The sequence below is a fragment of the Python bivittatus genome, unplaced genomic scaffold (assembly GCF_059951505.1).
Source record: "Python bivittatus isolate LINGU-HERP-01145 unplaced genomic scaffold, Pbiv_v1 ctg000590_np1212, whole genome shotgun sequence".
In the NCBI taxonomy this organism is placed as follows: domain Eukaryota; kingdom Metazoa; phylum Chordata; class Lepidosauria; order Squamata; family Pythonidae; genus Python; species Python bivittatus.
The window spans coordinates 23,487,652-23,631,830 of record NW_028277086.1 but is presented as its reverse complement, the minus strand read 5'-3'; the positions used below and the strand labels follow the sequence as shown (position 1 = coordinate 23,631,830).

The 144,179-nt window shown below is 38.3% G+C and overlaps 3 protein-coding genes, 1 long non-coding RNA gene and 1 other non-coding gene across 9 annotated transcripts in view; 3 read left to right on the top strand and 2 right to left on the bottom strand.

Moving 5' to 3' along the window:
- Positions 1-4,693, top strand: part of LOC148214760 (uncharacterized) — a 26,794-nt gene extending 22,101 nt beyond the window's left edge. Inside the window, exon 4 of the long non-coding RNA XR_015797590.1 lies at positions 642-4,693. This is a non-coding gene — a long non-coding RNA (uncharacterized LOC148214760). The remainder of the gene's footprint in view (positions 1-641) is intronic.
- Positions 4,694-13,142: 8,449 nt separating this feature from the next.
- Positions 13,143-31,553, top strand: NDUFAF6 (NADH:ubiquinone oxidoreductase complex assembly factor 6). 2 transcript variants are annotated; one of them, XM_088149103.1, is made up of 9 exons: positions 13,143-13,527; positions 16,028-16,127; positions 19,171-19,293; positions 21,204-21,260; positions 22,509-22,611; positions 22,955-23,088; positions 26,513-26,614; positions 29,391-29,447; positions 30,173-31,553. In XM_088149103.1, exons 1-9 carry the CDS (start codon positions 13,211-13,213, stop codon positions 30,299-30,301), a joined length of 1,122 nt encoding a protein of 373 aa, XP_088005229.1. In that variant the 5' UTR covers positions 13,143-13,210; the 3' UTR covers positions 30,302-31,553. The 2 variants fall into 2 exon arrangements, with proteins under 2 accessions (XP_088005229.1, XP_015743176.1); XM_015887690.3 differs by lacking the exon at positions 13,143-13,527 and having other exon boundaries at positions 16,029-16,131.
- Positions 31,554-53,208: 21,655 nt separating this feature from the next.
- Positions 53,209-75,270, top strand: PLEKHF2 (pleckstrin homology and FYVE domain containing 2). 4 transcript variants are annotated; one of them, XM_088149106.1, is made up of 2 exons: positions 53,209-53,317; positions 72,442-75,270. In XM_088149106.1, exon 2 carries the CDS (start codon positions 72,456-72,458, stop codon positions 73,203-73,205), a length of 750 nt encoding a protein of 249 aa, XP_088005232.1. In that variant the 5' UTR covers positions 53,209-53,317; positions 72,442-72,455; the 3' UTR covers positions 73,206-75,270. The 4 variants fall into 4 exon arrangements, with proteins under 4 accessions (XP_088005232.1, XP_088005230.1, XP_007425976.1 ...); XM_088149104.1 differs by having other exon boundaries at positions 53,282-53,439; XM_007425914.3 differs by lacking the exon at positions 53,209-53,317 and adding an exon at positions 58,631-58,769.
- Positions 75,271-91,983: 16,713 nt separating this feature from the next.
- On the bottom strand, positions 91,984-98,576 carry CFAP418 (cilia and flagella associated protein 418). Its single transcript, XM_007425913.4, has 6 exons — positions 98,404-98,576; positions 97,510-97,606; positions 97,323-97,387; positions 95,054-95,119; positions 93,028-93,123; positions 91,984-92,218 (listed from the first exon to the last, which is right to left on the bottom strand). Exons 1-6 carry the CDS (start codon positions 98,574-98,576, stop codon positions 92,059-92,061), a joined length of 657 nt encoding a protein of 218 aa, XP_007425975.1. The 3' UTR covers positions 91,984-92,058.
- Positions 98,577-98,820: 244 nt separating this feature from the next.
- On the bottom strand, positions 98,821-98,902 carry TRNAS-AGA (transfer RNA serine (anticodon AGA)). Its single transcript has one exon. It is a non-coding gene; the product is annotated as a tRNA-Ser (tRNA).
- Positions 98,903-144,179: the final 45,277 nt, after the last annotated feature.

The following is a 144,179-nucleotide window of genomic DNA, read 5'->3' as shown; positions in this document are numbered from 1 at the left end:
CCCAAATCTGTCCTGCCCTGCATGGATGGGAATGGCAAGAAGCGGAGTACAACCAATCAGGACCTGGAGGAATCACAGCCCATCCTGAGCACCAACCCAGCACGGCAATCCAGACTGGGATTTTTAAGGTCAGCTTCAGGAACAGCTGAGAGCAGCATGGGAGGGAAGCAGCTTAAGTTGCATGTGGAATTGCCTTGTCCATTCATTTGTCCATTAGCGAAATAACTCTCCAAAACCACAGTAGAATAAGACCAGATATGGAATGGTGGGAGAAACCTGCAAAGGGAGGGAGAATCCAAAAACTGGCTGAATCCAGCCAAGAGCTGTGGAAGAAAAAAAAAATCCCCAGTGGCTCCCAAGGGAGAGGCAGTTGGAGAATCTCAGAAGGCTGCTAGTTCCTCCATTTGAAGCCTCCTTTCTAGCTCTCTCCTGTGACACAAAAGGAGCTATGATGAGGTTGAAAGAAATTTCAGAAGCCAGGCTGTGATGTTCGGCTTCATTGGTTTAATAAGGAAAGTCCTTATTAAAGCCTAACCCATGTGCAAGACTACCTATCTACCTCTTGTATTTTAGGATTAGTGTGTGGTTTGCTAAGTACTGTATTTCTGAGCTTAAGATCCAAAATATCTGTGTTTTTGTAGAGTTGGACTGCAAGGAGAAGTCACCTGTCGGGGGGTGCCAGGAGGTTCACTCTAACTTGCATCGGACTATGAAGATTATTTTTCATTGGCGAATCCTTGGAAGAGGGGATGTTTTTAAATTTTGCCCCTCCCAGTAAGGAACAGGGCAGCATCTTGTTCTTTTCTGCAGGAGGGCCAATCTAATTCTCATCTACCTGAAGAAAATGAAGGAACGACTTCCCCAGTCTGGCAGGCTGCCTTCCTCAATGCCCACCTCGATGTATTGAAATCATGACTTTCAAAATTCCCAGTATACTAGATGGGATTTTGCTCTCAGTACCTCTAGAAGGCACTACTCTGGAAAAGTTGATTCATGGATAGTAAATATGTTCCAGTTCCTCAGGCATTCTAATACCACACCCGTATGATGGCTGCAGAAGATCCAAATTGTTCACCACCCTTCTTTCCTGGCCAGATGACACTTATTTGCCACCTCCTGCTAGCTAGCCTTTTCAAGCTAGAGCCACCAGCTCCTGTCGCAGAAAACGCAAGGTGTTTTGTTTTGATCAAGATATACTTTACCTGAAGTGATACACAGACACCACACTATCATTTTATGATTATTCTATTACATCATGCTGGACTTCACAGTATTATCTTGGAGATGAAAGGAGAGCTAGCCTGTTTGGCTTGTTTGGATTACAGTATTTGCATCTGGCTAGAACATCTTGGAACAAAGAAGCTGTTAAGTATATGAAAAAAGGCCTACTGACTCATACTTTTAGAGTACATCGTAGCTACATAACTATAATGTTTTGTAACAACACCCTTTATATTGAAGGGAATGAAAAAGTGCCATGGAGTGGCATATTAATTCTGCAGCTGTTCTTTAAAATGCCACCACATCTTGTTTTATCAAAACTCATAGTTCAGTTAAGGAGCACTGGGTTTAAATGGGAAAGAAGAATGCAGTTGTAATAAAATATGAACTTTGGAACACAATTGCATTCTGTGCTCTGGGTTACTAAAATACATTTTAACATGTTGCATTATCTTTAATAAAGGCTGTATTCTAGGTTGTCTGCAGTCAAAATGATGCAACAGTGTAATCAAAGTTCTGCCTGTTTTATATGTGCATGGTGCATAATAATTCATAATAATAATAGTTAGTCAGAAAAGGTGCCACCTGACTTCTTCTGATTTTTTGCCACCATAGATTAACATGGCTGTCCTGCAATGCTGCAGATAGAGGAGTGTTGCTCAGCTGGTTTGGTCCAGTTCATATGAAACTATTGTTTTTTTCTTTTTGCCCTTCCTGAAGGGTGTCATACTGGGTTGTGGGAGTGAGCCTGCATGCCCTTCCATGCCTTCTGTGCTACTTCTGCTTCTTGCAGGAGGGTGACATCTTGCAAAAGGAAGCCAGCATGCTGTGCAGATTGGAATACTGTACTTATGTGTTTGTTTTGCAAAGCTTTCAACCCCCTTATAGGGGCAGGGTGGGGAGGGAATAAGCACTGAAGTCAGTTTTCTGCACTTGGGAATAGGAGGAGAGAGAGAATGGAATGGATTTTGTTTCATGTTTCAGAATAGAGGTGACCCCCTTCTACAGGCAGCAATGGTGGTGGTTTAATTTAGATAACACCCCTGTGCAAGAGAAGAGGGTGGGATTTTGGTTCTTTTTTCTTGTGGGGGGATATTTATTTATATGTATGTAAATATGCATTTTATTCAATGTACATGGCCACCCATCTCACAACAGTGGCTCTGGGCAGCTAACAGAGTTTAAAAACAGCAACACATGTTAATATAGTGTTAATCAGTACATGTTAATTAATACTTATTTGGGTTCCTCTTCATTTTCTTGGTGTTACAAGTTTTTCTGAGGTTTAACACACAGACTTTGTTTCCCCCAAAAAATAAGTGGAAATTCATGCTACTGCTTGGTAGTTTGTCACTAGTTTCAGTGATGGGTTGACAGGACCTGTGTGTGCCAAAAAAGGGTTGCCACATTCCAGTTGCCTGTCCTCCTAGCCTTAAACCCTTAGAGTCTCCTGAGATGAGTTTGACTCCTTGTGATTCCACGGATACTTCTATGTAATTTTCTCAATAGCAATACAAAAGTGGTTTGCCCTTGTCTTCTTCTGAAATGTCTTCTTCTGAGATGTTTGAGCTACATCCCTGGAAGTTCCTGGTGGTCTTTCATCCAAACACTAATTAGATCCTACTCTGTTTAGCTTTTTTTTTTTTTTTTAGATCAGGCAAGGTAGTATAAATAGGTACTGGAAATAAACCTTATTCAACTCAGATTTTACTTTTGAGTAGATTGTCATAGGATTATGCTGTTAAATCACTTGCACCAACCTTGCCTGATCTTCTCACCAAGGTATCCTAAAAGACCTGTTTCTGGGAAGAACAGTTTGGAAACCTTAAGCCTTATTTTATTTTAATCTTTAAGTTAAAATGCTGATGAAGGACAGGTGTCAATTTTACCATCTCTCATAAAACAGTTACATTTGGCTCAAGAATCACAAAGCATTATTTTCAATGCTGAATAAATTTGCTCAGTAGTGTTCTTCTCTATCAAAACATGATCAACCCAAGACTTCATTGGGTTGTCAGTGGCAGGGAAACCAAAGAAAGAGCCAGGGGAATTGCCTAGCTTCATTCTAAAATTGAAGCACTGACCTGTGTTGACCTGTTTCCTGGGACTAAGAACACACATCATTCTGGAGAAGAAAGAATTACTTCCTGGTCACATTTAGCTATCAATCTCCCAGCAGAGACCTCTATTTTTCTTTTTAAGACCTTTAATAGTTTGTTTCAGGACCCACAATCACCATAAATCACTATATCCTTTCTCCCTTACCCACAAACACACTTTGGACAGGTGATTTGTCATTAATGCCCAACTAGCCTTCTCTGCTTTCCCCATCTCTGCGCAATTTAAAAAGTCATTCACATTCACTGAACAGAACATTTTCTAAGAGTTTTAAGGTTGCTGAGAACAGCTTAAAAACATCAGTTAGTGGGAAAGGGAGATGAGGAAGAGGGCAAAAAAAGGATGAGTTGGGTTGATTGTGAGTACCCTCAAGTATGGAAGTGTAGCTTCCCTAAGGGTTTAGAGACTGAGAGTCAATTCATCTATTAGGCTAAGATATTAAAACATTTTAGTTAATTAAAAATGTCAATAGAAATGTATGCTAATAAAACCCACACTTTGTAATCCTTTATAATTATCCTGAATTAACTAACCCTGCATTTATTTTTTTAATGCTGAACCTGCTTCTCCTAGTTGTAGGCATGACATACTCTGCAGGGCTCAACAGAACTGGTATATCCTAACTGGGATTTTTCTAACTCTCAGGAGTTCACATTTTCCTATTTCTATAACCAATTTTAAATTATGATGGCAAATTTTTTGCCAGCTCAAGGAGTGGTGAGTAGCACTTTGACTCAGCTATGAGGCATAGCCCTAAAGGCCTACTCAGAAACATCCTCTTTTTTATTACTGTCATTGACCAGGAGAAAAATGAAACAAAACAAAATAAAAATCCATAGGGATTTTGCTCTGAGAATGAAGATTGTACCTGGAATCTCCTGTCATTCAGTTTCATGGGATCTCCTGACACTGTAGCACTGGAGAACAGCAGAATAACTTCTCTATGTCCACTTTCTCCACATTATGGATAACTTTATACATCTGCTTCATAGCCTCTTATATCCACCTTTTTGAAAACACTCGCAACTTGGCAACCCTTCCTCAGGGTAGTTGTTCCAGCCTCTATTTCCAGTTGCAACTTTCAAAATTCTGGTCAGGGTAATATTTCTAATATAAACTTGCTTTTTGGACCTCTTAAATGGTGGCATTTTGATGGATTTTTTTTTTACTGAATGCTGAAATTTGCACCGAGCATCACGTCCACACATATTATATTGCCCGCAAGGATTTTGAAAAAAAAAAATGCCATCCTACCATTCATTTCTCATCTTATACTGACCCACTGTCATCTACACATGCCATTATAATGGTTGAAATAAATGTTTTAAGTAAAATAAAATGAAATAAAAATAAATCTCTCGTCAGACTTTTTTTTACTGCTTGTTTGGTTCTCATATCTGCTTCTGATAAGTCCTGTTAATTAATGTTGCACTCCAGTGGATTTCAGACTTTCTTCTATAGGAAACATTTTCAAACATTAATAGGGTCGCCAACAAAATGGGTTGCAGAGAACCTGGAACGTCTCCTTCCCTGGCTTTCCTATGTCCCATTTTAGGCACTTCCAGATGTCCAGACTTCATCACCCTATTCTTCTGATTTCAATTAGAATGAAGCAAGTTGATCGAGCTGTTTTATTTTAGAATTCTCAGGTACTAGAAGTACAGACAACTAGCAGAGAATTGAGGATAACATTCAGGGATTGCATTGTTGTAACGGTGGCACTCTGCCATGCTGCTTATCCAGGGTTATTTTGACCCCTTTATCTGTCTTGATGTCCAGTCCTCATATTAGGACACCAGGATCTGGAAGATGGAGTAAGCCATGTGTCCACATACCAATGGTTGCCTGGAATGTCCAGTGCAACACAGCTCAACAAAATGCTGTTTCTTCTTCATGGTTTGCATCAAAACTATTCTGTTTGGCAATAACCTTGAAAGTGCAAAAGGGAAATTCAGGATCTAGCATGATGGTAATCCTCTACCCCCAGGCCAAATGGCATCTGCAGTGTATGGTCAAGGAAGTCAAGATGGTGGCTGCATCATAGCTCTGCCCATTGTCACATAAAACAATGTGTCACATAAAACACACACAGAACTTCAGATGCACTATCGCAGTGGCCATCTGACCCTTTCGAGTGTATCCTGTGGCCCCCCTGCTCCAGGCAGTTATATTTTTGGGTCACTCGATCTGTGATTGGATTTGCACTAATGCTCAGAATTAACTTTGATTATAAAATCCATGAGATGCATTTGCCTTCTTTGTAAAGTATTTACATATGTAAATAATCAATTGAATCCAAGCCTAGTCGTACACAGAATTAACTGAGTTTTCAATTGATATTTATAATTATTTATGAATTTTAAAGGGGCACATTTGCCCACCATAAAGATACATTCCAAAAGAGAGCAAAAATGTTGCTGAAATGTACCTATATTAATCAACTGCATATCCCTTTCTGCTAAAGCATTCTATGAAATTGCCAAGCCTTTATGCTTTTTGAAAGGACAGAATGTTTTGTTTAATTGCACTGTATTGATCCCTGCTTAGAATTAGAATTTTACAGGACTGCCTTATATGTATGTGTCCCAACAGGTGGTAGCACCTAACTGACTTTGACTTATCTCAGAAAAGCTAAATGGGCCTAGACCCAGTTAGTATTTGGATGGGAGACCACCAGGAAACACTGGGTGTCTGCAGCAAACCACAGTGATATGAATGGTGCTGTCATAACACAAACCCCACCTTTACGTACTTGCAGTCTGCATGACGTCACAATGCACGTGTCAGCATTTTTCTACTCACCAGGTGCCTATGGCTGTACAGTACAGTGGGAGACAAAATCGTCCTGGAAAAAGGCCAGAGCTATCTACTCCTGAATTTCTGCTCAGAAAACATGAACCTGTCCATGTAGTGACCAGGATTCAGGCTTAACTCAAGGAAGACTTTACATCTAGAAATATCTCTTTCAAATATGTCCAGTGCTATTTATGTTACCATCCTATTAAGACATTTACCCAGGAGTGACTGCCATTGAAGTTAGCAAGGTTTACTTTTGAGTGGGTATGTTTAGGACGACACAATTTATATAAACAGTTCTTCCTGTTAATATCCTCAACCTTGCATTTCTTAAAAAGGAAAATCTGACATGTCATCACCAATTAAGAATACTTAGTGCTAGATAAGGGACAAAAACAATGAAGAGTGAGGACACTGACATCATACAGGGATTTTTTAAAATCTTATTTATCTGGACCCCATAAACCTTTTGTATATGCCATTCAAATGCTCTCTCCCTCCATCTGTGGCCTATGGTGTGTCACCTAAGGGAACGAGAGAGAACGAGAGAGGATCTCAATCACTTATCACACTTCTATAGAGACTGCAAGGGATTGGGTGGGGAATCGCTTTAAGAAGCCAGATTTTTTCAAAAGCTTCCCTGTGAAAACATTGTAGACTATTTCAAATTAGGACTGCTCAGAGCCCTACTATATTTTATCTTACTTACAGATTATTTGCAAGTCGGCATTTATCCTTAACAACCACATACTATTTCTCCAGGATGATCTGTCCCCAACTGCTCTTTCACGTCTTCCAATGGTGCACCCATTGCCACTGCAACTGAGTCCATCCACCTTACAGCAGGTCATCATCTTCTCTTTTCTCCTCCAATTTTTCCCAGGATTATAGATTTCTCAAGAGAGCTAGGTGTTTGCAAAATGTGTCCAAAATATGATAATTTGAGCCTGGTCATTAGTACCTTGAGTGAGAACTCTAGATTTATTTGTTTGATGATCCATTTGCTTGTTTTCTTGACTGTCCATGATAGCCTTAGGAGTTTTCTCCAACGCTAAATTTCAAAAGCATCAATACTCTTTCTATCCTGCTTCTTCAAAGTCCAACTTTTGCTTTCATGGAGTGTCACAGGGAAAACCATTGCCTGCATGATTCTGATCTTTGTAGGGATAGAGACATCATGGTGTCTGAATATCTTTTCCAAGTGCTATCTGTGGTGTATTTCTTGACTGCTGGTTCCTTTACTGTTGACAGTCAATCCTAAAAGGCAGAAACTATCCACCATTTCTATATCTTCATTGTCAGTTCTAAGACTGGTTGCTGTACCTGTTGTCATTAGTTTGGCCTTTTTTTTAGATTTAATCCCTTTTTTTTTCACTATGCGCCTTGACTTTTATTACTACAGCTTGCAGATCCTTTGCATGTTCCACTATCATAGAGTCATCAACTTACTTCAGGTTGTTATTTCTGCCTCCAGTTTAAAAGCATGCTTATCTTCTTCCAGTGCAGCTTCCTTCAATCTATATTCAGCATATAGGTTGAATAAATAAAGGGAGAGCGTACAGCCTTGTTGCACTCTTGCTGACTTGGAGCCAGCCTGTTTCACCATGTTTTGTCTAGACTGTGGCTTCCTGACCTGTCTATAGGTTTCACATGAGGACAATGAGAAGTCCTGGGATCCCCAATTTCCTAAGTACATTCCACAGTTTGACACAATCAGCACAATCAAAGGCCTTTCTATAATCAATGAAGCACTTGCTGACTTCTTTCTGGTATTCTTGGGTTTTCTCAATTATCTTATTATTGTTACTATTTATTCTGTTCAATAATTCAAGGGGCACACATAGGAATTTCTCCTCATTTTATCCTTATAACCTTGTGAAGCAGATAGGACATAGAGAGAATGAATGAAAGAATCACAGATGATGCTAAATCATGTTAGCTTAATCATGGTTTACCAAATAAGCCAGAAGTGGCTAGGTCCACAAAATATATTAAATTGTAAGCCATGGTTTAAAATATATAGTGGTTCAATTCACACAATACAGTGGATCACAATATGGCTCTAAATCATGCAGTGAACCCATGATTTAGAACCCATTGAGCACGGATCTCCTCACTCCCAGTATAATGCCTTAACCTCTCTACCACCGCCTAATGGTGTCTTTAGGCATCAGAGACTTGTCAGAGGCTTGTTAAGTATACAACATGAGTGTTAATAATAGGTGGTGATTAAAATTAAAAAAGGATAAAATAATCTGGAGCATGTACAGGCATGCATAGTATACCTGGTGGCAGGCACATCCTTAAAGAAGAAACATGTTTTCCTAAGTTTGCACGGCAATTCCAGGAAAATTTAATTTAAGGTGTCATCAGATGCAACTGAACATCCACGTGCACTAATGGATGTCTTATGCTGTATAGTGGCTGGGCCAGACTTTAATGAATGGCTTGCTCTCAGCATAGTTTGTTAAATAAGGTACTGTTTTTAGGTTCATATACTGCACTAAACCATAGTTTGTAAGCTTTGATTTACAAACAACACAGCTTTGCTCACCTGAGTAAGCCAAAACCAACCACAGATTAGTGTAATGTATGAACTCAAAATATAAATAAATAAATATAAATAAATATTTAATTTCTTTTTAAAAGACTATAATCTTTATACAGTTTAATCAGTGGTGGGGTTATTAAGATTCTGTTGATTTATTTTTAAGGTGTTTAGTTCTAGTTTAATTACAACATACGCATTTCTAATATTACACAGCATAGCTTGTAACCAAGGCTGCAGCCCTGAGTGTAGTCATTTGTTAGTGTGTGCCACTGAGTAGAAAATAATTTCATTTATGAGTAAACATGTGAAGGACAACACTAAATTTTAAGTTTCAATTTTGGTTCAATTAATTAATTAAAAAATTACTATTCTGTCAAACTCCGCCCCCCAACTGGTTAATAGCAATACAAAAAAATAGAAATCCTAATTCTGCAGCTATAAAGGTGTGTGACACAATGGAAAATTTGATTCTGAGTTGGTAGCAGAGGTACTTGCTTGTTCTGTGTAGTCTGAGGCATATAAACAGCTTGAATTAGCTATTAAGTTGGAACCATTTGTTCTTCCCTTGGTTAAAATTTAAGTGGTCCTAAGCCATCCATCCCTGCCACCAGAACGCTGTCTCTTCAAAGATGCTTTATGGAACATAACATTTGAGAGTAAAGCTGTGCAAAAACAAAGCTTTTCGATGGATGTGGTCCTAAAGCACCTAAAAGGCAAGATTTCCTGATACTTGTGATTTGTGGTGTAGTTCCTTATTAGTATGTGTTGCCCTGGAACCATTTCATTATTAAAAGAAAAGTAAGTAGCTTAGCGCTTCCCAGAAGTTTTAGCCTATAGTGCCTTGCCAATGGTCATCTTGGCTGATCTAATTAAACTTCAAAACACTGGATGGCTACCCTGTAGCTTTTCTTGGTAATAAATAAATAAATAAAGCAATTTTATTGGATTCTTCTTTCTGAATCCAACTTATACTGTTTTGGGTGAGATGAAGGTGAGGGCAAAGGCACCGAGACAGGAACTCGTATGGATTTGAATGACATGGGAAAAAGAAAGAAACAGCATGCCAGCAGCCCAGGCTCTCTCCCTGCACAGGAGTCAGCTAAACAACCAAAGATAGAAGAATATTTTGCACGAAGAGGATCTGTAAGGAAAACAAACTTTCTTCCTATTTCCAATAAATTTGATGTGCTAGAATGGGACCTTCAAACAGAATTGGAAAAACAACAGCTGTCAGAGCTTTCATTATCTGTAAGGGAAGAACTAAATGGGAGTCAGGACTCCCTCACGGGGTTTCATTGTGTGTCGCCATTGCAATTAATTAGTTCACCTACCAGCCATAGGGGAAATGAAAATAAGCCCAAAGATAAAAAAAGCGTAATCAGAACAAGGAGAGGCTCCCATGGGAAAACTCAACGGAGTTTATGGCAAAACAATGTCTGTTCACAGCACAAACCTTCCTCTTTAGCAGAAAGTATTGTACTAAGATAACGCTTGGGACTGGAGCTGAGAATGGCAGACAAGAATCCATGATCTGAGTTAGCCTAAAATTTCGGTGGGTAGACAAAATGTTTACGTTTCTTCTGTCCCTCACTCAGAATGTTGTGTTTTGTTTTGTTCTTGGCAGAGGATACCACTCAGCACATGTGATCCATATTGGAGCAAATGTTTCCTGGGAACTTTTGAATAACTGCCTGTGATGCGTGTGGGCAGTTGATTCAACGGATGTTGCCAGGAACATCCTGTGACATGAAGGGACCTGCAATGGATGACAAAGGAAATGAATTACGTTCCAGGATTTTTCAGGAAAAAAAAATGATACTTACACGCAATCGCTGTGGGTATTATTTGATGCTGATGTAAAAACTGGTGGATCTCTGCAATTGATATGGGTGCTGAAATTATATTGCATTTATTGCATTCTCCAGCTTAGCACCTTTCAGATGTGTTCTGACTGCGGCAGTTCCCAGAATTCCCCAGCCAGAATGGCTTGTGGCCAACAACCGTGGTAGCTAGGGAATTTTAGGTGCTGTCATCCTACTTCAGCACATCTGGAAGAAGCCAGTTTGGGGAACAGTGCTGTAGAAGCTATTGGCATAGTTCAACATTTCCATATTTTAATTTTAATGATTTAAGTTGCACTGCCACTTAAATATGTTCTAAGGAAAATATTAAGGGGAAAAAAGTTTGAACACTGATTGTGTGGTTGACAGGGAAACAATATATCTGATGTATTCCCTTAATGGTATCTTGGAGCAATGAACTTCTCATGTATTTCTTCTTTTTTCTAGAAACATTTATACTAGCAAGTCAAAAAAGAAGCCGTACAACTGCCATTTACCCAAAGCAATATACAATTTAAAATCCCTCTCTTGGTGGGCAATATTGAAGAGTCTTGGCTGCAAATTTCAGCTTCTTTAACTATTGAAGGGCTGCAGGGGGACATCCAGTTATGCTGTTATGTCACTAGAAAGGGGTTTGTCCAGTTGTTGCCTCTTTTAAGGGGGGTTATCGGGGGGATGGAGATGCGAGGCCTCCTGGGCCAAATCACACTGCTGAAATTCTGCCATTTTGCCAACAAATTTCCATGTTACTATCTCAGGAGCCATAAATGAGGGCTGGTCACATGTGGTCCAGAGGTTGCTCAACCGTCATTACAGACAATTTCAGGGGCAACTTAAATATATTGCTGTAACAATCATAAAACTATACCTCAACATTCACACAATAGTGGTGAAATCAGAGTTTGTACTGTTGGCATATTTTTGTATAGATTTTTCTGAAATCTATGTAACAAAGGAAGGCTTGAATCCTACAAACCTAGCATTCCCTATGCAGGGTAAACTAGCATATTGGTGAGAAAGTAGTTGTAGCTATATCTTACAATGGTAACAGTTGTAGTCCTAGCAGCTGAAGAGCCTTAGATGTTCCAGTCATATGGTAAGAGAGAGAAAAAAAATAGGCTCTTACATTGTTTTAACCATAATTTGCCAAACAAGCCTAATTTTACCAGTGAGAAAACCTGGTTCTGACCCCCATTTATGGAGACTGGTTCAGGACCTCAGAGCTGTAAACAAAGTTGTTCATCCCATTATCTTGCTGTGGCAAGTCCTAGTGAAATCCTGAGATCCCTCCAGATGCAACTTTCTTCATGTGGTGGATTTGTGTTCAGCTTTCTTTCTATACCAGTACATCTGGATTCTCAGTTTTTATTTACTCTTACATATGATGGAGATAAGTATATGTTTATATGTGCTCCCCAAGGACATTGTGAAAGCCCTGCATGGCACACAGCAGCTTGGAGAAAGGACTTCATTGCCTTGGTGCTCCCTTGTGGTTCCTGTTTAATTCACACCTAGTTCAAACATAATGCAAAACCAAAACCAGACGAGAACATCAGAGAGCTCATATATTGTACTAAGCCACAGAAGAGTTTCTTTTTGTTTAGGTGCACTCTCTTGTGCAAATCCAACCAATTACGGTTTATTCAACAAACTGTTAAGGAAATTCTATTTAACCAAATTGTATATGCCTTTTTTTCTAGTGGGCATAGCTGCTGACAACTTGCTGAGTTGTATCTTACTCTCAGACAAGCATTCTCAAACAGTTTGTAGGTAAGTAAGGGGAGGCGGATTATAGTGGCCATATCTGGGAATGGGATTGAAAGCTCGCTTGTAAAAGTGGAAGAAACTGCCTATGGAGCAGACTTTGGCTTTTAGGGGTATTTTTCACTTGATGCCTTAATACTGAGCACTGCTCAGTTGTAGGGCAGCTGGCTTGTTTCACTGCCAGGAGTTTTCTGAGTCCACCCTTATTGAATGGAACAACAGCCCTGTGAAAAAGCGAAGGGAAAAAAATACAGTGAATGTCACGAATCCTATTAACAGTGCTGGTAATTTTCATGTAATGTAGACCTATTCTGTTTTACAATGTCTATTTTGGGTTATATTCTGGAGAGGGCAGCAGTGGTGGATGATTTTTTTCATTATTTGTTGTACTCTTTTTAAAAATTTTGTTTACTGCCCAGGGTCACCTATGTGAGATGGGCGGCTATATAAACTTACCAAATCAATCAATCAATCAATCAAAAATTGAACCAGCTCTCTCTGAGATGCTTTAACTATCGTTATACAGTTGTTCTCAAGTAGATTAAAGAGATCAACCCAACATTTCCATACAGTGCACAACATATACTGTGTCAGAATATTTGGTTAATGGCATCCTACGGAGGTTTAATCAGAAAGTCCTACCAAGTTCAGTGGGACTTCCTTTATAACCGGAGACTATGATTAAAAGAGGACGCCGATCTTTTTCTATTCCACCGAGAATTTTGCAGACGAGCGGAGAGCATCTATCGGGGGAATCTGACGCCAAGCGCAGGAGCCTGGGCCTGGTCGCCCTTGACTCCCCGCCACCAAGGTCGAAGGTCGGCTGCGTAAGAGAGATGGGCGTGGCAGGAGGTAAGCCCTCGGCAGGCCACCCTTTCGAACCTGGGAACGCCTCGTGAGAACGCGACTGAGGCGGCCGATGACTGACAGCAGAGGCGGAGCCCCCCGACTGTCCCTGATTAGCAGGCCGCGAGAAAGAAGCGGCGCGGGAGACTGTGATTGGCAAGAGGGGGCGTGGTTTAGAAGCATGGCGGTGCCGGTGGCTGCAGGCGCGGTGGCGCTGGGCCGGGGGTCGCACGCGGCCCTTTCGCCTTGGCAGCTGAGGGTCTCGCGCGCCGGGCGCAGGCAGCTGCTGAGCCCCGCCGGCCTCGGAGGGCGCGCGCCGGCTGCCGTGGCCGCCGCTTCTAACCAGCCGAGCGCGGGAGGAGAGGAGCGCTACTGCCTGGATTTGCTGCGGTGAGGCCGGCGGCTGCTTCTCCTGGTTCCGCGGGGAGGGGTGCGCTGGGCTGTGCTGGGCGGGGCTGGGCAACGCAAGGCAACCCCCCTAGGGGATGTGGTTTGGCACCTATTGGCCTACTTGTTTTGCATATATTCAAATGATGTGACGTAGAGGCCCGGAACCTGCCTCAGTCGCCTCTGAGAAGCGTCTGCAAGCCGAGGCTGCGTCTTAACGCTGCTTCGGAGAGCGCGTTAGTTTCCCCTCTTCGTCTTCCAGGATTTAACATAATTTTTGCATTATATTTATCTCCCGACCATCCCCCAAAGGGTCCCAGTCTTCCCCTTCTGCATTTTAAGTTCAGAATAACCCTGTGAAGTTGTCTAGGGCGCAAGGTCATCTAAGGCAGCGTTTCTCAACCTCTGCACCTTTAAGATTGGTGGACTTCAGCTCCCAGAATTCATGCAGGCTGGGGAGTTCTGGGAGTTGAAGTCCACACTTCTTAAAGGTGTGGAGGGTGAGAAACACTGATCTAGAGTAGGATTTCTCAACTTTGGCAACTTTAAGATAGGTGGACTTCAATTCCCAGAATTCGCCAGCCAGCAAGGAATTGCTGGGGAATTCTGGGAGTTGAAGTCCACCCATCTTAAAGTTGCTATGGTTGAGGAACCCTGATCTAGAGAACTTCGTGGTGGCACATGACTTGAACATGGGAAACCGATCTTAATGAGATGCTTCACTTCATGTCCTTCAGATATACTGGACTATGACTCCCTGCATTTTTAAATAACTCCTAAGGTGCCCATCTACTGTTATCATGCTGATGCATCTGGGGGGCCTCAGGCAGTGAGGGAGGTTGCTCCATCCACAAACCATACCAATCCTCCATTGTTATTTGCAAGGCTGCCATTCCCAGTACCAGTTGTGCTTGTCCTCTGGGGTGTCATCCTCTGGCTTCCTGTATGGCAACCAAGAATAGATTTTATGCTTGGGTTTGTTGTATGCATTTTCAAGTGCTTGTTACCAGTACTATTCACCACAGAAAGAAGAGCTTTTTGTTAGAAAGAAGAAGAAAAAGCTAATTTGCTTGCTAACAAGTGGATCAGAATAAAATTTTCATTTATCTTAACAATAAAAGTGTATCAACACACACATATGGGGGATAGTACCATTAACATGCTTCTAAAATACAGTGACCATATGTCCTTCATTATAAAGGATAGTCCTTTATTTCAGAAAACTGCCCTTTAGATTTATTTATTTTTCAAAAACCCACTTTTGTCCTTTATTTTGGTCATTTAACTTTTACCATACAAGTGGTACCACTTAATGCACAGTCTGATTGCAGAAATCCTTTTTAATACTTCTTATAACTTCATAGCTTTTTATGCTTTTTAGATATTTTTATTAGAATATGTGTTGTAAAGATTTTCTTGGTTTTGCTCTTGAATTTTCCTTCGTAAAGCAAAGTTATATACATAAACATTATCCTTATGAATCTCTTTCAGATTTGCCCCTTTTTCAGATTTGTCCTTTATTTTTTCCAAGAAAATATGGTCACAGTATTCTAAAAGCATGTTGGATAGAGCAAGTAAGGTGCTGTACAATAAAAAAAGACTCCTTTTGTAGTCAAAGCTTTTCGAGTACCTAAAAGTAAAGGGGAGGGGAATGGCCAGAGTGATGGAATGTGTTGCACCTCTTCAAACTTCAGTTGGATCCATTAAATTTTTGAAAAATACATTACTGTTGTTTTTTTGCCTTTTTGAAATCCATAAATATATATATCCATATATATAAAAACTAATTAATTCAACCTGAGTTAGAACTTTATTTTTTCCCCTAATGATGGGAAAACTTTTTATAGACCCTATTATACTTATTGTTTATATATATGTAACAGTTCTGCTATTAGACATTTTATTATATCTGGCCTTAGGGCTGTAATAAACTGATTTGATTTTACTTTCACAAGTGCCCTCACCTGTGATTTGAAATGGTGCAACCCATTCTACCATTTCATTCCAATACATTTCAGCTTTCTGTCTGTTGGGCACATAAACTAATATTGCCAGGACTGCCTTTTAATGACCAGCAAAAATGTGTTGCTTTTTCTCTGGTGATAAAGTTAGAAACTCTCATTTAATACTTTATGGTTGTCTTCAGATAGCACCTAGGTTACTGTTGTAATCGCTTTTGAAGAAATGGTGTGCCTGTACCCTTAATTTTAAAACAAGTCCTGGGCATCATGTATTGAGCATATACTCCTACTTTAGAACAGGAGTGGGCATACTGGTACGCTCCAGAAGATTTGGACTACAATTCTCATTAGCCAGCCTGCAGACCAGTGGTATACAGTTCTAAGAATTGTAAGCCAGAACATATGAAAAGTACCAGTTTACATCCCCCTAATTTAGAGTAATTGCAAAAGATTGCTGTATCCTTTTAATTGAATTGAGACACTTTTTATCTGTTCTGCTTGTGATGGAAGCAAATGCTCTTATTTATTCTTTGTATATCTAGAAAACGGGACTATGAAGGCTTCCTCTGTGCACTGCTGTTGCCTGCAGAATCGCGTGCCTCTGCATCTGCCCTAAAAGCCTTCAATGTAGAACTGGCTCAGGCAGGTATTAAAATATCTGTTATACCATACAGTGTAAATATTTTTTTTTAAAAAAACCTCTGAAAATCCCAAACATGAAGTATGTGTTTTTTCCTGTCAGTTATTGTGCATCCCAAGTTTTTTTCCTTGAGCAGCACCAGGCTCAGCTAATATAGATTCTGTTTACTTACATATGAAAACAGGACAAGAAATAAAAATAAATCCTAATGTGTATGCATTACTTTGAACATAAATGCAAAACAATCTGCCATTCTGTGACCTTACAAAAGTGTACAAGGTGTACAAAATAAATTGTTTGGGGCACTTTATAATCTTTTTAGAATACTGTCATTGTGAATAGATACTTGTCTGTATTGTTCTGTATGGATAATTTATGAAGAAGTGAAAATAACACTGATTTTTAATGAATTGCTCTGGGAGATTCCATTATTTGCTTCTGATATGCTCAACTGTCCCTTTAGAATATGTACCCTGATACCTTTAGGTAGGTATTGACCAATCTCTACCCTTCCCTTTTTAGGAAAGGTCATTGAGAAAGTGGCTATAGCTGCAGAGGACCCTGGAGGAAATGGATTATCTGGACCTATTTCAGTCAGTTTTCAAGGCTGGATATGGCATGGGGATAACATTGATTGCTCTTGTGGGTGATCTCTGACAAGACCAGTATAGGGAGAGAATGACCCCTGTGTTACTGCTTGATCTCTCATCACTCTTCAGTACCACTGATCATGTTATCCTTCTGGACCATTTCTGAGGGTTAGAAGTGAGGGACATTATTTTTCAAAGGTTTTCCTAAAGGGGCAGTTTCACTTGGTGCTGGTGAGGGGGACAAATTGAGCCCTATGCTCCTCAGCTGTGGGGTGCCACCAAGCTAAATGCTCTTCCTACTTCTATTTGATATTTATATGAAGCGGCTTGATAAGGTCATCCATTCAAACAGGGTAAAAAATCATCACTAATACATGACTCTGAATGGATGATCTTATCAAACAGTTTCATGTAGATCTCGACTGTGGGCTGAGCAAGTGATGTCACTGAAGTGCTGTTGAGATGTCTGGACATTGTTAGGCTCTGAATGGGAAGGTTTGAAGCATAATCCCAGCCAGAGTGAGTGGCTCTGGGTACATAAGAAATTTGATTTGATTCTGGAAATTCTGTTTTTAGTTTAGATGGGGTCACCTTCCCCTGCATAAAACTAGCTAATAATCAGGGAGTCCTCCTGGACTCACAGTTCCTGCTTGATGAGCAGGTAGCACCTGTGACCAGGAGGGCTTTCTTACAGTTCCATCTTGTGTGCCAGTTATGACCCCTTCTAGAATAGAAGGCTTTACTCACAGTCATTCATCATTTAGTCATCCTCTTGATTGGACTGTCATAACATGCTGTACATGGGGCTGCCCTTGAAGGACATTCAGAAACTACAGCTAGTCCAGAATGCAGTGGCTTGCATAATTAGGAGCATACCTTGGAACATCCTTTGTTTTGACAGTTGCAGTGTTTAGCAGTTGTCTTTTGGTTGCACTTCAAGGTGCTAGTTGTTACCCTTCATGATCCAGATCTTACATGACCACCTTCTCTAACGTATGCCTTCCCATAAAGATTGAGTAGGTCAGGCTCATTCTGGGCTGCTCCACTTGGGGGCTGGAAATAGGACTGCAGAAATAGTCCTTTTCAGTTGCAGCCTTGCTCTTCTGAAATAGCTTGTCATTGGACATTCAAATGAATGTCCCCTTCCTTCCTGGTTTTAGAAAGTTGTTAAAAGCATGTACATGTGATAGTCCAATCTGTTCCATGAGGCCTTGGGAATTAGAATGCTATGATGCTTCCTGTGGTGAGGAATAGTGTTCTAACTTTGGACCATAGATTATTGTATTCCCCTTTTTTTTACATTTTTAATGGATTTGCTGGATTGTTGTTGTTTTATTGTTAATATTAATGCTTTTTAAAATCTGAGTTACAAAGATGAAGTGAGCTGTAGTTCACAAAAGCATATGGCTTTTAATAAAATATGTTAGTTGGAAAAGGTGGTACCAGATTCCTGATTTTTTGCCATTATAGACTTAACACGTCTCTCCACCTACAAAGGTCAGAACTGTACACCACTCAGTGGCTTTGACTGAACGGCTTATAAGCCTTGTAAAAGAAAAAGATAAATTAATAAAATCACATTATGGATTATCATTATATAAAAAGAAGGCTTTTGCTTCAATACTTTGGTCCCAAGTTATGTTGTGCTAAGCAGGTATGTTAGTGTGAAGTTGCTTGTTCCTTAGAAACAGTTCCAATAAATATTTTGTCTGCAGTGTTATAAACCAACAATCTTAATATTGTCACTATGGAAAAAATTGGTATCTCCAGGACATTGAGTCTTTACTCTTCAGAAACACTGACAAAATCTGACACTCATTTTAAAGTTGAATTTAGAAGTTGCATATCCAAACCAAACTTGAGTGCAGCAACATCCAAGAATGCTTGCGTCCATATTGCCTATTTGCCTTATTACAGATCAGGAATAACTATTTTTGTTAGATAAGCCTGAAATGTTTTCTTGCTTATCTACTGCTAACAATGAAATGGATTAAGAACAGTTGAAAGAATAGAGAGGTTGATGTTATCAGTCTAATGATGACTTGGGAACTTTGTTAACATGATCCTTGCAGAAAATAAGATAATTTGGTTTATAGATTTCATTTATAAATTACATTATTTTGGTTGATAGCTTCTTAATTTTGAAATGATTAATTTTAAAATTACTCTTTGCAACCCCTTTTTAATATCTGAAAGCTTGTGCTTTTCTAGATGTTCTGTTTTACTTATATCTTTGTTATCTAATGAGATCTACTCTAGCTCTTTGCAAATAACTAAGAGTGGAGCATCTGTGCTCTCCCTTGTGGTGGGATTCCTCATTCATGGAAGAATCCTACGCATTCACAGCTGGCTGCTTTTTTTCAGATCCCCTCCCTTCATTTAAACAATAGTATATGTTGATGTGATAAAAAAATATTGTAATCAGAATATCACTCCTACTGTTTTTCTCTTCCAGATTAAAGACTCTGTAACCGAGAAGACTATTGGTCTGATGCGGATAGAGTTTTGGAGGAAAGCTGTGGAGGACATTTACCAGGATAATCCACCACAACAACCAGTGGCAATAGAGTTGTGGAAGGTATAAAGCTAAGTGCTACATTGAATATTTTTTTGTGTGGCTGAGTGCCACACTGAGCAGGGTAATGATGCAGAGTACACAGAGCTAGAATTTTCTGATTTTTTCTTAGTTTTTTTTTTTGAGAGCGAGTGAGCTTGGTGAGGTGTTCTGTGAGTTATAAATTATATTAGCCTATGTTAGGTATGGGGTGGGGCAGAAAAAACAAAAAGGGTTGGGGGGGGTCACATGCATGATGTAGCCTTTACATTAAAGTTGTTTGTAATCATAGTGCCTTTATATTTGTGGTTATATTAGTAAATTTTTATCAGCTGGTCTGAAGAGGATTGAAGTCAAGATAATGCAGAAATTTAATTCAGGAAATGGAAAAATATATTCCATGCTGTAGGGTAGATAGTTGGGTGTGAAACTTCACAGGAAACTATGGGGAGAGGCAGCTGGGCATTCTGATGCAAATGATGCACTCTGTCCTTGGAGAGTAAACAAATAATGCTAACAGTTGTGATAGATTGCCTAATCTTTTCCACTGTGACCTTCAGATTTTTCAGAGGAAGTTGCCTGTCCTTTGGTCCCCATCTAGATTAGAACTCCCTGTGTTGCTTCATAGCAGCAAAACAGAGTCTCACATAAAAGTTTTCCTGAACAAACCTTGGTATCTCCACTTACTTAGTCACCAATTGCACCTTTGCATCCCAATTTTACTTGTATCCCAGCTGTAAAACTAAGGTGCATGCTTGTCCCATTAAAATCACTAGCACCATCAGATGCTTTTTATGAGTCGATTGCAAGGCTCCAGTTCTAGCCAGTCTTGTTTGGCAGTTAAGTCCCTTAAAAAAGGGACATTTTTTTTAGAGATGAAAATGTTGGGTATTTTAAATCCAAGTCTTTATTGCAAAACAATTGTTGTAAAAGTTGACCACATTAACTTTTAAGATCTTTATAATCCATAAATCTGTAATGATTCATAGGATTAAAACCCTCTCTTGTAAAAATTATTGTAGATGTTCAATTTAATTGCTAATGACCATACATTTAAGAGGATACTATTTGCTTTCGAGATCAGTTCAAAACAGCTACTTGCTGACTCAGAGAATAGCCTTTAAAGATGATCTTAGGGTCCAGATAGATTTACAGGGAAGAAGGCACTTTTTCTAATGACATGGTGCCAGGCTGATTACGGCTTTATGAGTTATTAATCACACTACCATATATGCTTTCCTCATGTATCAGAGGCACACATTCATATATGGGAAGATCCTTATGAGCAAGTTACACCCATTGTTTTCTCCAGTAGAGAAAACATGCCTTTCATGTGTTTGTGTTACAGTAGAAGATATGTGAGAATACATTTTTCCTACCACTGATTTTGTGTGTGTGTGTGTATAAAATAAAATACACACACACTATGTATGTATGTATGTATATGTAAGTATATATGAGATCAGAAAAATAGGGTTATGCAAATCTTTCAAAAGAAGTAATTTGTAGTGCATGGGAGTTTGTGTATAAGTGTAGACAAAGCACCTCACTTCAAGTTATTAAAGCAGCTATATCTTTTTGCAGGCTTGTGTGGCTATTCAGAAGCTGCTCTCAGCTGTGCAGCTGCATGATCCTGAAATAAGACCCAGCTATTTTAATGATTCAAACAGAGGTGATTCTGATTTATTTCCACATGTTGAAAGTGTTGCACAGCTCAGTAGCAAAACCTGGATAGCAATATATCTTTCACTGCATTTATTTATTTACTTTCAAAATCATCTTCATTTCAGTTTCCTGCAGCATCTGATTGTTCACTATTGAAAATGGAATGTTAGCTTAAATAGGCTTTTAATTTAAGCCAGCAGTGGTGACTTACCTACCTTGGTTTGATTTCTTGTTTTCTATATAAGTATGCTCTATTCCTCTGATTTTAGGCTGTTAAGAGGCAAAACCTGACCAAAAGATGGCTTATGAATATTATTGATCAAAGGGTAAGTTTTAAAAATTTTTCAAAAAACAAAAGTACACTCTCCCAGTATTTTTGCATAACTAGAATAAAGGTCAGCCATCCATAAGTCCTTGTAATTGAGTTCTGTGTTGAGGCCTACATTTTTGTAATAGAATACCTAGTGTCTTTTTGAAACAACAGTCTCCAGAATGGTTTCAGATGAGCCATGATGGTTAATATAAAACTCATTCACATATATAGCAGCATTCTGTAGTCTTTCTTTATCATTTTTTCAAAAAATATTTCTGTATGTCATGATAAAGTTGCAATTGCAATCAGTGTGGGGAAATGCCTCACAAGACTGAAAAATGTCCTGAAATGTATATTGTACAGTAAGACACTATAATGTGTCTTACATTAGGAATTTATTTTTTTAATATTGTATAAAGGTTATATAGAATAAACTGCAATATGAACAGAATGTTGAAACATCAAAACAAGTGCCGATTATAACTCTTACTTTATTGTTCTCCCCCTGGTGATTTTAATTCAGTTTTTTTAAAGATACAAGATTATACTATGAAATGTAGAGTGGCTGTGTTGGATTGATATTTAGGAAACTTCATAAAAGTGATGATTTCACTTCCTCCAACGATTACGCAACTGGCTATTGAGAAATGTTTATTGATTTTGTAATAATGAATAACAAATAAATAAACTGATAAACCAGTTTGATAACACAGCTCAGTGGAAGATATGGTTTGCTTCTTAGAGGCATGGTAATCAACGTGATTGACTTTGAATAAGCATGCAGCATTACATGGTGCTATTTTATCAAATTAGGAATAATATTCCTTTCCACTAGTAGACTTCAACTGTTTCAGATCTATGCAGTTACCTGTATAACATGATCAATTTCCAAGGCTCCCCTATTTAAAATGACTATATACAAAGGAGACCAGAGTTCTTTTTAGCTATACAGAAGAGGGAATTGTAAAGGTAAAGCGTCATCTCCTCAAAATTATTTTATGCATCTAGTAGGGATTAAGACTTCTGTTGTTCTCTATGCTTAGCGACCCCTTTCCCTCTCTGTTCTTTTCCTTTCCCTATCTTTCTCCTCTTTTTTTAAAAAAGGAGCAAGACAGTGACCCAGATCCACATGTGTCCCTAGCCCAGAAGATGATGCTTTCTTTTAATAAAGGTGACACAAACTCTTCTATTTCTTAAGTTAACCTCAGTGACTGGTGGTTTCAATATATACTTCCCCCACCCCCTGTTTTCAAACACATAGGAAAAGAATCTGGATGACCGAGCATATCGGGACATCAGTGAACTTGAGGCATATGCTGAAAATACACAGAGTGCACTCCTTTATCTCACACTAGAAACACTTGGTAGGTGCCTGCTTGATTACTCTGGCTCTTGCCACATGGGCACGTGCCAACAGTTTTTGCTCATGGCCTGCCTATGTGATTGCATTTTCTTGCAGTGTAACTATATTAATAGATGCAGTTATCACAGTTACGACGTAGATTACAGGTGGGCAGAAAGAAAGCGGAGGTCTCCCCTCCCCCACTGCCCAGTACTATGAAGTTCTGACAAATGTGGGAAATCCAAGTATATTGTTTGCATTTTAATTGTTCTTTAAATGATGTCTTGCCTGTCTGTTCTGGCTAGATTTCATTGCCTCTGCATTTCAGTAAGCATCCTTAAGAGTTATCGCTTCTGCACTTACAGGTGTGAGGGACATCCATGCAGACCATGCTGCCAGTCACATAGGGAAGGCACAAGGCATTGTAACCTGTTTAAGGGCTACTCCATACCATGCTAGCAGAAGGAAGGTGTTTCTCCCCATGGATATTTGCATGCTGGTAAGACAGTAAAGCTGAGATCCAGTTTGTAACAATACTCTTACTTTTGAAGTAATATTGATACATCAGGTCTCTGCTGATAGTTGTGCACCATTTCTTTCTATTTTTAACCATTTCAGAATTGGTCCTTCATTAGAAGTGCTTGTACACCATGACTTATGTTTTGGGAGTAAGATAACTAGACCAGAAATTATTGGAACTTTTGAAATCTAATATTTAGAACACCTTGTCATTATTATCTTCTTTGATGCCTAGAAACCCTGCTGAGATAGTCCAGTTCATTTGTTGACCTCCATATCAAAGAATGATGTGTACATGTTCTTTCTGCTTGCAAGCTTAAAAACTTTATATCATTTTCATTTATTTTTATATATACAGGTAGTCCTCAGTTAACGACAGTAATTGGGATCAGAATTTCATCGCTAAGCAATGTTGTAAAGCACGACATCATGTGACCGCATTGCTTAGCGATGGCAATCCCAGCACTCCCCATTGTCACCATTAACTGAACCCCACCAGTTGTTAGGCAAGGACCCACTCCGATCCAAGCCATTCCCAGCTTGGTCCCTCCCAACCCCGAGCGCTGGTAAGGTAAGGAACTCCCTCCTCTTCAACTCCCCCCACCTGCCTATCTCCCCCACATCTCTGCCCTTTTGGCCACACTCTGCTTGCCCTACTGCCCTGGACTCCACTTGCTGGGCTGCCCTGGGCTCCACCTTCGAATGCCTCACAAGAAGGCTGCATGTGATTTGGACAAGGCCGCATGTGACCTGGGGAAGAAGGCCTGATGCAGCCAGCAGCTGCCTTGCGAAGGGCCAGGCCGGGCATGCCTTGTCAGTGGCAGAAGGAAAAGGATGGCAAAGGTCAGCTGGAGATGGTGCCAAAAGGGCAGAGATGGGGGGGGAGATAGGCAGGTGGGGGGAGTTGAAGTGCCCTTGCGGTTGTAAGTGAGGTGAGCTGCCAAGTGCCTGAATTTTGATCACCTGACTGCAGAGCACTGCACTGGCTGTAACTTCAGGAACCAGGGATACCTATCATTTGTTCAGTGCTGCCATAACTTTGAATGGTCACTGAATGAATGGTCGTTAAGTGAGGACTACCTGTATGCAGTCTCTGAATGCTAGAAGGGACTTGGTGGTAACATGGTGACTACATTTAGGGCCAAAATGTTTACACTGTTTTGTTTTCTTTTGTGAGAAGTTGGGTGTTGTTGAAAGGACATAGGATTAGCACACCTACAGTACTGTGCAAAAGTTTTAGGCAGGTGTGAAAAAATGCTGTCAAGTAAGAATGCTTTCAAAAATATATATTGTGATTGTTTATGTTTATCAATTTACGAAATGCAAAGTGAGCAAACAGAAGAGAAATCCTGATCAAATCAATATTTGGTGTGACCACCCTTTGCCTTCAAAACAACATCAGTTCTTCTAGGTACACTTGCACACAGTTTTTGAAAGAACTTGGCAGGTAGGTTGTTCCAAACATCTTGGAAAACTAATCACAGATCTCCTGTGGATGTAGGCTGCCTCAAATCCTTCTGTCTCTTAATGTAATCCCAGACAGACTCGATGATGTTGAGATCAGGGCTCTGTGGAGGCCAAACCATCACTTCCAGGACTCCTTCTTTTCGCTGAAGATAGTTCTTAATGATATTGGCTGTATATTTGAGCTCGTTGTCCTGCTGCAGAATAAATTTGGGGCCAATCACACGCATCCCTGATGGTATGGCATGATGGATAAGTATCTGCCTGTATTTCTCTGCATTGAGGACACCATAGATCCTGATCAAATCTCGAACTCCATTTGCAGAAATGCAGCCCCAAACTTGCAAGGAACCTTCACCATGCTTTATTGTTGCTTGCAGACACACATTATTGTACCGTTCTCCAGCCCTTCGGCAAACAAACTGCCTCCTGCTATAGCCAAATATTTCAAATTTTGACTCATCAGTCCAGAGCACCTGCTGCCATTTTTCTGCACCCCAGTTCCTATGTTTTCATGCATAGTTGAGTCACTTAGCCTTGTTTCAACATCGGAGGTATGGCTTTTTGGCCGCAATTTTTCCATGAAGACCACTTCTGGCCAGACTTCTCCAGACAGTAGATGGGTGTACCTGGGTCCCACTGGTTTCCACCAGTTCTGTGCTAATGGCACTGCTGGACATCTTCCAATGTCAAAGGGAAGTAAGCATGATGTGTCTTCCATCTGTTGCATTAAGTTTCCTTGCCTGACCATTGCCTCTACAGTCCTCAGTGTTGCCCATTTCTTTGTGCTTCTTCAAAAGAGCTTGAACAGCACATCTTGAAACCCCAGTCTGCTTTGAAATTTTTGCCTGGGAGAGACCTTGCTGATGCAGTAGAACTACCTTGGGTCTTGTTGCTGTGCTCAGTCTTACCATGGTGTATGACCTGTGACATGAAACTGTCTTCCACAACCTCACCTTAGTAGCAGAGTTTTAAGCCTCCTATACAGCTGTTTGTTTCAGTTAATGACTGTGTTTCAACCTACATATGAAATTGATGATCATTAGCACCTGCTTGGTATAATTGGTTAATCATACACCTGACTCTAATCCTACAAGATCCCTGACTTTGTGCAAGTGTAAGAATTGTTGCTGGTTTGAAGCCAAAGGGTAGTCACACCAAATATTGATTTGATTTAGATTTCTCTTTTGTTCGCTCACTTTGCATTTTGTAAATTGATAAACATAAACAATTACAATATATATTTTTGAAAGCATTCCTACTTTACAGCATTTTTTCACACCCACCTAAAACTTTTGCACAGTATTGTATATTCAAATTATATTGCTTATAATCTGGTGAGGGTCTGGGACACCCAGAAATGACACTGAGAGCCGCACACATGCTATCCATTTTGCAATAGGATATAAGGAGGAGCAAGATTACCAAAACTTTAGCTGGTGTTTATGTTCCTTCTGTTAGTAATTTCACCTAGTAGAGCAAATTAGAACTGTTAATCTTTCAGCCCCTTGCTTAATATAATAATTACCTCATTCAGATTTTTGTTACTGAGAAAAGCATTAAAGCATTTACTAATTCCATTCATATTTTTATTGGTTCAGTGAACTGTGACATGATGGTTTGTAATGAAACCTTTTCTACTGTGCTACCTTTTAGATGTGTTCAACTACAACTGCGAGAATTTTCTGCCACCTGATGGCAAAGGCTGTTGTAAAAACTGCCTGAAACCAAGCAGTGTTTCATGATCAGAAATACTGTGGGATTTTCTGTTGACATAAACATAAGATTACACTGTCTGAAGTATCCTTAGGACTTCAAAGACATCACATTATATAGTAATTCTATCCATGTAATATAGCTTCAAGACAATAATATATTCTCCCAATATATTTCCCAGAAACATTTTAAATGTGTACCTGTTTTTCTTCCATGTATGTCAGCATGGTGCTTCACAAGAGGATTTCATAAGAAAAAATCAGGAGCAGAAAATGAAAGATATTGTATATGACATTGCGAGTCAAGCCCACATTCATCTGGAACATGTGAGTTTCTGGATTTTATTGAAATTTCATTAACAATATTGTTGACCAGCCTTCTCCGAACAGGCGCTCTCCAAATAGGTCAGGACACAATTCCTGTCCAGCATAGATACTGGGCATTCTGGCTGGGAGTATACACTACTATCTTGGGGAAGGCTGTTGTAAACCATGGTGGAATTTGGTTTGCACATTGATAAGCTTAGTTGCACAGATGAACAGATGCAAAGAACCCCACATTTACAAACAGAACAGGCTTCCATTGGTAGAGTGTGAGAAAACAAACAAGGGTTTTGTTACCATTCATTATCTATATATTGATACCTTTTTTGAAAATCAAGTTTCTGCTGGAATTCTTGAGTTGTAACTTTAACCTTCCTTCTAATAAATATTAATGAGTTTTGAGATACTAGTTCTTTGGAATAACTATTTCCTGTCCAGACTGTTAGAAACAATATCGACAGTGATGTTCTTTTACTGTGTCCCCTCTTTGATGGGAGTTTTGCCACACAAGGATTGTATCTTTAATGCTGCTGAACAAATCCTTAGCCATAGCACAATAGCTGCAAAGCAGCAATTTGATTCTCCATTGAAAAAGGGTACATTAGAGAAATTGTGTAGCAAATGGTGGATATTGGGCAAAATATTTGTAAAGATTAATATTTGGGAAGTTGCATTTACAGAATGTATTCACATTTTGAAACATGAAAACGTGTTTGGATTTCACATAGACTTTAAAAAACATGCAAATTAATATGGAGACAGCATAAATTAGACATGCAGTTACTGATTAGTGTAAATGAATGTTAAATGTAAATGAATGTTCAAGCTAGATATAAGCAGTTGTTATGAGCATATTCTTTAGTGACCAACAGAGGGCGAAATCCATCTGTTTCTAAGCTTGCTTAAATTATTTCAATGTTATGGCCTCAGAAGGGTATGTAGCCTTGATAAATATAATTCCTGCTAATATTTTTTCTCTTTTCCTCTTTTATGCCTAATTTTATACTGCAAATTTTTTGGATTGGGATTTGTCTTTCTGATGCTTTGTAGATAGCATAAAAAGAGCTCTGTAGATCAGGAAAGGCTCATCTTAGTCCAATATTTCATTTCTCAGATGCTCCCATGCAGGAGTTTGAGACATACTCCTCTCCTGGCATTTCCCTGCATCTGGAACTGGAGGCATTGCTACCAGGTTGCCATCACGACTCATCATACTGAGTCTTATGAAGATAATTATATAGAGTCATTGTGTTACCACTTGTCTTCCACCCATTTGTGCTGCCACTGCATTTCTTCTTCTTTTCTCTTGCTCCAGAGCTTCACTTTCCCATTCATGTTTATTCAGCTTCCCATTTATGTAGTCGCCTTCCATATAGTAGCACAGAAATATCTGTGCAGTTCTATAAAAACAGGCTATACTTTCTGTCTTCTAGCATTACTGTAAAAGAGAAGGAAGTAAAGCAGAATTACTGCAAGGTTCTTTCTTTGGTTTGAGAATTGTGTGTGGCTCTGTTGATTCATTAGGATAAAAAGTTAAAAGAAAGGTGTGGGGATCCTTCCAACTTGAGCAAGTGGGGCTAGAAAGTGAGGAAATAACAGGAACAAAACTATGCGTAAGAGTAAAAGTAGGTTTTTGTGTGGGTGAAATTAAATTGTGAAATGTCTTTACACTTTGGGAAGTGAAACCAACTTGAAAAGAAGCAAGATTCTCTGGTTATCAGTCCAAAGTTAAACTCAGAGTAGGAAGCTCAATGCCATATTTTGTGCTGATGTTTATGTTACATAAATTGGAGTGAAGTAGCAGTATTAATGACGTTTAGATCCATCAGCCTAATTGTTCCATCCCTGGATTGCACCAGCAATGCTAATAATGAAGAGTGTTGGTTTTGATAGTGAATAGATACGATTCACACCAATTGCGAGGTGAGGAGAGAGGAAAGAATGATTGATATGATCGTATCTCCTATAGTCAGAAGCTATTAACAGACAAAGAGAGGTGGGGGAACATTTCCCATCAATGTGCTGCTGTCCTTTTTCATAATCTGCTGCTCTTATTTGTCTTTCAGAAGAAACATTGGAGTCCTTGGTGTTCTTGCACTGAAGATGTTACCTAGTTGGGTAGTGAAATGTCTGCAAAAAAACCAACCAAGCTCAGAGAACACCAAGGACTCCACAGTTCAACCCTGAGCTACATACTGTATATTCTCTTCTAAAAGAAACATTCTTCTGCTTTGCAATATATCAGAAATGATGGAGCCTGTAGCTAAGCCAGATTTATAATACCAGATGCAGTATACTTTCCAAATGCTGAACATTTCTTGAAAGAGTCCTCTCTCTTATAAGGTATTTTCCATTTAGGGTTAAGGCATGTGGGGCAGGGGCAGTTATTATATACTGTCTTTCATTTACCCAGACTGCCAGTTCACAATTACAATTCTATTTAACAATGGCATTGTATGAACACAGAATCTCTGTGTGATTATTTATAAAATAGTTTACTTTTTCACTGGGGCTAGAAACATCCGTCCTGTCCTATCCTGTCTGCTGTTTGTCTGTTTTTCTTCCTCCTTTTTTAATCTAGCTGCCAGCTCTCTCTACTCACACTCTGTCTCCCAGTTTCTCTTAGCTTTGTAGCTTGTATGGAGGTGCCCGGTTAACTCTTTATTTCCTTTACTAGAATTCAATTTACCATTTCATCCCAGAGCCCAATTCATGAGAAACCTTGCCACTTTGATGTATTCCTTGGAATTTATAATGCACTCTCTTTGTTTCTCTCCAGGCTAGGTCCTTCAAGAAGAATGTCCCTGCCAAAGCATTTCCTGCCTTCCTCTGTACAGTAAGTGGTTCTATTCCATTTTTACTTCACGAAAATTGTGGTAATGGAATTCAGCCTGCAAACACCATTCTGAGACTATGTCTGAGCTACAATGCTTTATGACTAATATCTAGCCAAATGTTCAGAGTCTTGTTTACTCACCTAGCCCCTTCTGCTTTTTCTCTTATAACATCTGACCTAATGAAGTGTTCTGGTGAATGTGAAAACTTACATACTCTTTTATGTCATTTTAACAAAATTATTATTCAGTTGTAGATTGGGACTTTTTTTTCCCATGTGGATCAACATGGCTGTGATTTCTTTTGGTGGGACAAATTCTCTAAAGTCAAGATGGGAATCCCTTCTCAAAGCTATTTTTTGTCCTCCAAGGGTTACAAGGGACATTATGGTGTTGCAGGGATATAGATAGCATCAAACTTTGCCATCTGGTTTTTCATTAGGGAGGAAGGTTGGATTTTTCTACTCCAATAAAACAGCTATGTTAAGTGTATCAGAAACATAATAGCTAGCTTTCTGTTTGTGAGAGTAACACTTCCCAGCATGTTGTACATATGGAAATTTAAAATTTCTATCTGAAAATTAAATATGAATCTCAGTGATCCTCTTGCTGCTACTAGCATGACACTGGTGACCTATAAATCAGTGTTTCATTTGCTATTAATACACTGGCATTTTTATAGCAACAATAACAATAATAATATCTATTATATCCTCTTTCTTTCCAGGTTGCAATTGAAGATTATTTACATAAAATACAAAAAGCTGACTTCAATGTATTTCATCCAAGTTTGCATCAGAAGAGCACTTTACTACCTTTGCATTTGTACATTAGATCATGGAAAAAAGCTTATTGAAGAATATTTAATATGAGATTGAGTCTTTCTGACTGAGAATTGTTACATCTTTTTCATTTATGTGGCAATGTTCTATGGATGATATATCCAGGCTCTTCTTTTCACACTTAGTCCAACCATAGACTTCACAACCACCTTGTGAAACACTTTAGGCAAATTAGTAACTAGCGCACTGTCACAGAGTAAATTTCATGACTGAGTCAGTATTTGAACGCAGGTTTTATCATGTAAACTCTAATGCTATCCATTAATGGAGCAGCCTTCAACAATATGTCACCTTCTAGTAGTGTTGGAGGCTCCTTAGATCATTTGCCATTGTTTTATACCAAGCATCTTTATTATGAAACATTTATTTTCTGCCTTTTCTTTAAAAACCAAAATGACCCTCTCCCCCCAATTTGTATTCATTAAATTTATACCCGGGATCATGGAACTTGGTTCTTTAGCAACCTTCCATCCAGGGGCTAATGAAACGAGGCCTACTTAGGTTCAGCCAGGTAGTTGCATCAATAACAGATTAAAGCATATAAATAGAACAAAATTAATTGAAAAAGAGCAACATTGGATAAAATGAACTTCCAGAATTTTCTAGTCAGCATTGCCATTGTGGAGAGTTCTGGGAGTTGAAAGTTCACACACTTGGCAAGTGTCAAGATTGGGGAGAGTGGCCTATAGGATGCTGATTCTTCATGTCTCAAAGAATATTTGTATGCATTAATTTATTAAAGTATTTCTATACTGCTTTTCATTTTGTCAAAAATAGCAAAGTACTTTACAAAAACAATAACACGCAAAAAAGAGCCCCACATGCAACAAACAAAATAATATGTCAAAAGCATGAAACAATAAAAAACCTGAATGGTATACAGATTATATTTTTTCACTTATATGTGCTGGTAATAAGTCCCCCCACCTTGTTATTTTCTAGCAACATTATTTCATCTAATTCCTTGAGCAGATACCTGGTTAATGTGAATTGTATTTGTACCCTGTGGATAATTAACAGTATAGGTCATATGCTCAAATGTGCTTCTTTCACAAGACACTGACAATTTTTTTTTCCGAGTCAGTTTTTTTTTACTCCTGGCGACTGCTTGGACAAGTCCCTGTAGTTTTCTTGGCAAGATGTTTTGGAAGTGGTTTGCCATTGCTTCCTTCCTAGGGCTGAGAGAGAGTGACTGGCCCAAGGGCACCCAGCTGGGTTTGTGCCTAAGGTGGGCTTAGAACTCACGGCCTCCCAGTTTCTAGCCTGATGCCTTAATCACTACACCAAACAATACAAAAAGAAAAAAGATACTGTTAACATACTGACATAAAAATGTTTGTTAATTTAAATTTGTATAGTTTACTAGACAGTATAGTTCTGTCGAGTAAATTAAATTTGTTTAATTTCCTCAACAGTACTATACAGATATCAATAGCACTGGAAACATTTATTTATAGAACTTAAATGGCTGTCCATCTCATATAATGATTCCAGGTGGCACACAAATACTTTATAACGTTTTTAACTTGCAAATACTTTTAACTTTTGCTGCTGGATGAAACTTTCTCAAATTGGCCAGTGGAAATATCTGTTTGGCTCACAAAGTTCTTATATCACTCAGACATTTGATATGAAAACTTTCTAACATGGTGAACGGGAATTAAAGTTACAATTTATCAATCAAATCAGTACAGTTCATTCCTAGCTGTTTGCCTTATGAAAAGATAGCTGTATTGGGATAGCTTTACTATACTCTGGAATTGTAAAAAAAAAAAAAAAAAGTATAGTATTGCTTTGACTGGTAATGCCTAAGAAATAATTTTATATATCTCCAAAATCTACAGGATTTTGAACATTAATTGGCTCAGGAGAATAATGTCAATTATACTTTGTCCTACACCTACTATATCTTGACCAGATAAGAAAGGGGATGGGATTGAAGAAAAAGTTTCAAAACCTGCTTGTACACAAAAGATACCCATTTCAATCTCCAGATTTCAAGAAAAGTCTGGGAAGTTTCATTTTCTGAAATGTGGAAGAACTGATGCCAGCAGCTATAATCAACACTGCCCTAGAACAGACAAGTCATTTGACTCAGAAGAAACTCTTCTTCATTTTCCTTATGCTCAGGTAGGTTTTAATGACAACAAATCCGGTTCGGGCTGTGGAAAAGCAGAGAATATACACCAATACTAATGGATGCGTTATTGTATTGTAGAGTTAGGAAGGCACAGCTGCAAAAAGGGAGAAAAGATACGTTGTGTGATGTAGGAGGGCGAGGTGGTGTAGTAAAGCCGGGAGAATATGCATGAGCAGAAAGAAGCCAGTAAACAGGATGTGAGTTCACAAGATTACAACAATTTGAAGTCATGTGAGATTGTAAGGTTTCAGAGAGTAACACGATACTGTGTCAAAGTTCAGGTAGCTTCAGCTATGGAGTTTACTGTCAACAAAAGCTAAGGAGATGAAATTTGACTCGTTCCACCCCTAACAAATATGCCTCCCTTGTCTCAGAACACTGCATAGAATTGTGGATGAAACACAAGGAGGCAGCTTGTGACAAGTATTTTTTCTTTTTGTGTAATTCTTTTGTGTATTCTTTTTTTTGTGTAAATCACTTAGAGGCTGATGGGTTACTTTCTTCCTTCTGTTTAAAGGAGTTAGCTAGCCTACATTTCCTTCAACATCATTTCCTTCAACAATCCTGCCATCTTCTGACATCCTTCTTCCTTCTTATCTGTCTGTTTTCTCTGTGTTACTTCCTCACACTTACAACTGTCGCAGTGTTCCCATGGTCACACGATCACAATTCGGGTGCTTCACAACTGGTCGGTGTTTATGACTCGCAGCGTCCTGCAGTCACATGATTGCCATTTGTGCCCTTCACAGCCAGCTTCCAACAAGCAGAATCAATGGAGAAGCTGGCAGTAAAATCACAACTCTCGGTCGCATGATGTCTCGCTTAATGACCATGGGTGATTCGCTTAATGACTGCGGTGGAAGTGAAGTCCATCATGGTTAAGTAGGGGAAGACAATGTACCATACTCTCAAGTAGAGAAAAAATCCCTTTGCATGCAAGAGAAGGAGCATACTAATTGGGAGGAACATAGATGTAGATGCAAGCCCTGCCCCCAACATCTTCATGTGATTTAAGAGATTGCTGTGCGGTTAGCACAAAGCTCTGACCTGAAAATACAGATCTTGGGGAACCAGTGACCTTGCTATGCTGTTGAATTACAACTTCCAGAAGCCCTGGCCTGCACAGAGAGATTCTGGCAGTTCTGGTTCAGTGGCATCGGGAGAGCCACCCACGTGAAAGAGTTTTGGGTGTGTTTTTGTCTGAATACATTTTACAATACTACCTGTGAAGTCAGGATTCCTCAACAAGAGGACTGTTAAAGTATGCAGCAATCTTAATGCTGTTTTATAAAATATTTTAAATATTTTAAAACATTAACATGATACTGAAAGCAGAATAAAACCACCACCATAACTATAAAATTATCACAAAGACATTTATAATAGTCTTGTGTTATTTTTTTAAAAAGGGTCTTCAACTTAACACTGAAAAAAAATATAGGCACTAGGCAAGTATCTGATTATTTCAAAATCATGTGACCAAGATCTATCTGCTAGCCATGTCCTATCCCTCACTTACTAGAATCCTCTGCACCCTGAAAATTGCCTTAACACACTAATAATGTGAGGAAGTTTGGGATCATTTTTACACTGTTTACCATGAAAAAGATCTTCCTGCATGTAGGTAGTGTGTTTATAAGAAAAGCTACAGACCTACAGATCTCTCTGAGCTACCACTTTCTACATATCGGAAAGGCCTTTCAGACAAGTCCTTAGTTTAAATCTGCAAAACAGCAGTTTACTGTATTTGGAGTTTCTGTAGCTTGAATCCAGACAATCTTTCCCTCCAAAAGAAGAGCTTCAGTTGGCAGAATGGGGAACAGGTTGATATTCCTTTCTGCTCTGAACGATACACACACTCCAAATCTATTCTGGAAGTTCTGTGTGTGTGTGTGTTTGTGCAAGAGAGAGGGAGAGAGATTGGGATAGAGGGAGGGAAGGACAAAAGAAAAGAGGAAAGGCCAGCTGTGTGAGTGGAAAGCTTCTTGTGCAATGGTGGAAATGATCCTATATAATTTAAAGCATCTTTAGTATTTGTAAACCGCTTTATTAACAAGACAAAGAAAGATAGCAATTGATTATATTGTCTGGTGCTTCTATTTCAGTGTTCACTTTTCAAGAAGTTAGGTTTCAGATATACAGAGATGGGTGTAGTTAGTAGATCTCACTTCAGGTATACAAAGGGAGGATTACGCTCTTAAAATCAGTGATGGTACAAAGACTTGGAACAAAGAAATGTGAGCAAAATGAACATTATGTTTGTATAATTCACTGTATCATCTGCTTAAATGCAGTGTTTGCCACATCATATGCTTGTGGTACCCTATTTGAAACTAAGAATCCTGATTATATAATGTAATGTAAACAAAATAATTCAGAGAAAGAGATTTAAGATATACAATTATTTTGTACGGTCAGCACAAATGATGTACCAGAAACATATATATTCAAGGAGCTGTTCCACATTGTTACAGATGCAACTGAGCACTATATTCTTAGTATCTTTCATCAGAGCATGATACTCTGAGATATCAGCATCTGTTTGGCTGCAAATGGCACATACGTTCATTAGGTTTGTGGGAGTAAAGGTGCAGGGGAGTAAGTAATATATAACTCATATTTTAATGCCTATAAGGTCTCAGTGCTATTTAGCATCTTTGTTTACAGAATCAATCAAGAATATTCATATTGTTATAAAGAATATTCATGTTGTTGAAAGAGTTCTGTGTTCTGATTCAGACATCTGTATGGTTTCCAAGAAAGATTGTTCATCAGATATTAAGCCATGGTTTCAAATATATTATGTTTCTTAAGTCCCTCTGCACAGTTTAAGGGAAGATCCAAGGCGCTTTCAGCTGTGTATGCTCATGGCGGGGGGGGGGGGGGATCTGTTTTTAAACTAGCTAAATAGCCTAGAATTGTCTCTTTGTATTCTAGGATAGTACAAACACTCGTTTTCATTAAGTCACCCCAGTTCAGGGAAGTACATATCCCTTCATGAGTACTGGCTGTGTTCACACAATATGCTTTTATATTCCTTCCTTTCCTTAGAAAAATAGATTCATTCAGTGACCAGGTTAAATATGTTACATAAACACTGCATAACATGACGCAAATCAAGCTTAGAGTTAAAGAAGATTCACATGAATCCCTCTACATGGAAGCCCTGAGATTGTTCATGGCAGTTTCGTCCCTGTTGGACAATCCTGTCACCCCATCCATGGTAGATACGCTTCTGTATGTATATAAACGGACAAATGCAAATCTCCATATCAGGGTTGTCAGAATACCGGAATAATGTTCAGCAGAGACAAATGCAAAGATCTTCACTGAGGAAAACGAAATCAAAAGTAGAAGTAAGGGCTGAGGAACTTCTTTTCCTCTTGTTTTGTGCCATTGAGTCAATCTTGACTCCAGGCAATTGCCTGGACAAGTCTATAAAGCTTTGTTGGCAAGATTTTCAGAAGGGGTTGGCCATTGCCTGCTTCTTCCTTCTTCTTCCTAGGGCTGACAGAAAGAGAGGGACTGGCCCAAGATGACCCAGCTGGCTTCATGCCTAAAGCAGGACTAAAACTCACTGTCCCCTGCTTTCTAGCCTGGTGCCTTTATCCACTAAACCAAACTGGCTGTCATACCTGGCCTGATAATAGCTGATGTGAAGGGATTTCCAAAAGGTAACGAGCAAGCTGAATATGGGCCAGTTCAGATCATCCAGTTAGCTAGTTAAATGATTAAGTCAAAGGGCAGATTAACATCCTAACCAGCTGAATCCATTCCAATAACTAATCTAGAGCTAAATTAATTCTTCCCACTCAACCAGGTTATGCAAATTGCTTCCTGGAGGGTGAGAACAACTGTATTTTCCTGTTTCTGAGTCATGAAGTCATAGAGACACCCATCTTGGCTATTCCTTTTCTGTTTCACAGAGACCAAAAAGAAAACGGTACGGCTGCACAAGCCATTCTGTCCCTATCTACAACAATGCTAATTTCAACTGTGCCACTGTGTTTTGTTTTTTCTCTGCTCTGGCAAAAATCACCCTGGGAAGTGCTCTATGTAGCAGGTGGGGAACTCAGAATATGGCTGTTTCTCAGCTGACCAGGTGATCAGTGATTGCTAGCCGTTGGCACATGGGGGTAAGTCAATGGCCTGAGAAAGCAGATGATTCAACCAGCCATGTAGTCCAAATGTGGCTTATGAATCAACAAGCTTCATATGAGTCAGCAAATGTGATGTGGCTGCAAAAAAGACAAATACAACTTTAGGCTATCTCGGTGAAAGCATAATTTCCCACTCATAGGAGTTAATACTCCACTTCCCTTTGTCTTGGTAAAGCCCCTCCTGAAATACCATGTCTTATTTAAGCAGGATTCAGACCAACTGGAATAGGTTTAGTGAAGTGTAATGGGGGTGAGAGCCAGTTTGGCGTAGTGGTTAAGGCACTAGCCTACGAACTGGGAGACCGTGAGTTCTAGTCCCAGCTCAGGCACAAAGCCAGCTGGGAGACCTTGGGCCAGTCACTCTCTCTCAGCTCTAGGAAGGAGGCAATGGCAAACCACTGCCAAAAAATCTTGCCAAGAAAACTGCAGGGACTAGTCCAGGCAGTCACCAGGAGTCAATACTGACTCAAAGGCGCACACACACACACGGGGGTGTGCTTCCACAGACATGCATAGAGTGTGTGGCATTGGATGATGAGGTGGGTTCTAGATCCTCCACCCACAACCCTCCTGCACCTTTCCACGTTCTTTGGGATATCCTACTTGGTATACTGCTACCATCCACTTTACTCCAGAAAAAAAAGATCCCTCTTGGCACTAATTTAATTAGGAAGCTAAAAGGACAAGCGCCCCCCCCCAGCCTCTCCTTCCCTTCTTTTTCTATAGGCTGAGCAGGAAGGTTGTATTGTTAAGTTAAAATCCTCGCAGGAAGAGAGAATAGAACAGAGTTCAACAGAAAATCAAAGCTGCTTATAGCAAGGTTCAAAGAGGAAAAAAAACCCCTTAAAAATGCTTTAACAAAAAACTGAAAAGAAAACAACAAAGAAAAAAAAGAAAAAAATGGTATGATATGTAACAATAAATGGTTACTGTAACAGTAAATGGTTACAGTTCTATATATACTTATCTAATGCAAATATTACTCAAGTACATATATATTTCTAATACTTTTATAGCTTTCTTTTCTTTTTTTAACGTACTGAATTTTGTATAAATGTGTCCCATATTTCATTATACTTGTCCATACACAGTCTATGTCTATAGGCAATCTGCTCATAGATGGCAAGTGCAATCAGGTCTTCAATCCATTGAGTAAATGGGGCCATAGTTATCCTTCCAATGCTGCAATATCAATCTTTTGGCCATAGTAAGGGCATGGAGAATCCATTTACGTTGTCTGGTTGTCAAATTCCATGTCCTAGGTATGTACTTCAAGAGAATATTATCCTCTGAAAAGTTTAGCTTTTGTTGTACAATCAGATTTATATAATCCACTACTTTCTCCCAAAACTTAGTTAGGACATTGTAAAAACATGTTTTAAAGAAGCATTATCTTTATTACATCTCCAACAAAATGCTGTTTTTGACAATCCTTTTCTATACAAACATAATAGAGTCCAATACATTCTAAATATTATTTTTTGTTGTATAAGTCGTAATTTGAGGTCCACTGACATCTTGCTATAGAAGTTAAGACACTCTCCCATTGTCTAGACAATATAGGAACCTCTAATTCTTTATTTCACTCGTTCCTTAGCATTTGCATATCAAATTGATTTACTGATAACAAATATCTATAAAAACTAATAGGGTTTTTTCAGTTTTAAAGGATTTAACAAGTTGCTTTAGTGCCTCAGGTGTCCAAACAATGTTGTTAACAAATGCTGTAACTGTCAGTATTGTATTGTAAAGCTAACATTTTCAGAGGATAATATTCTTTTGAATATGACTAGTACATGGAATTTGACATCTGGACAACATAAATGGATTCTCTGTGCCCTTACTATGGCCAAGAGACTAATATTGCACCACTGGAAAGATAAATGTATGGCCCCATTTATTCAATGGATTGAAGACCTGATTGCGCTTGCCACTTATGAGCGCCTATAGATGTAGACGTTGTACAGACAAGTATAACAAAATATGGGACTCATTTATACAAAATACAGTAGGTTTAAAAAATGATAATCATATAAATCTATTAAAATATATATGTACTTGAATATTTGCATCAGATAAGTATATATAGAATTGAAATTGTTTATTGTTATAATGATACATTAACTGTTTCTTTTTGTTGTATTTTTTTCACTTTTTTGTTAAACCACTTTTATGTATTTTTTTTCTTTTTGTAATCAAAAATTTTAAAAAATAATTAAAAAAACAAAAAGTTACATGCAAAAAACATGAAAGAACAAGCAAATAACATCATTAAAGAGATTAAAAGGAATCCTGAAAAAAATTAAAAAAAGAAAAGAAGAAAAGAAAAAGAAAAAGAAAAAAAAAAATAAATCAAAGAACTTAACAACTTCCCAATGAGATGTCATGGTGGTTTTGTCTCTCTTGTTACAAATGAAAATTACAGAACGTTTCAAAAAATTACTAGCTGAAGGAAATATACTGTGTGGTAAAAATAAATAGTAGAATTGGCAACATGCCCAAACTTACTATCTTGAAATTAACCATAACAGGGAGAAAAAATATGCAGAAAAAAGAATACAAGCATAGAGGCTTTTTTTTAAAAAAAGGCTTTTACAACAGAGCTGTAGGCAAATTCAAACTTCTCTTGGAACAGATTCCACGGAATGAAACACAACCAGGCTTGTCCATCAGCAGATTAAAGATAAGATAAAGGCCTCTGGATTCAAAGGATTATCAAATCTGTGGATCTGCTCTTGATGATTAACACAAAATGTAGCTGGAAAATGCATAAAATATTTAAGTTGTATTGATCTGGCAAGCCTTTTGTGAGCATCCTTCTCTTTTCAGAAACTACTTTAGTAAAATCTGGATAAATTGATATCTTACTTTGACTAGAACCCCATTTCAAAGGAGACTTTACTGATTCCTGGTGAAATATATGTAAAATCTCATCTCTTGTGGTAAATGAAGGAATTGCACAATAATTGGAACTAATTCCAGTCTTTATTATCGTTAAAGGAATTTTAATCACATGATGAATCTTGACTGGAAAATCTGTTCCCAAAGGAAGGAGCTTTCTGAAAAAATCCTCCATAAATTGAGTCAGGTTTGATTGACTTGGAGGGTTTTCAATGCCAATCACACACAAATCTTTCCTATGCAATTGTGACTTTAAGTAATTTGTTTATCCAAAATATTATGACTGACTTAAGTAATTGTCTCGTGGGCATTTAAATTATCCTTATAACATTTTTTTATACATTTTTTATTGTATCAGTTTTAAATCACATTTAAGCTCTGCCAGGTCTTGTTGGATCAACTTCAAGACTTGTACCTGAGCCAGGATTTTTTTAACACATTAGTAGAATCTTCTTCTACCATCTTGCCTGGTTCAACAGATATTGGTGCAGCTGAAATTGAGCCAGGTGTTGAATGTTTAGGTCTAGTTGCCATCCCAATAGCTCCTTAAAACCAAGATAATATGTAATAAAATTTTGTATTTACCAATGATTAAAGTCTTTGTCCACAGAGGCCGATAATCCAGGAGTTTGAAAGCCCTTTAATCAGGAGAGAGGAGAGAGATGTGCACTCACAGTGCCATCGCAAACAGGAAGTTTTCCCTTTGACAATGTATGTATGTATGTATGTATGTATGTATGTATGTATGTATGTATGTATTTCTGTCACAATTATCTTTGTGTTTTGTTTCTTTTCTTTTTCTGTTATTATTTTGAAACCAATTAAAAATTAATAAAAAATGTATAGCAAGGTTCAGAAACTACCATAGTTAAAAACCAAAGAAAAAGAAATAAAAGGAAATAAAACAATGAATTCTGTGAAACTTATCTCAGTGGCTAGTCTTCCAGATAGGAAAGCACACAGGAAGAACAAGATAAACGCATTTCCAACAGGTCAGATCATTCCATAACATAAATCCAAAATGTAGATCTGTTTAATGCCACTATTCCCTAGACCACCATGTTTTTCCTGGTTTTCCAATTCTAAATGTCTAGGAATTGGGACTTTGATTTATGCCAGCTGGACAGTTACTCTATACCTCATGTAGCAGAGAAAGTACAATAAACACAATATGGAGTTTCCCCCCTCTATTTTTTTTTTTTTGAAAAACTCACTTCAGAAAGGAGGAAAAATTCTTGCTCCTGATTGGTTGCTCACAGAATTTCCTGGGCATTAATGGTCTCTGACCACTATCAAGACTGGCAGATTAGATTTGATTGAAAGATCATTGAAGCTTTTCTTTAACTCTTTCATGCTTGAACCTCTTGGGATGGGATTTCTCCCCATACTAAATGAAGGGCAACAAACTACCATGAACATGCCATGCTGGGAGTCATGTGGTATACATGATCAGGAGAGTGGAAAATAAGATGCACTATGGCAGGTTGAGGGAGCTGTGTATGGTTAGCTTTGGGACAAAGAAGGCTGGGATTGCAGTCTTCGAGTATCTGGAAGGATGTCACACAAATGTTTTCAATAATGCCAATTGAAATACCAAGAATTAGCCATTAAATTACAGGAAGGCAGATTCTGGTTGAAAGTTAAAAGAAACCTAGTGGTAAGGACAGTTCAAAAGTGGAACTCCTCTTTCTTCTCTTCCTTCACTGGTTGCAGCCAAGGAGAAAATGGACAGCCATCTGTTAGGGATACTTTCCAACACTATAATTCTATGACTATGAACATATTTATTTCTGAATAAATATGTGTTCCATTGAGACTGGTAAGATCTGGTCAAATCTGCAGTCAAACATAGAGCTCTCTAGGTGACCTTTGGCCCAACATGCTCTGTCAGTATAGTTGTGAGACTAAAACAAGGAAAGACCTCATGTACTCCTATGGAAAATTTATTATTAGAATAGATAATTACATCACACCATCATAAGATATAAAAAAAGATATAGGAGAAGAGAGGAGAATGTAGGGGATGCAGAAGAATGATGGGGATAAACATGAAAGGGAAAATCCTTTAACAGAAACAGCAGTGTCCATGGGATGATCAAAATTTGCAAGATGGGAAGTGTAGTGTCATGATGCATGCTCTAGCCCTTGTGTGTGTGTGTGTGTGATGCATGCAAGGTTTGGATGGCAGTACTATACCAGCCATCTTACAGATTTTGACACCCCCCCCCCAACATACCAAGAAAGAAAGAAAGAAAGAAAGACAGACAGACAGACAGACAAGGAAGACAGACAGACTGACTGACTATTTCAAGATAAAAAAACAAACTTCTAGGTGAAGCTCTCCACTATTACATCTACAGTATATAGCTGCAAAACTAGTGAATTCAGTCAAATACATTTTTGTCTTGCCTCTGTTCACTTTTTTTTGTCCTAGTCTCAATTATGCTTTCAAATGTGCATCCCTCTCCAGAAAATCTCTTAAATGCACACTTACCTTTAGTCTGGAAAAATCATGCATGTTTTAGGTTAGTGGCAGCAGATTGGACATCTGGGAGCATTTATGAAAACCTTATTCTAATTTCTCTACATTCAGTGCCATTTCTCCTTTTCACTAACAGCATATGTCTTCCTGATGAGAATATTCTCTTCTGAGAATTATATTTAGTTTTCCTGGAGATGGTGCCAAAACATGATGCAAGTGTTTATAAACAGAAGGCAGGGAAATTATATAAACCTCCATAATCTGCCTACCATAAATTTTCCGTTTGCCTGTAGGCCTGTAAGATTGATACCTAATGGAAGAATCTTTTGCAGTGATTGGGCTATACTTAAGTAACGGCTTGCTCATTATAATTTGTAAATTATTGTTGCAATTTGATAACACCTTTGTTATTAATAGCAGTGCACTCGTAGATTAATAAATAGAAACAGTTGGGCTATTAATAGGGAGCTCTGTTGTTAACTGTAGAATAAAGTTCATATTATTCCTTGAATCTATTTTTTAAATGTTTGTCTGAAAAACAAACATATGGTTTTAAGGCAGGGAGCACAATAATTTCATTCAGCCCTTGACCTTATTTTAAGTCTTTGCAAATTGGCTTCCAACTTCTTGTAAGAGTCATCTGCACCTTCCTGAGCAGCCTGCTATGTGGTATGAGCAGGGGAGGGTGGAGAGTGCATGAGCATGTTACAAACTTGGGATAATTTAAAATCTCCTTGAAGCTGGCTGAACTCTTCATCTAAGAGCACTCCATACTTTGCATTTGTGAATTCCATACAGTATACATGGCTGCCAAAAGAAGGACTTCTTTTGTTTGTTCTGACTCTCCAGATTTATTCAACCAATACATGCCCCCCCTGCAGGGATGTCTTCAGAGTGTGGTCAGAAAAGTCGAGCTGGCAGCTGCAATGGTGTAATTGAAGCTCTGCCTGTTTTTTGTGCACACGTGAAAAAAGGTGGAGCTTCAATTGCACTGTTGTGGCCACCATCTTGGCTATTTTGACCACATCCTATGGATACCCTTGCCCCCTTGTCAATCTTTTTCTAAATGATAATGCCTAAAATGATATAGGCTCCTCCTGTGAATGGTTTACTTCTTGGTAAACCAGAAGGCAATGCATCCCTAAATCTGTTGCCTTCTGACTAAGCAAGGAATAAAATGGGTCAGCTATGAATCAAACAGACAACAAAGAGAGCTAGTAATAGATCTTTGTATCAGTTCATCTGATCCATGTGAAATTGGGAATTCATAGGTAGGTGATAGTTGCATGTTATGCTCCAGTAACATGAAAGAAACCAGGGATGTATTTTGGGAAAAACTGCTCAACATTCTGAATGAATGCAATGTAGGGCAAAAATTTATTCTGCTAGATAACATGTATGAATAAGTGTGAATAAGATGAGAGAATACAGAAAAAGTTATTTTTGATCATTGAGTATCTGCTTAGGAAAAGTACATGGTTTAAGTCTACTGTATTCGTGAATACTCATAGGAAAGAAAAGAATATAACTCTAAAATAATGACATGTGATTTTTTATGAGAGAAATGGGCCCTTTCATGTGTGCATATGTTAAAAAGGGGTGGGGCTTCGATCATGCAGTTGCAACCAACTTCTTGATCCCCCCCAATAGACACTTCTATTGAAACAGACTGTTTTGAGTAGTGTCAAGAGTGGATCTTAGGAAAAAATGGACTTGGAAAAAAGGAAAGTGAAAGAAACTAGAGTGAAAGTAAAACGACTTCAGGAACAGAAACTATGAAAAACTCTGTATGAAAAGGTATTAGATAAGAGATAAATCTCCCAGCTGAATGAATGGAAAAGGGACGGAATAAAAGATAACGTGGAAGCTGCTTGGAAAATAATTATGTTTCAAAGATTCCAGAAAAATATGTGGATTTATCCTAATGGAAAGTCTGAAAAAGGATGCTTAGTGAAATGCCGAAGTGAAAGAGGCTGTGGAGGAGAAAAATATTCATCAGAGAGAATGACTGTAATATACGTATACAGAAAAATATAGCTTCAAATAATACAATCAAAGAGAATAAGGAATGGTTAAGATTTAAACATGCAGAAAATGTAGAATGACTTTGATGGAGGAAAAAGTTTTAGAAGTGAGTAAAAAGAGCTAAACAAGGAGCGTCTAACACAGTGGTTTTTAAATTGAGGGTAATTTCCCTCAAGGGGGTAATTTGGGCATATGCAGGAAGGTAATGGAGCAATTAGTAATTCCTTGTTTGTGAGTCAAGGATACAGTTTTGGGACTGCAGCTGCTGAAATGCATATGTAAAACAACAGAGTCTGTGTTTTTTTGTGGGGTAATGACATTATTTGGGACTGGGAAAAGGGGTAATTGATAAAATTGTGGTGATGTTGGTGTGGTTCATATACATCTCCCCTTATCTTCTACAGCCTGAGACTCCTGTCCATTGATCTATGAATGGATTGTTAATTCTATTATGCTTCCTGTTGGATTGTGTGTGTTTCTCCCTACCACCCCTAACAGCTAGCATTCTGTGTTATTGAGAACATTGTCTACATTGAAAAGTTTTTTTCTGTGCATCCATGTTTATTTTCTAAAAAAATTCTGCATAGTTTCCCTGAGTGTGCCAGTAACCTCCTTCTGTGAAATATTGTATACACAGAGAATTAAGATTTCTTTTGGATACATCAGCCATCTTCACTTGGTGTCTCTCCAGATGTGTTCAAATAGAGCAATGAAGCAATAAAAGTGGAGCTGTGTATCAGGCACCCTAAGCAGTCTAGAATGTGGCTGAAGCTTCCCACTAAACCTCTTGACATGGCTTGAACTGAATCTACACTATAACTTAAGCCTTTTATATAACGATTGCCTCTGATGGGTGCAGATAAGGTCCCACCTTATATCCTGTCTGGTCTGGTACCTTTTCACATTTTTTCACAGAGCAATGGAAAACTTGCCTAACATTTCTGAGTCAGTAAAAAGTGACAGATGCCTAGTTACAGTCTCTTCATTGGCATCCTGTAAAATTCTAGCTCCTAATATATCCTCAACATTGTGAGTTTCTCTGGTATGCATGCTATTATTTGGTTAAGAAGCCCAACATGACTGTGCACATAGTGGTGAGAAATTCTCTTACTGGTGTCCCTGAAAATAATAAAAACAAAGAAATTTTTGAATAAACATCTTTAAAAAAACACACAATTACCAAAGAAACATAATTTTAAATCATTGTTTTAAATAGTTCTTGGTTTAGAAACATAAAAAAAAATAACCAGAGTTACAACTGGCATGAGGGGATAAAAATGTCTGCACATCAATGATGAAATTAAGATTTGATTGCTTTACCGTAAAGGAAAATTCAAAGGTAAGATCTGAATTACCTTTAAGGGGTAAAGAAATATATAAGGAGAAATATATAAGGAATGTCATGGTAAAAAGCATAGTGAAGTGAGTGGAACATGTACTAAAGCTATTCTTAGACCCAGTGATATAAAATGAGACAGGATTTTTTGGACACATTATTAATCATGAACACTGAATATGTATATTATATGAATAATTTAACTATTTTCCTAGAGAGTCAATAACCATCTTTAGAAAAACTTAAATCTTTATAATTCAGATTTAAAATACATCAACTAAAACTGAATGGATTTCCATAGACTTGAGAATTGTGTAATTCTCAATTTGAGGGTCTGTGGTTCTGCTGGTGTGAAAATTGCTGTGGTTTGAGATTGAAAATACAATGTGTGAGTGTGGCTTGACACTGTGGCTAGAGATTGTATGCTGTATGTCTGTGGTTTCTACAAAGTGCAGAGTCAGGGTCAATTTGAACAAACTGTTTACAAGTGAAACAAAACGTTGCAGAGTAAAAACATTTCTGTTCATTGTCTTAGAGAGGTGGCCTGCCTGCCTCCATAACACTCCATTCCACTTGGCTGGCTCTAGCTTCTTACCCAATCAGTCTGCATTCCTTAACTATCTAATGAATATCCTCATTCCTTGTTGGGAAAGATTTGGGATTCTAACATTACATTTTCATTCCTTAAGTTGTTTTACATTTATGCAAATTTCACTACTCCAAAGACTCTAAGGACTTTCCCCTCATTAATGTAGTATATAACCACTGTACAAACATGCCACGACATTTTATTCTGCTGTATCACTGTTGACTTCATCTCATTGTTGATAGATGTGTGAGACAGCCTTAAGTTCTTAATTGTCAAGTGTTAGGATTTCCCCTTAAGCCAAAAGCGACCAGCGGTGGTTTCAAGTTGTGTGGCAGTGCAGTCAAGTAGCCCATAGCCTAGTTTGTATTGCTAATTCAGGGTGGTGTGGGCAGGGTCTCTCCCCTCAAGTCCCTTGGGACCCCTTACCCAAAACAGCTGCTTTCAGCAGATGGGTAGAGTTGTGGGAGATCATTAATTCTCCTAAGAGCATGGTAAAGGAACAGAGCCCAAGTCTAGAGATCTTCGTCAACAAGCCTGCTGGATACAGCAGATATATGAGAAGTTGTCATATCTTTCTTTACACACATCATTGCATAGTTGAAAATTACCCACATTGTTTAGCTTCAACTATTTTCCTAGTGACTGGTGATGTCGGGGGCATGTGTGCATGTAGAAACCAAGCTGGGGGAATCCATCACTTTACTTATCACGTCCTGAAAGTGATAAATCAAAGTACTGTGATTTAGCAGAAAGCTGTAACAGAGATAGCAGCAGAAGGATCAGGAGTGGGGGATAGCAAATGTTATGCTGGTATAGTTTTCTCCCTAATCAAGGACAGGTGGACTAACTCAGTAGTAGGGAAATATCCTCTAAAAGATTTATCTTCCTTTATCTTGTGACATAAACAATATTGCCCAATTTCCTAATAAATGGAAACAGAAGAATATTAAAAATAATCAGAGCAAGAGAGTATTATTAGTCTGCAACTTTCCAGAACTTAAGCTTTACTACTAACTTGTAACTGCCAGGATCTCAGACTCAACTTGTCATGAATGCTGAATGCGGGCTAGATCATTAGCCAGAAGACCACAATACTGAGGCATTTTCATACATGAGTCCAAAATGAATGATAAAAACACAAAAAAGCGTCTGAGTCAAAAATGATATGGCATTAAAGATACATTTATTAAATAAAAATAACAGAGTAATTTTACTCTGGCTACTTAGCTTGCAGTATTTTTCATTAACCAGAACACCAACATTTGGTTTTATCACTGATTTGACATGTAATATTTCTTCAAGATAATGTCTAGGACCTTATAATTTAGGAAATCCATACCTGAGTTGCCCAAAATCTGCTCCTCTTTTTTACATTCCTTCACTATTAAGCAGAGAGATTATTTCCTCCTTTTTTCTTGTTTACTTCTCCTTTGCTTCTCTCTGTGGATAGCCCACAGACTGGGGGGAACTCATTTAACAAAGTTACACTTGCTTTAAATTAAGAGAAGATTGCGTGACTCACACTGCAAGAAACTGTAAAAACCTATTTGGAAATGTTTTCATAAACCTTTCTAGCAGTTTTATGTTTCCACTGTCCTATTATAAAAAATCTGTTCCTACTTTTTACATATACTAACAGGAGTGCTTGTGTGTTAATGCTTTTCTTCTTGATATGGTAAAAACATTTCTCACTTTCTTCTTCATGGCAAGTATAGCAATTCTGGAGTTCCTCCTTATTCACTAATTACTAGGATGATACAGATAGCCTGATTATACTGTATGTATCCACTCAAATACTGATTGTAGCACATGTGCTTTGTGGTGATTGTTCCTTCCTTAATCTCTGTTATCTGTTTCTTTTCACTTACCTTGAAAAAAATATTGATATTTCTTTCTACTGAAAGTTTTCCTTATTGGTCATGTTACCTTTCAGTATCCCCTACTTTCTTCTATCTTCTGTTTCTTCATCTTCCAGCGATATGATATACTTATTACATTTATATCCTGCCTTTCTTCTGGGGAGCTTAGAGTCATTTGTAATTTTAGTTTCACAACTACCCCAGTAAAGGTTGATTGGCCAAGTGAGCTCCTCGACTGATTGTAGATTTGAACTGAGGTCTATCTGGTCCCAGTTTAACATTTTATATAAAGCTCAACCCTACACATATTTAGCAATACATATTCTATATCCATGGAACCATAGAGCAGGACATGGCTATTTAGGGCATCAAATCCAGCTCTCAGTATAGGGATCCAAATTAAAGCATCTTAGACAGATAACTGTCTAGTCTCCGCTTGAATACATTCAGCAAAGGATTCTTCATAATGTCCCTTATGTTGTCAAACTGCTAGGACTTTTTCTCTAATAGACAGCTAGGATCTGCCTCTCTTGTAACTTAAGGCCATTATTCTATTTTTTTGCACTCTGTGATAAAGAACAGATCATGGCCCTCTTCTTGTATTATCCTTTCAAGAATACTATTGTATTCCTTCTCAACTACCTGTTCTTAACACTAAATATACCCAGTCTCTCCTTATAAGGTTTCATTTCCATTCCCCTGATCATCCTCATTGCCCTTTCTTGTACTTGTTCCAATATTTCTGAAACTCTTAAAAAGTGTTGCCTAGAATTGGACACAATATTCAAGGTTGGGCCTGACCAATGCAGAGTACAATGGAATTATTACTTTCCAATATTTGAAAACATTACTTTTAATGATAGAAGAAACTGCATTTCTTTCAGTGGGTCTTATTTACAGGCAAATGGTTGCAGCTTTCTTTCAGTGGACAGTAAATACAGTTAACATTTTAAAACTCTAACATAGTTTCCAGCAAGCTTATAATCGAGCTGTTTACACAAGTTTCCTGGCTTGATTCTGGCTCCTCTTTGGTTGTTTTTTATTATTCATGCCAACATTTGGATGATATTAATCGTGTGCTTTTTGTTACAATTTTTAAAACTGATGATCTGATTGCTTTTGCTATGTACACTATTTAAACTTCTCAATCTTGCACTTGTCAAGAACTGAGGCACTCTAGTAGGCCAACCAAAATAATCCTTCATAGCAAGATGCCTGTGTGCATGCTATATCAAAGAGAAGAGCATCATTCTTGTCATGGTGCTGACTCCAGCATATATTGCATGTGCAACAGTTAGGTTACAGGAGAACTAGAGTTGCTTTGTTTGTATGTTCCCTGTTTTGTCCTCCCCTTTGCACTCAAGACAAGCCTTTTTTTCCCACAGATGTATAACCACACTTCACCAAAATAGATTTAATCAAAATTGGAAAGGATAACAAGATAGTACTATAGCTATAATTGCTGATTTTCTTTGTAAGCCGCAATTCCACATATACACAAAGGTCATTTCTAGCTCAGCCTTGCAATAAACTCAGTAGAAGTCCATATAAAGCAGATTGGAAGCACTCTTACACTTTCTGCAAGTAGAGAGCAATTCAGGGATGCTTCAATCATAAACCTGCACTTCTACATGCTTGTTTCTGAACAGAGCTATAGTGGACTGCCTTGTGCTGCTATCTTCTCCAACTATACTTTTTGAGGCTTCATTGGCTATTCAGATAAATGGAGGGGTGGCTTGCATCCAGTAACCTCTGGCTCTGAATGCTCATAAAAAGAATCTCCATCCCCCCATCAACTCAGATCCCTGTATATTGCAGCCATGAAACCCCATTGGCTTGTCCCAGGGCTGGATTAAGACCAAATGATGCCCTAAGCAAGTGTTTATTAAAATGTGGTCCAAGCAGCTCTGGGGGTCCCCTAAGATCCTCTCAGGGGTCCGCAAAATCAAAATTATTTGCCAGGTATTGAAGATATTTGCAAACATTTAAAACAATGTCACTCTTCTCATTATTTTTTGTTAAAAAAATACTCTATACCAGGGTTTCTCAACCAGGGTTCCACGAAACCCTAAGGTTTCATGAGAGGTCACTAGGGGTTTCTCAGGAGATCATGATTTGTTTAAAAAATTATTTCAAATTCGGGCACTGTACTCTTGCAGAGATGAGCAAAGATCAAACAAACATTTAGTTACAACTCTTTCTGAGCTCTCTGGTAGTGTGCTGTAGGACTGTGTTTATTTGGTTGAATCCATTCTTAATTTTTGACCCGAGATAGGGGAGACCATTGATAACAGGAATGCTATATTGCAGGAAGGGAGGAATATATTGCAGGAAGCAAAGAATACATTGAAGAAAGGGGAGAGAGAAGTGCACTTTTCAAGAAATTAATGGACTCGTCCAACTTAGTCTGTGACGTCAGTCTCTCCCTCCTGCATCTTCTCCCTGCAATTTTCCTCTAGTTATTTTATCCTGTTATTTTAAATAAATTTCATACACATTTATTTAGTCACGTCTGAGGGTCCAATGTGGCAATTTCTGAAGAGGTGTGAGAGAGAGGAGGAACAGACAATACCAATAAGTTTAATGATAATGATAATGAAGAATTTAAATCTGCCCAGGCATTTCCCTGCACTGGTACATCAACAGACTCAAAAAAGTCCGTTTATCAAAAACTATTTATCAATGGGTTTTACATGGACTGGTGATCCACGTTGTCCTGTTTCGTTGTGCCTCATCTGTGGCAAACAACCTACAAATGCAGCAATGGCTCCAATAAAATTAAAAAGACACTTAACTATAAATCAAAGCCATATGACAAATAAAAGTTCTGATTATTTTAAAACACCTACTGGAATCACAGAACAGAGTAAAGCTTTTGTTAATAAAATGACAGTCCATAAAAAAGTCCAAGAAGCAAGTTATTTAGTAGCAGAGCTTACTACACAGCAAATGAAAAGTCACGCTTTGGGTGAGAAAGTAATCATGCCAGCATGTAAAATAATAGTGGAAAAAAATGTTAGGCCCAGATGCAGTATAAGAAATCAAAAAGATTCCACTGTCAAACAGTACAAATAAGTCGGCGTACTGATGACATGTCACATGATGCTGAAGAGGTTTTGTATGATAAACTGAAGAACAGCAGCTTTTCTATTCAAGTTGATGAGTCAACAGATTTCATCAATAAATGTCATGTTATGGCATTTGTAAAATTTGTAAATGGTGAAATTCAAGAAAACTTTTTCTGCTGCAAAGAACTACATGAAACATGCAAAGGCTAAGATGTATTTAATGTTTTGTCTTCATATCTGGAAACAGAAAGTCTGTCTTGGAGGAACTGTGTTGGCTTCTGTGCTGATGGTGCTCCATCAATGGTTGGCTCCATGAGAGGTTTCATTTCTCTTGTAAGAAAAGAAAATCCTGATGTTGTCACAATACATTGCTTCCTTCACAGAGATATTGGTGTCAAAAACTCTTGGAGATGAAATGAAAAAAGTTCTGGATGATGCTACAAAAACGGTTAACTTTATTAAACAAAGACCAATTCACTTAAGAATATTTTAAAAACTGTGAAAACTTGGACAAAGAGCACATAACTCTCCTGTTATACACAGAAATATGGTGGCTCAGCAGAGGAAGAGTTTTCAACAGGGTGTTTGAGCTGAAGGCAGAATTGCAAGAGTATTTTTGAGAAAATAGTATTTCACATTTTGCTGAGTGCTCTGAACATGGAGAATGGTTGCAGAAACCAGCATACATCTTTCATCACATGAACCAGCTGAACAAGTCTCTGCGAGGCCCTGGAGAAAATGTTTTGACTTCAAGTGACAAGATTCTTGGATTTAAAAGAAAACTGAATATTTGGAAAAATCATGTTGCAAAAGGAAATACTGAAATGTTTCCAATATTGCTTGGGCTTGAGAGTGAGGAAGGATACTAGAAAGTCTCAAATCTAATTGAAAAGCACCTGGAAGTATTGCAGAACAAAATTGATCAGTACTTTCCCTCCCTTTCAACACAAATATATGACTGGGTGAGGGATCCTTTCTCTGCATCTTCTGCTCAGCCTGAAAACTTCACTTTGAAGGAAGAGGAAGAAATTTGTGAGCTAAGGTCTGATCATACACTCAAGATGAGATTCACTGATCTGCCCATGGACAAGTTCTGGATTTCTGTGAAAGAAGAGTATCTTGCCATTCATAGGAAAGTACTGAACATTTTGCTGCAGTTTTCAACTTCTTACATGTGTGAACAAGCTTTTTCTTATTTAACAAGCATCAAAAGCAAAGACAGAAATTGTCTTATTTCAGTTGAAGATGAAATCCATGTGTGCTTATCTCAAGTTTGGCCCAGAACTGAGTATTTGTGCAGCAAAAACAAGCACAAGTTTCACATTAAAGAGGTAAGTTTCATTCTTTTAGTTTAAGAACACTGTTAATGGGTATATATAGGCCTATAAATGAAACAAATATAATAATTTTATAACTTCTGGCCTATATTTGAGCCTGAATGTGCCGGGGCTCCCTGAAGCCTGAAAAAATATTTTAAGGGTTCCTCCAGGGTCAAACGGTTGAGAAAGGCTGCTGTATAGGGTTTTTTCATGAAAAACATTTTATTTATGTTAATATCTACTGGGTTTAATATTGTTATTTTTACATGATTCAATAAATTAATATTCTATGAATGTGTCAATTTTAATTTTTAATACAGTAAATATCAATAAACATAACCCATATAAACAAAAGCTCTTTTGGTGCCCTCCATAGTCTTTTAAAGTTGGGCGGGGTCCTGAGAGCAAAAAGTTTAAGAAACACAGCACTGAGCACAGCCCAACAATGGTGCCCCCCTCCACCTCAGCAAAACTCATGCTATGAGATGGAAACAAATGGGATACCTGTCCACAACTTCAAACTTTTAAACTCCAGTCACTCCCTATGCCAAAAAAACGTTTTTTGTTGTTAACAATGCAGATTGAAGTCGAACACAGCAGATAAGAACCATTACAAGAAAATCGACCAGAAGTCGAGTGTGGCAGTGAAAGAGTGAAAGGCATGGCAGCTAGGGAGAAAAACTCTGGGGTGCCCCCCTTCCCTGCTGCCCTAAGCACGTGCTTATTTTCTTTAATGGTTAACTCAGGGCTGGCTTGCCCCTTCCACACAGGTTGCGCAGCTTTTCCAAAAAGAAGGATTATACTTAACCCAACACTTCCAGGGGAGGCGCAGCTAAGGTCCCGTGCCTTGCTGGAGAGGAGTTCCCATCACCCAAGGGGCTCGTCAAAGCCGCGCTGATCGGTCGCTGCCAGGTAAACGGGAGGACGACCCCCTCCGGAGCCGTTAAAAACGAAGAGCCCGCCCCCTCGCTTTGGGGAGTCAACCGCAATAGGCTGGGGGCGTCTCTTTCCCTTCAGCGGCCAATCCACTCCCGCCGCCGCCTCTCCCAAGATGGCGTCGGCCCCGCCTGACGGTTACCTCGGGGAATGGAGCGGGCGGGAGGCTGCGGTCGAAGCTCGTGCTCCGCCTCGCGCCGGGGAGGCCGGTCTGGGTGTGTACGCGCCTCGGCGGGCGGGGCGTCGGTAGCCAGATTAGCCCCAGCGGTGGCGGAGGAAGCCCAAGAAGGGAGAGCAGCCAGCCGCGGACCTGGGGAAGGCGCGCTTTGGTTTCTCAGTAAGCGGCGTGCTTGGGCGGAGGTGGTGGGGAGGTCCGTCGGGAAGCGAGGCAAATAATAAAAGCGCCCAAAGGAGGGGCGGCGGAGCGCAGGAAAGTTTCTCTCCCGGTCGGAGGGGGATTCGCGGCCATGTTGGGGCAGCCTCGGTCGTGAGGGGACGCGAGAGGCAGGACGGGGGCGCTTTCCTTCTCTGCCTCGCTTTCTTTCTTCCCTCCGGTTGCTCGTTAAGAAAAAGTGCCTTCGGTTGGGGCCGTTGAGCCGCGGTGGGGGCCGTGGGGGAGTCCAGGCATCTCCGGACCTCTCGCGTCGAGGCGGCGGCGCCTGACTTGGCTTTGGTTCGGGACGCCTAGCCGCAGCGAGGGCGCGGGGGACCTGAGGAAGACGGCCCGGGCCTTGGACAGCTCTTGCCCCTTCGTGACAGCGCCTTTCCCTCCGAAGCCCCCTTGCCTCGGAGGACCGCTCGCACGAAGCGGGGAACGAGTTGTCCCACTTCTGCAGCCGGAGGACTGTCGCCTCGAAACACTCTCAAAATGTCTCCATAAAGAGGGGTGGGGGCGCCTCTTCGGCTCTTCGTCGCGCCTTTGATCCCCCGGCCGGAAAATCGCGCGCTCCGCTTTCCTCTCGGTGAACCAGATAACATTGTTTTTCTTCCCCTACTTTCTCCTGATCAACAGACCGTCCCTCCCGATCCTTCCTTTTTTTTGGGGGGGGGGGTTTCATTCTGGCACTGGAATTAAAAGCTCCCGTGATCAACATTTCTGGAGAGGAGAAGGAAGTAAAAAATTTGTTTGTAAAAAAGAAAAGGGACGCGTGTGTTGCGTTTCTTTCTTCGCCGAGAGTTGCGCGATTGTTTTGTAGTAGGAGACAGGGAACTTCCTGCGCCTGTCAGCAGGGTTAGCCAAGAAGTGGATTCTGCTTTGAAGGAAGTTTGCTCTCCTATGTTTAGTTTTGTTTTCTTTTTATGAGATTGGCTCTAGCTGAGGTGCTCTCAAATGCAGGCATTAAAAAGGTAACTGCCTCCCTGGATGCCCTGGAGAGAGAATGAGTGCCAGCTTCTGTCCTTGTCCTGAAATAAAAATGCTGATTCCTTGTCAACCTTAATTATATTTGGAATTTCATCTCCTTATTTATTTAGGAAACTCAAACCTACTTAACCTCTAGAACATCACTTAAGGTTAGGCAGAAGAATTAATATTGACAAAATATGAGGTTACACATTAAAAATCAGCCAAAAGAGAAATACTGTTACATTATCAGCAAAATTGCACTAGCTGGGTTCATTCAACACACTAAATTACAATATAATTGAGTGAATTCAAGTAATTGTGCTTTATTCAACCATCTATAGTTTTCTAAAGCCCCAACTTACATGTTATATAAATATAATCCCATTTTAAAAGGTACAGCTGTCTAGAAGCAGTAGTATATTTTACTTTTAGAAAATTGCTCTGATTTCTTTTACTGAATAGGACAAGAACTGTGGTTGTAAAAATGTATGTGAAACTGAGTAACCTCTGTCTTTGCTGGCCTTTTTTCAAAGGGGAAATTCTTAACAATTTTTTTGCCCACAGTATATATTTTTTGTACTTCTGCAAATTTGGGGTCTTCACCAGCCTTTTTGCATGTGGATGTTTTGGCTACAAAAACATTTCATCTGTACATAAGAAATAGAAGAAAATACCAACCATTAGAGTACATAAGATTAACACAAATGGGCAGATTCTTGCTCCTGTAGTTTGCAGCATGACTTTCAACTATAGGCAAATAAGATGTCATTAAAAATTGCAGTGGCCTATGTTTAGTTTTGTTTCCTTTTAAAATGATTACTGCTGACATCTGCATTTTCTATAAAAGCGGATTCAGATATAGATTTGTCTGTGAGTTTTAGCCATTGCATGATAATTCTTGCAGCTTATAGTGAAAGCCTCTACTTTATATATTAACCAGGTAAGTAGCTTACAAATTAAAATTTGTATGCTACCATAACAGCAAAAAACATAAATAATGAACCTACTTTTTTTTTTTTATCCGCACTCAATTGTTACCGATTCTGCAGTGACTGCCTGGATGAGTCCCTGCAGTTTTCAATGCAAGGTGTTTCGGAAGTGGTTTGCCATTGCCTCCTTCCTAGAGCAGAGCACAGCTGGCGAGCGCAGGAGGTGGGGTTTCTGTTGCTTTGTGCCTTTTTCGGGCGTACGCGGCTTCCGCATTACCTGCAACTGCTCCCGTCTCTTTTGCAAGGCGCCACCAGCATTTTTCCTCCCACCGGGGTGAGAGTACCCATTCATCTACTCACGTAAGTTTTCGAGCTGCTGGGTTGACAGGAGCTGGGGAGGAAGCAGGAGCTCACTCTGCTGCGCGGAGCTGGGCTCGAACCGCTGAAGTGTCGACCATTTCTGGCCGACAACTTTCAGCATCATTAAGCCGCTGCACCACCACGTCCCCTAATGAACCTACTATTATTATCTAATTATTGCAGTAGCATAGATGTTGGAAAATCATAGATTTTTTTGTATGACGGTATTTTTTTCTAGCTGTAAAATATGGATGCATAGTTTGTTGGCTTTGTTGTATCACTGCAGGTCTTCAGAAATCAGTTTAATAGTCTCAGATTCACTTGCAGAAAGGAAAATGTTATGTCTGTTGTATCTGTTTACTTTTTTATCTGTTCAGTTATTAGTAGGCTGTTGGCAGAGATAGCCAGTCTACCTGTTGGTACCTGTTGAACAACATCTGTATTTACTGTATGACCATGAGATTTTATCATTGTATCTTTGTAGTCTGACCTGGCCTATAAACACTATATGTTGGTTTAAGAATCTGATCCACACTCAAACTCAGAGGTTTAAAATTAATCAGACTTTACTGTTATGCCCAAATTGGACTACTGTGAAAAATAAAGATCTTAAAACTTTCTGTTTTAGGGTCTTGGGTTTTTTTTTTTTTCTGACTTAGTAATTGTAGTTTGCTGGTTAATTGAAAACTTCTTATGCATTGCAAAAAACTTACACTTGTGTAGGCAAAAGGGTCATACATATAATAAGAACATACAGTAGAATAAAACTTTAAAAAATCAATTAGAGTAGTGCCAATACTAGTATTGCTTTTCTAAAATACAGCTAAAACTTAAACTAGGCACCAAAGTTCCTCTTGTGCCAGTGCACATTTTAGGAAAACATTTAATAATAATCTTGATGAAAAGTGAGACTTTATTTGGATTAACAGGAGAACTGGAAATAGAATTGGATACCTCCAATATTTATAATATAGAATTTAGTTAGATTGATTTCCTTTGTCTAAAATAATACAGTGCATTATCTTATTTCTAATGGAAATTCATATAAGAACAACATATTTTAATAAAATGGATTTTATTTTCAGAGACGAATAGTGATGAGAAGTCCCACTGCAGAATACTGGAAACTTCGGGTTAGGATTTTCATTTATTGAATTCTAGCTCTTTCAATAGATGTCACTATTTGGTTGCTGCTATCTAAGTGGATATCTACTAACTCCAGAAAGGAAGAAAATAGTAGAAGTACATTCTGAAAATGGTTAGTGTTGATTAGATCTTGCATAGATCTGTTTAATTCTTCAAGCAGCAGCTCAAAAGCACTCTACAGGAACATTTTAAAAAATTCTTGTAATAAAAAATATTAATTTTTCACTTAGTATTATAACCTAAGTACTCTTTTGGGTACAGATCATCCACCTTTTTATTCCTCATATTTATATAGCTGCCCATCTCATAGAATGTGATTTTTTTTGGTGTACAATAAAAACAAACGATGCAACAAACATTAAAACACTCCATAGTAATAATAATATTTATTAGTTTTCTAGACTGGTGAGTTCTTTCCAACATTGGTCAGTCAGTTATCTTTGAATCCCAAATCTTTTTGAGTTTTCCAAAGGTATTTTGTCACCGGAATATAGAAGTTTCATTTAGGTAATAGACAAATATAATTTATCACGGCTCAGTTTTTGTTAGTGTTCTCCCACAACAGCTTTCAATGTAAGTCCTTAATTTAGCAGTCCCAAATGAGGATATCCTATGGCTTGTGAAACAATTTATAAAATGAAGAATTACTCTCTACTACTGAGTTATTTATTTTTAATTGATTGTACTTCAGTTAGTAAATCTGTTTTTACCTGCAAGAATTGCACAATGTGAAGAGAGACTGGGAAGCTTGGAGAACTTTTATTCATGTAGTCACCAAGAATCAGCTAAGACTTGAGGGGAATATAACATGTAGAGTAGGAACTTTTTTTTTCAATTGGGGTGTGTATATTTTTAAGAAATTATTTTTGACAGTTGGTGGCCTCAGAATGATTATGCCACTCAAGTAGTAAGCCTGGTTCTTCCAGTCCATTCCCCTCCCATTCTAGATATGTTATCAGAAGACTTAAATTTTCATGCCGTCAATCAGTGGCAAATCTTGTTTTGTACATTTGATTACGAGTTCCTGAATTTTGATAGGCCAACTTTTGGATGAGGTGCAAATAGCAGGTCATAATGGCCCACAATGGTTTCTTGTTATGGAGGAAGATGGATGCTTCTTTTCCTCTTTTTCACAGATGTAAATTTTTTGAAAAATGGATTAATTTCCAGATAATTCCAATGTAGAATTTAACATTATACATTCCTATTTGTTATAAGGTTTTGCCCAATTTTGCCATTGAATTCATTTTCCAAAATTTGAATGGCTTCAGGATAGTTAAAATATTAATCTTTTGTGTCAGCTTCAGACCTCATCTACTTTCTGTAACCTGAGGTTCTTAATCGGTACATTCCAGCATAATATTGAACCGTTTAGCTTGGATATCTGTTTTTAGTTGTGTGGAAATTCATGAAAGTATTATTGGTTAATTTATCTTCTAAATGCACTTATGTGTTGTTTAGGAATCCAAATGCAAATTTACAGATATCCAAGTCTATATCATTTATGCAAACAAGGTGTGGCCATGAAATGGTCAGTGAATAATGGAGAGGTTCCCTGACTCAAGCTATATAATACCTACTCATCAAGGGAAGAAGATTAGCATTACAGCACTCAGTGGGTTGAAACTACTGTGGCCCAATTTTTAGAGTTCCTTGTTATTACCCCATTACCTGCTTTCTGTCTGATAAAAGGATTCTGGAGTACTTGAAAACTTGAAAGTATTCTATTTTGCCTCTATTTTCACAGGAGAAAAATTGAGGGAGATCCCTGAGCCTGAGCTCCACAGGAAGGGAATTTGAAGAACTGAGCCATATAGTAACAAGAGAAGGCAGTATTGACAAACTGAACATCAACAAATCATCAGGCCTGATGGCATCCAGCCAAAGGTTATTAAGGAGCTTAAAGCTGATGTTGTGGACTCCCTATCTATAATATACAACTTCTCCCTATACTTTGTGTATTTGAAGACTAAAAGGTGGTTAATGTACCTTCAGTTTTTAGGAAGGGCTCAAGGGAAGATTCAGAAAATATAGGCCTGTCAGCTTAATATCTATTCCAAGGAAGATAGTGGAAACTGCTATTAAAGATAAAATTACCAAACATTTGGAGACAAGATCTTGCTCAAAGATAACTAACATTGCTACATTAAGGGAAGGTCCTGTCTAACTAATCTACTAGGTTTTTTTTGAGAGTGTAAATAAAGATATGAGTCTGTAGACATCATCTCCTTAGATTTTCAAGATTAGATTTCCCTTGTCAAAGACTTCTCAGTAAGCTTAACAGCTGTGGAATAAAAGGACAGGTCTTCTTGTGGATAAGCACCTGGCTAAAGAATAGAAGACAGAGTAGGAATAGGTGGACATTTCTCACAAGACCAGTGCTTATTAACGAATTTTAAATTATCTGGAATCAGGTGTGACTAGGTGGAATAACCAAGTTTGCTGATGACATTAAATTGTTCAGAATGATAAAACTAAAACTGGACTGCAAAGAGCTCCAAAGGAATCTCTGCGCATTAGGGGAGTGGGTGTCAAAATGGCAGATGCCCTTCAATGTGTATAAGTGTAAATGGATGCCAAAAATCTTAACTAGTCATACAAACTAATAGGATCAGAGCTAGCAGTGACCAATGAGGAAAGAGATCTTGGAGTAATGGTAAACAATTCAATGAAGTTGTCAACACAGTGTCCATCTGCTGTAAAAAAGACCAACAGCATGTTTGGATAAGAAACTGTGTTGAAAATAGAAGATGCCAATATGAGAACGCTCTTATATAAATCAATGGTGCAATTGCATCTGAAATATGTGCAGTTCTGGTTGTCACACCTCAAAAATGATACAGTGGAGTTAGAGAAAGTTCATAGGGCAAGTAAGATGATCAAGGGGCTGGAGCAATTTCTCTATGAGGAAAGGTTGCAATATTTGGGGAGTTTTAGTCCAGAAAGGAGGCAAATGAGAGGAAACATGATTGAGGTGTACAAAATTATGCATGGTGTGGATAAAGTTTCCTCTTCCCAAAATAATAGAACCAGAGGCTGCCCAATGAAACTGAATTCTGGAAGAATCAGACAGACAAAAGGAAATGCATTTTTTACATAACATGTAATTAAACTTTGAAATTCACTACCATGTGATGTACTGGTCACCAGCTTGGCTGGCTTCCAAAAAAAAAAAAAAAAGGTTGGAACAGTTCATGGAATTCTGGGGATCAGTGGCTATTAGCTTTAATGGCAGTGTGACTGCTTCTGAAAGCCATCTGCTGGGAGACTAGAGGGTTTCATTGATTGGCCACTGTGAGAACAGACTGCTGGACTAGATGGGCCAGGGGACTGATCTAGCAGGCCACTGCTTATTATGTCATTTTGGCTGGCTTAATATATAGAGATTCTTCCAAAAACTGGGGATTGTGGGCTTCTCCAGACAAAGTTATAGAAAACCCATAACAGAATAACATGTCCCTCTTCTCCCATCTTGCTCAGTTGTTGGATCTGTATCTCTTCCTGGAGAAGCCATGTGTGTTAATAATTGATTTAAGCAGATGGCAGCATGACTAATCAAGATTTGTCCATTGGGAAAAAAAATAAAATTGAATTTAAAATAAGACAAGGATTTAATGTATTAATTTACTTTTTTCTGTGTTTTTGTATTGAGCAATAGATCCCTTGTTTTGGTTTGTATTGTGTTTTTATTTTCTTTTTATGTATTTATTTACACAATTTATAGGCTGTGCAGCTCCCAATTAGAAATAATTAAAAATAAAGAAAAAGTACAAAACAAAACAAAAGAATTGTGAATGGCCCTAGAAACAACATAAACCATAGAAAGTCCATTCAACCTTTGCTTTGCCCTAGAACCTGGGAGAATAACTGGGTCTTTAATTCTTTAATATATTTAATAGCTTCCTGAATATTATCAAGATGGGTTTCAAGTTATGACAGTGCTGAAGAAATAACTTTATGACCAGTGCCCATGTTTATGACCTTCGCAGCATCCCTTAATCAAGTGATCACCATTACAATCTTGTCCTTTCCCTGACCTGTTGTTTTTATTTTTTTCCCTCCTTGCTGAGTGGAGAGATTGTAGAGGAAGGGATTACAAGAGAGTAAGCAGGCATACAGTAGGGAACACACATTGAAAGGAATGTGAAGGCACCTGCAGACCCAAGCATGCCCAGGACTAGGAGCTGCCAGCACACTATGCAAACGGCCCAGTGTATTCCCCATTGTGTGCCTGCTTACTCTCTTGTAATCCCTTCCTCTACAATCTCTCTACTTTATAAGAGTGGGGGGGGAGAGAAAAAATGGCTCAGGCACAGGAGGGATTGTCTACAGAAATTGTTTTTTTTTTCTCCCCCCCCCCTTTGCAGAGTGGAGAGATTGGAGAGGAAAGGATTACAAGAGAGTAAACTCTTTTCATATATAATACTAACCTGATTTTCATTTTGATTTCTCTGTATAGGTTTCCTAGAAATGCTTGAGTTGATTTCAGTGATTAATTTTATTGATTTATATGTCACATTTATATAGCTGCCCATCTCACACAAAGCGACCCTGTCTTTGATATTCATTCTTCAGCAAGATGCTTACATGAATTTAAAATTTCAATACAGTATATCATATTAAATAAACATTATGTGATGCATTTATTTTATTGTGAATGTTAGTATAATTCTGCCCTTTGCTAATATTACATCCATATAGATGTATGTGGTAGTGATTTACTAATTACTTTCTTATAAGAAATCTGTTGAAGACCTATTTACCAAGGTTTGGTAAGGCAGTCAAGGTTTCCCTGTGTGCTACTCACTGTCATATTCTTGGTCATTCCTGCTTAACACTGTTATTAATCATTTTGATATGATTTAAAAGAGAAAGTTCTGTATAAGTAACATCAAAGTCATTGGAGGATCATGGATTTGTTTTAGTACTGGAGTGTTGTATTGCTGCAAACTTCTGTAAAACCAACTTTTTGTGGGTATTTCTAATGGGACTTTCCCAACATTGTGATCAGATTATGGAAAGGAGCTTCCAGTGAAGTCTTAAAATATAATATTTTGAAATACAGGTAGTCCCCTGGTTAAGAATCCCAAGTTTACAGATGACCCATAGTTAAAAACAGAGCCTATTGTAGCAAAATTCGAGTTAAATACACAGTGGTTCGAATTAAGTACACAATGGTTAGAGTTAATTACACAATACTACTGATACAGTATTATATAATAATACTGTTCTGGCTTACATACAAATTCAACTTAAGGACAGACCTTGGGAATGAAACTTGTTCATAAACTGGGGACTACCTGTACTTAAAAATGAAGTAATAGGAGATTGTTAGCTATTCTTGAGTACAAGAATGTTAATAGAAATTAATGAAGAACTCCAGGTATGTAGGGTAGTTAATTTGGCTATAGAGATTATGGAGATTTAGTTGTATGATTTTCCATTAACCTATTTCTCACTTGAGCTGGCATGTATTATCTATGGAAGAAGATGCCATTAGCCGAAGAACTTGGCATACTATTCCTGCATATGTGCAAACGTGATAATGAAACTGCAAGAGACGTAGCCGATACATTTGTCCTTCCCGCAACTATCTTCTCCTTCCCTGTCCATCCAGGCTAAACATAAAGGTCTAGAAAGTATTTTACTCACATTCAAGTGAACCTGAATAAGAGCCTTCTTCAGATCTATACTTAGCATTTGCAGATCAAGGTTGTTAGAGTGGGTTTTGTATGAACACCTATGCCTCCTGTCTACTTTTATCACTCTTGTGAATCATCTCAACAGCTCTGTGAAGTACTGGCAAGGCAACCAAAGTTGTATCATGGCAGACATATGGAATGTAGCACAAATTACTTTTTTAAAATAAAAGAAAAAATAGTGTATTGTGACTACTACTACTACTATTTTATTTCAAAATGGCATAACCTCTTATTTATAGTAGGTTTGATTTCTGACTTGCTACATTGGAACTACTGAAAACAGGGTGTTATAGGAGGAGAGCCATGTTAGTCTATGTTGGCAAGAAAACAGGATGGAAATCCAGGTAATTAATCAAAAGGAAAGTATTCTAAAGTTCTTAGAAAAAATAGTAGTAAAATAATGCAGACTCCTTATAATGTAAATATAAACAATAACCTTTTAAAGCCTGAGATAATACTGTAACATTTCTGGACAAACTCCTATCTAGCTATTTTGCATTATATGCATCCACATGATCAGATGCTTTTTTTTTTCTTTCTGTGCATATCTGGCATTTAAATTAGGCTGCAGTAATTAGATAATAATGAATACTGTATGTGTTCCTTCTTAAATAATTGAAGTATACACTGATCAATTCCTTACTGCTACGTGGATGAATAATTGATTGAAAGTACACAGAAGTAATTTTAACATATTTCTATAGATTATTTGGTTCTATTCTTGCCTTCTTGGTCTACTCTAATTTCATTTTATTGCATTTTTTTCCTTCCTTTCCTGAGATGGTTTATTGGTAATCTCCTTCCATATTTTCTGTAAAATCACTCTGATAATTGGATTACTCTGAAGGAAAGTTCATACATTACAGTAGGCCATAATGTGGCTTGTTTGGTTTTATTTAATGTACAGTGTTATATAAGCCTGGTCATTATAGTTTGTAAACTGAGATTTATGGTTTATGGGTATCAGTGAAACCAGCTATTATGGCTTATTCAACATAATTAAAATAAATCATGGTTTAATGCATTGTGTGATGTTAGCCTAGTGACAAACTCATCAAGATTATCAGTGAGTATCAGTTAAATATTTTCCTGGATTCTAAAACTTTCTGGAAGCAGATGGTTGTTGTCTGTGAATGTAGCATTTCATTCATGTAATTGTAGTTTAGCATCATAACAACCCTACTATTATTTTCATTTAAAACGCTTCACTCCACCTATATGCTAATGCATCCTAAAGTGGTGCTTTTTTCCTTTGACAGGAAAAAAAAGTGGCTGCATTTGTGAAATTCATTGTGATGTAGCTAACAATAGGAATTACTAGGTAACTGGAGTTTTGGGCTTTGTCTCTGTATTTGGATAAAAGAATTATTAAATAACTGATGCTCCATGACAGAGCTTCTTTATTTCCTTTATCCATTCCCACTTCCCTAAAAGATTATTTCTAACTGGTAACATGTAGTTGTAAACACTGAAACTCTTGACTGTATGAGCTAGGAAGTTTAAAACTCCATATTCTGGACTGAATCATAATTTACACTATACCCTTGTGAAATGAATAATTATAAACTTGGTGTCTTTAGTCTGCAATTTTACTTATTTATGCTTTCCTTTTTCTATAAGATACTTAACAAAAATAAAAGTCAATTTCTCCTCTTCATGTACTGTAATCAAGTCTTGTTCCTGAAGTTTAGGTAGGTAAGTTCAACACTGAAATAATGAGCAAAGTCAGATTTTACAGATGTTTATCACTTAACTCAGATAAAGTTGCAAAACATTGCATTGTTTTGCATTGTATTTGCAATTCATTGTATTTAGGATAAGAAACGTGTATTTAAGAAAGGATTGGACAGTACTGTAATCTTAGAAAGATTAGAAGCAGAATTGATTAGAGAGTTGGGATGGCCTTTTCAGATAATCTAGTCCAGTCCCTGTTCAGTGAAGGATGCAAGTGTAGCATTCCTGACATAATTATTTTGAGGGAGGTCATCTATATTAAAAGGAGATCAGTGCTGTATAATAAAGTGTTAGTGGGTGTGCTTGGGGTTAGATGTGAAAGCCCAGAAATAGGGGATTGTGGTCTGTAGGAATAAATGAGAGAGTAACTAAATTGAGGTCTAGTAAACCAGTGTTTTTCAACCTCAGCAACCTTAAGATGTATGGACTTCAACTCCTAGAATTCTCCAGACAGCATATTGGCTGGGATATTCTGGGAGTTGAAGTCCACACATCTTAAAGTTGCTGAGGTTGAGAAATACTGTAGTAAATTATTCAGTGAAAATCAGGAAGAACTTTACAAGTCATAGTTAATATCCTCTATTGGCTATATGTTAAAGCAGCTGTCTTCAACTGCTGTGCCACCATGAAAGGTCCGCAGGCGTGCCACATCAGTGAGCCACAAGTAAATGACAGGAAGTGTTGCGTAGCTGCGCATCCAGAACCCCGCCTCCATGACATCACCGGGGGGGGACTGCCTTCATGTCTCCTCCCAAGTCCCAGCAACCTGTGATGTCACAGGACTTCCAGTGCCTATGAGATGTCATGACCGTACAAGTTAACATCTTGTCAGTGTGCTGTGAGATGAAAAAGTTGAAAACCACTGTGTTAAAGTATAGGAATAAAGATGAGTTTGAACTTAATATGGGAAGGTAAATATGACAATAGGTATAACTGAGGTCTGATACAATTATTTTCATGTTTGGAGTATAAGCAGTTGAAGGATACAGATTGTTCACAAGAAAGAAAAGCAATAGAATGGGAGATGGAATAGCATTGTATGTTAAAAATATTCACATCTACATAGAAATCCAAAGTAATGAACATCAACAGGAATAGAATCAGGGCAGTTTCACATTCCAACCTATCATAAGCGGTTTGAAGGTAGTCTGTGTGTCTTCACTTCTGCTGATCTGTAATGCTGATAGCAAGGAGTGGCTATCAGTGTCTGTCCTAAATTGCTGTAGTTCCTGCATCAACAAAAACCTCTTCATTCCCACTCTGGGTAAAAGTGAGAGAAGGAAAAGAAAAAAAGACCACAAGTGAGTCTCCTTTGCTGAAGAGAAGGGGGAGACTTGACAAAACACTTTCAGTCCTGCTGTTTTGTCTGGGTTATTGAGGAGGAACAACAAATCTGTCAAGCTAATATTTCCCTTATGAAATCAGAAGCGCAGGAGCTTGGAGAGGTGAGCCAAGAGTTCCCTCCAGTGGGGGAACAGAGCCATAGCATTTAAAAACCAGAAAACAACCTAGCTTTGTGGTGCAGTAGTTTTAACCCCACTGCAACTGAGCTGATGCCAGAGAGTTAAGCTGTTTTAATTGTAGGGACACAGATGCCTGGAGCTACTTTCAGACTGGTTTAAAATTCTCATTTAGAGAAATGCCTAAGTAGAAGGATTGAATACAAGCAATGTCCATTGTTGATGTATATGACCATTTATGTAAAGAGAAGATGTGGATTTTTTGGCATCTACTTTTCTAGAATACTTTGATTATCCTGATTTGAAAAATACTGCTCACCAGCTTTTTTTCTCAATCAGAGCCCCAATTAAAGTTGCTATCCAAACTGAACAAATATGGTATTTATTATTGTTATTATTATATTCAATTATTATTTGTATATTATTGTTGTTGATCGCACAGTCAGCCAGATGTTTAGACTGGATTTGGCATTTTTATCCACCTATTGAGTTCTTTGCAAGGACCTGGGATAGGCAGATGTTGTTTGATAGTGTTAAAGGTATCATCGCAGGATATAAGCTGTTCCAAGTAAAGCTGCCTTTCACAATTGACTGATGGTGATTTTGTCAATGCCAATGGTCTTCATGTGGTGCTTCAGATGTTTTGGGATTGCACCTAAGGCGCCTACTACTATTGGTACTATATTTGCTTTCTTTTGCCATAGTTGTTCTACTTCTATTTGCGGGTCTTTATATTTTCTGATTTTCTCCAGTTCTTTTTCTTGTATTCTGCTGTCTCCAGGTATTGCAATGTCCACTGTCCAGACTTCTTTGTCTTTCTTATCAACAGTTGTTAAGTCTGGGGTGTTGTGTGGCAGGTGCTTATCTGTTTGAATTCTAAAGACCCAGAGCACTTTAGCTTCTTCATTCTCTATTATTTTGTTTTGTGGTTCCACCAGTTCTTGCTTGCAGGCAGATGGTATTTCTTGCAGATATTTCCAATGCACCACTGTTGCTACTTTGTCTTGCCGTTGTTTGTAGTCAGTCTGTGTGATTTTCTTGCAGCAGCTAACTAGGTGGTCCGCTGTTTCTTCAGCTTCTTTGCAGAGGTGGCATTTGCTGTCTGTTGCTGTCTTCTCAATTATGGCTTTATTATTATTACTGTGGTTGGTTGCACATTCAGCCAGATGGCTAGACTGGATTTCACATTTTTATCCACCTATTGAGTCCTTCCCAAGGACCTGGGATAGGCAATGTTGTTGTTTCATGGTGTTAAAGGTATCGTCGCAGGATATAAGCTGTTCCAAGTAAAGCCGCCACCTCCTCCTCCTCCTCCTCCTCCTCCAAAATTCTTTTTCTGTTTCTCCTTCAACAAGTGCTAAAGGAGATTTTCTTGTGAGTAGAGTAACCTATTCAAAATTTCATTAGATCTGAATGCTTACCAAGGCTCCAGTGCTTATACCCTGATCTTTGCTTTTTCTTTTATTATTTAAATTCAAGAGGCTGCTATAGTATATTGATATTGCAGGTACTATACTCCCATCCCCCAGTTCAGGTATTGTTTCTGTCAAGCATCAACACAGTGATGTAAATACTCTAAGAAGCATTAGACAAAGAAACCAGAAAGAGGAAATATTGTAATTCTGACTTGAAAGCCATTTGGAAATCTGAGCTTTCAATTGGAAATAGCGATTTGTCAGATTCAGCATGGAAAATTAATTTAAAAAGTGGGTTTCCCACTAAAAAAGCATTCAGTTTCATGAACCTCTTCTGTTCATTTTAATTTATTTTTTTATTTTGAAAAAGCATATACTACCTATCCTTTAATAGCTCCAGGCATCTTTGGGTAAGTTAGCTGAACTATATTTCAGATAACAGCATAGTAGCAAATGTATAATGAGTGCTAGGATTACCGTCTGTGCATTCTAGTATATTAATGAGTCTGTAGGGGACTTTGTAAGTATAATCTAGAAAGATTTCTGAAACTTGTTTTCTGAATAGTGTAATTTTGGGTATGTTTTTAGTTTTTAAACACAACACTGTTGGTATGTGAGAGCATGTTTGTGAGTTTTCACAATACAGTTTATTATTGCTTAAAGAATATGCTAGCTATTGGCATGTGAGAGCATGTTTATGTTTTTTTTTTTTTTACATAATCCTAAAGCAGTATCTCAGTTATCTGAATTTAGTGAATATGGTGACTAACCATGCAATTATAGAATAAAGGGGAAAAAAATAACCATCTGGGTTTGCTCTAAGACTGATGTTGATTAGCAAATAAGTACTGTTCATGAGATGAAGAGTGCAAGACATGTTTATCAGATTTATGAATGACACAAAACTAAGTGATAGCTAAGACTTCAGAAGACAAAATTCTAAATTATCTTGATATGAAAAACTGAATTAATAAAATGAAAAGTCAAATGTGAAAGTTCTGCATTTAGAATAGCTGTTCAAGAAATTTTTTTTTTCAGGAATAAAGAAATAAGGGATATATTTATTTAGCTTTTCAGCTTTTATTTTATTATTTTTGTGCCTTCAAGTCGGTGTTGATTCCTGGCGACTGCCTGGATAATCCCTGGGCAAGATTTGAAAAGTAGTTTGCCATTGTCTCCTTCCTAGGGGTGAGAGAGAGTGACTGGCCCAAGGTCACCCAGTTGGCTTTGTGCCTAAGGTGGGACTAAAACTCACAGTCTCCTGGTTTCTAGCCTGATGCCTTAACCACTATACCAAACTGGCTCTCTTTCAGCTGCACCCAAACGAATACTTTATTTTCCATGTATTTCAATAAAATAGCGGGTATTATATTTCTACAATAGCGGAAGTCAGAAAACATGTTCTGGTCATTGCTGAATGTAGCAAAAAGTAGAGTATAAAAATATTGTATAAAAGAATAGATTAAAAGTATATTAAAAAGATGCTAGAGATTTCTGTACTGGTCAATACCTGAATCTTTCTGAGGAGTTCACAAATTAGAGCTGTAGCAGCATGGTGGAACCTGGAGGGTGGAAGGTGGAGGTCTTGGAGTCCGCTGAATTTGGGTGACTATAATAAATTAAAATAAAACTCAAGTCTTCTCCCAGAAACTTTCTGGGTTTTCATACCCTGGCCCCACCTCCTGCCTCTTGCTGCTACCACACTGGTGTCCTCCTAGCTCTGCTATAAAAGAGAAATGGGGCGCCTACAATAAGTATGACTCTGGCAATTATTGGGTAAAGTAAAATAAAATAATTGCTATAGCACCAGCCCTTGGGCATATAGCATTGAGGTTTGTGACTAGAAGTATCAGCTCTTCTTTCCTTTTGAGGACACAGATCAATTTGACAGGGAATAACAAAATTAAATTTTATTAAAAAGTATAAAACCATAGAAAACCTTATAGCTTTAAATATTATAATATAGGTATCAGTGCTCTTCTGAACCACTGATTCAGCAAATGTAGATGAATGGAACAAGACAAAGAACCCAGCAGAATATATAGAAGTAAATATAAAAATTCTTACGGTCTGCAAGTTGGCATTGAGCTGCTACCAATAAGACAAAACATGCTTGTTGCCTTTACAAGCAGAATCTTTTAGTTTGGTTCAAATTGACAGGAATTATCATACCCTTAAATTATGCAGAGAAATAATTACAAGACATATAAACAAAGGTTAAATTTAGCAAGAGTTGTTAGCCATGTATTTCTACCCAAAAAGGAATACCCAAGTGTCAGGTGTTCCTTCTTATTGAATTTTACCTGGACTTCCTTTTTTTGCAGGGAGGGGAAGAGTTCCAACCTTTAACCTGAGGCTGAAGGAGGATGGCTTCAGCTTTCTCTTGATATGCTTCCCTTTCTTATGTATCACTAAATTGCTAAATGTTTATATATTGGACTCATTCCATCCCAAAATATATCAAAGACATTTAAAAATATATTTAAAAATATTTTACAGAGTTTTAGCATGTTTACCTCTAGTATATTAAGGTGTAACCCTAATACAAGAGTCCTTTTGTGAAGGTGAATTTGTATGATTGTATTGGTATAATCCCATTTTGTTAGAAATGTGTTTAGTTATACTTTTCAGCCCAGTCTTCAGATAACATGGGATATTAAAATTATAGACAAAGTAAAAGATTAACTGTTATTGCTGTGATAGTAAAGCAAAACAAACAAAAATGGATATAAAACCAGGATAGTTTGCCATTTGTATAGCTGCTTATGAAATTAGCCTCATCAACTTAGAGGTATTTTACTTCCAGAATCCCAATGTTTTACAAATCATATTGGCAATTTATTTTGTGGGTGTTTTTCTTGTATCTCCAGTAGATGATTTGTATTTAAAATACTTGTAATTTTGTTTGAAGGATGTCTCATGATGATCTCTTATTGCATTGTGTTGTTTGAGTAGTAGCTGAATCTTGTCAGGCTTAAATTTTTTTTTTTTTAATATTCTCCTCTCCCCTGATTGTGTGTGGTTGATAGGAAAGCAAAATAAAACAGGGCCAACCAAAATGATATGTTCATAGGTGTGCAAAATATTCTGTGTACAGAACAGACAATTTTAGGTGCTCTGCTTGGTCCAGCACATGTTAGGTCCAGGCATGGCCCTTGAACATCCTTGCTCTGGACAGAGGTGTTCTGTGGTAGGAGGAGCAAGGAAAAGAGGAAGATACTGTGAGGCACTGGTCAACAGTGACAGAGGGGGTTAAGAGAAAGGAAGGTGCAGGAAGATGGGTGCAAGTGGTCCCTTGGCTATCTTGTGCTTGAATTCTAGCATGGACTTGGGGACAACAGTGCTGCTTGGTCACATTCCTTCTAAGGTAAAAAGTCAAGCACAAAGAAAATTAAGTTCTCTCAAAATAATGATAAATTTAGGCACCATAAAACTTTCAGGTTAACTGTAACAGTGAGGATCATTCTATGCCACTGCATTGTGGACTGAGCAGGAGCTCCTGGGGGAGGTGCCTTTTGACCGGGACAGCAAGCAGGTGGTCCGTTCCTGGCCTTGTGACCACTCTCCTCCAGATCAGGCCCAGCCAGAGACATGCTGGGCATGACCTCAGGGCCTCCTGCACACAAAGGAGCCATGCCACGGCCCTGCTCTGTACTGAAGTGGCTTCTGAAAACCCCCTTCGCCTGCCTCCCATCTCCCTCCCAAAAAGGTTTAATTATTATCTTTTGAGTTTTGGGCTGCACGAGGTCAATGAACATTGCTAATTTTTTGAAAATTTCAGTAAATGAATAATAAAGTTTAAATAAGTTTAAGCTTTAATACATCCAGGGAAGAAGCAAAATGGTGAAAAAAAGAAAGTGAAAGTGAAATGGTGAAAAGAAGAAAGGGACTATCTAAGTGCTTTTTGTATAATGCTTTTCTTTTTTGTCTTTTAAATTTTTATTACAGTATCAACTTCCCCCAAAAATGAAATAATTTTAAATGCTTACAAAATATTTATTGTAATTATCAGTTATCAGTGACTAGCAAGTTTATATTTTAATCTAAGCATGTACATTGGGGGTAATGATTAAGGCTTCAGGCTAGAAACCAAGAGATTGTGAGTTGTAGTCCTACCTTAAGTACAAAGCTGGGTGAACTTGAGCCAGTCCCTATTTTGAGCCCTAGGAAAAAGGTAACAGCAAACCACTTCTGAAAAATGCTGCCAAGAAAATTGCAGGGAACAGTTGCCAGGAGTAAAAAATGACCTGAGGGCACAACTTTTAAGCATGTATGTGACATACTATTATACTTTCTAGTTTCTATACTTTAACTAAGAAATGTGTAAACATTCTACCATGTTGCTATTACATATATTTACAATTTGTTCATATAGTGGTGCACAAATTTGTACTTGGTTTGGGAAAAGCTGCACAATTTTTTTCCCTGCAAACATGTCAAAAATTGTAGGGAACATTGGTGCATGGCTAAAGGAAGAGAAAGGAAGGAGCAAGAAAATTTGGGAGGGGCATGCACACAGGCCGTGCAAAGGGGAGGAGGGAGAGGAGAGAGGCACACTAGCCTTGCCCTACTTGCCTCACAAGAGCTTTCTGGAATTTGTCTCACCTAAAATCCAGAGCTTCCAATATGGTATGGGTTTTGGTTCTGTTAGATCACAGTCTGTCTGGTTTGTTTTGTACACAGCCATGTATATGTTCTTGGTTAATTGAACAATTCAGATCACAGCTCTCAAGTAGCAATGTCCCTTACCAAATTCAATAATATACTGTCAGCCCCACTAGGTAGGCCAGACCCAGAAAGCAACTCCACAGGAAGGCTAAAACTACTTGTATTGAAATTGGCTATAACAGAATCTTGCAAGGCTGTACCTCTTCCTCCTTCTTATTGTTCAGTGTATTAGGGAGTCATCTGCCTGAGCTGCTTCTAAATGTTATCTTGTTCTGGATTTAAAAAATGCTTCACCCCCTTTTGCCTAGGTAATGATTCCTGCATAACTCCCTTAAGGTCATCTTCTGTACTACACAGGATAGAAAAACCTGGAATAGAAAATCTGTCTCCCATTCTTAGACTATTTTTGGGTTTTTAGTTGATGCTCTAGAAATTCCCTCTGTTTTTTGAAATGATCCTTTATGTATTGAAATAGGGGGTGGGGAGGGGATGGATGACAGCTACATATGTTTTGCTTCATTTACAGCTTTTGGCTGAATAGCTGCAGTGTCTTAATAGTATTTATTCTTCTGTGTTGTAGGAACCTGGTGAAAAATGGTGGATCGTTTGGCAAACAGTGAAGCAAATACTAGGCGAATAAGCATAGTGGAAAACTGTTTTGGAGCTGCTGGTCAGCCTCTGACCATTCCTGGCCGTGTCCTCATTGGTGAAGGAGTATTAACAAAGCTGTGCAGAAAGAAACCAAAAGCAAGGCAGTTTTTTTTATTCAATGATATCCTTGTTTATGGTAACATTGTTATCCAGAAGAAGAAATATAATAAGCAACATATCATTCCTCTGGAAAACGTCACTATTGAGTCTATCCAAGATGAGGGGGATTTGCGGAATGGATGGCTTATCAAGACTCCAACTAAATCTTTTGCAGTATATGCTGCTACTGCCACAGAAAAATCTGAATGGATGAACCACATAAATAAATGTGTTTCTGATTTATTGTCCAAAAGTGGGAAGACACCCAGTAATGAGCATGCAGCTGTCTGGGTGCCCGACTCTGAAGCCACTGTATGCATGCGCTGCCAGAAAGCAAAATTTACCCCTGTGAATCGTCGACACCACTGTCGGAAATGTGGATTTGTTGTATGCGGACCCTGCTCTGAAAAGAGGTTTCTTATTCCCAGTCAGTCTTCCAAACCTGTGCGAATCTGTGACTTTTGTTATGAATTCCTTTCCATGGGAGAGATGTCAACATGCCAGCCCACAAGATCAGACTCTTACAGTCAGTCACCAAAGCCTCCTTTAAATGACATATCAGATGATGATGATGATGATGACAGCAGTGACTAAGTAATGGAAGATAATGTTTTGATATTACAGTTGGTTGAGTTGTTGTATGAGAAACCTCTAGTTACAAGTCCTTCTGAGAAATCTAACCCAGCCATTAAATTTGCCTGAAAAACCTTTGAATCATATGTGCCTCAATATTTGAATCTCCTAAATATGTCATTACTCTTTCTGCAGGGATAGACTGTTGCAAATGTTTTCCAGCCACGTATACTTGATTTTCTTTCTAAGAGTGAATTGATCAGCCACGCTTTCCTCTTCTCTGAACAGGAAGATTAGAAAATATAGCACAGTTTTTCAGTTTATACTAACAAATATCCCATACTATGACTTCTTTTAATATTAGAATGGGGAAATTAAACCTGCATGAAACTCTGGTAGTTTGGTTAGCAGATTGAAAAGGACGTCTAACCAAACTTTGAAACTGATAGTTTACTTTGATTCTATATAAATTCATTCTGAAATGTTAGTAATTTTTAAAAAGCAATGCAAAATGTCATACACCAAGCAGTGCCTTGTAAAGACTGCACTGTTGCAGGAAAAAAATAACCTTGCACCTCTGGCATGTGATAAACTAAGAAACAGTTGGTGCTGTTAGGATTAATTGCTGTTGTATAATAGGATTTCAGTAGTAAGGGCTGTGACTGCATCTCTAGAATTGAAGGCTGTCCAGCAGCTCCTTGCACAAAGTCATTTTCATTAAGATGCTACATGAAGACAATTCAACACTATTGTGCAACGATTATTGTGAGGTGATCATAAAATGAATAAAACAAATGGGGGCTTTTAAGAAATTCAAACAGATTTGGTATCTAAACTACTTTCAAACTTATATGATATTTTAAAATGTTTATCAGGTATGGTTAATTGAAAACTTTTGTCTCAGATCATGTTATTTGCTGTAATGTTTTGATTTGATATTTAAATCCTTAGATAATTCACTAACCCTTTTAAACTTTAGGAAGTGGATTTAAAAAATAGACTGTGTTCTAAAAGCACAAATTGGGAGAGTGGGCTAGCTATTTGTTTGAAGAAAAAAAAAACATTTGTACACAACTGACCTCAAGATGTAAATGAATTGCAGGTGACTTTATTTTAAATGTATAAATCCAAGACCTGGACAAATAATGCAAAAGGTGTTTCCAGTAAAGAATTTACTTTTTACAATATTCTTTCTATAATGGCGTTAATTTTAGAGAAATGTCAACTTAGCTACGAAGTTTTGTAAAATCCCAAGACATATCTCTATTTTTATATAATAGTATGTTTAGTTGTTTTACATAGAAATCTCTTGACAGAATTGTGTGGGGATTCAGTAGCACCTGAGAGTTTATAAATACAGTAACATATTGAATATTGTTTGTGCAAAAATTATATTGAGTAATGTGCTTAATAAGTAACAGTTCTGCACTGTTTTCTCTTCTGCCTGTTTGACTATATTTATTAAATAAACCATCAGATCTGCATCTGTGAACTTGTCTTCCACTCTATACTCTGGTGGGATAAATGGTATAATATCTGAATTGGGGAAAAAAATCAGATGAGGAGAATAGCCATAAGGTGATGAAGAGTGGGCTCAGTTGACTTGCTGAGTCTGTGGAGCAGCAGCAGCTGAACTGGGTAGATTATGAGAATTCAGAATGATAGATTTCCAGATAATATTGAAATGCTTAAACAATGCTAATAGGAAAGGGCCCTTGTATTGATTCTGGTAGCAGTCCAGAGGGGTGTAAACTCCTACACATAATCTATGAAACTCTCAGGTCTCCCACAACATTTCTACCTGCTCCTTGAATTTTAAAATTCAAGAAACTCGGGATTTGAGAACACAATATTTAAAAGTTTCATATATATTATAGTAAAGGTATTTTTTAATAGAATGACCATTTCTAGTGTACTAAAATATACACAGCAATTTCATTCACATGATAATTAACTTCAGTGAGACTTGTCTTTATGCAGCTATGAGGAGATTGAAGACTTCCTCTTTATGTTAACCAAAGTTTAGTGTATTGTCTGAACCCTATACTGTATTGTGGTTAATCTTACAGGCAAACCATATAAATTACAGAGTTCAGATAACATGGCAAACAGAAATTAATTTAAAATTTTTGAGGCTAAGATTAGAAGGAGAGGAAAGCGTCTTGGGCTCACTGAGGCTCATTCTCATGCTAAACCATATATTTACAGAATGTCGAATCAAGGTTTTGTCTTGTGTTTTGCAACAGGCATTAAAGATGATTGCTCATCTGTGCTTTTTTATTTCCATAATTACCATTGATGCTTGAAAATGTAGAGTTTGAATGATGCCCTCCAAAATGTGCTCCTTTAAGAAGAAGCCAATGAAAGTATCATTTGGAGTTGGCTGGATATATTATAGTTTATTTTTTTCTACTGATTACGTAAAATCTTCCCTTCTCCATAACCAGATATGAACTGTAAGTTACCCTGATATAATTCAACTTTTTTAATGCTTATCCTACACTGTGCAAAAATCTTTCTGTATTCAGTATTGAATGTAATATTTATATTTGCCCAGTTATCTTTATATGCTGCACATAGGCTTCAGCACTTCCATTTATTTGGCAACAAGCTCCTCCTATCAACCCTCAAATCCAGTCATTGGATGCAAATGGAATTTGCATATGTTGCAATTAATCCCTGATGCTGTTACCAGTTGACATTGTAAAATAAAATAATCCTAGGATTAAGAGTATGAAAGAAGGTTACCAATTTTATGTTTCTGCTCTTTTATTTGGAAAGTAAGCTGTCTTGTGTTTTAAGTCAAACTTGCGAAAGGCTTAATAAATGATTTTGTAATTTTGTCAGACTGAGCTGTTTTCATTGTGTAAATCTGAGAACAATTATCAATAAGCAAGGCTTTTTCTTTGCTGCTATAGTACCTAAAAAGAGAGAAATTAGAAGTGCAATGTGAAAAAGATATAATTAAACATTACTTATAAGATTTGGAGATACATGTTCTTTTTAATAGCATGCTCATTTTCTGAGATAAATTATCTTGGAAAAATGAAGGTACCCTCACAAATTACTGCATAAATAATGCAGTTATTTGCAAACTGCTTTGCTTTAGCATTCCCTCGCCTCAAAAAAAAAAAAAGTCACAATTCCCCACATATTACTATGGATTTGATATATGGTCTGAAATAAAGGCAAACTACTCCCTACCCTTGGTCAGTCTTCATCTTGACTGTAGCTTGAATTAGAACTTATATCCATGAATTCAAAGACATTCTGTTTTTATTGCAGTTGCTAGAAAAGCCCTCAACTCAGAAGACCAGCTATTGCAAGCTATAAGACTCAGGCCATAAATATAGGCGGGTTCAAATCTGATGTCTCTGACTTGCCCTTATGGACTGAGAGCCTCTTGTTTCTGAGTGGAAGAAGCAGTTGACATCTGCCCATAGTTATTGGAACAGTCTGATCGCAGGCCCTTGGCTTCAGACCTTCCCACTCCAGTCCTCACACTTCATAGTACTCTGCATCTGTCTCACATACTTTGTTATGGGCCTTCTTTTTCTGGAACAGTTGGAACAACCATTTTAAATTTGAAACATGTTTAAATGTCAAACATTTCATTTTTGCATACCCCTACTAAGTGACTTTTATCAGTTCTATAATAATATACTTAATGTTTTAGGTAATTTTGTAGTCACTATCCTAGTATGGTCTTATTGGGGGGCAGCTCCTGGCTTACTATTTCTGGGTTCAGAAGCCATGCCTGCTTGAACTTCCACCAGGAGATTTTTTTTTTTTAAAGACAGTGGCAATCCATTGCTCTACTATTGCCAAGAAAACAACACTACATGGGTGTGTGAATGTGGTCACCAAGAGTTGTTTTTTTAATCCTAATATAATACAGGCAATCTAGGTAATTTCATCAGAGTTTATCATTTTGTTTAAAAAAAGACTAAAAAGGGTGGGAAAATACAAGCTATTTGAGTTCAGTAACACAGCTGGGTATCTTTATATAAGTGGCAGAAATGGTAGAACTCAGATTGAATTAGGTTTGCCTGAAATCCAGTATAGATCATGTTCTTGAGTTAGAAGGCTATTTTGAAGGAAAGCATTCCTATATGTAAAATAATTTTTAAAAATGGCTCATAAACAATACATGAAACCTTGAAGCTGTGGTGAAAACATTAAGGAACATTCAGTGTCAAGTAATAGGTAACAAGTATTCACTTGCATTTAACTGCTTTTAACATTTAACTGCTTGTTTTGCTCAGTGTTTCCATCTTCTCCGATGAGAGATGCATTAGCTGCAACCAGGTACCTTGTCTGAATGCAAGAAGGCAAATATTGTTTTAAGGGATTAAGCCCATGTCCTTGCACCCAATAATGTTGCAGAAGATATTCTGGTCTACCACAGAGGCTGCATGCATGCAAGACACCAAGCCAAAACAAAACAAAACAAAACAAAACAATTATTACTGCAATATGTAGATCCTGATAGTGTAGTTTGTAAACTAAGGTTATACTTTAGTGTTATGCATGAACCCAGTTAATCATGGCTTATGTAAAAACAATGGTTAGGCTATGGAACAGTATGAGGATTTTGGAATGCTTCCACAGGGGATCATGCCTGTTCTGGAGGGAAGTATGTTCTTTTCTTAAAATTAAGGTCAGCAACTGGTCTGAGAACTTGTTCATTTTCAAATGACTGATTTGTTGAAATACACAGGGAAATTGTCTAAATATTTTTGTCAGTAAAGGACTCCGAATATACAATAACTTGCAACTTAGTGAAGTAGCTAGGTATGATCAGAAGAAATGGTCATTATATTATTTCCCTTAGATGTTTCCTTAACCACTTTTTAGTTGAGTTTCTGTAAGTTGCACCCTCTTACATAGAAGTCCCTTTGTTCTCCAACACATTTTGTTCCTAGGATCCCATGTCCAAGATTTAGATTCTGAGTCAAACTTCTCTGGAATAATGCTGTCACTTGAATACACTGGCTTTAAGTCCCATTTTTGTTGTACTGATGACCTGCAATATTCGAGGGGTATAAATATGGAAATATTTAACTTTAAAAGGTTTCTAGTAAGACGGTAGAGATGAATAAAAGAAAACATTTTGGAGGTTGAAATCAGAGCTCCTTCTGTCCAGGCAAAGATCATAAATTGTTTCTTTCTGGCTCACTAAACTCAAGAATTGTTTTTCTTTTGTGGATTTGAATACTGTAACTTTTGAACATATGCCACATTCCTAAATGCCACAGGGCTTTTGCAAAAAAAACAAAAATTCTCATGTTTCTGTATCAATGTTTAACACAATTTGTAAACTAGTCTTACACTGCCATAAAAATGGCAGATTAACCCCCCACCCTTCATTCCTTGCTGAAACTGGAATGAAGCCACAAGGGTGGAGAGATTGTTTTCCAGGTTGAATCTCATCACATCCCTTGGGAGAAATTCTGGATTGCTTGTAGCCCAAGAACAAAAAGGGGATTTTCCTGTTGTTAATTGCAAAATGTAGCAAAAACTGATGTGCATGTATGTGTTCAGGCATAAAATGTACCTGGATTTTGATTTACTCTGACACTACCTAAGGACATGGGGGGGGGGTGTTAAAACATTCAGAATGGTCCCATGACTGCCTGATTGAAGCCCATCCCTTTTTCACCTGCATTGTTAATAACCATAAAAAAGGGACATGACTTCAATTTTGCAATTACAGCTGCCATTTTGAGTTTTTTGACCCCGTTATTAAACCTTACTAATGATTCTTAGTTTTTAAAGCAATATAAGAGACCCTATAATTCATAATTAATGATATACCGGAAAACTGTAATTTCTACATTTTAGATCTCGTTATTTGTATTTTACTCTTTTATTCTTTTTAGTTGTCTTTTCTGTTTATACTCTTTCTCTAAAATGTCTAATTAAAAAAAGAAATTCCACCCTTCCCCATTAGCCTCTGATCTGAAAATCCCAAATACGAATATATAAATATTCCCTTTTAAACAGAAAATGACTAAGATTTTTCCCCCCATGTCAGTGACCCACATTATCTCAGAGGGAATCTCTTGAAGGCCATATGTTTAGGGGAGGGACAAGACCAAAATGTGAGTATGGCTTCTCCTTTTTCTATGTTTTCTAAAACTGTTCCTCCTCCCACAGTGGATTTCTGGAGAACAAGATTGCTCTTGGCAGAAATCCAAACTTATGGCTTGCAAAGGGCTTTCAAAATTACGTTGAGAGCTACAGGGTTGCCTCTCTTGTTCTAAGTACACACACAATTATTCAGGCACAAAGTATAACATGGAGTGACCACAATCTGGTTTTAACAGAGTCTGAAGTCTGGCAGTTATATGTAGCTTCACATGTTGACCATTAAATAAACACACCCTCAATCAAAAAGAGCAACTCTGAACTACTAATAGAACTAGCTCTCTTCAGTTTAAAAAAAGAAACTCAGAAAATAGCAATAATTGGTATACACGATGGATAAAGAATAGGGAAAAACAGAGTCAGAAGCAGTAAGTACAGAACCTGGCTAAGAGTCTCTTTCTCCTCCTTGCAGGCTGGTTTGTAGTCTGTTTGCACAGCTTAGTTCTGGAATGTTCAGAGTGAAATGTTCTCTATGTTGCACCAGTCACAAGATCTTGCATGCATCATCTGAGGCCAAATTTCACTTTATTTCATCACAAAACAGTTGATGACTATTTGGAGAAGTTATGCTCTAACATTAAGGGAACAATATGAGTTTGTGTTTGATTTTTTTTAACATGCTGTATTGCTATCCTTCATTGCAAGATGAAGTGGCTATGGGTCCAAAGGCCTTCTGAATCCACTTTATAGTTCTGGATTGGGTCATGCTTCCTTTGTATGAAGTTGATTCACAAACTAGTTCACAGTTTGAGTAGTAAGAGGAAACTGTAGCCAGGGAGATCCTTTGCACAATTATATCTAGGGTGCCAGTTGTGTCCTTTCCTGGATCAGGAAGCATAGTACACAGACATTCATGCATTTGTCACCTCATGGTTGGACTACAGCAATTTATTCTTTGTAGGGTTGCTCCTGAAGGCCATCTGCAACTGGTTCAACACACACTGCCAAGTGGCTATGGGTGCACCTACATTTGCCCATGTTAACATCTCTATTCAAGGAGTTGCACTGGTGGTCAGTCAGCTTCCAGGTGCAGTTTAAATTTTTGGTTATTACCTTTAAAGCTGTTCTTGCCTCAGGGCCTGGATATTTTCAGGACTGCCTGCTCTGAAATGACTCTGCGGTCAAATCAGAGAGAGAAGGCCTCTTGAGGGTTCAATCCCCAAGACGTTCCACTATAGGGAGCCTACAGTCAGGCCTTCTCAATGCTGTCCCCATTTCTGTGGAACAGTTTGCCCTTGTACATAAGGATCACAATCTTCCTGATAGGTTTCTTTGGGTCTGTGAAAATATAGCCATTTGATAAAGCATTTGGGGATGTGAAGTTCAGGACTGCACTTCATGGATGCTGCTGCTATGGTGAAATTGGGACATGTTGCTTTTTATTTCAACAAACAAAATTTTGCCATCCTCTTAAGTGAACTGCTTACTAATGGTCAAAAATCAGTTATGTTTCTTTAAAGGGACCTGATGGTAAGACGAGAAAGGGGAAAATTAGCTGCAGTCTGTGATCTGGGACTGCCTCTATGCATTCATGACTATTTGCACATGTATCCCCAAAAAACAGAAAGCTGACAGTGGGACTGATGGAGTGAGAAAATGGAATTTATTTTAGCTGGAGTTGGCTAAAGCTGAAACCTTTACGAAGTATCATTGTCTCTTGATAGAGATTGTGCTTCTTGCTCCCAGTATGTTCTGAGGAACATTTGTACATTAGCAGGTATTATAAAGTTATCAGGGTACTGTCTAATCCAAGGGAAATGAAACTTTGTAGTGCAGCCTTTGGTCAGCTTGCTGCTTTGGGGAGATGGGAAACACTTTACAATGTATGACTGGCTTGAAACTGGAGAACAAATACAAATGTGAACTGGTTTCCAGACAATGAGAAATATATATTTTTAACCACTTTGCAACAAATGCCAAAGTCTCCATTCAAAGCTATAATAATATGTCCAGCAACAGTGCATGAAAGGGACATTGAGCAACATAGAAGGCCATGACAACCACCTTTTCTTGATGCTTTGAAGCTGAAGTTCAAGCTTCTCCAGGAGGGTTTTTTTGTTTTTTTTGCCCAGGACCAGGGGAAAAACACTTTCTTGTAGTTAAAGATCAGAAACTACCAAAGATGATAAAGGGTTCCTTCACCCTACAAACACTTCCAACAAACATTTGTTACACCAATGTTGACAACTTATCAAGAGTTAAATACCAACAATACATCATTTTACAAAAGTTCTTAACAATAACATATTCATCATTTGTACAAAGTTGCATCTCAAATTGTTTCATTAGCAAATCTATAATTCTTTTTATCCAACTTAAAACATTCAAACAATTACATATAAGTAAACCAATGACATGTAAAGCCTTCTAACTCTAACTATTCTTTTTAAAATTTAGTTCACCCTATCCCTTCTAATTTTTCCCAATGAAAGGGAATTTTATTCTTTTTCAGAACATCTGTCAAGATGGCATAGTCCTTTCTCTTCCTTAAAATCCTTACTGGTATTTCTTTAAGCATGGATATATCCACATTTTCAATATTAAATTTAGACTCAAAGTGTGCTTGCAAGACCAAATCCTTTGTTTTTCTCCTAGCAAACTGTACTAACACATCTCTTGGCTTACCATGTGCAATTGCATAGTTAGATTTCTTTTAAATGCTTTTGTATTTCCATGTTTGGAAATTCTCCTTGAAATCTCTGATTAAAGGATAACAGCCTTTTAACATAGGGCCAACAGAGCAAGATTATAAAACAAAATGTCTTCTTCAGCCTGTTAACCTTTTACTTACTAATTTTAGTTACTGAAAACAAGAACCAGTTACAGTTTATAAAACACAGTCTCCTTCTTGCAGCTTCCCAAGTCAAACAGGCTAGACAGATTTTGTTGACGTTAATGGGATTTGTAGCAGGACTGTAAATGAATTTCAGTTCTCAATTACACTAATGTAAACAAAAACTAATTTCCAAGGATTATATTGGATTTATTTCAGTGTCTAAAATATCCTTCTCCTATACCTTGAGCACCTTTTTAATTAAGTAGTTGTATCTTTAATCCAGGATGGTTCTCTAGTTTCCAAATTAACTCTGATATAGAATAAGTGGTTTAGCCAGTCATAATATACTTTGACAAATATAATCTCTGCCCATGGGACAGAACAATTGTCTATAACTCTGCACGTCATTATGCGCATTTTTAAATAGTTGAAAGGATCAGTTAAAATATACTGTGAAGCAATGATTGAGTTTCATCTCATTATGTACAAGGACTGATATAGTTAACTCCCTGTATATAATAGATATTCTAGCTGGGGGTTTTCTCTGACCCTACAAAATAAATGCTAATAGGGTCTACCATTTTGATCTCTGAAAAATGGTTGTTTTCTTTAATTCAAAACAGGCTCTGCATATAGATAGTAAATTACATTTGTGTCTTAACTGGTGTTTGTGATGTATCAGTATATGTATATGAAAGAGACACACATAACACAAAATTACTATCAAAACAAATGCCACAATACAATGCAGACTTAGGATTATCAGGACCATAGAATAGTTTAGACCACCTTCTCCAAGGGAAGGGAGAGACCTGCCAATAGAAAGGGAATGTGACCTTAGATGCTCCTTTCACCTCACAGAAAACTCAGCAACACTTGACTGATGGGGCATGCTGGGTGGATGGGAAGTAGGCAAGAAGGCATCCTAGTGTCCAAACAATTCTATTATTCAGAAGGGGGAAATAATAATCCCAACAGGTCTTTGAGTGATTATCCAAATAATTTCCAGATCTCCCCTACTATGGCAAATAGGATAGCTACATTAATTTACTGTGCCTACTGATTTCAATAGATTTCAATATATTTGTATTTGATTGTGTGCAAAGCCTCCATCTAAAGAATTCCTAAGAGTCCATCAAGCTCCTCTGAAAAAATCAACCTTCTCCAATTTAGAAAATTGCTTGCTATCTACCCATCATCATTGCATTGGATTCTGAGTTTACTTCAGAGTCTTCCTTACATTGGAGGAAAGGGACAGAGAGGCCATCTCACACTTCCTCCCTTCCTCAGTAGTCCCTTATATTTGTTGCAAAACTACTCTGGAAAACTGGGGGTCCTTAGGATTTACTAACGTGATGCAGGGAGGTAAGGGGGATTTGACAATGATTGCCCCACTGCTCTCCTCTGTGGAAAGCCACCACTGATTCCTAGTGCCTAGTGAATGGAAGAGCTAATTTAATTTTCAGAGATAAATTTTGACAAAACACTTAGAAATAAACATTAAGTGAAGAGTATTGTAGTAGAAAATGATGGCTCATTAACTCTAAATTGCATTGATCTTTTCTGTTCTGTTACATTATTTTGGTTGTAAAATGCAATTACTTATTCCCTAGGTTTATATCTAATTATTCCTCCAGGCATTCAAGGCAGGATACATTGTACTCCCCTCTCAATTATATCCCATAACAATTCTGTCAGGTAGGCTGGATAACATGTTTGACGTATTTTTATTACAAAAATCCTGAATGCATAATGCAGTATTCATATAATCCTGACAGTTTGTGGAATGGCTTGAGGGAAGAATTGAAAATGTACTAGACCAAACTCAGGGTAAGACTGCCCTCTACAGGAACATTCTTTTCAATTTAAATATGCTGCCTAGAATCATGGACCTCATCAACTTAAATTTAATCATGGACCTCATCAACCTCTGCCTCACTACCTACTTTCAGGCTGATGGACAAATATGTCAACAAATCAGAGGAACACCCATGGGATCACCACTCTCAGGACTCATAGCCGATACAGTAATGCAGCATCTAGAAACTATAGCTCTCATACACATACTGCCCAAAGTATGGATCTGCTATGTAGACAACACGTTCATCATAATAAAAAAGGAATAACTAGAGAAAACACATGAAACAATCAACAACATCTTCAAAAGAATAAAATTCACAAGGGAAAAAGAAAACAACAACATAACACCCTCGCTGGATATCATCAGCAGAGGAAATGACGGCAAATTAGAAACACAAGTCTATCGAAAAACAACCCACACTGGCCAAGTGCTCTATTACCAAAGTAACAACCCAACCTCCCACAAGAGGAGCTGTGTAAGAACATTATTCAGACAATTACAAACAAACTGCAGCAACCCAGATAACCAGAAAAAGGAAACAGACAATTTATACAACATTTTCCAACAAAACAGATACCCACACAACTTTATCAAAAAGGGCCTGACCACTTGACCCACTATAGCAGGACCAACATAAGCTATGAAAAGGATAACACTGCCATACATCAAAAACATTTCAGAAACAACCAACAGACTATTACAACCATACGACATCACTGTAGCACACAAACTAACTAAAGCCCTCGAAAACATGGCCCACAAACCAAAAGACCCAGAAACCCAGGAAGAAAAAACAGGAGTCATCTACAGCATACAGCATAGGGACTGTAACAGCCACTATGTAGGACAGACAGACAGAAGACTAGCAGGGCGCATCCATGAACACCAACTAGCAGTCAGAAGGCACGATCAAAACTCCTTAATCTCACAACACATGGACAGACTCAACCATAATTTCAACTGGGAAACTGTCAGCATCCTAGACCAAGCTAAATCCAAAAATGCTAGGTAATTCCTGGAAGCTTGGCATTCAGACAAATCAACCAACAATAGACACATAAACTACATTTACACCCCATTCAAAAGAGACAATAAAAAAGCTAAGAAGGAAACAAAAAGACCAGAACACATCCTCTCCAGCAATCAGAGGATAAGCAGGGATTAACCCCAGACAAACAACCAAGCAGGAAACAACACCCTAACCAAGGAATTACCAAGGAGAAAACCATACCCCCACCAACACTGGCAGGACATGTTATTGTAAACAGGGAGCAAATCCCACACTCACTAGTACTGATGATGTTACCTAGTCTAGCAATGAAACGTGTGCAAGCAAACAACCAAGCTCAGAGAGCACCAAGGACTCCATAGTTCAACTCTGAGCTACATATTTCTTTTCTATTAAATATGCTGCTTTTAAACAAATCCTTGCTGTGATTTGAGAACCCTGGAAATTTTTCTAATTTCAAATAGCAGCTTTTAATGTTTGTTCCATTTAAAGGGAGTACCTTCTCCAAAGAGCAACTGGATCCCAGCAGGTAGACTCCTATGGGGCTGCCTGAGATGGAGCAGAATTTCAACATACGCTTCAGTTAATGGGAAAGCTTTCTGTCATGAAATTAAATTTTGGAAAAGCTTCAACTGTTCAAGTGTCCGGCTAATATTAAAGGCACTAGAATGGCATTATATCAGTTTTTAAAAAGTAGCATCTATAAATGAAAACTAAAAACCAAGTGGAGATAACAAGTACTGCATTATGAAGTAAAGTGTTATTTTTATCTGTCTTGTGTCAGTCCCTCCATCCATCAAGTATCTTTCTCTCAAGCAACTGGCGCTCAAAATGGACTGTTTGTTCCCTTCTATGCTTTTTATTTCCCAGATCTTAAAACTACCCCCAAATTTACTGTTAGTTGCATGGGATGGGAATCAGCATCTGTACCAGTGCTGACTTTTATATTTCCAACAGCAACTGAAGAACAAGGATATAAGCATGATTAAAACTGGAGAAATGGGCTAGGGGAGGAGAACATGGAATCTCACAACATAAAAATGTATCTTTGATAATTCTATTATTTTATTGCTTCTATTTTGCCTAGATTTAGTAAAGGCTCTCCTTTACTTGAGGTTTATTGATTATACTTTCTTCATCTGGAAATGAATCTCTCATCAGGATTGAAATTTACATTACGTTCTAGTCTTAAGGAGAATTTTTATAAAAGGATGTATCATTGATATTTGTCACCAGAAAAACTGTTTAGAATATATAAAGGCACTTCAAATATTTGCTGGAAATACAAACAACATTTTATCAGGGACATTTTATCATGTTTGATGGTCATGTAAAAAAGCCAAAAATTGTTGGATACAAATAGATACATTAATTCAGATTTGAGAGATTAAAGTAAAACTGAAACCAAAGATTTTTCTTTTGGGACTACTGGACAGGCAACTAGAAAAAAGTCATGGAACTTTGTATAAGACAACTGCAGCAAGACTATTATATGCTCAAAAGTGGAAAGGTTCGACACTACCCACAATGGAGGAATGGTTGGTGAAGATGATGAAACTTGTAGAGATGGCTAAATTAACTTCCTTGATCAGAGAAAAGACAACATCTACATATATGGTTGACTGGAAACCCCTTATAGACTACTGATTGATTGATTGATTGATTGATTGATTGATTGATTGATTGATCAAACTTACTGTGGGGCAAAAAAGTATTTAGTCAGCCACCAATTGTGCAAGTTCTCCCACTTAAAAAGATGAGAGAGGCCTGTAATTTTCATCATAGGTATACCTCAACTATGAGAGACAAAATGGGGAAAAAAATCCAGAAAATCACATTGTCTGATTTTTAAAGATTTTATTTGCAAATCATGGTGGAAAATAAGTATTTGGTCACCTACAAACAAGCAAGATGTCTGGCTCTCACAGACCTGTAACTACTTCTTTAAGAGGCTCCTCTGTCCTCCACTCGTTACCTGTAGTAATGGCACCTGTTTGACCTTGTTATCAGTATAAAAGACACCTGTCCACAACCTCAAACAGTCACACTCCAAACTTCATTATGGCTAAGACCAAAGAGCTGTTGAAGGACACCAGAAACAAAATTGTAGACCTGCACCAGGCTGGGAAGGCTGAATCTGCAATAGGCAAGCAGCTTGGTGTGAAGAAATCAACTGTGGGAGCAATAATTAGAAAATGGAAGACATACAAGACCACTGATAATCTCCCTCGATCTGGGGCTCCACGCAAGATCTCACCCTGTGGGGTCAAAATGATCACAAGAACAGTGAGCAAAAATCCCAGAACCACACGGGGGGGACCTAGTGAATCACCTGCAGAGAGCTGGGACCAAAGTAACAAAGGCTACCATCAGTAACACACTACGCTGCCAGGGACTCAAATCCTGCAGTGCCAGATGTGTCCCCCTGCTTAAGCCAGTACATGTCTGGGCCTGTCTGAAGTTTGCTAGAGAGCATTTGGATGATCCAGAAGAGGATTGGGAGAATGTCATATGGTCAGATGAAACCAAAGTAGAACATTTTGGTCTAAACTCAACTCCTCGTGTCTGGAGGAGAGAGAATGCTGAGTTGCATCCAAAGAACACCATACCTACTGTGAAGCATGGGGGTGGAAACATCATGCTTTGGGGCTGTTTTTCTGCAAAGGGACCAGGATGACTGATCCGTGTAAAGGAAAGAATGAATGGGGCCATGTATCGTGAGATTTTGAGTGAACACATCCTTCCATCAGCAAGGGCATTGAAGATGAAATGTGGCTGGGTCTTTCAGCATGACAATGATCCCAAACACACCGCCCGGGCAACGAAGGAGTGGCTTCGTAAGAAGCATTTCAAGGTCCTGGAGTGGCCTAGCCTGTCTCCAGATCTCAACCCCATGGAAAACCTTTGGAGGGAGTTGAAAGTCCGTGTTGCCCAGCGACAGCCCCAAAACGTCACTGCTCTAGAGGAGATCTGCATGGAGGAATGGGCTAAAATACCAGCAACAGTGTGTGAAAACCTTGTGAAGACTTACAGAAAACGTTTGACCTCTGTCATTGCCAACAAAGGATATATAACAAAGTATTGAGATGAACTTTTGATATTGACCAAATACTTATTTTCCACCACGATTTGCAAATAAATTCTTTAAAAATCAGACAATGTGATTTTCTGGATTTTTTTTCCCATTTTGTCTCTCATAGTTGAGGTATACCTATAATGAAAATTACAGGCCTCTCTCATCTTTTTAAGTGGGAGAACTTGCACAATTGGTGGCTGACTAAATACTTTTTTGCCCCACTGTATTCCCGCCCATCTCCCCCCAATGGGGAGCGGGTTTTGCATGAAATGGAAAAAATGCACTTATGACTTGTTTTGATGATTAGGAAAAAAATGGATAATAGAAAAGAGTGAGCTTTTTTTTGTAATCATAGAGTAAGAGATAACTTTGTAATCATACTTATATTTGCTGCAAAGGAAATTGGAAACTTCATCTATTTCTTTCTATTCTCTCTTTTTGCACTTTTGCTTTTTCTCTTTTCTTTCTCTTTTTCTTTGCTTTTTTATTCTGTATTAGTTTGTGTTTTTATGTTTTTAAAACATTTAATAAAATTTGTGTGTGTGTGTGTAAAAATAAATAAAGGAAATGAATCTCTCATCAAATTCCATCATGACTTCAACCATTTCCACCTTGCCGTCAACCTTAGCCTAGACCTATCTACAGAACAAGTTCACTTCCTTGATGTTACCCTAAAACTACACAATGGTTACATAAACACCACATTATAAAGGAAACCTACAGATTGACATGCATACCTAAATGCTTCCAGCTTCCATCCAGAACACACCACCAAATCAATCATCTGTAGTCAGGCTCTATGCTACAACCACATTTACTCTAACTCACTTGACAGAGATGCTCAAGTGATGGAATTAAACCAGGCATTCAGAAAACTGAACTACCCACCCAAGGAGATTAACAAACAAATCAAGACAGCCAGATCAATTCCCAAGGATGAACTATTAAAAGCTGGAACAGAAACAGAACATCACTAGTTGTTACCTACAGCTCACAGCTCAAGCTACTGAAACACATTATTAATAAGCTACAGCCCATACTGGACAATGACACTGTACTTTCTTAGGCACTAGGTGGTAGGCCCATGCTTGCATACAGACAACCACCCAATCTGACACAGATTCTCATAAGCAACAAGAAACCACAGGACGATGCCAACATGGGAACCAGTCCTTGCTAAAAACCCAGATGTCTACGTTGTCTCCACATCTACACCAACAGCACCACGACAGGCCCTAACAAGTACACGCACAGGATTAGAGTACCTACACATGTGCTTCCTCCAATGTTATATATGCCATCATCTGCCAGCAATACCCCTCTGGATTCTACATAGGATAAATGGGGCAAACTTTGCACAAAATAATTGACACGAATTTGACATCAGGACTCAAAAACAGGACAAAATAATATCAGAGCATTTCAGCCTCCGAGAACACTCCATGGCAGATATCAAAGTGACTGTTTTGGAAAAGTGGGACTTTAACAGCACCATTGAACAAGAAATTGTTGAGCTCACATACATCAAAAGGTTTCAGGCAATGGAATTTCAATTGTTAATTGAATTAAGTACTTGTAAGCTGTCTCACATGTAACCTTCATCTGCATAACCAATCTATCTCTCCCTTCACCCCACCTTTGGCAGCAAAACTGCTGACTTTCAATATTGCAATTTCCATCTGTTCAGTGTGCTTAAAAAAAAAGGAAAATAGGTCTATCAAAATCTAGTTAATCCTTTCACCTAACCCCCCCAAAACAAAAAGGGATCCTGCTCTGATATCTGATTTTTTTTTTGTCCAAAATTAACATAAGAGAGAGAAATGTACAGCCCACTGCCTAAAAAAACAACACATGCCTACCCTGTATATGAAGGGATCAAAGAAAACAGGACAGAGTCAGAATTGTATATTGTTACCACACAAATAAACTGTATTTGGCCTGAGGTATAGCATAATGAAGGCATTCAAACTGATAATGTAACTGACAGGTTCTTCAAAAGACAGCTGATATTTGATTACAAGCTATCTGCTATTATCAAACAACTGAGCTTGAAGAATAACAAGAGAATTCGATGCATACTTATAAGGAATAAATTCAGTGTGGTTAACATACATAATCTAAGGATCTTCACTGTAAGCTAAGCCATTATTATCCACATACTGTACATAGAGGTTAGTGTACGCATACATATACTTACATATGAGGTATCAGTGGAAGTAAGTTGCTACATACCGCACAGCCATCATACTAGCTTTCAAGAAACATCTACTCAACAGCCAATATGAATGGTCCAACTGAGTGATCAACACATTCAAAGAATGTTAGTATCTATATTCCCCAACTCACCTGCTATTACTATTTATTATTATTAACAATAGTGCAGTTATATAGTACTTTCTTGTAAAATGCTCCACAAGTTTCACATTTATTAACTAAGTAATACCATATCATCAGGACCAATAACCAGAATTGCACTGAGCAACTGATATATGAAATATAATAATTTTACTCAGAAATGCCAAGAACATAATGTTTTAATGATTATAGCATTACAGAAAAAATCTGAGCAGGGATTGATTTCCATGTTATACAGGCTTAGCTATGAATTTATTTGCATTATGATTCTAAACAGATTATTTTATCTGTATTATTTTTTGCATAATAATACCAAAATTGTTTGTATTATAATTCTAATCATATTCCACATTATAAAAAACGGAAATCAACGGCACCTATTTGTGTGTAATGTGTTTCTGATAAAGTAATGAACTATAGTTATTATTTTAGCATGCTGTTATTTCAGTCATATTGTTTACTACTGACCTGTTATAAATCTTTAAACTACAATCCATTTCTAAATTTTCAGTGCTACAGAAAAATTACTAAACATATTATTGGTTGGACATATTACAGGTTGGAAAAATTAAATATAAACAAGAATTACATTTTGGACATATTTGGTCAATACAACTTAGCAAATCATGATATGACCAGAAGAGGAAAACAGATACAATAAGTCAGGACAACCTTTATATAATATTTTGATTTTAGGATTTAAACAAAACACTCAAATGTGCCAACAACGACAATAAAAAAGGCATTTGACCATTTTCTGATTAGCTTAAATGCTGTGCAGTGATTGAAAGATGAAGACACCCTCCATCTAATTTTATGTATACTTGTGCCTTTCACAAAGAAGCACAGTTGATTCAAAATATTAATTCAGAAAACTTTCTGGCTCCTAATGATGCTCATTATTGGAAAAACTCTGCAAGATGACCAGAGATGAAAATAAACAGTGTACAGCCCAATTCAATGCATATTTACTTGGAAGCAAGTGCCAGTGGGGTTTACTTCCATGTGTGTATGCATTGAAACGGCATTATGAATATGGTTTGTAACTAGTAATTATGTTTTTCAGAATTTTGGAGCTGCAGTGTCTTTTTCTTTGTCAGTTTGAACTAGCCTGCTATTCTAATTGCATAATTCAGCTTCTCATACAAGGTTTAAGATAATACTGCTGTAAGTTTGCATTAATTTGACTATAACAACAGCCGGATAAGAGCAGAATTATCAGAATCTCCATCAAAATATATTAAGTGCCTAAATATTTTATATTTCAGACACCATAACAGATTACTAACCATATTAAGCTAGTGCTCTAGTCAAAGAATAAGATTTTCACATGTCTTTTCTGGGAAGCATTTTCTTTTCAGTTTTATTATTCTTTTATTGGTGTTAGTGGAAGGAGCTGTCAAATCCAAAGACCTTTACCAGTGTAACATTTAATGAAAACAATTTTGCTAGCTTGGTTCTATAAGCAATTAGATGTTAAGCCTTTGGACAGTTATAGCCAAATTAGTGAGTTCATAATGCAAAGTGCTCACTTTATACTGGAACAGTAAGATCTACACAGAGCATCCTCAGTGTATCCTACATGATGCCGAGCAATGAACAGATGATTTTCATACAGACATGAATACTGCAGAAAACAAGCCAACATCAGCCAATATGTTTGCTACAAACCCAACGGAGCTGTCGGTCCATAGTGAGATCTGTTAATTCATCTATAGATCTCCAAGTGCATTGGCAGGCATAGGCTCGTGACCCCTTCTTCATTAGCATCTTTGTTTTCAATTTGCTGAATTCAGGCATGTTATTCCTAAGAATTAAGAACATTTTATTTCAACTGAGGTTCTGGAATGGTTTTAAAGTATCATTGCTTAGAATAAGAGAGCCACTGAGTAGAAGCACTTTCATTCACACAGTGGGTGTGAATCTCCAGTGTCTGTCAACTTCTGACTACTAAGTTGATTCTGGAAAGATTGTTACTGTACAGAAGTAGTACTGGTGGCGTGTGTGTTTATGCATGCAAAGGAGCTGCGATGGGAAGGGACCTGCTCTTTTTTGCAAGGCAGACGAGACCTTTAGATGCTGCTGAACTGCAACTCACAACAGTCCTAGGTAGTATGGCCAACAGCTTCACCACCCCGATGAAGACCAAAATCCTTCCCTTGTTTCTTCAATGGAAAACTACTGAATCAATATTTTACACCAGATATTCTGAAAGTGGAAAAGTTCAGCTCTTTACCAGGTGCTGCATATAAAAAAATTAAAAAATAACCCCATGCCATTATACAGGCATAATTTTGACATTGTATTATAGGAACAGCTTCTCTGTGTATTTATGATTCAATCATAATCACATACACTTAAAAATCTCTCTCTCTCTTGATGGAATTTAGTCTCTAGTAAATGTGTTTAGGATTGCAAATGGCCAGAAACATACTTGACATGAAATGAGAATCACAATCAAAACTTTCATTTATTCTCCCAAATAGCTTTGGGAGAAGGGAAAACATCTATGCTAAAAATATCTGTTCTATCAAAAAATAATTTGGCATAATCTACCAATACACTTCCAATGGGAATACACTTAGAACTCCTGATAATATTGTCCATAATGCATACCTAAAAAAGAGGTAATCACATGATTTATCCCACTGATAGTCATTATAATGCAAAACACGAAAGTCACATGCAGTGCAACGTAACTGATCACAAGTTCTGTTGAAAGAAAGAAGGGACAAATGTTACTGGTTTATTTAAACAGAATGAATATGAGCCCTCCCCCCCCCCCCATTAAAGTGCACTGATTTAAAATGTTGCAATGTTCAACAATGTTGTTCAATTAACTGGGAGTCCTTTTTTCGTCGATCAATCAATTAACATTAATTGTAAAGACATTGGGCAGGTCAGGGGACAAGCCTTATGCGGACAAGTACAACCTCCCCCTGCAAGATATTTATATATTGCTTCCTATGGTGAAACATCATGAAATGGTTTACAGTAAAATACATACAAAAAGAATACATTAGAACAATACAAAACACTACTCAATAAAGCACATTCATTGAAATGGGGACAGCAATATTCTTCCAAGATTCACATAGGGAAGGTCTGGATGAAGAAGTCAGTTTTTAACAGGTACCTAAAATACTAGATGTTTCCTGAATTTCAAGGGGAAGAGTATTCCAGGATGCTGGCATCACCAAAGAGGAGACCTGCCTGAGAGCAGCTGTCATTTGGCATTCACCAGTTCTCTGTACACATAACAGGACTTTACATGCAATCCTAAGGTCACCTGGTTTCAAGTTGTTTAGGGCCTTTTAATGATGAAATATAACTAAGAATATAAACAATGAATCTGATTTAGGAGCTAACTGGTAACCAGTGCAATTGTTTCAATAAAGATGTAAAAAAGTATATAGCCAGATTCTTCTCTTGGCAACTTGGCTGCTGTATTCTGCACCAGCTGCGGATACCAGACCAAGGAAAAGGTATACCCACATGTGGCCAGTAAGCATCAAAAGCTACTGGGAGATCAAGCAAGAGCTATTCATTTCCCACAGGAGGTCATCTATCAGGATGATCATACATGATTCTATCCCAAAATCAGGTCCTGAACTGAGACAGCAAAGCATGAAGATAACTGGTCTCTGCCAGGGACACCTACACTGCAGACACCGTCCTCTGGCTATTTGTGACTGTGGTAGTTGGTAAAAGCCTTTGGATCTAATCTTCACCATGAGGTGGTCTAGCCATGACACTGGAGTAACTATAACTTCCCTAATATCCAGGCCACTTCTCAAGCTGAGGCAAAAACTAAATTGAGGGTGCTCTCCACTGTATGCATGGGAATGGTAAGTGTTCGAGATGGACCCATAACTATAATGGAGACCTTGAAATCCTAAACAAACCTGCTAAGGCAGCATTTGGGACTACAGTTCTGGGGTTTTCCAGTCTTGCAACCCTGACCTCTCAAAGTCTGTCCACCCTTGCTCTAGATTACAGTGGTACCTCTAGTTACGAACTTAATCCGTTCTGTGACTCTGGTTGCAACTCGAGTTGGTCTCAAGTCGAGGTAAAGTTTCCCATAAGGTTCAATGTAAATACAGTTAATCCGTTCCGCCCTCCGAATTTGGTCGCACCACGAGGCAGATTTCCCCATAAGGTTCAATGTAAATATGGCTAATCCGCCCTCCGAATTTGGTCGCACCCCGAGGTAAATTTCCCCCATAAGGTTCAATGTAAATACGGCTAAACAGTTCTGAAACGTATGCATTTTATTTTTAAACCTCAAAAACCTTCCAAACGCCACAAAAACCTTCCAAACGCCACAAAACACACCACAAGCCTCACCGAACATCTCCTTGCTACCGCAATCTCGCCCACAGGAAACCGCGACCGCGTGGCAGCAGAGAAAATGGCTACAGATCCGGTTTGTAAGTAGAGGCGGAGTTCGCATGTTGAGGTAAATTTTTGGGGCTGGAGCTGGTCGTATCTCGAAAAATTCGTAAGGAGGGGCGTTTGTAACTAGAGGTACCACTGTATATTAGATGGTTAATGTTCAAATTCAGCAGAAAGCAGCATCCTATATTCCTTCACATTGTGAGGTGTAATTAACATGACCAGTGGTATCAAAAAGAAATCATACCTCTGTGAAATATTTGTTCCAATACCATATGATGCTGCGCTTCCACCTAGGTATACTGGGCAACATCTACAAGAAATAAAATTGGGAGTCTTTAAAAACCACAGTCACATTATAAACATTTGATTTCTTAGGCTTTATTATCATAGTGAATGGGGGAATCTTTTCAACAAACCTATATTCCTGGAAGAATGATAAAGCAGGGCAAATCAGAATAAGTTTATGTGTATTAATCAACAGCAAAAAAAAAAAGTGCCCATTAATTAACAAATAATACTATAGAAGATTAAATTATGAAATTAAACCACTAGTCATAAAATATCAAGCACAGTTGAAATAATAAATGATGCTAATACTTAGAAAACTATCAGAGACGCAGACCTGGATCCAGATTAGGTTGGCTACTAAAGTATTGTGGCCTTTGCTGGCTTATTATGTTTGGAACTGTTGCCCATAAACTGAGAGTTACAGAACCTCTCTTACTGCCTTCAGATCATGCCACAAAACTCATCTTTTCTATAGAACCTGACCAACCTTAGGGGTACTCAGACTATTAACTTATGGAAACATTCTAGAACTCTGAAATTTATCAGAATGAGGTATAATTATTTATTATTTAGAATTAAGGCCTAGTAATATATTTTGAATATTAGAACTGAACTAAATTTATAGTGCCTTTCCAAACAAAATCCTTTGTTTCTTCCCTTTTTCATTGTATACATTTAACTCTATAATTTCAGGGGAAATTGAGTCATTTTGTTGTTGCTATGATTTCAACAATTGGGAATCAGTTTTTTTTAAAAACAAATTTACACATCCATTTGAGAACATCCAAAAATCTACCAGTAGTTCTTGATCTATTTGACATCTGGTTCCCCACTTGGCACCTGAAGGAAAAAACATGTCTGCCAGCACATTCTTTATGTTCACTGAATCTCCCTGTTTCCCTTAATTAAATGTTTATGATGCTCTTAATTTTAAAAATATGAATAGGAAGCTAGGATGCTATAAACCAAAATCCTATCCTCATCTTGTATTTTTACAATGCCTCTAGGCCCCACATAAAACCCAGAGGCACTCTTAGAAAATAAAATGGTGAGTGGCTACTGTCTAATCTTTTACTTTCTGGTATAAGGGCGTTGTAAGGCTGGATGCGGTCACAATGGCAACTATTTTGTGCCTATAACATAGTTCCAAAATTCCAAATGGCCCTGAAGGGTTGGGATCCGTATTCTCTAGTCTGCTGTAACTAAGACTGCATACTTCTCTGGGAATGAGTTTCACTGAACTCAGTGGAACTTACTTTTGTAAAGACAAGTATATCTCATAGTGGAAATTCCACTAATCATAATAGAATTTATTTCCATGTACAAGATTATGTTATCAGTCCATCCATCCTAATCTGTCACCCTATTCTCCAGATTCTTAGCCGGCAACCTTATGGGAAAGTGGAGTAACTGCAACTTAGCCTAAGCATGCATAGCTGAAATAACCACATGCTTTCCTTGCTTTCAGTTCCTTCCATATACAGTAATACCTCGGTTCACGAACGCTTCTGTTCACGAACAATTCGGTTCACGAACACACCGTTTGCAAAATTTTGCTTCCATCCGCGAACTCCGCATTGGGTGATGAACATGACCCGCGGCCATTTTCCCTGCTGTGACATGTGGTCATGGCTTCCTGTAGGGAGGGGGACTCTCCCTCCAAACAATAACTGCCTCCCCACCTGCCTTCCTGTCCTCCACCCCAGAAGTCGCCTCAAGCAAGGTTAGTGTTCTCTCTCTTCATAGTGTACTGTACTGTACTTTGTTTCATATTTTTGTGGTTAAAAAAAAAATACATATGGTTCAGAACGGATTAACCGTATTTACATTGAACCTTATGGGAAAATTTGATTCAGTTGGCGACCAAAATCGGTTGGCGACCACATTCGTAGGGGTCAGAACGGATTAACCTTATTTACATTGAACCTTATGGGAAAATTTGATTCGGTTCGCGACCAATTTGGTTTGCGACCAGAGTCGTGGAACGAATTAAGTTCGTGAACCGAGGTACCACTGTACTCTGTTGTTTTGATTATCTCAAACTTCAGTTTTGAGTGCTTATGCACACAATTGTTGCAAAATAGGTGCAACAATTCTAGATGGAGTCTAAGAGCAACTAATTCTGGATCCAACCCAAGATCTCTTTGTTGACTCACTGCCAATGTAATGAAATTCAAGTTAGCTACTGATTAAACATTATTTATTTAGTTGTAAATCTTACTTACTTCTTACCATGGGTTTGAGTGGAGGTATTGTTATTTTCAGATGCCGAGCTGAATGATCTAGGAGTCTAACAAAAAGAAAGAGAACAAAGGACCAGTTAACCAGCTGTATAATCATAAGGAACAGGTGAAGGGTTAGGGAAAAAACACACTGACCTATGTGTCTTTCTTTTCTCAGAGATATACTTACTGTGAAATTTCTGGCATAAGTATTTTCATCTATATCTTTAATTATTTCATCTATGTCCTCTTCTTCATTGGCTCCTTTTGTCAATATTTTAGTAAATCTAGAGAAGAAAATAGAAGAGAAGCATCACTTGGTAAAAATGTAGTCATATTGTTCTGCCAAAAAAATACAAAAAACAAAACACTCCCCTCACAATTCTGTAGCTGAGCAATACCTTTATTAGAAGTTAACCATAATGTAACATAATGCAACAAAAAAGCCTTTGAGATTCTCCAGATTAGATAGGACAAAAAGCAGGGAAATGTGGAAAAGTAGAAATATCAACAATTTGATTGAATGTTGTGGCATGGAGCAGAACTGAAAAAGGCAGCAATAATTGCACAGAAAGAATTTACTGCTGGCTGAGAGAAAATCCACAAAGATAAGAAGGGGGAAATCATAGAAATATGTTTGTCCCCATTTTTGGTTTCCGATTGAGCACTGTCATATGCTAGCCCAGAGCATCACTCATAATCAGTAAACAGAAGAGAGCAGCTGCTGATGGCCTTTTCCAAAAACTAAAGAACTAGGGAGTCTTTTAAAAAGCAACCGTTACTCGGAAGAAACTCCGTGTGTTCAAAGAGACTTAACCTTATGTGTGCTTATTACTGCAGCTTACAAAGTTTAGAATAATATGCATTAAAAAGGGAAGTCCTCTTTCCGTTGCCTGGGCCCTCCTGATGTGACGTGAACTGATCGGGAATGACAGGCCAACCCACCTGGAGGGCGCCAGGTAGGGGACCGCATCGCTGGGGCACCGGAAGTGTTCCAATCCCCTGCAACCTGCCTTTTCTCTCAGCCTCAGCGGTCAAGGAGGGGGAGGGAGAGGGGGAGGGCACGAGCATGCGCACTGCTCACCTGGCCCTCTCCCCCGCTGCGGCCGCCTCAGCCTCCGCCTCTTCTTCCTTCTCAAGGAGGCGGTCCCTTTTCCGCCCCTGGCTGGCTCGGAGCCGCTCCGAGCAGTCCCGCCTCGAGAGACGACAAAACTTGTTCTCTACCTCGTCTAGCAGCGCATCCAGGTCGTCCGCCATCTTAGCCCGTCTCCCCGGCTGGCGCGCTCGCTCGCTCGCTCTCCCGTTGCTCCGGTAACGGATGGGAGGCGGGGAGGAAAGCCGCGCGCATACTGGCCACGCCCCCTCGGCCTGGCCGTTCCCAGAACTTGGTTAATAAAGTGAAGCATAAAGGTAAACCGTGCACGATTTTCATCGTTTTCCAAATCTCCGTCTGAATGGCTTTTTCGTGTCAAAATAAACGCTCTAAAGAACCTTTTTTGTCCGTAGTCGGCAGGATTCGAACCTGCGCGGGGAGACCCCAATGGATTTCTAGTCCATCGCCTTAACCACTCGGCCACGACTACAGAACACGAAGCTGTTTCTTCCCGACACAACTGAGCTCGCCTTGCGTTGCGACTATGGCGTAATGACGTCACATTAAACAGGCCGCGGGAACAGCGGTGCGAAGGAAAGCCGTTTAACTTTTCATGAAGGGCAATTATAAAATTCTGTTAATATCTTACTTTTTACTGGATTGCTTTTGTATGTAGTTGTTTCCAACTTTTTGCGCTTTTAGACTCTGTTAATTTACTGGCTTGCGTTTCCGCGGTGGTTAATTTTAGGAGAAGGCTAAATTCCTTAGCAGGTTTCATATTTCTTAGCATTTTCTCTCATTTTATTCCCCTTTATTTGGGGGAGAGAAGCGCAGCGTAACCAAGTCCTCTTAAGCTTCGTTTAGCTCAGTGGGGCATTTTCAAAAAGTGCTTAAGTTAATACCTGCCAGTATAATTTTCATTCAAGGTCTATCTACGTCGCTGCTATGGCACGTACTACAGGATCGAGTAAAACTAATAAATGACTGTCTTTAAAGACAATTACTTATCTGGCTTTGCAGCCATAATTTTAATAGATGCGATTTTATTTTTCTCTGGTCGTCTCACCTTTCTTGCGAGGTGCCAAGGCGTTTACAAATTTCATGTACCCTCTTTTATTTATGGGAGAACATATTGCGAACAAACTTGAGTTGCAGGCAATACTGCCACTTCTCGGCCAGAATATTTAACATGCTCTAAATAATAGATTAGTTAATCCTGGGAGTTTTAAAAGGAGATTTGCAGGAGATTAACATCATCACCAAGGGGCGTATTTTTCTCTTAATACTCTCTGTGTATGTTATTTAATATTCATTCTATTATTTATTTTCTTTGGCCTGTTTCATTTCCACTGATGATACAAGGTAAGGAAAAGAAAATGCAGGCAATCTAGATTAAATGGCTTGTTTAAGCACCTTTTAAAAGAAACATGAATAACGTGTAACATGCACTGAATTGTTCTTACTTAATGAGAGACCTGCTCAGTTCTTTCCTTTAAATAAAGCAAGGAGAACTAGCCATCTTTCCCTTCTCACATGAATACGATTCTGAATTAGTTGCAATTTATGAGGTGCAGGACATTCCTGGGCGGATCAAATCTGGTCCTTCCAGAGGCAGCTGTAGGTGAAGACACACCTTGAAAAATAAGTTTTCCCCTTAGTCCACCTCTGGATTTTAAGTATGGAACTGCCACAGGTCCCAGTCAATTTAGTTGGACATTAAAGAAGCAGGATAGGAACTGCATTGACACTTTTGAACTTTGGTGTTGGAGAAGACTCCTGAGAATACTGTGGACAGACACGAAAACGAACCAATGGATCATCAAACAAACCAACCCAGAGATCTCACTCAAGGCACAAATGATCAAACTCAAATTATCCTATTTCAGACACATTATGCAAAGACCCAGCTCTCTGGAAAAGACTCTAATGCTAGGAAAGGAGGGAGGAAAAAGAAGATGAACAGCAGCAAGGTGGATGGACTCAGTTACAGTGGCAACGAGAGCACCATTGGGAGGCTTGAAAGAACAGGTTAGGGATAAATCACCATGGAGAAAATATCTATGTGGTTGTTAGGAATCGAAAATGACTTGACAGCACATAATGTTGTAGACAATCCTGGTCATGGAATACTATACACTATCATCGGCATTTTTGGGCAACATGAGACCACAAGGCTTCAGCCTGGCTCAGAAAAGACAGTGCCAAGGCAAATCATGTGTTTGGCTCACACAGTGACATGCACCCAGAGTTCTGGCCATTCCCTAGTCATTCAGCAGATGGATTAAGGGAAGTATCAGCCCATAGGCCAACTGGTTCCTCAACAAATTTGCACCCTATGCTGTGCCAAATCTTTCATAAGCTGCATGCATAAAGTTGAGGTTCATTTTTATCTCAACATGTATGTCCCCCATCTTGTTCTACTTGCTCTCTGACAATTACAATTACATTTTATGAATATATTCATAGATCTCATTTCTGATTACATGTGGAAACCGAATAAGGAATATAAAAAATGTCTATATGAACTCTCAAGATTTTTTGTATCAAGTATGTAGTATCTATTTTCCTTTGTAACAGCATAAGTACTACTACCTTTTTCATAATGGAGATGGGGGGGAAGAGCTGTGTTAGTCTGTGTGACAGAGCAGATATGGAGTCTGCCAGCACCTTGAAGATTAAACAACTTTATTAGGACAAAAGCTTTTGTGAGGAGCGGCTTGCTTCATTAGACCCTTCTGCTCATAAAAGCTTATACCCTAATAAATTGGTTAGTCTTGAAGGTGGTGCCAGACTCTTCATCTTCCTGTTTCATATCTGTGACTCTTGATGCGTGTGATGCTCCTCGATGCATGTCATCTTCAAGGTCGAAATCGCTTTCCTTGGGATACGCCCATTGTTATATAGATTTTGTTTGCAAAAGTGACAGAAAAGAAACACTCTGTGTTGTTTGTGTTGACTAATAATCCAAGGAAGGATTCAAACATTTGTTGAAGAATCACTGTCTCTTTGAAGAATGACAGGAAAATTAATTATTGAGTTCTGCTGCCAAGAAATATTTGTCAGCTTTTTGTTTAAAGTGAAGTCTGTAGTCCTTTGGTTATTAGGTGGTTTTACAATTTTTTGGGTACCCAAAATAATAAAATAAAAGCTTGTTTTAGATTCTGTTGTATGCTGTTCCGTTTTATTTCCTCTCTGTCTCAAGGCTCCTATAAAATTTCTGTTCTCTAATGGCAGATGAATTGGGCAGGGCTGTTGCAAATTTCTCAGTAGCTGATGCTATGGAAGAAACTCAGTAGCATCTGATGCTGCTCCAAGTCCTCTTCTCTTCTCTTCTCTTCTCTTCTCTTCTCTTCTCTTCTCTTCTCTTCTCTTCTCTTCTCTTCTCTTCTCTTCTCTTCTCTTCTCTTCTCTTCTCTTCTCTTCTCTTCTCTTCTCTTCTCTTCTCTTCTCTTCTCTTCTCTTCTCTCCTCTCCTCTCCTCTCCTCTCCTCTCTTTAGGTCATAGTGTCATATAGGAAAATTAAGTCCAGAAGTTATGGTTCTTCAAGTGAGAATTTTACATTCATCCTCTGCAGCTGCAGAGAATTTAACCTAATCATTCTCCCTGGTTTACCATCATTGGTGTAATTTGAAAAAGGATCAGGAGGAGCCTGAAGGCTCAGGAAAACCCTGAAAAAAAAACATTTTGTCTCAAAATATATCAGATGTGGAATAAGGGGTACTTGTTGCTTTAGCTCAAGGAGCTTAAGGAATGCTTGAATGAAATATGTCTCTGGCAACTTTTCAAGTGGCTTTTAAATACAGTAGACTTTGGCACTGGCAAAGTAACATCTGCTCCCCTTTAATCCAGTTTATGGCCTGCTTTGAGCAAGGTGCTTCAAGCTTACTTGCCTGCTTGCCTGCCTGCCTCTGCCTGCCTGCCTGCCTGCCTGCCTGCCTGCCTGCCTGCCTGCCTGCCTGCCTGCCTGCCTATCTATCTATCTATCTATCTATCAGTATTAGTGGTCTGCTCCAATCCTAATGGATTCTGACTTGTGAATCAGAAAGTACAAGAAAGCACTACACAGGGCTTTCAAGGTAACAGCCTACACTTTGCTTTAAGCTTGGAGATATATTAGCAAGCAATACAGCAACTTTAAAGTGTGCAGGATGGTCCCACCAGCAGTGTGGCTGCAGCTTTTTGTACCAGCTGCAGTTTTAGAGTTATCTCCAAAGATAGCCCCACGTAAAGCACAATGCAATAATCAATTGGCGAGTTACCATCACCAGGGCATCCTGATCCAGTAGAGTCATAACTGGTACACAGCTGAAGCAACAGAATCAACTCTGGACAAAGAATTCTTTTGATTTAGTGTTGGTTGCAAAGCCGCTGAAACAGGGTTGGACAACATGCACTCACCAGTCTGGTATCAGAAGTCCACTAGAAGCAGTCAGTTGAGTGTCTAGGAGGAATTATCTGTCCTTTGCCTGGCAGTCTCTTGAGTGAGGAGGAGGATGACCAGAAAAAGACATAGGCAAAGCATCACACCTACTTTTTGTTTTTGCTCTGCCTGCTCCTAACATTAGCCCCATCTGTTGCCAAAACACAGGCCCCACCAAGTAACCTGGAGGACATGTGAGGAAAAAAAAATGATAAAAAAATGTTTTGCACTCCTACTGTATACAAACTCAGATTTGTCTCCATTGTGTTTTTAAAGGTACCTTTAAGATTCAAAAACTCATGTATGAATGCAACAATGGGGACTTGCAAACAGGAGACTCATACAGATATTCTTGTTAGATGGAGTCAGTATAAGGAAGATCTGCCTGTCAAATACACCATAGTGGAAAATGTAGCTATGTTGAAGCTTAATAAATGGAATGACCAGAGAGAACCATACATTGTGCAGGCCCTGTTCTTCTGTGGCCCCATTCTTGGTTCAGATTTTCTGTCTAAGCAGTTTGAAAATAATATAGTCTTGGTTGTCATTTTCTTAATATTTATTTTATTGAGCATTTTGGATACATACACACACATACAGAGAGAGAGAGAGAAGGAAAAGAGAAAAACAACAACAAAAGATGAAGGAATGGAATCAGGTGAAGAAACAAACGATTTACAAATGTGTTAAAATTGTAATTTTCCAATATTCCAGTAAGAGATTAAAGATAACTGAATATACTATAACATTTAAAAACCTGAAAATCACCATTAAACTCTATCAGTATATAAATATCAAGAGCAACAGATCACACAGTATGAATCATAAGATGAAATTATGAACTGTGATAAATTCTTTTTTTAAAAAAGACTATTAATATACCCAAAAAGAATAGAAAGAATAAAAATCAATAAAAACATTATTTAGAAACTACTCGCTTGCAGATTATATTCTTTTTTTTCATTTGGCCCTGACTGCTAATTGCAATCAATATATTTGTAAGCATTAGAAATAGTTTCTGATTCCTAGTTAGGTCCTTTAATCTATTTATGTTAGTTTGTTTTTTTCTCTTTTAAACGGTACTCTAAATGTCTGAGTTTGGCTTGTTGTGTAATATATGATATACGAGGGAGCCGTTCTTGCTGGAACTTGGTTAAGCTTCTGTTGTGAATATATGCGATTAGTTTTGCCATTGCTGCATTTTCTCCAAGTCTAGTTTCCCAATTTGATATCATCAACAAAATATCTTTCTCGTTTCTTTCCCAAAGTTGTGCCAGATTTGTCCTTATGGCCATCAACCTGTATTTTGATAGATTGTAGCATTTTTTGTTTATATGTATGGAAAAATCACTAATAAAAATATTTGAGGTTTCAATTCAAGTTCCATTTTTTAATTTTTTTTGTATAATGCTATGTATTTCTTTCCAATACTTTTGAGGGGTTTTTTTGCATAACCACCACGTATAAAATGTTTCTTCTTTATTGTGACATTTCCAACACTTCCAACCATCTTATTGTTATCAGATTTATCTATTTTTGCAATCCATTGCAGAGTTATGTGCCATCTGTAAAACATTTTATACCAATTTTCCCTTTATGTTATAACTCAGGATGATTTTTATTGATTTTTTCCCATAATTCCGCCAACTATTGTACTGTAATCATTTTTTTAAAATGTTGCATCCGTTTTACCATGCAAATTGTGACTTGTTATGTTTCTGTGTCATATTTTAATAATGGTTGAAGTATGCATCCGAACAGGTGGTCTTGATTTAATATCAGTGTTTCAAATTATGTCATTTTTCTTAAAGTCCCTCCTTTCCCAAGATCACCTTTTGTTTTTCCAGCTCTTTGTAAGTACTTCAGCCATGGTAAATTTTTGCCCTTGTTGGCTAATTTCTGCTGTGTTTTTAATCTATTTCTGGAATCTGAAAGCACCATTTCTGTTAACGTGATTACACTTTTCTTGCTGCAACTATCCCCAAAATAGAAGGCATTTGAAGGTGTGGCTAGTGGTGAAGTTGATGGACTTATTATTAGTTTTAAAGGGCTCCATGTTTTTATTAAACTTTGTCTTATAATATGTCCTTTCAGACTTTCTTCTTCTTTTGTTTCCTTGTACCATAAATACCCATGAAGTCCATTGACTAGACTAGCTCCTTCTAATATTGACATTCTACTATTTAGGGAATTTATCCATTCTGTTTCCATGACAAGCAACTTGCATGCTAATATAATTTAAAATGTGGGAAAGCAAGTCCACTTCTTGTAGAATTTTAAATCTTACTCTGAGTCTTTTGCATTCCATATAAATCTGTTGAGTTTTATCCAGGATTAAAACTTGTGTCATTTGAATTTTTTTTAAAAAAATCTTAGGTAGTATATTCATTTTAATGGTTGCTATTAATCCTAGCCAGGAGAGTTTTAAATGTTTCCACCTTTCAAGATCTTTTTACATTTCTTTCCACAATTATTATAATTATTTTGGAATATATCTTTATTACTACCTGTCAGATACGGTCCCAGATATTTCCCTGGATCTTTTATTCTCTGGCAACCAGACTCTTTCTACACAGAGTCTTCTTCTTGAATTAAATATCTCATTATTATCATTGTTTTTTGTGTTAATTGTATCTGGAAAATTCAGCAAAACCTTTAATTATTTTCATCATCTCTCTTTTTGCACTTTGCGATTTCATGCTATTTTCTGTAGCACATGTGCAGAGCTAATAGCCTCTGCTCTAAACTCCTTCCACTCACATTATTGAATTTTGGTAGCGTGAGTCTGTGAAAAATGACTAGTGCATTTTTCTGCCATTTTGAAGGAGAGACATGAAAATTATGTTGGTTAGTAGGTAGCTTTGCACAGTAAAAGGTAACCATGCAGAGAGAAATGCTGAAGTTAGGAGCATGTATAAGTTGTATAAGAAAATATTCTTAAGGGTGGTGTTTGCATGGAAGAAATGGAAGATAAGCTTTGCTTAGGAAATAGCTCCGTGATATGAAAACCTGAGTTACTTAAGTCGATTGATAGCTAAGAGCTTCTAGTCTGTCCTCCGTTAGGCCAGAGGCAGGAGAACTGAGCTGAAAAAGGAAAGATGGGATGAAAGTTTTCACAGTACTATATCAGTCTTGGGGGGACGCGGTGGCGCAGCAGCTTAATAACGCTGAAAGTTGCCGGCCAGAAATGGTTGACACTTCAGCGGTTCGAGTCCAGCCTTCGCGTTAGCAGGGTGAGCTCCTGTTTCCTCCCCAGTTCCTGTAAACCCAACAGTTCGAAAACTCACGTGAGTAGATAAATGGGTACTCTCACTCCGGTGGGAGGAAAAATGCTGGCGGCGCCTTGCAAAAAGGAGTCGGGAGCAGTTGCCGGTAAGCGCGAAAAACCACACGTGCCCAAAAAGGGCGCGAAGCAACGGAAACCCCGCCTCCTGCGCTTGCCAGCTGGATTCTGCCCTAGGAAGGAGGCTCTGGCAAACCACTTCTGAAACAATTGCCTTGAAAACTGCAAGGACTCGTCCAAGCAGTCACCGCAGAGTTGGTAACGACTGAGCGCAGATTAAAAAAAATATCAGTCTCACCAGTAGGAGTCATGTTATCCAAACACATGCAAAATTAAGTCTTTTAGACAAGGAAAGGACATCTAAGTGCAGTCCCTCTGCTGACCATCTCCACAGCTATGGCTTATTGTTGTCAGTACTAGAGGTTTATTTATAGGTGCAGAAAGCAGGTGCATGCCAACTTGAAATCCAAGAAGATATAGCATAAAATAGGATTAATGGGGACTTTGAATAGTCACATTATGCTCCTTGATTTGATATGTGTGTGTCTGCATCCTTGCTTCTTCACATTGATATGCTACCTCATACATTGTCTTTTGTTCTTTAAACATCTCTTCTCTCAAGATCTCAGTAACTCCATCCAACCACAACTTTCTGAGCCTTCTCATTCCTCTCATTCCGTTTGCTTTTCCTTCATATACTGTATTTGTTTTGCAGTTTGATCTTCATCCATTCTCTCCACATGACCAAACCACCTCAATGTACTTTGGTATATTGGTCACATAATTTCATATTCAATCCACATTCATTCAACACCCCTTCATTCTTGGCCCAATCTCTTTCTATTTTATCACACACATTCTCCAAGGATCCCATTCCTCTTGCATTCAACTTCCTTTTATGTTTCTCCAGATGTACCCAACTCTCACTTCCACACAACAAAGTGGCTGAAGCACACTCTTATGCAAAGCCATTTTTGCTTCTTTTGACAAGCATTCATTCCTTGCAACAGACTTCATAATATCCCCTTACCTTTGTACCAGCATTTTCAAATCTTAAAATTCTCCATTCATTTCCCCATCTTTAGTAAAATTCTATCAAGCTACACACATTCATCTATTTGCTCTACTTTTTCACAATGTATGTGTAACTTGCAATCATTCATTCCATTTTCCTTGTTAAATCAAACAACAATGTATCTTTGATATATTAATTTTCAGATCCACACTTCTTGTTGCTTTGTGTAATCCAGCTAACATTTGCTGCAAATAATTTCAATTCTTAGCCAAAAACAGGGCATCATCTGTATACAAAAATATACATACATCCACATCTCCAACTAATACATACAGTATCTAATGTTACCACAAGTATGGCTTATACATTTATTCATAATTATGTTAAGCGATGAAGAGGATATCACATAGCTTTGTTTTACTCTCTGTTTAACCATTTACTAAGCATTCAGTTTATTTTTATATATACTATACTTCCATCATATACTGCTCTTTTTGCTGGTACACTGGATTTTTTTGAGGGAGAAACACCATTGTTGTACTGTAGCAGCGCCACTCAGGTGGGTGATATTTTGATAATAGGGTTTATCTCCATTGGGGACTAGAGAATCTTTGAGGTGGAGAGATGAGTTTGTTTTGATTTCCCTGTGGCAAAGTATTGATCCCCCTCATTCTCTCTACTGATATCTCTCCTGCACTGAGCATCAGAGCCCTTCACCTGTGTGCCTCTTAGGAAACTGCACTTTTAAGTGATGTAATATGGTTTGAGCTGAACTTCATAATGCTATAGTTGACATTTTCAGCATCTGGATCCTCTTGTGCAGGGCCAGGCAGAGGGGAGGAGAAGTCGGCCAGGAAGTAGGAAGAGCTGAGTCTGCCACTTTCAAAAGCAGCAGGTAAAAGAGGCTTCTTTAACTATTGCAAGACTTTCTACTAGATTATTTTTTAGTATTATTTCTAGGCTGCTGTACTGCAAAATGGCATATTGTGACCAGAAGTTAAATCCTGAGAAATATTTGGGGGAAAATGAAGTGTCCTGAGCTTGATTTAGGTACTTCCTTTTTTTTACACTGGGGTGGTCAAAACCTCCAACCTATGATGATTTGCTCCCTTTGGTGGGCTTGCAGATGCCATGATACATGACTGTAGAAAATCATGGGGGCAAGAAAAATACACAAATGTGCCTGGATGCAGAACATGCTGCAATAAACAATTCTAAACCTTCATTAGGAAAAATACCTTGGATGTGGTTTTCTATGTGTCCTTGTGTAGATACATAAATGTCAGCCACAAGCTCAGTGACAGGGGGGCTCATACCTACTAATCCCCAGCTTGTTCTTGGAAATGTTGTAGATTAAACTCAATACTTTTTCTTGCAAGTCACATGCTCTACTACTAATAATAAATCACACAATTGACCATTCCTGGGCAGTTGTGTCCTGATTATTTTGTAATGTTAACCCTTTCACTGTTATGACTATCAGTAGTCGCTCACTCAGCAATAATTTTTGGTATCTCGGGCAGGTAAAAAATGTGTTATTGTTGTTCCAGTTTTATTGGTGGAAGCCAAAGCTGAATTGTCCAGGGATGCCAAATGAGCTTGTACGGGAGCAAGAATTGTCCCAGTCTGAATTCAGTGCATTGCTCATTAAAGCAAACTGGCTAAAATGAACCCTAGAATGTATATGGAGTGCACTATATCTGAACTGACATCACAAGAGGTTAAAAAATATTGCCACCTGTTGCCAGTCTCTTAAGCCATCTAATATGTCTGTTTATTAAAAGATCTGGAATGTCTCCCTTATGAATACAGCTCGCCCAGGAATAACATATTTTTAAGTGGTTACAGCCACACAGGAAAATTATTTTTGGATAAGTCAGTCAGCCCTGTAACAGCACAGGTGTTTCTTCGTGTACAAGACACAGCAGGAAGATAATTTTAAATAAATAAATGTTGCAATGCAAATTAAATAAATGGAGGAGGAGGGACTTCCCCTTGCCTATTTCAGCCCCAGAGCAAGTCTTACTCATGAGCCTATATCAATTTTAATGAATCTGGCACTGTTGCAACATTCCTGCTCATTATCATGCCTCTTTGAGCTCCATAAAGTAGAGTGAAGAATTGTGAAAGAGTAGCTGGCATAGAAAGCAACAACAAAAATGAAAGCACAATTGGCTTATGCTAGTGTCTATAAAGGACAACCCACTTTCAAATCAGGAATAATTATGTGCAGCATCATATAAATACCTCCCCTACCCTACCCCACGCCTGCGTTCCCTGGCACTGTACTTCAGAGTCTTCTTTAGGTTTACCAACTAAGGTTTGATTTATGAAGAAAGAGAAATTTCAGAACTATATATAATCTGGAGGAAAGCAAACATGGTCATCTTGAGAACCTATAATCACATGTTAGAGTGGTTTTCTTGTGAGAGATGGCAAGCTGTTTGTGAAGAAGGAGCCAGAGGATATGTCTCATGCTGAATGGCTTTGAAAAGAGCAGGGGAGGAAAAATTGTGTCTATCAGCACCCATTTTGCAGCTTCCAGTGTCCCCCCGAGTTGGCAGGGCCCAAACTTTTGTTCTGTTTTAATGAAGGGACTATTGTACGGATAGTCCTCAGTTAATGACCATTTGTTCAGCGACTGAAGTTACAGTGACACTGAACAAGGAGACTTACAGCTGGTCCTTATAGTGGCAGCCATTACAACATCCCTGTGGTCACATGATTGCAATTCCGGCACTTGGCAACTGGCTCACAATTATGACAGTTGCAGTGTCCTGTGGTCATGTAATCAACATTTGCAGCCTTTGCTGCCGGCTTCCAAGAAGCAAAGTCAGGGGGGAAGCCAGCAAGAGGTTGCAAGTGGCAATCCTGTGACATTGTGCTTAATAACCTCATGGGATTCGCCTAATGACCATGACTGGAACTGCCAGAACTGCTGTTGTAATTTGGTGCAGTCATGTGATATCGTACTTTGTGACTGCATTACTTAGTGATGGAGATCCTGGTCCCAATTCCCGTCATTAACTGAGGACTGGCTGTAGAAGCTTAAGGCACTCTGTTCAACCCTTAAAGACCACAACTCTCCCAAATCTGCCCCCCTTTGGTGTCTGTCTCTACTGTTTGTGGAATGCAAGCCTTAACAAGAGGGCAGATCCTGCTACAGCTATTGAGCCAATGGAGATGGCACTTCCCTTACTTAGAGGCTGAAGCTGCCCGTACATGAGATTTGATGTTACTTTGGAATGCAGGCATCTCTCCAGACATTTTGGAGAGTGAGTGTGGAGCGCATACAAAGGATGTCCGTGTACATCTGTAGTTGGAGAAAGGATCGGTGGTAGATTATGAAAAGACCTCTGCTTTAGAGCTTGAGAGCTACTGCAAAATGATCAAAAGGATGACATAGATAAATCACCTGGCCTGATAAAAGACTGCTTCTTATGTCAGTTTGATATGTAACCATTCAAACTCTCTTGGGAAGAAGCAGCTTTTGAGATGTGGGGTGAATGATTCACTCTGCATCTTAAGAGCCCCTTCTTTTCAAGGAAGTTTGAAAAACATCTTAATTCCTTTATCTGGTCCCCTTGTCCTGAGGGGAGATGGATGGTGGCCAGAGGAAGAGACTTTTCAGGGGTAGCACCAGATGATGAAACTTTCTTCCTAGAGAGCTGTTCTGGGCTTTAGGTCAGTAACCCCTTTTAGTGCCAAGAAAAAAAAGTTTCATTTACCTTTATGATAGTTCATTTACTTTTTATTGAGAAGCTGCTGACCCTGTCTCCTAGTCTGCCGTTGTTTTTGTGTTTAATACTGAAGTTTCTACTGTCTTGTTACTTCTTACTGTGAGCTTCTCTGGCCACTGTGATTTGACTGCGTGGCAGGAAATGGCATTTTGGGGTATTTTTGGTAAACAAGGAAACTTTCTCTCCATTGCATGAAAAAAGAGTGCAGTAGCAACATAGGCACCTCGAGGTTCTAATACCCTCAACTCCCTGATGTCAAAAGGACAACATGTATGTCATGACATCGCCTGCAAATAATATAGTTGTGTACTGTATCTGAATGCAAACACGTAAATAGTGTCATTTGCATTATGATGTTATAACTCATGTGTCATTTGCCCCCTTGAGTTTTCCATCAGTAGCAAGAATACTGACTTTGACATTAAACTTCTACTGCTGTTTTGTTTTGCATATTTGGAAATGATTCCTCTACAGGATTTGGCTGTAAAGGTGAAAATAATGACCCTGGACTGGCACAGGGCTTTTGAAATATTTAAACAGCAAAGCTCTTGCACGAGTGCCTTTGTATTTTCAGTACAAGAGCGGATGTAATTTCCCCAAGTGGTGGGAAACAGTAATTATGTGATTAAGAGTAGATTGCTATAAAATATTAGGTTTTGTAGGACTGGGCTGCTTAAGAATATAGCTAATTTCATTAATTGTGTTCAGTTTAGCTTCTCTGTACCAGCAGAGGGCAGTGTGGTGTGGCATTTCAAGCAACATATGTATTAGAACCTCGAGGCAATTATTTCAATATAAATAGGCTTAGTTTAGTGGAAATCAATCAGCCAAACTAATCTCTGCAAGTCAAAAGCCAAGTTATTTTTAGTAAGAATACTAGCTGGTATTGGATCAAGTACGCAGATACTGTGAACCACCAGCAACTCTTTATATCACAATAAATAAGAACAATTTTTGAATAATGAGGGGGCCATTCTATATATTGCATATATATATAACGGCACAACGTGGCATATAATTCAGGGATTTCACTATATCCGTTATAAAATATTTATCAACTCATTCAGTTTGCAGCTTAAAAATGGCATCTTCAAAAGCATATGTTTGGGAAAGTTGCACACAGAAAAATGTATATTAGGGATAATTGCATACAAAAATATAAATAAGAGGTACTGTATCTTAGCATGTATATAATAAAGAAAATTGTGTATAAAAATGTATATATTAGGGAAAGATGGATTGAAAGTAAGTATATCAGAGAAAGTTGCATGTGTAAACTAATGCAGATTTTTTTGTGGCTTTTAAAACAAATTGTTTACAAAAATTTGTTTTGCAGAAATTTGGTGGAACAGATTGAATACTGAATGTTTCCAATACTTCCATGGACTAGATATAGGGAATTTCTTCACTAGTAATTTATAGTGTCATCTAGCCATCTCTGTGCAAATATAATAGCAATGAAGTCAGACTATACCGCCATAGTGATATTTGGGTGCTGCTATAAGATCCTATAAATCACTAGTGAGGAAATGATTATATGTTTTATATACTTCTCTATCCATCAGCAACTAGCAGGTACAATAAAGTTAATTATTCTTAGACCTGACACAAAAAACAATGAAGTACAATCTGAAAAATAGAATGGAAAATTTGTATCCACATTTACAGGTTCTGTTTCAGACAAAATATCACAATTATTTTTAATTTAATTAAATGTTAATGAAGTCTTATAAAAAACAAATACATAAATAATCACAGATACTTAAAAGCCTGTTCAGTAGATGAAGCTGGCTCTTCATCTATATGGAAATTTACCATTGCTAACCAATAAAACCTATGTTCCATCACTCACACAATTTGGGATCTAAAAAACCTGGTTAAAAACTGCTTAGTTAGTTCTGATTCATCAGTTGCCTTTTGGATCTACACAAATCTTACTCAATTTGGCCAGCCTTAAGATGTGAGAATTTCAGCTCCCAGAATTCTTCAGCGAATATAAATATTGTTAAGAACTATGGGAGTTGAAATTGGCACACCTGGATGGTCCCTAGTCTGGAGAAAGCTACCCTAACCTGTCTTCCCACTCAATCTGTAGAAGAGAAGTAGTTTTGAACTAAAATATTTTTATCCGTAATTGCAACTTCAAAGCACATATGGAGCAGATGTTCTTAGTCTTGGAACAACATTGCAATGTACTGGCAGGGAATAATACCAAATTGTATACAAGTAGTTAGTCTTAATTGTATAACACCAGGAGTCACCAAGTATAAAAAAAATTGGAGATGATCTTGGGGAAAGTACGAAAGAACCATTAAGGAGGGACTTGCAGAAAAGATGACATAGTCCAGAAGTTTGAAGTAAGCATGAGAACATCACAATAACTCTGCCCTGATTTTATTTAGTATAAGGTGAGTTGGAGAGAAACTTGGTCAGGCTTTTAAGAATCTATTACTATACCCCACAACAATAAAGTTGCATTCCTGGAATCCCTGCAGTGTTGGTTTCTTGACCTGGCCTACCATGAAGGGCTAGTAATTGGGAAGAATCAAGAAGTGTCAACCATTAACCTAGGATTTCAGTAGGCAGTGGAGAATTGTAATTGGTGTACTGCATGTTGGATTCAACTCTGTCCTGATCTGCTTTCAGACTCAGAGCATCTTCACATAATCATTTTGTGCTAACCTAGGATAGGTGTTGTTCCCTGATGTTCCCATACTATTGTTCTCTTTGATGGCGGAGCTGATTAACACTGATGATGTCATTGTTGAGGTGGTTGGCTTAGGAATGCCCAGGTCCCATTGGCTACTTCAGCCTTCTGCAGGCATGCCTTCTCTTTCCAGTGACGGGGGTCTTTTCTCCTTGGCCATTTTGAGACTGGACACTTGGCATCTGTGGAGGCATCTGCCCATGTAATGCCTGACTGGTGCCTTTTACAATGCTTGTTAAGTCTTACATTGGCTTCTAATAAAAATGAGTTTAGCATCCCTTTAGCACTTAAAAAAAAATATGGGTGTGAAAAATGGGTTTAGCACTATTTTGGGAAAATGCTAGTCCTCTGCTGCAAAGAAGGTTGATTTAAACTGGAAAAGAAACCCAGGTTCTTCCAGCTGTGTGTTCCTAGTTCTGTCATTATTGGATGTATTACAGGTTTTCCACTGCTTCTGCTGACAAGATACTTTTTCCTGTTTTTATTTTTTTAGATCAGATAGCAGTATTTTGCCTACCTAGGTACTGTTAGTACGTGTGAGCCAATTACAACTGCATATTTTCCATGGCCATCTATTGGCTTTTTCTGGGTGCTGCTAGTCATAAAATGGGAACTAGACTTCTTGGTGCCAGCACGGCTGTTTATTCAGCATTAGTATAAGGTGGAACCATGTTACCAGTTGTTCTGTTCCACTTCACCCTGTGTCTCTCCTCCACCTCCCTCCTCCTCCTGTGTCATAGGAGCTGGACAGGTTTTGGACATGGGTCTAGTGCTCTTTCAGAAGAGTTTTAGACTCATGTTCAGAAATAGCCTGACTTCAACTTTTATTAGGCTTCACCAACCAAAGCTGAAATAAAACTACTTAGATAAGCTCACCAAAACAAAAAAACCAAAAAACCCAAGAACTGAGAAGAAGTATTGTAATATTTATTGAAGGAAGGTGGGAATCCGTAATCAAAAGATTTTCAGCAACTGCAGTTATTAAAAACTAGCCCTGTATGTAAAGACAAGGTTCAAACCTTTTTACATGTCATTTTTCATTCTGCCCTGTCTAACATAATACTTGGCCCTTTCTTTTGAGTGGGCTGGTTTGACTCCATCTGTGCTTTGGTTTTTCAATGGTCAGATTCTTTCTTACTTCTCACACCTGTCACTTGGACAACTTGACAGGTGGCTAAACACATGGTCTACACTTGCAGAACTCTGCTCTACCCCACATTAGGGAGAATGATTGGTGGTTATTCCCAAGCCCACAGGTGATACTTGGTAGGAAGGGAAAGGAAATCACAGAAATCCACCAATCACGTTTCTCGATTGGTCTACCTTGGTTTCTCCTATGCCTGTTGGGAAGCAATTGCAGCCTGGAAATGTAGCCTCACAAATGGAAATGGCCCCACTGTTATAGATTTTTTTTTCTTTTTACATGGATATGAACATGGAACATACAAAAAGAGTGAGATCCCATACTGATTTGATTTGAACAAAATGGTAAGCCATAATCTGGTTTGTTCACCTATGGCTTAGTGTGATATTTGGTTAAAAAATACATTCACTTGGCATTAAATGTGTAAACAATCAGAGAAAACTAACTATTAAAATCTGTGGACCCTGACTTACAGGTCTAGCCCCAAAACTAGTTCTAAAATTCTGAAATTCAACCCAAGTCTTGAGAAAAAACATGCTGTCCATAATCTGTGAGCCAAAAAGAAAGTGAACCAAACACCAAGAACATCATTCTCTTAGAGTTGATAATTCCTGAGTTGTGGAAAATGATTAAGAACTGCATAACCTGCCCTATAAATTAAGGGGTATGAAAATGGACAGAAGGCTCATAGGGGCTAGTGTGAAGAGTTAACAATACAAATATTTTTCAGAAGGTATTTATTTTATATATGAAAAGAGCTTATGGGAATTGTAGGGGCCAATAGGTATAAATCATTTGTCAGGACAAATACTAGCCTTTCTCAAAGTGGCCCTTTTTATCAGAAAGAAGTAATGATTGAATCCAGATTTTGTTAGGTTTCCTTTTCAGGTCTTCTCCATTTCTGGGTGATGAGAATCTCTGATAAGAAGCAATTTACATGTGATGATCTCACCTGTTTATACTTGCTGGTTGCATTCCCTATTTCTTTTAGGCATTTATCATCACACACAGAAGATACTGTGATTAGAGACTTTGTTTGACTGTTGCTGATAGTCTGCACAATTTATTTTTGCATATACTGTACAGTATGTTGAATGCATATTAGCAAGAGGGCTGGTCAGTGCTTCAGATTCAGTTTGGAAGAGACTCTTTGAAATATGCAGGAGCACAAATGCAGCACCTGTTTGCAATTCATTACAGCATATGCGTGGCTGGGCTGAAGCCTCCCCAGTGCCACCATGCCATCCTAAGGTGGGTGGCTTTAATGAGTCACAGAGAGATGCAGTGCTTATGCTGTCACATGTTTCAAAGCAATTCTTCCAAATCAGACCCAAAGCTTTGGGTATATGGTTCATGGGGTCACGAAGAGTCGGGCACGACTTAATGACTGAACAACAACAACAAAAAGCAGGTTCAGTGCAATATGTGAAGAACCTTTCCAATCTGATTATCATGTCTGATGTGAAAGTGGACCTGTTTCTGTGGCTCATCTGTATAATGCTGCATTTAGAGATAAGATACTGAACAGCAAAACTGCATGAGGTCATTCATTTTACAGCATCAGGGATGTACAATCAGTGACACCAGGGTTCCTCCAAAAGTCCACCAAGTTGTAATTTAAAATGTCTGCCATGCTTGAACTCATGACCTTTCAAACACAAATCTTTCCCCAGGGATCCTTTTTTTAGAATCCCTAAGTACAGGGATGCCTTATAGCAGTATTTCTCAATCTCATCAACTTTAAGAAGTGTTGGCTGGGGAATTCTGGGAGTTACGTCCACGCCTCTTAAAACCACTGAGGTTGAGAAACACTGCCTTATAGGATACCTCTTTAAAAAAAAGTGGAACTCCAAAAGAGATACTCAGCTTACTGGGATAGATTAGCCATCTTGTTTGAATCCCTCTCAGATAGACTTTTCGATTCGGAGGACTTCCAATGGAGGTATGGCAAACTGAAGATGACTCAGCAAAAGCACTCAGTTAATATTGGGACTTACAAAATGTCACAAAAAGTTATAATGTCAGAAATATTAAAGGAGATCTTTGAAGAATTGAGCCATAAATTAGTAACTACAATATTAACTCTGTCAGTAATGATGTCTGCTTCTATGGATAGACTATATCTAAAAAATGTTAATGAAGGAATGACCGATGTGGAACAAATTTTATCTGACAAGACAGAGAAAGTACAGAATGTGGAACTACAAATGATAGGCCAAAAGAATGACTTGGAAAAGGATGCTTTACTGGATATGCAAAAGAAACTGGCTGAAGTTTTAAAAATTAAAGGGGAAATACAAATGATAAACCAAGAGAATGATCTGGAAAATGTTTTCTTATTGGATCTACAAAAAAGGCTTGTTAAACCCTTGAAGAAGTCTATGGGATGGGATAAAGAAGATTTTAAGAGAAATCAAATCCTATGACAATATTTGATTGAATTAAAGATGAAGACTGTTAGAAGTAAAAGGAAGGAATATAAAGTTGGTTTATTTGATCAAGGTTAAAACAGGATTTTTTTGCAAAGTTCTGGCAATCCTTTATGGACTTTTTGCTGACACCAGGACTGAAAAGTTGATGTTTTATGAATTTGCTTATAGATAAGGGATGGGATATGGGATGAAGAGATATCTGTAACCTTATGGGGGTGAAAAGTTACTAAATTTGTTTATACAAGATTGGAAATCACTTCTTTATATATTTCTTTTTCTTTATTCTTTTATCTTACCCTTTTTATTCTTTTTTTCCATTCTCTTCTCTTTCTCTAAGTTTAGGTCATATTAGTTTTTACTATTGTAATTAAAATTCTTAATAAAAATTATATTTAAAAAAAAGATAGGCTTTTCAATCCAACTTCTCTAATGGGTGATGGACCTGATTTGTATGCAAATTTGTTAAGGCTGCAGTTGAATGATCAAATAAATTATTATGGGGGTGAGATAATTCAGTGAAAAAAAATCCAAATAAACATATTTGTCAATTTTCAGCCTTGATTTATCACTAATATTTATGAAGTAATGTGCTAATGAATTAGAATCTGCCTCTTTTCCCTAACTTGAATCTTAAATAGCCAATATAATTTTACATCCTTGTTTTTTACTCTAGGATCTAAGATAGTATGCATTCGCATACTAGTAAGTAGCCATATTTCCTAGTTAGATTGGAAGCTAGCGTGCTATGACACAAACTTAGAATATTTGCAGTTAAGGGGAAAAATAGTAAATGTGCAATTAATAAGGGAGAATTTCCCTGGGGTTAAATCCAGGGCAGCTTTAATTCCTGTTTTGTATTACTAAAGTCCCTTGCCAAATATTTCCAGTTCATATAGATTTAGATAAGACATGTTCTGGAACTTGCAGAATTCTTATTTTGACTTTTATAGCATTTATTAGTGCAATGAAAATAATACTTTGACAACTTTCTAATTAAATATTAATATTCACCCTTGAATAGCTAAGTGGAATGTCTGATCACTTTTATTAGACATACTAAGTGGAGATATGATTTACATCACTGTAGGCCAGTTTCTTTTCTTTTCTTTTTTTAAAATATTGTTATTTAGCTTGTTAACATCCACTTTAGATGTAACATAAACCATCGTTTAGCATTTTGTGGACCAGCTGGAGTGGGCTTTGGCCTTGCATGTTTCTCCTTCCCCTTTCTTTTACACCCTAGAGGAAGGGTCTGAAAACTTCCTGTTCAAAAGTAACCAGAATCTTAGATCTGAACATGATGAACTCTGGTTAATCCAAACAAATTGACTAACTGTAGCGCTTTTTTTACTGTGGATTTCTCCCTCCACTTTCTTTTATCTTGTATATATCAACGCTTCTGCAGATATTAGCCAGAATGAGACTGGTTCAGAATAAACGTTGAGTTTATAAGGATTGTTTGTATCAGTAGTGAAGAATCCTGCAGGAAGGGAGAATTGGAGGAGGACAACTCATAAGTCACCTTCCATAACTCTCTTCTTCCATATTGCATATCTTAATAGAAGCATCACAGAAAACAAGGCCTAATTCTTTTAAGAGAAATCATGCATAGCAAAGACACAGTGGTAGGTTTTAAAGACTTTTAAATCATGTCCTGCTTTGTGGTTCCCCTTATGTCAAAGAGACTCATAGAACAAACTTGGAGGAGCCCATAGCTATGAATCTGTTTCCATCTGGGTTGTGCTGGAGCTCCAGGACAAAGACAATTTTGTGGCATGGACAAACTTTGCCCAAGGAGGTTTTAGGGAGATCCTGGAAACACTTAAAGCATGTGATGCACGTAAAGAAGTGGTGGAGCTTTGATTGTGTTGACTTGACTTTTTAACCCCCTCCCCTGCAGATGCCCCTGCAGATTTGGAGGAAGCACATGTCTTACTTCCAGAATAGCGTTTTTTTAGTGCTGTGTATTCTAATCTGTGTTTTTTTTTTTTTCTTAATAAAAATCTCCAAGAAGAAAATAAAATAAGATGGCTAAGTGCAGAAGAAAAAATCTTACAAGAACCAAACCATCCACTTATAGTCTTTCAAGGGCAGGGCTTTCCCACTAAGGGAACCATTTGCTTCCCACTTTCTGCTGGCTTTCCTTCATAGGCAGTATGGCTCAGGAGGCAAAGTGGGGGGAAATTCCTCTCTCTTCGGACAAGGGAGTCCTGTCTCTGAAGTCTGTGGCTGTTATTCATTCATCTATAAACCAGGAGAAGCTACTTCTAATCAGATGCCATGGGCTGAAATCCATGGTTTAAGAACCATAAAGCAAAATGCCCTGTGATGCGTGCTGGAGGCTTTATGTGATGGTAAGGAGGGTAAACTGCACAGGGTCCCAAGGGCACATGCAGTCAAGGCCCTGTCCCCTTTTTACATGTGTCATGCATGTAACATACATAAAAAACCGCAGGGCTGTAATTGTGTGGCTGTAGCCACCCTCTTGACTTTTTAAAACCCCTTGCAGGCCCTCCTGCAAAATGAAACATTACCAAGATTGTTGGGGCCTTTCCCTGCTTCTAAATGAAACTGCTAATTCCATCCTTGAATGTGCAAACACAAATTGGCATGAAATGTGTTTTCCCCTTGGCCAGCTTCTACTCTGCCTCTGTTTTATTTGCCTTCCAAGGGTTTGGGACCAAGTGCTTATACCAGGCAGCATTCTGAATGGAGAGTGATGCTGGATACTGTAGTTCAGCAACATCTGAACAGGTACAGATGTTGCCCCTGTCATAGGGAATAAGGAAAGTTACCTGGCACATAACAGGGTATTTCAGCTTTAATGAACTTTCCTTTTAGAACAGCTTAGGGCAGAACATCTTAGGATATATTTATTCTGTTAATAACTTGAGGGGAGGTGGGAAGCTACAGTTCTATGATGTCCACAATACCTTCTGGACCAGGAATTATGGTTGGCCTTTGAGCATGGGACCAGGATGTGGTGCATTTTCAACAAAGAACTGGGTGGGACCAGAACAAAGACTAAATTTGATTTAATATTAATGTAGTTGCACCTAAATCTTCTCAGGGCTGTTGGTTTGTTTGCTGTTGTTTTATCAAATGACCTCTAACAAACAATTCTTAGCATGATTGCTAAATTATAATTCCGGAGGTTCTTTTTGAGGAATCCATGACAATTAAAATAGCATAAATCTAGCATATATTTGCAGAATATATATTCTTTTACAGATGCATGGAATATGGAGAGTGACCATCTTGGTTACACCTTTTTCATTTGGTGCCAAATGAAACTACATGGAAAAAGCTTCACCAATACATCTTTCTATAATTTTTGATCATGTTTTTTATCCTCAATAAATGATTTGAATGACATTTTTTTTTTTTGAAAAGCAATGATAATTATTCTACAAGCAGGGGCTTTACTAGTGAGAATCATTATTAATGCTTTCTGTGACACAATAAGTTATGGACAACATTTCTCAAGTTACAATTAAACTTCAAAGGACTTTTTAAATTATTTTGTTTACTAACATGTTAAAGAAGCAAGCCAGAACATGGAAATATGTTGAGAAGCTTTAAGTCCAAGATGTATTCTCCTGCAAGTGGAATGTGATCTTTGGTATCAATCTAGCATGAGCCGAAACAAGATTATTCTAGGTCTCCTATGGCTACTTTCCTCAATCTTAAGGCAAAATAACAAAGAATATATGTATAATATACTTGTGGTTTTATTGGAATCTTTGTTTAGAAAAGCTTTGACTCGTCACTGTGCTTGCTTCATATATATTACATTTCCCATCTGCTCAATTCTTGAAGAATATACTGATGGTCTGTTGAACAATGGTATTCTCTTCTGGACTGGTACCATTGTGACCTGCATACATTTTCTAGTAACTAAACTTGCAGAAGATTATACTGATCAAAATAGAAATCAAGCCTTCATGGGCATAGCTTAGAAAAATTTAGAATCTTATCTGAGAGATATTGGTAATAAACCAAGAGTTTCTTTCTGAAATCTGTAAGTGCTCTTGGAAAAACTGCTCCTATATTGCCTTGTTTCTCAAGATTTTCTGATGAATTAATGGAAGTTGAAAAGAAAATGCACAGAAGTCAACATATATCATGCCTTCTTATCATAAGCTTGACTGTACATGAGCCTTTTGTGACCTAACACCTCAATGTGATGGGCACCAGAATGCATCTGGAGCAATAAAGTTGGGAAATGTGATCTAGAGACAAATCCTGACATGATCATATGAAAAAAAGGTTTGATTTATCTGACATAATTTATGACAGTGCATTTATGTCTGTTTTCTCTAATCTGATTCCCTCAAGCTACGTTGGTGTATATCCTCAGAAATCCCAGGCATTACAGCATACATGTTCGGGTGGTACCAGGTTGGGGGAGGCTGGTCTCTGAATCAGTTTATTACAGGAAGAATTTTGTTAAACTTTGAGTAGTGAGGGATTGAAAATGGGCTAATGAAAATATGCTTCAAATAATAATGGGGCCATATGATTTAAGTTAAATTGGCAGCATTTTATTTTTTTCTTTAAATAATTTATTTGGCCACCTATCTCATGACAGTGGCTCTGGGTGACATATACGGATTAAAACAAGACTTACCAGCACTGATTCAAGTAAACAATACATCCCAGTCAGAAAAACCAATCAACAGCAGAGCTCACTTAACCTCCTGGACCAAATGCTTAGGGAAACACACAGGTCTTCAGAGTCTTGTGAAAGGCTAAAAGGGTCGGGGCCTTCTGGACCTCTGGGGAATGCTGTTCCACAGGGCAGATGCTGCCAGAGAAGCCATGACTCCTAGGTCCAACAAGATGCCGCTGTTTGATAGAAGGTATCCAGAACATGCTAGAGCTAGTGGGGTAAGCAGAAACAATGGGAGAGAGGCAAGTAGCCTGGCCCTACGCCATGTAGGATTTTATAGGAGATACATATTCTGGTATATAGTTATTCTAAGCATAGAGCTGTTAGATGGAATGGAATGGCACAATTCCCTACATTCCAGCTGTCAACTTTGGATCCATTGGTTGATTTAAGTCACTGTTATGCATTTAGTCTTTGTCAATCAATCAATCAATCAATCAATCAATCAAATTTATATAATGGAAATGCTCTCTGCATATATTTGCTAAGAAACAATCATCTACTGTTGTACTGAACAGTTGCGCCTTAGACACCATTTTCATATATGGGGAACCTTCACCTGCATATCCAAAAATTCATTATTGGAAAAAGGCTAACTATCTGGCAAGAGGAGATTAGCAGATAGATAATTTTGATCCATGTCTATCACCTCAATAGGCACTTGTTAGGTAATATTCTTCCAAACATTTTTTTTCAAGAAAGTTCTTCTTTCTGTGGGACATTGCATTATCCCACTACTTGATCAACTATATACCCTTGGGAGAAAATAAATGATTTTTCCCAGCCAATTGTGCTGTTGTGATTAGTAACATACCTGAAATTTTATGACATGGCAATTATTGCCATACATTACTTGCGAGGCAAAGCAAAATGCATTCTTCAAATTGGATTTATTTTTTTCCTCTTGAATTAATTTGCATATGAAAAGATAGCAGCAGCATGTCATTCTGAAAAATGGGGGGGAAAATATCTGATGGTTTTACCAGGAGAGATAATAAGCAGGACATTATAGACGTTATCTAGTAAGTGCCTGGGGTGGAGATGAAAGTGAGAAAGGTATTTTCCATTATGTGACTAATCAAAGTTTCAGGTCCCTGTTTATACATAATGTACATCATCTGAACGATGCCAGTATCACCCAGTAGACCTGATACTGTTTATTATTTTTGTTTCTTTCTGTTTAAAAATTCTGAGGTTTTTTTTTTTTTTTAAAGAAAATAACTCTTTGTGTAACACCATTCAAGCATGCAGAAGTTTCAGAACACTCCTTTTCTGGAAGATGATCCTTCTGTGATGTCATATTGAAGTTGGTCATTCACTTGTATCATTCCCTGCTCCCTTCAGAGCTCATTCAGTAACTCAGCTAAGTTGTTAAAAGCTTGTGATTTGTTTATATTATGGAACATGCGTGACAGAGGGGAACAAACTATTATTGTATTTTCTTTCTCTGTAGGATGGAAGTGGTTTTTTTGGATGAAATAAGGAGGGGGCCTGCTGACAGATGGCAAGGTTAATTATTAATTGATCAACCAGAAGGGCAACTAGACAATCACTGAAAGGTTGGTGTATGGGATGCTGTATGCTGTATTCTCTATTCATAGAAGTGGATGGAACATAGTGATATGAATGTCAAATAGTCATAAAAACATGGACAATGCAAGACTAATATTGATGTTTTGCATTGCAAAACTTAGGTTTGAAAAAAAGACAAGAAACGGCTGGCTGGAAAAGCATGAAAAATGATATCTAAGTTGCCCTAGTGAGTCCTGGTATGAAAGCTATCAAACAGAACTCCAAAGAACAAATCTTTCTGAAGTTCAACATTTACATGTTGAAGACTTAGAGTGGCCTGATGAAGATTATTACATAGTTTAATCAAGGAGGCATGCAAACTCTTTAATGCATTCAGACTTATTTAGCTTTCTTTTACAAAAATAGCATTTGGATTCAAGAAAATTGCATCATCCCTCTTTATTCTCTGACAAGTTAAGCATTTCACCCATGGATGTTGCTAGTGCTGAACTTCTAATGACATAACTCATTTAACCTTTCCACTCTTGCTGTGTTAGTGCAAAAGTAACTGTAAATCTTGTTGACTATTACTTGTATATGTGTTGGCAGCAAGTCAAATTTTGGCTCAGACAACATAGGAACAATATGTGCAGCACAGCTAAAACCCATTAACTGTCTCTTTCATTCCTCTTGGTGCTCATAGAATATGCTTAGGTCCCCAGCAATTGGCTTTTAAAAATATTAATACAGGATTAACTGGCACCAGCTCAGAGTAATGTATTTAATTACATTCACATTTCAGTAATATTTCATAATATTCTGTAACCTAAGGTGAAGGTGATTAGTTTTGCCAGTCAAAAAGGCAGAGGGAGATGAAGGGACAATCTTCTCCTCTCTTAATCCTGATATTTGGGCCAGACATTTAGGGACTGCAAAGGAGATCTTGCTGTTTCCCAATCAAGTTTCAAATGATACGTGAGGTATCTAGTAAATAAGTAATGTGTTTTTCAGGAGCATCTATATTCTTAAGCAAGGCATTGTTCTGCAAGTGGAACTAGCATCAAATGCATCTGAATGCTAGCAATGTGGGATAGTATCATAAATAAATCCTTCAGCAACTGTCAAGCATAATTACAAATACTGAATTTTAATTGCTTCTTTTGGGAGAGCCCGTATGGATTTAGTAATGGCTTCTTCACAGAGTACACAGTTAAGCTGAAGAATGTGGCACTACAAGATGACGTATTGACAGCCCACCAGTTTAGACATTGTTTAGAGAACTTCGTGGAGGAGAAGGCTATTAGTGGCTGTTAGACATGATGTATGTGTCTATCTATTGCCCTTCCACCATCAAAAGTATTGTTGCTATTAATACCAGTTGCTGGCAAAGAGAAGTATAAGGGGGCTACTAAGCTCATGCTTTGCCTTTAGGCTTCTTGAAGCCATCTTTTGGCTTCCCTGGAGCAAGCATGTTGGGTGAGATGAACCTGTGGTACAGTCCAGTACAGCTGTTCTTAATAAGAGCATCCCTAAAAATGTAAATGGAGGAGATGTTTGTGAGGACTGTGGTGACCAGTTGTTAAATTCTTACCTCCTTCCTGCCCCAGTCTTAATTCTATGCAATTCCCCAATGTAACTACTATTTTTTCAAAATCCAGTCATGTCCATTCCAGTAGTACACTGAATGTAAGAGGTAGTCAGGCTCTCCCTTTCTCTGCTATTGCTGCCTGAGCAGTTCCCTTTTGATTAGAGATACTAGCAGTTGAATCTTGGACATTTTGCACATAAAATATGTATTCTTATCATTGCGCAATGTTGGCTTTATTCTGCTGTTTTAAATGTTGACATTTTCATTGTGTTGCTTCTTTTGAATCTTGTGGGTTTTTGTATCACTATATCGTTTATTTTACTATACCTCTTGGACCCTTCAGATGTTTTGGACTTAAGTATACATAATCAAATGCATCTACAAATATGAGAACAGGGAACCCTTCCTTCCTTCTTTTCTTCTTTCCTTCTTTCCTTCCTCTCTTCCTCTCATGAAAGCTATGCTAATAGGAATTTATTTTATGTGTTGTTAATAGAATTTCTATACCGCTCAATTAACCAAGTCCTCTAGGATGAGTATGAAACATTGAAATCATTTAAAAACAAAATGCTTTTCAAATAAATGGTAATCCACCAAATAGCTAAACCAATACATGAAAAAAGCATAAAACCAACAACAGTTCTAAAACCAGTAGGGGAAAGAGTAATTAGCTCCAGGTTTCAAAATATGTCTTAAAACGTGATTTTGACAACCTGCAACATTAAAAGGAAAAGGATCAGATATAAATAAAATTTAAAAGATTAGTAACATACTATATATATTCCTATCTATCAAGATGTTCTCTTCTCAGCCAGCCAATGTACTATACAATGTAGGAACAGAAGAAAAAACATTTAAGCAAAAGAAATTAAAGAAAGGAAGGAAGAGAAATGAAAAGGAAATAAATTAAACCTAGTTTATACTTCTCACTTCTCTTTTTGAGCATCTAGTCAACTCTATCCAACCACAACTTTCTTGGTCTTCCTCTTCCTTCTCAACTCACTCATTTTTCCATCATGTATTTGTTTTGCAATTTGATCTTAATCCATTCTCTGTGATCAAGCCACCAGAACACATTTCTTTCATACTAGTCACTAACTTTTGTATCCAATCTACATTCATGAATATTTTTTTTCATTCTTGACCCTATATGTTCTTGTTTTACCATATACTTCTTAAGTAAACCATTTCCACTTTTATTTTCTCCTGACATATCCACATTTTACTTCCACATAATAAAGAGGGCAGAGGCCCACTGTTATACTGTGCTGTTTTTGCTTGTTTTGAAAAACATTCGTTCCATGAAACAGACCACATACTACGTACCACCTTCCTACCAGCACTTGCAGACCTTAATTTTTTTTTCATTCATTTTTCCAAGTTTAATCAACATTCTTCCCAGGCACACAAATTTATCTGCTTGCTGTGATTTGTAGCCATTTCTTTATTTGATGTATATAGCTGCCCTTTCAAAATGACTTTGGGCAGTATACTATTAAAAAGCAGAAAGAACAAAAGTAAAGTGTTGTAAGATATGAAATATGATAAAAATGAATGCAAACATTTTTCCAAGGCAATTCAACAAACAATCATATTGGAATGGGATCACAAGTTCTTCTCACCCAATGCCTGTGGGAAAAAACCAGAATAGACTGGAATCATCTGTATATTGGGAGGGGGCATTATTCCATAGAGCAAATGCAGCAAGAGATTGAAGTTATGCATAACTTGCATTCATTCACTCCATTTTTCTGCTAAACACCTTGGTCTTTGATGCACTGCTTCTCAGATCTATATCTACTGCATCATATAAGCTGTCTTACATTTTCTACAAATATTTTGGGTTATCAACCAATAACATGGCGTCATCTATGTACACATTTACAACTCCAAGTAATACACTTCTAAAGTCACAACCAGCATTCTTTATGCATTTATCCATAAATACGCTAAATAACCACAGAAACATTGCATATACTTGTCTCAGGGAGATCTGCACTTTATGCTTTGCCCATTTCCAGTAGGGGCCACTCATTGCTTCCTGCATGCAAGAATGGATGATGTCATCGTCCTCCTACTCCCAGCCTATTGCAAACGCACCCTGCATCCATGTTTTCTAACTTCAGTTCAAAGGGCAATTCTACACTAGAGTCTAAGCTCTTTGTCTCCTATGCTGCTCCAATTTGTTTTAAAATAATCTCTTCAGAAATTCCAGTCCAGATTGCAGTGGGTTTGTAACAGGGCTGTGGCCACTGTGGCTATCACAGGGCCTGACTGATAGTTCTCCTGTTTCTTGTCCTTCCCATCTGTGCAGGGAAGGCAAGCCTATCTGGACTAGTCTACTAGTGTCTGACTTTTTATTTTTGAGATTGTTCCTTTCTCATTAAACCCCTTGCTTTTCCTTTGCTTTCTCAGATATTTGTATAGATGGATGCCTCACTCCCCCTCCTTATTATTTCCTCCCTTCCTAAAGCAGGCAGGGATCTCTACTGGGCAGCAGCAATACAGGAAGAGGTTTGAGGTGAATGATCACTTTAGTGACAAGACATATTTTATACTGCAAGAGAAAAGGCAAAGGTAAAAATATAAAAGGATTGACAATATAGTGCCAGAATGTGGGCTCCTTGGGTTGGATGGCACTCAACATGCTACTGAAGAAGAGCTGAGGATCTTTTGGAGTAGTAATGGTATTTATGATGTGGCAACGCATCATGAAGCCTTTGGGATGTCTAGATGCTGATGCTGTGAAACAGATCACAAACTGCTCATGTGCAAGTTCCAAGTCAAGCTAAAGTGGAAGAAGAAAGCCAACCAGTTGCCATGATCGGATCTTGAGCATATACCCACCATTTTCAAAGAGAACATCCAGAATTGCTTTGAAGTCCTGAACCTTATTGATCAGAAACCAGAGGCACTGTGGATTAATTAAAGAGGTTTTTAATGATGAATGTGAAAAGAGACTGCCAAAAATCAAGAAATAGAAGAAAGCAAACTGGATGTCAGAACAAACTGTGGAAATTGCTGAGAAGAGAAACCAAAACCAAGAAAAACAAAGATCTGAAGAAGGAACTTAGCAAAGAACTTCAGAGAGTTATTAGAAGAGACAAGAAGAAGTATTACAACATATTTAAAGACACTGAAGAGGGAAACAGACTCAGAAAAACAAGGAAAGTCTTCCAAACGACCTCCAGACTCAGAAGGAGGTTCCAATCTTGAACTCGTATGTTAAAGAATGCAAATGGATAGATAGTAACTGATTCAAAAAAGATCAAACAAAGGTGGAATGAATATTTATGTATTTATTTAATCACATTTATAAATATACTGAGATTCTATGCAGTAAAGAAATCAACATCTCTACTGTACAGTTATTCCCTATTTACAAGAACCTCTAGTACTAGATGATGAAGTTAGATCAGGACTCTGGTCATTACCAAGTCAGAAGCCTACAGAAATTGATGGAATTAACCAACCTATATGAGCACATCTGGAGAATGACAGTGTCCAGCAGGTTGGAAGAGCCCAGTCTATATACTAATACCAAAGCACACTTAATAGAGTGTGCAAGCTATTGTACAGTATCTTTAATTTCACCTGCAAAATAATACTTAGGATCATCCAACACAGATTAGAGCCCTACATGGACAAAAAGATGCCAGATATTTGAGCTGGCTTTAAAAACTTTTTAAAATGTGTACAATGTTCTGTAATGTACTACAGTGCTTTGACTTGTGGGAAAAAGGTGCTTTCTGTTTTCGGAGTCCATGAACACTTCAAGGACAGATGGACTGGCATCAGTCTGAGCAGATCTAGACTGCTGTAAACCTGTAAACCTGTCCCTGTAAACCTGTCTGTGTCTGTAACCTGAGAAGACCAGCAGACTAGCTAGGATCAGTTCATTAATAAGCACCCAAGCTGTGTTACCATGTGTGAAGCAAACACCTGGAGCCCAGCCAGCTCTATAGTATTGGGCTCATTCCTCCAAGTGTGCCATAGAATTATTTCCCTCAAGACAGTCTGCTGGAGTTTGCAGGAACTGTAATAGAAAATGACCAGCAGAATGTAAAGTATCTGATATCTCCCCAGGCTTCCTAGAGTCTGTTTGCTGCATCTGTTGCTCTGCCAAAGGCAACAGAACAGTGATTCTGGGATTCTCAACTGTTTTCTAGCAGCGATACCTCAAATGAGCATACTGGAATGGTGTATTTCCACTTCTGGGGATAGCGTTGATTGAACTAAGACAGATTGGACTAAGAAAGGATTGCTTGAGTCTATGCTGTTATTTGTCACTTTAAAGTACCTAGTATCATCCTTTGTGATGATCTCTAGGAACCCTTTAAATATTATATTAGTTCAGAGAGCTACTCTCCTGAAAAGTCATCTCACGCTCTTGCTCTAACATTTAAGGCCTGTGATTATGTGGGCAGAGTCAATTCAAAAGTTGTTTACATGAAATTCTCACCTTGACCCTGGCTATTTGGTGGTAAGCATGATCCGCACAGTCAGCTGCCCACATGACCTCAAGGCCTTTAAATGTTTGTGGAACAGGGTGCTATGAAGCCAATGAAATCGGTTCTCATAGTGCTGATGTAACAGTTAAGTGGCATTTACACCAGAGATGGGGGAGATCCGAGGATGAGATCTCCAAGACGCTCCCTTGCATGGGTTTTGCTGGCAGCCACAGCAGAGAGAAGAGGTCCTCTAATCAGCACAGGATAATTGGATATGGGGAACTTGCCTAGCATCAGAAATAGGCAGCAGTGGTTGGACAATCAATATAGGGTACTGAGGAATGCAACCATTATTTTAGGGGGTTTTTTTTGTTTTTTACAATTGCCCAGTAGAGCTTGGGGGGCTTTGTGAACAGTTAAAATGGCTGCATTTAGATCTAGCCACCTAACACTGATTGAAACATTTTTTGAAAGGAGGACCTAGGGTACATCTCAGTGCCAGGGATTTTGGATGCTGACAGTTACCCAAGGATGCCATTAGCTGGGGTTACCAGATCTGGACTGATAAAATCTGGATGACCACCAGATGACAGCAAAGAGAGACATAAACATCTGCCAGCTAGTGGTTGCCTGGATCGGCAGCTCAGATCTGATGCTCAGCAAAGTATTGGCCCCAGACCTGCCCTGGACTTTGTTATTTCTATCTCTTTCAAAGCCAGTTTACTGTTACACTAGAAGCTTTCAGATTCTGCCTTTTGAAAATCTACATTCTGCTAGCAGGAAGATATTGTAAAAGACATGCATTTTTGCCTCTATTCCACATATTTCACGGAATTTCTTTCCTGCTTATTCTGCTGCTGTGAAGGCAGCCTCATGATATATAAAATCTGTTCTACATGGCCACCTATAATTTGGAGGGATCTCAGATAAAGGCAGTAACTTCAAACAGGCAATAGAGGCAAGAGATTGGCAATGAGGACACTACATCTCTTGCCAATGTAGCTTTCTGCTGACTCAGGGAGAAGCAATAGCACTTCAGCTCAGCAGTGGGGGAAGACTCTTTGATATATGACAACATGGTAAGACCTCCTGTTGCATTCTACCAAACTCCAACAGTGAGTAGAACCCACCAATTTCTTCCTAAACAAAGGAATTGTCCAGTTCACATAATCAGTGAGCTAACTACAGTAGCTTCCAAAGTGGGTATATGTGTATTTGTTGGTTTATATATGTAAAGTGTTCTTTTGTCCATTACTGAGCTTGGAGAACAACCAGGATTCCCAGAAGATTTCTTGCTTCAGGTTTCTTCACGGCTTCTCAAGACCATGTGATATCTTTTTCCATGCAGAGAAGTCAGAAAGCCCATCTTTCAATCAAGTAACTATCTAGGTCCAAAAGGGCTTGTCTTGTGTTCATAACAGCCAAATAGATGGATGCGGGGGCAGTAGGACTGGTGGAATTTTTGAAAAAAAAAAATTTCTGAGAAGATTAAGGGACAAAATGTAATGAGCACCATGAAATACAAAAGGAAGACATACAGAACAGAAACTAATTTGAGTGAGTTTAACTTCATTTTGCAAGGTTTTGGATTAAAAATAAGCAATTGTCTGGAAATGGCATCTTTTAGAGATACCCTTCATTAGTTTGTTTGGGTCACTTTGGCATAATTAAGAAATAATTATAAATACTTTAATATAAAACTAATTACAGTAGTATGGTTTTCAAAGAATAGAATTCCTTCTTTGCATTAAGGATAATTTATTTTAAAAGTATTTTACCAAAGGTTAAGGGTTTGGTTTTTTGTTTTTTTTTTTGGTTTAACCAGAAATACATCTTTGCTCTTGAAACTGAGTGAAACATATTGTAAGTTACATGTCAGATTGTGGAATAGCCTCCCAAGGCAAGTGGATTAGACAGCAGACTCCAAATTACTCTGTTGGGAACAATCTTGCACTGACAGTGTGATGGAATAGATGACCTCATAGTACAGCTGTGAGGAAAAAAAAGTTACCATATGAGTTTTTCTTCTCCCATGAAGCTATGCAGTGATAAACCACCAAAGAAATAAAGTTAGACATATAATGCAATCATAGATAGTAAAGCTTCCCTTGTAAACTTTTTGCTCAGAGCTGCTCTATATTGCTCTGAGAATTTCCATCTACATTTATTAGGTTGTATATATAGTAAACACAGATAACCTTCTTAAGCTCAAGAAGAGCACAAATTATCTCCAGGCTTCTGATTATTGTAGTACAGGTTTTACGAGCCCAGGGGGATAACATTTCTTCTCTGATCTTTGCAGTGATGAGGTTTATCATACCATAAATCAGTGTTTCCCTGACTTTTAATACATGGGGCACATTTTCTGAACTTGTCATCTGACTTTTATTTAGGTTAGGTTCTGGCCTAAGTTCAAACATAAATGTTCAAATAATGGTTCAGCTTCTGTTTTGTGCAGGGGGGAAAGAAAGATTCAGTCCTTATTTGTTTAGGTTCAAGTTGAGTTTGATGCCCAGATGTGGATGTGGTAAAGTGGTTAGAATTTCAAACTACAGGGTCAAACCATCACTCAGATCAGATCATGAAGTTTCCTGCTGTCTTTCAGGAAAGGACTCCAGTTCTGTGGTAGAACACATGCAGAAGACTTGGGTTCAAATGTTTCATTTGCAGCAGCAGGTGAAATTGAAGATTTAAAGAAAGTAAGAATTCAGGGGATAATTGTGATATCTTTTGGGAGACGAACTATGCCATGCATTAAATATCTGACATATCTTGCTGACAATTTCCTCTTTGAAAATCTGAAGAAAATACACCAAATCAATTCCAGTTTAAGATACGTCGGTCTCTATTTATTCTAAACAATAAGGAAAAGTTGGTTGATGAGGTTAAAGTGGTGGGAAGTTTGAGGGAAAATAATCATGAAATGCTTCCCCTTGATTTTATGGAAAGACAACGTTATATTCAAATATGTACTTTGGATAGCTAAAGCTTAGAATGAGCGGGGAGCAAGAGAAGGATGCTAGGGTAACTAAAAGGAATTTTACAGGATATTTGAAATTGGAGGGAATAAATTCTTAGAATGATGAGAAAATTATTCATCTCTTTCTTTTGCCTCCATCTTGTCCCAAAGCATAATTATAACTAACCTCAAAGAATGATTAAATAGGGTTTGTAGTTCACTGGAACATCTTCCTATTGAAAGGCTGAAAGTTTGAGCCCTGACTCCTTAGCATCTCATAGCTACAAGAGTCAGGAGGACATAGAGAGAGATTGTTAGCATCCCCTGTTTTGTTTTTTCACTCTGCCTGCTTTTTGACTGGGATTGCTAAACTTGAGATCTTCTTTCTGTCTTTTTCCAAGATACACAAAGCTTTGTTGCTTTCTGATAGGTTGTAGCTGGTAGGTATTAGGACTTGCCTGTTGCCTTTAGATATTTTGTTAAATATATTTCTGTTAAAACTATAAACCTGCTTTACTAATTCTTGCTGAGGCTAGATTCCCATTCTCAGGAATACTTTGTCATACATAAATTCACTTTCTCCAATGTTACATTACGTAGCTATCTTAAATAAGTTCCAGTCTTTAAAGACTAGCAAACTATAACTTAGGGCTGCTAAACAACTTACTCATGCTTTTGGAAACAGATTTTATCTATTATTTGAAAAAATGATGCTGCCAAAAACTACCTAGAACCTTCTAAAAATTTTTCAGCCAGTTAGTCCATAAGGACCTTGCTTGCAATACGTGATTAATAGATACTGGAAACACAAACAGTTGTAATTTATCTTGGTTTCAGCAAAGTGTTTTGATAAAGTTACTCACTATATTTCAGTTAGCAAAATGTTATGAAGTGAGCTACTTGATAAAATTATCAAATAGATCCACAGCTGCTTTGAAAATCTTACTCAAATAATATGCATCAGAATTTTCTCATCAAATTGAAGTGGGGTGGGTTCTGAGTTTCTGAGTAGAGTGTCACAGGGCTCAGTCCTGATTCTGATAGTCTTAATTTGTGCTAAAAAGCTTCCGTCTCTCACACAAGTATGTCAGAAAGGAAAATGACCTTGAATTTACCTGACTTTCTGATAAACGTAAGCAGAAAACTCTTTTCTGCCTCCATTCCTGGATTCTTTGCTAATCTAAAACAGCTATCCCATTTTAAAGATAAATTATGTGGGGAAAAAAACTAGATTTTCTTTTGGGTATAGAGTGAGAGACAAGTACAGCTTTTTAATGCTATAATGCTCTACCGTTAATTGTTTGCATGATGTATCATACTGTAAGAATGATACAAGGCACTCCCTATGACATACATATGTGACATTGGAACTAGTTGACAGGTTGCTTTGAATGGTAGTGTTTGAGACTTTGGTCAGCCACCAACACTTTTTTCCCCCCAAGGGGCTTCCCTCCTCCCCCCCAAATAATTCTCTGATATCAGAATATTGACTCCTAATCTGAACTCTTATATGAAGAGGCAAGATTCCCTGGCTTTTAAAAAAAGTACAAGGAACTCCACTCTCTAGTCCCTGGCAAGGAGACATTGGGTATCTCTCCCTACTTTTCGTCATGTTCCTACTGATAGCTCAAAAATTCAAACAATGCTCACACATGCTTGCTCACGAAGGTGATTTTTCTAATACGCTAATGACAGAGGACAGCTTCTCATCCAACATATAAAGTCATCTGTTATTTTTTGAACTCGGGAAATTGTTAGTTTTTAATGCTGCTTTTTCAGCTGGAACAATTTAGTGAGCCAGAATCAATGTGAAATGCAGTACATCAATCATCTCCTATGGATCACAAACCAAAAGCCAAGCCAAAAAGGGAGAGAAAAGGCTGTCCTCATCGGCACTAAATCAGGCACCCTACTGTTACTTCACTTTTTTTTCTTCCTTTTCTTTTTTATTTGCACAGAAGGAGCAAAATGTTTACGCAAATCATTTCGGTTCTATCATATGAAATAGCTCATATTTAAAAAGTAGTACTTCCACCATATTAGTTTTTGGAACCCAATTCTTTACTGAGTGACTTGCCTCCCTGATGGCTGCATTGATTCATCTCGTGCTAATGAACTGCATGTTTTTCCATTCTAAGCACTTTGTCTTGAAGTTAGATGCCCTCCTCTCCACGTTGTTGTTATGCCTTGATTGTGTGTAACAAAATTTTGCTGTTGGCAGAGGGGAATGGGGGGCAACTGAACTAATTAAGTCTGCTCTCATGGCAGAACTCTGGAACATCTGATCTATGAAGTCAAGAAAGCTTCACCAAAGATGGATGATGACACTCCAGAGGCTTGAACCTTCTCTTTTTGTTGGCTGCCTCCCTAAACTATGATGGGTTACCAATTGGGGGGGGGGGCATACTCTATGTTTTTTTTAAAAGTGCAATGGGTACAGCCATAAAATAGCTACTGTGGGGACATGATGGTCACATACCATTAGGAGCACCCTTTTCCTGTGTTTTCCTTGAACTAGAAACAGAGAACACTTACACACAGGACCCAGATAGGCAAGAGAACAGAGAAAGAGGAAAGAGGAAAAGACGGACAGAAAGAAGGTTAGGATTAGAGTTCAAGAAAAATCCCCACCCTGCCAAGGAATCTTCTTCTGCCCCAGTGCATATGAATGAAAGAAAAGAGAAAACTGCTTACTATTTATCTCTTTGTACCTGCCGTGAAAAGTTTCACCTCCTTAAAGTCTTTCAGACAAGTACTTGTGTCAGAGAAGCCTCCGTGGATTACACAATGTTATAATTGGGGGCTTGTAATTGCAACAGGATCCCTATTTCAGTGACATGAGGTCTGCGGGTGGGGAAGTGCTGTTTCAAGGTAGCAAATGCCACTTCAGAAATGGAAAGATACCGCCACTTTCAACTTTCAGGGACAGTCTTCTTTGTTCTCATTTTTAGCTTGTTCTGTCTTCCAGCTCCTGGAATCTGTTGGAACAGAGTGCTAGTGTGGTTAGGAAATGGATTTCAAATGCAGAATAGTGGGCAGGCCATCATTAAGGGTTTGGAGATTTGACACCATGGTAAGCACAAAAACATGGGGAAATACTTGCAATTTATTATTATTTTTTATTGCTATGAATAGGAGAAAAGCATGCATTCTTAGGTATGGATGAGGGGACAGGACAATGTATTCAAAAGCATTAGCAAGTGAAACTGATTCACTAATGGTCCGGACAGAAACAGCAAGCACTGCCGGGCTAGCAGTTCTCTGCAGACTCCAAAGACTCACAAACACATACACGTGTTCATATTTAGTGTCCTGATATCCGAATAGATCTGAAAATAATCTGAACAATCTGGACCAATCTCTGGTGCATGCTAAACTGGTTTCAGAGGAATTGGAAGACAGTAGGGTAGCCATCTGGAAGTGCTTCTGATGCTTAGAGAACAGAGACAGAAGGAAGCTGAATTGCCCTTTGTTATGCTTGGTATTTCTTTTCCCCCCCTACTCCTTTCATTTTTTGTTCATTTAGGAATCCTAGTAGCTTTTCCTTTATTTAGGATGTCGACCTTTGAAGGCTAACACTTCTGTTGCCCAAACGGAATCCTGCATTTACAAGAGGGAGGTTTCAGTAGACACTCATCATCATCTGCTCCAGATGATCAGTTGCACTAGGAAGTTGTCTTGCACAATTCCATTTACAGTCAAACTTCATATGAATGTTTACCATGAAAAACAAGGAAAGGGAAACTGATGTCACAGGTTGTATGTGATCTCCAAACTCTTTCTTTTTGTAGCCCCTGAAATGGCAACTCAAAAAGTGACATGCACAGTCTAAACCACGTTTAACAAAATTAAACTGACGAAGTCCACAAACTGTTCCTATTCTAAACACAGGGAGAAAAAACCCAAAACCAAAACCCCAAACCAACAATAGATCTCTCTATTTACTCTTTCTATAGGGGTGACACTGTCACATTCTCTGTGGCTCACCTCTTAATGTAGAAAAAGTTTATTGCCCCACTGTTGCATACAATATTACTGCAGCCATCAGGGGTAAAAAAATAAAATACAGTTTTTATTCTCAGCTGTTGAAGTAAAGGATCTGAATGTTACTTTGGAGATATGAATGTCCTGAATCCTGCCTTTTGGAAGGTTCTAGATGACACATTTTCTCTTTGTCTATTTGACACGTTTGCAATCTGTTGCATTTCTTTTTAATACTGAACCCACTGGAAGGCTTAAATTCATATGGAAAAATCACAGACATAAATTAGTAGCCAGCTTCCCTTTTATACTCTTATTATTATCATAGAATATTGATCTGCTAATGTATAATGAAAGAAGACACTCAAAAGAAACATTCAAGCAGTGGGGAGTCTAGAGAGGCATCTAAGTGGGATCTTGCAAATTTCTTTGCAGATATGTGCATATATGGTTGCAGATGTGAGGGCCATTTTCTTAAGAAAACAAATGCATGCCTAGACCTTGATGTCATATATTCATTTCATTGTGCTTGCATATGAAAATGTATATTTCAGATCTAGACATAGTCTTCCTTCCTTCCTTCCTTCCTTCCTTCCTTCCTTCCTTCCTTCCTTCCTTCCTTCCTTCCTTCCTTCCTTCCTTCCTTCCTTCCTTCCTTCCTTCCTTCCTCCACACCCACACTTTCCCCATCTCTGCATTTTGCCTGTTTGTCTTCAAGGTCAGTGATCCAATTTATTTCAGACAGAAGCCTCTGTTGCCCATCTCTTTCCAGAACGATATGATTGACGAGACACAGGACCACCCTTTGACCAGAATTCTTTAGTTTTAGGCCATGATTTGGTAGCACTGTCTACCAGTGAGGGATATCATGTAAAGGAATGCTTAAATTGTACAAATACAAATCTCTGAGATATCTGAGAAAAAGTTAGTTGTTAAAATGTATTAATACATAATGGCAACACCACCACCAACAGGTCAGTAATCAGCAGTTGTATCTTTTTTGTTACAGAGGAGACAGGAGTAGCAAGTTTGGGAGGACTGTACAGAGTGGGGAGGGAGCACTTCTAAGTAGAAGTCAGCATGGAGTTCTCAAGAATAAGTCTTGCCAGGCTATCCTCATTTTCATGTTTGATTTTTTAAAATTAACTTCTTGACAGTAGGTTTGGGAATGCTGTGGACTTATATCCTGATTTCAATCGAATATTGACAAAGTACTCTATGACACTCTGATTAGCAAGCGAGTTAAGTAGGTTGGATGGCATAAGAAGAGGATCATAGCTGACTTGAAAATCATACATGAAGAATGTTCATCAACAGTCCTTCCTGAAACAAGAGTGAGATATTGACTGAAGTGCTGCAGTGTTCAGTCCTGGGTCCAGTTCTCTTCAACATATTCTATTAATGAACTGGATGAAAAAGGTAAAGGAGATGCCTATCCAGCTACAGCTAATACAAACCTGGGTGGGTTGGCTAATACAGTGGTACCTCGGGTTACGAACTTAATCCGTTCCGTGACTCTGATCGCATCTCGAGTTGGTCGCAACCCGAGGCGAATTTCCCATAAGGTTCAATGTAAATACAGTTAATCTGCCATCTGAATTTGGTCGCAACCCGAGGCAAATTTCCCCCATAAGGTTCAGTGTAAATACGGTTAAACAGTTCTGAAACATATGCATTTTATTTTTAAACCACAAAAACATGAAAAAAAGTACAGTACAGCACAGTATGAAGAGGGAGAATGGGGTGGGAAGGCAGTTATTGTTTGGAGGGAGAGTCCCCCTCCAAAAGGACATTGGGGAGATCTCCTTCAGGGGTTTCCTCTCTTCTTTGCCTCTTAGCTGCAGGCTCAGTTCTGGGGAAAAACCTGTCTAAAGTTGTTTTTTCCTGCGCTGCATAACCCTCCGGAAATGAGAGAACACGTTATCGTTCATCATCATTATTCTTGCCAAGCCTGCTCTGCATTTTCTTTGGAGCCATTCTGACAAGCACACCAAAAACCTTCCAAAATGCCACAAAACACACCACAAGCCTCACCGAACGTCTCCTTGCTACCGCGATCTCGCCCACAGGAAGCCGCGACCGCGTGGCAGCAGTGAAAATGGCCGCGGATCCGGTTCGTAACTCAAGGTGGTTCGCAACCCGAGGTAAATTTTTGGGGCCGGAGCTGGTCGTAACTCGAAAAATTCGTAAGCAGAGGCGTTCGTAACCCGAGGTACCACTGTACTCCAGAAGTCAGAAATAAAATTCAAAATGATTGTGACAGAAAATTGGCTGAAAAGAAGACAATGAAATGTAAGATACAAATGCAGAGTTCTTTACCTAGGGAAATATATCAAATGCACAGATGTAGGACAGGGAGTGCTTGATCTGGGAATAGCATATGTGAATAGAATCTTGGAATACTAGTTGATCACAACCTGAGTATGAGTGATCATTGTGTTCTGTTGTCCAAGATTCAGACAAATTAGAATGAGTACAAAAAAGGAAAACAAGAAAGATCAAGAGATGGGATACCAAGTCCAGCGAGGAAAGACTGAAGAAACTGGGTATATTTAGTATTGAGAAATGATAACTAAGGGAAGAGGATACAATATCACTTTTCAAATATGTGAAGGAGTGTTACACAGAAGAAAACTGTGATTTGTTCTCTGTCATTCGGAAGTGTGTGACAATGGAGTGATGGTTTTAAGTTGTAGGAAAAAGGTTTCTGGTTAAACATAAGGACAACATTCTTAATTATAAGAGCAGTTAAACTGAAGGAAGTGGTTGGCTCTTTTTTGTTTGATGTGTTCCAGTAGAGGTTGGACAGTCATCTGTTAGAGATATTTAATTTGGACTTTGGCACTGAGCAAGGGGCTGGACTCAGTAATGTAGTTAGTTCCAACCCTATGATTCTATGGGTACTTCCAATCTGCTGTGGTTATCACTTCCAATTCCATAGAAGGGTTCAAAGTCAACGATTAATCATCTTCATTACTACTAACTTCAAAACACTGAGAAAAACATACCCAATTGTGAGGCAATTAGTGGTCCCTCCAGCTGACCTACTGGAGAGTAAAAAACAACTCAAAACAGTGCATATTTCAGTCCTCCACCTGTGTATGTGTTTTGATTTAATCTTGGTTGCATTTCTCTGTGAGTTCCCAAAAAATCAGTGCAATTGCCAAGATTGTATTCTATTCATCTGCTGCCTTTTAAATGCCTGTGAAATAACAGCATTTTGGCAAGATGCTACAGGGAGTAGGGAGAGAGTGTGTTGAGCCTAGGACTCAAGAGTGATGCACAAATTTCATCTAATAGCAAACCAGCCTCCCCACAAGTTCTGCAGAGCTACAGCATCTCAGAAGTGAAATTAATTACACATTGAGTTGCAGCACAATTGCAGTTGGAAATACATCAGTTCAGCAGATGAAGATAAATGGCATGTCGAGGTGCCCTATGAGGGCAAGCCACAGGAAATGCAACCAGCTGTATTGTGGCACTAGACAAGATGCTAGGTAAAAATTGTAGTCTGGTCTCTCCACTTTCCAATCTTAGAACCTGAGAGAACCTTCTCTGTGATCTCCCCTCTTTCCTTTCTAACTTTCCTTCAAGTCTACCATTGGGCATTGTCTAAAGATTTCATGTTCCTTCAAAATATTTTCTCCTCTCTCCTTTATTATAGCTGCCATAGTGATAGTAAGTTTGGTGTAGTGATTAAGGCATCAGGCTAGAAACGGGGAGACTGTGAGTTCTAGTCCCACCTTAGGCACAAAGCCAGCTGGGTATCCTTGGGTCAGTCACCCTCTCTCAGCCCTAGGAAGGAGGCAATGGCAAACCACTTCTGAAATCTTGCCAAGAAAACTGCAGGGACTTGTCCAGGTAGTCACCAGGAGTCAACACTGATTTAAAGGCATTAAAAAAAAAAGTGATAGTAGTGAAGATAGGGGCATGCCACGTATATAAACAGAGCAAACCCCATTCCATTCTACCACTGAAGATGTTACCTAGCCGGGTAATGAAACGTTTGCAAGAAAACAGCCAAGCTCAGAGAACTCCAGGGCCTCCACAGATAGGGGGGAGTACCACTCCAAGAAGGTGCAAGCTAAGGATTGGGTTTCTTTCCTTACTGATTTCAAAATCACCCTGGGCAATTCTGCATTCAGTTAGCATCTTTGCCTTCTTGTTGCCTAGCAATCAGAATGAGTTGGCTCAATGGCTTCCTTTCAATTTTATGAAACAAAATTGACAGGTACACCTGAGAAAGGGCAAAGACTGATGCTTTTTCCAGAATTTATTTATTTATTTTTATTTATTTATCATATTTATATAGCCGCCCATCTCACACAAGGTGACTCTGGGCGGCGTACCACAATTAAAAAGAATAAATATATAAAAACAATTACAAATAATAAACTGTAAAAATACACAAAATAGGAAGGGATAAAATTAATCAGGGAGCCATTGCAAAATCTCTCTGGTCCCCGGGAGAATGATAGGGACCAAATGCAGTATTGTCTGAGTGCAATCTTTTATCTCACTGTGAGAATACCATTAACCTGGGAATAGAAGATAGAAAGTACATAAATAAGTAGATACTCTGAATGTACAGCATTTTGCTTACACATTCAAATTCAATGAAGGAAAAGAAAAGACTGGTTGACGACTGCAGAGCTGAGTTTCATGCTGGACTTTTGCCGCTCAGTTAGTTAGTCAGGTAGTTATTCAACAGATAAGCTAAAGCCTCCATTCCCCACACCAGCCCACTCTTGTCCAATCTTTAAAGAGAATGATTGGTGCTGTTTTTTCTTGCTGGCTGGTGACTTTGGCTGATGGTTTTGGGGCAATGAAACTAGGGGAATCCACCAATCACTGCCCTTTAATTATCAGTAAAGTTATAAAGACAGGACCACTTGCAAGGTGCACAACTGGGTTGAATTAGAGTTTGATGGTCAGGGCCCTTCTCACTGAAGGAATGCAGATGAACACAGGGTGAAGCAGGGAGCAGCTCACATGGCACATAAAGAGACCCTATAGACTGTCTGTGTACCAAGATGTGTTTGGAAAATACAAGAAAGCGCTACTTTAAAATGTGGATCATTAAAGACAAAGCTGGTGGCCTCCATGATGGGGTAAGAATGAGAAGAAAGCTGCCTTATGAGGACATGTCTTCTAAAAGTGGCTAGCAGGGTATTTTTATCCCAGTAGGATGCAACGATAAGCCCATTGACCGGAATGGGGCATATCAACAGAGTTCATTACATGAGCACTCCAGGTTCCATAAGACATGAACAGAGCTATTCTGGTTTTATTTTTACTTCCTATCAAGTGGAAGTGGAATGCTCTGTTTCATGAGCTGCCACCAAGATGCCCGTCAAGAAATTCCTCAGCTCCTGCTAGCTTAACCCAGCTTTCTCCACTCTAATGTCTCCCATGTGTTTTGGAATGGTGACTCCAAATATTCTCCAGTCACATGGCAGGCTGGTGCATTCTGGGATTTGCAGTTCCAGCACATCTGGAGAGCACCAGTTTGGAGAAGGATGATCTAGACCTTTATATTTATCATGTATTTTGAAGGTTGTTTTGAAGCTAAATAGAAACCATGCTCCTCATAAATCTTAAGAGACCCTTTATGTGAATTAAAGTATAAGTCACTCCTTGGAGATTTTTACATTTTCCAAAAATAGCTCCCAAACCTCTGCCAGCATTGATGCTGTCAGAATTTCCATGGAAAGCATTATTGGTACAGAATGGTTGATGCCAGTCAGTGGACCCATAATGGCAGTTTAGACCCTTCTTGGCTTCCTGTTTCAGCTGATTTGTGGCAGGGTTTTTTTTTCTTTTTTTGGGGTGGGGTAAGTAGAAATTATTAAGTGTTTGGAATGAAATCATGTTCCCAAGTTCAGGAAGAGATCACCAAAGCTTTTTTTTTTTAAAGTTTTGAAAATACGCCTCATCAGAGACTTTTAAGAAAACCCAACAGTCTTGGACCAAGATGTGAAGTGCCACCACAAAAACAAAACTGACTGGGAACAGGGAGCAAAAACAAAAAGGAAAAAAATTGTCATCTGAAAATGGGTGTCAGGAAGAATGGTTATTTACATATCAGCAGGAAACAGAAAATAGATTGCCTGCCAAAGAAAGAGATGTAGATTGAATAATGATAATGAGGATGAGGATGATAATTTATATCTCTACATGCATATAGAATTAAATTGAAATAGGATACTTTTCACCATAACAGAGAGGAGCATGACTGTGTCTAGAATTGTGCCTTGTTCAGCATTATGCTGGAGCTTTCAGGTTTTGTTACTTGTAGAACTGCATCATACTGGTTCCCATTTTATGTTTTATATCAAAGGAAGTCATGCTATCCTGTTCACTAGAGATGCCTGCAGAAAGAGGCTCGAAACTTCAACATGGCAGCCACATCTATGCAATCAAAGCCAAACCCCCTTGTTACACATCTCACAATGCATGTAAAAATGGGTGGGGCTTTGATCACATGGTTGTGGCTGCTATCTTGACCTTTTTTTACCCCTCCTGCTATCTACATTAGTGGGCATGTCAGCAGCTTGTATGAGAGCTTCAATGTGCTTGCTCTATCTGCTTCAGTTTCTGTCTTCTCTTCCTTTTCCACTCCCATCTTCCTTTATTTTGCATTTCAGTTACAGGCTGCTTCCAAATTAACCTTTTAACCACCAGCAGGAATATCTGGGGAGAAGCTGCTAATGGCCATTGTAATGGAACAACAAGAGAACATGCACTGGGGTTGTGGGCCAATTGCAAATCTTTATTCTCTGAAACCTGATTGCTAGCAATTAACATTATCTTTTTGCACTAGAAAGCATTTCTTACAGGCTTACAAGATAGTTCTACAAAGCACAGTTGTCCCTAGAGTATTTTCTCTCTCTACAGACCTGCCATTCCTAATGAGGCTGGTCTTTTTTGTCTTTCTAATTGTATAGATACCATTTGGATCTACACACATAGCAGGCAAGAACATCTAACACCATACCAAGTTAATCCACCGATTCTAGTATATTGAGCTACTGTTTGGTTGGGTTCTCACAACCCAAGGACCAGTTCTCACAACCCAAGCAACTGCATTTGCACAACATGCTAAGCTTGGTTAGTCAATTGATTTGTTTTTTTGCATTTTTAACTTATCATGTGAATCCAGCCTGTCTGTTAGTTTATGAAAATGGATTAATTCAGTAACCAGGTTAGTGTATGTGCAGTCTTTATGTCAGTAGAATAAACTAGCTCATTTACAGGTCCCATCCTTTTTATGTAAAATATTGACTATGGCTGGAGCATCGTTATGTTATCTTTTTCTGAAGATCTGCAAAATGTTCAAAGAATGGAGGCTCTCCTGCCATGGGGCAGGAATATCTTTCTATGATTCCTAGAGAAGATCAGTAAGAGAGGCTATGCCAGATTAATTTGGAGGGTGTCCCAGGGGCCATCAGTTTCCTGGATTTGCAGGTGCTGTTTGCACCTGGGAGGGAAAACCTCTGCCAGCACATCTGTCCACAGAAGCTTTGTTGTGTTTTTTTACCAAATGGTAGATGAATGTAGAAAGAGAGCCAGCAACAGCATGCTCTTTGTAGCACCAAAAAGAAGCAGTGGTTGCAACTACTGGGATCGGGGATCTACCCTTAAATAATTTTTATTTCTGAGTGGCCCTTATCTGAAATAGTAGAGAGGGCTATAGCTGGAAAACTAATGAAGTCAAGAGTCAGACTCATGGAGTTGTTAATATTTATTGTTCAACAGTTTTATTCTATAAATTGTTGTGGAAGAGTTTGTAGGACTGAAAAATAATTTTGAAGAAAGTAAAACTACTGTTCTAAGCAAACAAAATGTTTTGTGGAAGCAGGA

Bases quoted from the DNA above. Each gene is read 5' to 3' on its own strand.
- NDUFAF6 (XM_088149103.1), top strand. From the start codon at position 13,211: ATGACTGACAGCAGAGGCGGAGCCCCCCGACTGTCCCTGATTAGCAGG. The intron at 21,261-22,508 runs GTAAGTTTTAAA...TCAAACACATAG, and splicing joins TGAATATTATTGATCAAAGG to GAAAAGAATCTGGATGACCG. The intron at 23,089-26,512 runs GTAAGACAGTAA...CATGTATGTCAG, and splicing joins CCATGGATATTTGCATGCTG to CATGGTGCTTCACAAGAGGA.
- PLEKHF2 (XM_088149106.1), top strand. From the start codon at position 72,456: ATGGTGGATCGTTTGGCAAACAGTGAAGCAAATACTAGGCGAATAAGC.
- CFAP418 (XM_007425913.4), bottom strand. From the start codon at position 98,576: ATGGCGGACGACCTGGATGCGCTGCTAGACGAGGTAGAGAACAAGTTT. The intron at 97,607-98,403 runs GTGAGCAGTGCG...TTTCTTCTCTAG, and splicing joins GCAGCGGGGGAGAGGGCCAG to ATTTACTAAAATATTGACAA. The intron at 93,124-95,053 runs GTATGATTTCTT...TTCTTTCAACAG, and splicing joins GGAACAAATATTTCACAGAG to AACTTGTGATCAGTTACGTT.